We start from the raw sequence: 121,752 nt of genomic DNA, 5'->3' as shown, positions 1-121,752 counted from the left end.
CCAAGAAACGTGACAAAAATCATGGGTTATAGCGGACGTGACGTCATGGGTCGCACCAAACGTTTTGGGCACCTTTTGTTTGCTGCGACCGGGTCGCAGGAATGCCGGCCAAAAAAAAAAAAAAAAAAAAAAAACAGAATCGAAATAGGCTAAACGGTAACGAAGAAATCAGCTCCAGAAACTGAGCAGAAAGGCGAAAAAACAGTTTTGAGAAAACGGCTCTCAAAGTTGCACCTCCTCTTCAGTTCTCTAAAACGCACCAAAGTTGTTCTCTTTGATGTTTTTTGTTATGTGGGGCTTCTTGGACATGTGGCCTCTGGTCTGCTGAGCCTTCGTTCTGCCTTTTTCATGTTTGTATGGCATTCTTTACTGTTGCTCTACAAAGAGCATGGTGCCTGGGTTTCAAACCAAGTGAGGTGCAGAACTATGTGGGCATAAATATACAGTAGTTCTAGCGTTGTATCTGCAGACTGCCTCATTGATAGCAGCCTCTAGTGCAGTCAGTGAGGCATTGTTTTCTTTTGGTAGAATCGACCATGTTACTGAATGAAGGCTCTCAGCAGCCTTCTGAATCATCTTCCATTGACAATGGCTGTGGATGTTAGGAGAGCCACTGATAGAGAGGCAGCAATGCAGCTGCTAGGTGCTTTCCAGTCTGTACTTTTGTATCATGCCTCACTTCTGCAGCCAGGTGTCTGTGCCAGCCCAAGTGGCCTAGTGAACAGAGCTCATGATGAGGTTCTCTTTATGAAGGGGTGGTATGATAGGTATTGTTACGAGATATCGTGGCATTACGATAACAGAGTCGGCGCGCGATGTGCTAAGCCGTGGGTCCGAGGTGCCGATGTGCGAAATGCCTGGTCGCGGGTCCGCGGAATAGACGCTCGACGAGCTTAGTCGCGCAGTCCGAGGTGCCGATGCGCGAAATGCCTGGTCGCGGGTCCCAACGCTCGGTAAGCTCAATCGCGCAGTTCGAGGTGCCGACACGCGAAATGTCTAGCCGCGGGTCCGAGGAATAGACGCTCGAGGTGTCGACACTCCATGAGCGATGTGCCGAGACGCGAAATGCCTAGCCGAGGGCTCGAGGAGTCGACGCTCGAGGTGCCGACGCGCGAAGTGCGTAGCCGCGGGTCCGAGGACTCGACCCTTGTTGAGCGATGTGCCGACGCGCGAAATGCGTAGCCGCGGGCTTGAGGAGTCGACGCTCAATTTGCTTAGTCGCGCAGTCGGAGGCGCCAACGCACGAAATGCTTAGGCAAGTATCCGAGAAGTCCGCGCGCGATGTGCTTCATCGCCGAGTCGGAGACGCCTACGCGCGAAAGGCTTAGCCGCGTGTCCGAGCATTCCGTGCCCGAAGCTCGGTCGCGAAGTTCGCGTCACCAATGCTCGGAATGCTTAGCCGCGAGTCTGAGACGTCCACAAAAAGCGGGATCGGCCACGCTACTGCGATGTCCGCGTAGCGCACGCTTTAACACTCGTCGAGATTACGGAAACTGTCCGGAGCTCGCGAGGAGACCGCAACAAGCGGAGCAGACGACGCCATCACGGAGCGAGCACCGGACCAATGGCGAACCGCGCTGGGGTCACGTGGCGGGCGCGGCCAATCGGTGGCTCCGGCACGACCTTCAATCATTTGCTTTTTGTGTGCTTGTTTCTGTATGGAGGAGATAGCTGAAGCGGCAGATTTGAAGACGGAGAAATGCGCTTTCCAACGAGACCAAGATGGCGGCGCTCGGCTGCGCCGTTCCGGAGATATCGTGGCTTGAAAAACGCCGTTCTTTCGCGATTTCCACGCAATTTTTCGGCACCTTGGCTGATACAACAATTTTTTTAGAGCACTTCTACTTGGTTTTCAGTGATGGTATTTCGGAATCAGATAGAATAAGAGTTACAGAAACTGAAAATGTGATTTTCAAAAAACGATTTTTTAGCCATTTTTCGCGATGCGAAAGCCGCGTCCCCCCTTAAAATATTGGCTATTCCAGTTTGCTTTCTGATCCCCACCGCATCTCTTCCCGTCTCTTAATGTTTGGCCTAACATTTTTTGTTCCATCGCTCTTTGTGCAGTCCTTAACTTGTTCTCGAGCTTCTTTGTTAGCCTCCAAGTTTATGCCCCATATGTTAGCACCGGTAGAATGCAATGATTGTACACTTTTCTTTTCAACGACAGTGGTAAGCTCCCAGTCAGGATTGGGCAATGCCTACCGTATGTACTCCAACCCAATTTTATTCTTCTATAAATTTCCTTCTCATGATCAGGGTTCCCTGTGAGTAATTGACCTAGATAAACATACTCCACAGACTCTAGAAGCTGACTGGCGATCCTGAATTCTTGTTCACTTGCCAGGCAATCTTTGTCTTCTGCATAATAATCTTCAACCCCACTCTTACACTTTCTCGGTTAAGGTCCTCAATCATTAATTCGTCCCCATTGTTGCTGAATAGGACAATGTCATCTGCAAACCGAAGGTTGCCGAGATATTCGCCGTTGATCCTCACTCCTAAGCTTTCTCAGTCTAAGAACTTGAATACTTCTTCTACGCATGCAGTGAATAGCATTGGAGAGATTGTGTCTCCTTGCATGACCCCTTTCTTGATAGGTAACTTTTTACTTTTCTTGTGGAGAACCAAGGTAGCTGTGGAATCCTTGTAGATATTTGCCAAGATATTCACGTATGCCTCCAGTACTACTTCATCACGCAATGCCTCGACTGCTGGTATCTCTACTGAATCAAATGCCTTTTCATAATCTATGAAAGCCATATAGAGAGGTTGATTGTACTCTGCAGATTTATCGATTACCTGATCGATGACATGGATATGATCCATCGTAGAATATCCCTTCCCGAAGCCAGCCTATTCCCTTGGTGGGCTGAAGTGTTGCCCTCATTCTATTCGAAATTATCTTGGTGCATATTTTATATAATACTGAAAGCAAGCTAATGGGTCTATAATTCTTCAATTCTTAACGTCTCCCTTCTTATGGATTAGTACAATGTTGGTGTTCTTCCAGCTCTCTGGTACACTTGTAGTCGTGAGGCATTGCGTATAAAGGGCCGCAAGCTTTTCAAGCATGATATCTCCTCCATCTTTGATTAAATCAACTGTTATTACATCTTCTCCAGCAGCTTTTCCCCTGTTCATGTCTTGCAAGTCCCTTCCAACTTCATCGCTAGTTATAGAAGGAGCCTCTATATCCTGTTCATCACTACTTCGAATGAGAGTAGCTTGGCTGGTCTGGGAACTGTACAGGTCAGTATACAATTCTTCCGCTGCTTCTACTATGTCATCGAAATTTCTGATGATATTACCCTGCTTATCTTTCAGGGCATACATCTTGCCTTGTCTTATACCAAGTTTTCTTATTACCGATTTCATGGTGCGTCCACATTTTACGGCTTCCTCAATTTTTCCCACGTTATAATTTCTAATATCCCTTACTTTCTTCTTGTTGATCAGTTTCGACAGTTCAGTGAATTCTATCTGATCTCTTGAGTTCGACACTTTCATGTTTTGTAGTTTCTTTATTAGGTCCTTTGTGTCTTGGGAGAGCTTACCTACTTGTTGCCTTAGTGCCTTACCTCCCACTTCAATTGCTGCTTCTGAGATCAGCCTAGTTACGGTTTCATTCATTACCTCTATGTTGTCTTCATCTTCCTGTTCTAAAGCTGCATATTTGTTTGCGAGCACCAGCCTGAATTGGTCTGCTTTTACCCTTACTGCGTCTAGGTTGGCCTCTTTCTTCTTGACTAATTTCACTCTTTCTCTCTTCAAATTGAGCGAAATCCTAGACCTCACTAACTTATGGTCACTGCACTTTACCTTACCTAACACTTCTACATCCTGCACTATGCTTGGATCGACAGAGAGTATGAAATCTATTTCATAGATTTCAGGTCCACTTCCTGTTGCTACGCTTCCCTAAGAAGGTATTCATTATTCGGAGCCTATTCCTTTCCGCGAATTCTACCAACATCTCTCCTCTAGCGTTCCTAGAATCGATGCCTTAGTTGCCAATTGCTTACTCACCAGCCTGCTTTTTCCCCATTTTTGCATTGAAGTCGCTCATGACTACAGTATACTGAGTTTGCACTTTCCTCGTGGCTAATTCAACATCTTCATAAAACTGTTCTATTTCTTCAGCATCGTGACTGTAGGTTGGGGCATAGGCTTGTATTACCTTCATTCTATACCTCCTATTCAGCTTTATTACGACGACTGCCACCCTCTCATTAATGCTGTAGAATTCATCAATGTTGCCCGCTATGTTCTTATGGACTAGAAATCCTACCCTGAATTCTCTCTTATCTGAAAGACCTCTGTAGCAGAGGACGTGGACGTTAGTCAACACTGTATAAGCCTCACCAGTTCTTCTAACCTCACTAAGGCCAATAATATCCCAGGCAATGCCTGATAATTCCTCAACTAGCCCTGCTAAGCTAGCCTCACTCGATAGGGTGCGCGTGTTGAACATTGCCAGGTTCAGATTCCCGTCTGGACCCAGAGATTCTTAGCACCCTGTGCCGCGTCGCAGGTCTGACCGCCGCCTTGGTCAAGTGCTCCGCAGCCGCTGGGGACTGAGGGCCATGGGTTAATTGTAGGAGTCATGAGGGAGGTAGTGGCCGGAAACTGCACTAGGGAGGATAGTTCCTGTTCTGGTGAGGGAGTGACGATGATGAAGTGTATTATCAAGCTGTACCTAATTCCTGTTACACCAATAGTGTGTTTATTGTAATTGAGCTGTGTATTGCCACTCCTATTTTGGTCTCAATCGACACCGATAGTATCTGTAAACAAACAATACATTATTCCAGCCTAGGACGTAACTTTTGCATAAACAGCAGCATCGCTGACAAAATGTTCCCCCGCTAGGTTTCTCGAAAGTAAATGTTTTCTAGCAGGGGAACATTTTGTCAATGATGCTGTGGTTCAGGCAAAGATGACATCCTGGTTCAGTCACTGGTGGCAGATAGCATGACACCGGCATACAAACCATGGCCCCAAGAATGAAAAGATCGTTCATATCTGGAAAAACAGTCTATGCAACATTCTATCTGACAATATAAACGTCTTCTTTTTCTTTTCTTTGTTGGATTTGTGCCTCATTTTAAAGAAATTTAGAACTTATGTTTTGGGTGCCAAACCAGAGTTCTTGCCTTTCACAGTGCGAAGAGGTCATGACAGCTGTCGTCCACATGTGAAGGTTCCGCAAGTGCTGCTGGAGCTGACAATACAGGCACTTCAGGAATTTAAAAGGACACCATCACATCATAGTCAACTCGAAGCCCTGCTACAGCAGTTTTCAGATGTACATGGAGAGATCAGAAGAAATAGATAGATAACCTTTAATCCAAAGATAGTTTTGTCTTGCCCCAATGGGGCATCGCTAATGGTCGGGGCCCCTAGTCCAGGGCTCCGCTGGCTCTTGCCATCTTCTCTGCTCTCTGGATTAGCTTGAGCAGAAGAAACTGACATTTTGATACATCGCATTGACACCAGTGATTTGAAATGCAACCAAGTTGCATCTCGGGTTGCAACCTGGCGATGCAACCCAAGGCCCCTCAGCAGCCACAAGTTAGCACTCTAAGACAAGGCCTAAGCTTGGGTGAAATGATACGACACTGTTCAACCATCGAGCAGACCAAGGGCCTCCCCTGCGCTACTGGCACCAAAAAAAGAGGAGTTTGCCCATCTCTACGTCAAATATTGCAAGCTGAATGAAATGGCAGTGACGTAATTCTACCCTATCCCATCAATTCAGGAGGTCACACACACTTTTTCCGACGCCTCGCATTTCATTATGTTAGATTGCTTTCCGAGTAACCATAAGATAAAATTACAGCCAGACGACACACCAAAAACCACATTCTCTAGTCACCAAGGCTCTTTTGGTTTATACAGATGTCATTTGGGTTAACTAATGAATCCAGTCAGTACTAAAGAATGACATAGTTATGGGCAAAGCACAAGTTTGCCCTTTGGTACCTTGATGATGTCATGATGTTCCCACACTATTTTGACAAATACCTCCAGCACTTGCAAATAGTGCTGTAGCACATGTGCTCAACTCCCAGTTCATACGGGGAAGATTCAGCTAGCTGGAAAAAAAAGATAGACTTGCTGGGCTTCGTAGTAGGAAGTGACACCCTTTCGCCCAACCAAGATAAGCTGCACGCTATTCTTGGATATGCCTCACCCAGGCGCGGATCCAGGGGGGATGTCCGGATGTCCTGACCCCCCCCTCAGATTTGTGCATCGCCCCCTCGCTCACAGGGTGATGGCCCTGTCGCAAAAAAATATGGCCACCAGCATTCTTCAAAAGTATTTTTTCGCGAGTACCAGTGGTAGCAGCCATGTAGAAATAAAGCTAGCTCGTTCACGAGCTTAGTTATATTTCGTAGGGGTGTGGTGTCGCGAAGTTGCCATAGTTATTTTTTCTCATGAACACCTTGGACCTCCTGGCGCCGGCCGTGCTTTACTCGCCCCGTCGGTGGCGTCGAATGAACGAGGGGACGTCCCTTTTGCCAAGCACGCCGATGTGCGCGCGAGCGCCTTCGCGCCTGATTAACTTAGTTCCCCCTCGGGGTGTCATCGGTTGCCTCATTGGATGTCATCGGTTCCGCGACCAACCTGCTTAATGAAAGAGATCTCTCGCTGAAGTGTTTATATATAAATAATAACCACTAACACCTAAACTAAGAACTGCGCATAGGCAACTTTCTTTAACTGTGATCACAGTTACACGTTGACAATATCCAGCACGAGCACAGTACCGTTCGTATGCTATTGTAACTTCGCAGTTTTATTGTCGTACATTAAGCATAGGAGGCTCAAACCCGCCGGATCCTTTTATCTGAGTGGGCGTTCTCGCGGAGCGGGGCGAAGCGTTCTCGCGGGAGCGTGACGTCAGCGGCCAACGCCAGCACGCGGGCCTGGGATGGCGTCGTGCGGTTAGAGAAACGGGAGCAGATGCGCGCCTTGTGTAAAAGGATGACGTCGAGTGGGAAACAAAACATGAAGACGCTGGCTCGCGCTTTCGGCTAATACGCCACATCGTTCTTCTTGTAGGTAGCATCGTGAGTCTTCATACGCGGTGATTCGCATATCGTAAACACCCAGCGTAGTGGTTGCCGCGTTGGAGCGGGGCGTTACGCCCGTATTCAAGAACGTTCCTCTAGTCAACACAACACCTCGACTTAAGAGGAAAGATAGCACCGCCATCCCTTCAAAGAAGTGGTCATTGAGCTTCATGATCATTCACGGGAATTCTTTAGAATTGTCGCGTCTTTATCAGTCGAGAGGCGGCGCTGTGCTCAACAATGTGGAGTGGAGAAGAGCTTCGAGTCGAGGGCTGTTTGAGAATAGGGGAGTTAGTCCTCCAAAGCAAACGAAGGTGTCTCAGCCAGACACAAGAATCTTCTTAAGGAAATCAAGGTGTCCCAATAGAACTCCAAAAAAGGACGCGTGCTTACGCATTTATAACGAACCTGCAACAAATCATCCCAAATTTTATTTTAAGAAACAATACAGGCTATAGATATACCGGGTGTTCAAAATTAAGCTTTATGGTTTTCTTAAAATTAGGCACTGGGAGGCACGTGGAGACCATCTGCGCAAATAAGTTATGTGGCCAGGGGGCACAAAGTGAGATGATAATTATTGCTGTTAGCAGCCGAATTAACTAAAATTGAATAATTAACTTTTTATTGACTGCAGTAAGTGTGTATGTTTGTATTCAAAAGTTAGAGGCAGTCATGTCTCTACACAGTTTCACTTGGAAGAATTCTTCTAGCATGTCTGGGCTCCGAGATATCCAACTCCACATTTTAATTGTCGATCGCACGATTACGCATGCAAGAGAGTGAGGATCGGCGCAAAGCTCCTCCCTGATGTGGCGCGGCTGTTGCGTGAGGCGTTTAGTCTGACAACGGGGTGGAGGCATTGGCAAAGATAATAACTGTCCCCATTCCCCAAGCCTGTTATATTTGTGGTGCAGGCGGGGGTAAATATTTTATTTTCTTTTTCTAAACCCCACAATAACAAATGTCCCCCTTCCCCTCACGGCTGGCGAAATGAAAAAAAATTGAAGAACCCCTGACCGCCTTCGTAACACGCGACCGCGCAGCCTGTAAAGATGGCGGCAGCTGCCATGCCGAGATAATGGCGCGAGCGGAGAAGCCGGAGGGCAGTGCGTGCGCGTAATGGTGACTAGACGACCGGGCATGGTCCTTGCCTGGGCTACGCAAATAAAGTGACTGCTGATTTCCAAGTATGGTAAGTTTTATTGAAATCAAGAGCAACAACGGCACCATCAACAGCAGAAACCTTTTTTAGCTATGCTAACGAATATTTCATACTGGTGCTTTAAGTTTGGTGTTGTCATGCACAAATCTCATGACAACACTTCACCCATCAAGATGTGAATGCCCTAAAAATGTTCAAAATGCCTCCCTTCCACAGCAACACAAAGCATAAACCGCTCTCGCGTCGACTCGATAACTCTGCGCAGTACGACAATTGAAATTTGGAGTCGGATATCTCGGAGCACGGACACGCTAGAATAATTCTTCCGACTGATACTGTGTGACACCACTGCCTCGAAGTTTTCAATACAAACATACCCACGTACTGCAGTCGACAAAAAATAATTATTCAATTTTAGTTAATTCGGCTGCTGACAGCGATAATTATCGTCTCACTTTGTTGCCCCCTGGCTACATAACTTATTTGTACCGGTGGTCTTCGCGTGCCTCCCAGTGCCTAATTTTAAGAAACCATAAAGCTTAGTTTTGAACACCCTGTATTATCAGGCACAGCCGCCATGCACATGGCTGTATTGGGTAACGTCCTTTTCCTATAAGCTCGCAGAAACCGATACCTGGCTTCTCTACAGGCCTTCTTCCTCTTTATGGGGTTTCACGTGCCAAAACCAGTTCTGATTACGAGGCACGCCATAGTGGAAGGCTCCGGATTAATTTTGACCACCTGGGTTTCTTTAACGTGCACTACAACGCAAGCACACGGGCGTTTTTGCATTTCGCCTCCATCGAAATGCGGCCGCCGCGGCCGGGATTCGATCCCGCGATCTCGTGCTCAGCAGCGCCACGCCTGAACTGACTGAGCCACCACGGCGGGCTACAGGTGTTGCTCTAGCCGTATAAAACGCGGGTTTGTCGTGAGCGGAAACGGTGAATTTCGGTAAATAAGAAAGGCTACTATCATCATCATCATCAGTGACAGAAGCTGACCCCCCCCCCTCAGAAAAAACCTGGATCCGCCCCTGGCCTCACCCAGAGAAGCGAGGAGCCTGCAGCGTATTTTGGCATGCCTCCCTTTTAATGCCAGTTTGTCACTAACTGTGCTGTCCTTTCCAAACCACTGAATCGCTGCTCAAATTTAAATGGGCATAAAATGGCAATGAAATGGCAAGCAGCAGGCTGCCTTTGAGGCATTGTCCAAAACAATAGCTCACAATGTATGCTTGCAGTTGCCAGATCTGAATAAACCCTTCATCTTTCAGAGTGATACTAGCGATTACAGCTTGGGCATGGTATTATTGCAAGACTGTGATGGGGCCTTGATACCTGTTACTTTCACTAGCCATATCTTCTTGTCAGCCCAATATCCCTATTCAGTAACTGAGAAAAAGTGCCTTGCTACTGCCATTGCTCTGAACAAGGTTGAAAAAGTTTTAGATGCTGCCCATCTTGTGATCCATACCGATCACCAAGTTTTGTCCTAGCTCAAGTTCTGCAGGACCCAGTCAGACATTTCACTAGATGAGCCACTTATGCTGCAGCTACAACTAAACAATTGAGTATAAAAAATGATCAACAAATGTCATAGAAGCCCTACCAAATAAAATGCACCTATGCTAACCAAAACACAGGTGGAATCTGGGAAACCACCACTAGTTGCAGCATTTTAAGCTACAATGGATGTCTTCTTAGGCACCTTAGTGAGCAGTAACAACCTCAGTGAAGCATAGCACAGTGACGGACTCTGCAGCAAGATAAATGACAGGCTCGCGGCAAGAGACACAACTGGTGCTGCAAGCATTGAGGATGTTGGCTGCTATGTGCTGTAGGGATATAGGTGTGCCAATGGCTCTACACCTCGGCACACCGTGCCCAATGTTTGGCGCATGCCTGTTTGAGAGTGAGAGAGAGAAAACATTTATTTGGATCATCTAGGTCGACAACCACGGCACGGTTCAACCTCGAGCACACAATGGACGACAATCGTGTATACTAGGAAAGTAGTTATTACGCTTGCAACTAACACTTTGAGCAAGCCAGCTAGCTATAGTTTACACTTTAAGGGTGGGTTACTTGAAGAGAATAGGCTAGGTAAAGAGGGGCTTTCGATTTACCACCCGAGCTACGGGCGGCCACAGCGTCTGCCACGGCAGAAATGTGCTTGGCTAATCACATGCAGGAAGACGGGAGCAGTGGCGGGAGACTGACACTCGCCGCTTGCTGCAGACTAATGAGACCCAGGCAATGTCGATGAGATCTCAGGTTACTAGCTCAGTGAGGCTGATGGTGCTTGTGCTCCCGTGTGCAGCCCTCAAGAGGAAAGTTTCCTCCCTCTCCTCAAACCTGCTGTCGCACGTAAGCCCGTTTGACATTTGTGCGCGGGTCACCCCCTTGGGACACCAACTCCCACAGTACAATGTAGACCGCTTATAATGTAAGTCGCCGGAGTCGCCAATATCTGCACTATAAGCGGTACCGCACTATAACCAAACCAACGATTTTTAAGCCCTGCACGTGTGCAAAGCATGTAGACACGCTTTGTACTATCACGCGCACATCGCGACTACGTTTTCGCCATTGAGCTGGCGAAAACATCATCGCGATGTAGCCAGTGCTCTTCAAGCTCGACAGCTTTGCACCGAGTCAAAACGAAACAACTGTTTGCCGCAATCGCTGCGGAAAAAACCATGACTGCTATCGACGTGATTATGAACGGCGACAAATTTGCGGTGCTGAAGGCACGTGCCCGACGCACGCACCGAGTCTGAACGAATTAACTACCATTCGCTGCAACAACTGCAGTCGAAACCGCGGTCGCTATCTATGCGATCATCGATGGCTACTACGCAGTCTACGCAGACTACGCAGTCTACGCTGGCGACGCGCGTACCGAGTAAAAACGAAACTACTGTTCGCCACAACCGCTGCGGAGAAAACCGCGGCCGCTATCGACGCGATCGTGGATGACGACTATGCAATTACGAAAGCGCGCGGCGGTAAATGGAAGAATGCAGGCTTTAAATAAAGACACAAATAGGCTCGAAGTGTTCCAGCGTTGCTGCCATTCACGTACGATTTCAACTGATGGCTATGGCGATGCGGACTCCGCCGCTTCGTCTCGGTTGGACGCTAGTGTCGTTCTTGCTCTTTTGCGCCGCACATTTGCTGCGCTCCTCGCTCACCGAGCTCCGAAAGTAGTCCAAATTAACCGATGTGCGGCCAAATAAACCCGAATTAACCGATTTTCTGAATTAACGAGGCTTTACTGTAGCTCCAAACAAAATTTGCAGAACACTGCTTAAATTGACAGCGTCGCTCGCGCGATATCTGCACTTCACGACATGCATCGCGACGGGTGCACAGAAACTGAAGCCGCGTTCAGTGCAAAACGTACCACTGATAAACAGCCGAGCAAAAGGTTTCTCCATTGCCTAGACTAAAGCCCCTCCATACACATTTTCACCGAGCGACGGTGGCGCGTGGATGGAGGGTCTTTAGCCTAGACAACCTATGCGCGCATTTGTTTCCGTTCGTTTGCTCCGCGTCTCATGCTCCTCCTCCGCATCGCCCTCGTTGATCTCCTCTCCCATCGGTGGGCACACTTTGTTGAGAAGCGTGCTCGCTGCCGCCCTTGTCAGCAAGATTTTCCCGCGGAAGCCGCATTATAACCGGTACTTCGTCTCACGCGGCTGCACTGTAAGCGGTATGCATATACACGGAGTTCTATGGGAGGGTAAACGGGAGTCGGAAAAGGCCGCATTTTAGCCAGGTCTGCACTATAAACGGTTACGTTATAAGTGGTCTATACTGTACTTGGAAAAGATGGCCTGCTTCTCTGGTGTGTACACTAAGCAGATGATGGCATGCCACAAATGTCATTACGAGTTGTGGTGCAACGCAACTGTGTAGTCATACCCTACAATCTGCACCCTACAAAAAGTGCCACAGCAAGCCGTCTAAATTAGACATTGCTAGATAAAAATATCACAGTTAGATTCAGTTAGATTTGTGACAACATATGTGTCTGTTCAATTGGCCTGCACTTTTTTCACGAGTTCACCGAGCGGTTCCAAGCTTGTGCAGCATCAGTTCATAAGTGCAGCCGTAGCACAACACTAGGGTTTTCCAGAAATTAAAGCAAAAGTGCCGATGTGTTCCAGGTCTTCTGCTATTCCGTTTGCATCTCACACCTACAGTTACTGGCGTTGTCCAGCATGTGCTGTGATGCCCATTTTTGTCAGACTTGCAGCTGCCATGCCCTAAAGAAAATGATGGACAACCACTCTGACAGCAAAAAGGAGCAGTAGTTGCAATGCTGGTGCGTAAGCTGTTAAAATGGAAAAAAAATAGGATACCTTGAGATTGTGAAAAAACTATTTTGAATTCAAGTTCAAGTGCTTTTTCCGCCTGCCTCAGGACACGTTTGATGGCCACATACAAATATACTGGCTTCTCTCGTGGACATCGGTGTTGTTGGTGATTAACGGTGCAGTTTCTGCCAGTACACCATTTACCAACACGGTCATGTATCCTGAAGCATTGTGTATTTCCATAGCGCCTAAGAAATCGTTTGCTGCTTGGTTGTTGCACAACACTGCCAATTCCAGTGGTAAAAAAAAGTTCAGGAACTGGGCCTGAACTTTACCAGCACTTTGTGAAACGAAGGGCACCGTGCAGAGGGTGCCACGCTTACACCACTAAAACGAAAAGTGAAGTGCAGCACTGCCTGAACTGCCAAAGTGCAGGCAAATTGAACGGACCTGATATTATGGCCTTACTGGACTTCAATGCACCAGCAAAAATTGAGCTGCACAAGAACAGAAGCTTCGACTATTTTTTTTTTTTTTTACACATTACACTGATGCATACTGCTTCAAGAAACTTAGAGATTCAAAACAGCCAATGAAACCTTCCTTATATATCAAATATCAATTTATTCTCACATAAAATTGACTGAAAATGAGACTATGGATTGTACCAGTCAAGAAAAAGAAGTGAAAATGACATCACCAGGAGGAAAAACAAAATTGATATCCTAAAGCCAGCATTATTCTTCATCGCCTGAAAAAGAACAAATTAAACAATGTCAGTTGACATCATAAATGAATGCACAGCCTGTAAGTCATACCTGACGAAGTTGCTCATTGCCATCTTTTACATTTTCAGTAGCACCTCCTAGTGTATAAGCAATGCGCTCCATTTCTTGATCCTAAATGCAAAACAAGGAAGAAATATAGAAACTGAAATGCAAAACAACTTTACTAGTACTACTACTACTACTACCATATTACAATGCATTGTTGAACACAAGATGACAACAAGTTGCATTGTGTTGGTGTCATTACCAGCATGTCCTTGAAGCTATATTTTTCACAAAAGAGAAAGTCTTAAAAAAGAAAGAAAAGTGGAACATATATGTCCCACTGTCAACGTGTTTCACACAGAGTCCACTTTTGCACTTTCATAGATCCCTGCAAAATGGTCCCTAGTAGCATGGGCACAGTGATGCACTATGCGAACCAAAACATGTATTAGTATGAGCACTTCCTTTGAACTTGTTTACCCCATCTGGCACCAGTACTGTCCCCCTGGCTGGCTGGTAGTATAACAAAAGTTGATGGAAAAGCGATGCTGCTGGGAATGAAATGAAGGCTTTGCTTTTCTCACTCAGCACGTGCATGATTAAGCCAATGAGGGCAAAATCCATCATTGATAGGAGTGGAAAAATGATAAACTAGCAACAAGTCCTAATAAAGCTCTGTGTGGCTACATCAGCCTGCTGTACAAAGCTTTTTCTCTTGTTTTTCCTCCTTCTCTGCAAGGAGCATGACATTTTTATTTATGCTTGCTCATCAAGTCGGGTGTACGGGACCAAGCTGCCCCTTTCCTGTTATCATTAAAGGGATCATCAGATTGCAGTTTCCTATAAACTTCAGAGCTTTCAACACATTCATATCCACAGCGACTAAAATTTCATAGCGCACTGAAGAAAGGTTTGAGTGCTCTTGACAAAGTGAGGCATTTCACATATGCAGGGGCATTCAAAAATGTAAAAGAAGATTTTTCAAGTGAATGTCTCACTCACTACACCTGACAGCAAAACAGGAAAACACAGGGCTTCCAGCAAAGCACATCCTACCATAGTTTCAGCTAGTGAATACTACATTGATGCAACAAAAATGTGCCTGGTCCTTTACTGCATCTTTGATCTTCTAGCACATAGGAAAGAAATATTATTCAAAAGGCACTTTGTCTATATACATGCCAGAATTTAAAAAGAAAAAAAGGAAAAAACAGAATAACTAGAAACTGAAGCAGGAGGCCAAAAAGGAAGAAAGTGTAAAAGCTCCATCCCACAGCAGAATGCGGACAGTAAGGAAAATGTGTTTTCAGAGGGTGTAAAAACGAAGCTAATTCAAAAATTCCAAAGGGAGCTTCTACATTCCAGAGACATGGTGCTGTGAATCTGACCTAAAATGCAGGGCTAATCTGCCCTGCTGTTGAACAAAGGGCTTAGCAAATATGTCAACATGACTTTCCAACATACAAATTAAAGGGCCCTGCAATACTTTAAAAGAAGGGGTGGAATATGTCGTGCACTAAAGGGCATTGTGTCAGGAGTCTTTTTCAACAAAACCCTTTTAAATGCTCTTTGCTATCATCAACTGCTTTGCTATATGCCTTGTAAAGGGGGCCTCAATCCCCGTCAAGTGAACAGAGTTTCACTTTTTGTTTGGGCCTCCTCCATTTTTTTGTATATCTCAAGAAAAAAGGAATAAACTTAAATTGAACTGAATTGTCGCAGAGTTAACGGCAATCAAATGTTGTCCCTGCCACGCCTTTACAGCCTTTCCTCCCCCTGTAATTACTTCTATACTGGAGGCACTGCCAATCCCAATCTATGTCGAGTGATGCCTACAATGCTTTACCCAACTGTACACGTGATTGAGTAGAGGTTAGGCAAGTTTGGTACTAGCACAGTGGTATAGCTCACTTCCACAAGGTGGCATCACTACCCTATCAGTAATGAGGTTTCTCTATTTTATTTCACCAGGTTCACTACAGCTTCTGGTATATATTTTGGTTCATTTGGACTTAAACTATTACAGTCCCTAAGTATGGTAGTTGGCGCACCACTTTCTTAATTTTAACCAATGTTACCTATGTTTCACTCAACCACTGGTGAGAACATCAGACAGTAAATTGCATGTAAAACTTCCAACTAATTAAGGAATGAGAAATTCTGGGAACAAAAACAACTCGGCCTATATGGACATGACAACCAAAGCCTGAAAACTCCCAGGATAGACCCACAGGAAAATGTTTCACAACAACAGCTCCGGGTGGGCAGACAACTCAAGCAGATGACTATTGCTCTAGACTAAAAGTGCTATACAAAAGTTATCTATCTTAAAAGAACTAAAGTTTAAGGTAGTTGCTAACTTCATTCTTGCAGATCAGTGCACAGCTATATGAGGACAGTTAAAGAATAAATGTGGACGAAGTCATGCATTCTTGCTTTTTGATTATCTTGCCTGCTGAGATAATGCACATTTGTAATTAAAATTTAGAAAAGTCAGCATGAATGATAACAGCATTGCTGAGGACACTTTTGCTCTTGCCAGATGCAGTGACTATTCACGATGCCTGAAGAACTCTGGTCAATAGCCACTGTTTTTCGCTGACCATGAGAATAAGGCTTAAAAGCAGAGTTAATAGAGAGCCAGTGTTTCAAACAAAATGCGCACAGTAATAATTTCTCACCAGGGCGACAAATAATAACACATCATTACGAACTTGCGATGTTGAACCCAAGCACTCATGCTGCAGGTTATTTAAATCTCAAACATTTGCCAGCATATCCAATGCAGTTTGTCAATTGCATGCGTTAAAAATTGTCGAGTTAGGTTTCGTTTTAGTATTTCAGAACTTTCTGATGAAAGGCCGGCTAAAATGGTAACATTAACAACATTACTAAGCACATTTCGTAGCTTTCACAAAAACATGACCTTAATAATAACACTAATTTGTCAATTGATTAATTAGTAAAAATGATTTCAGGAGCATTAAAGCATATTTAGCAGTGACCTTACAACTGTTTGAAACTGAAGGTCTGATGGCCCCATCTCATCTCGTCAAGGTCAGTTCTATTAAACAAGTACAGCACTGAGCAAGTTAAAATTGTGAATCTTTTTATGCTCACTGCTGCTCAGCAGCAAAAGCTCAAAAAACATTTCCTTTTTTTGCACCTTACACCAGCAATAAAAAATTGAGTGTGGTCTGCTGCAAAAAAGGTTCCTTCAAAAATATTAAGATGAGAGCAGTAGTCACTGACTGTATTTCATGCATGACGTGTATTCATAAGTGGAAATCTCAACCCGTGCAGGCATGTACACCTGTGAGCAAAAGTATACGGACCACAGGGTCGCCGAAAGAACTAAATTTCTTCGTCATTAAGATGCCTAAACTGAAATTGACGTGTACTGGGAATTTCCCAATGCCAGGTTTGAACTGTAGTCTTTAATTTAATGTTACATTCACAGGCAGAGAACAAAATCAGCTTTATCACGCAATCTTTGGTCTGTATACTTTTGCTCACAGGTGTACGTGCCTCACAATGTTGGTAGGCAAACACGATTATGAAATGAATGTGAGGAGCAATGCAATAGCAAAACATAATGGAAGCACATAGAAATGCTAAAATGGCAATAGAACATATTTTTGAACATCCACTTATGCAGAACAATTAAGCGACCATAGAGGAGAAATCTCTCGAGAAGCTTCTAAGTGAAATAACTTAATGAAGATCTAGGCATCAAAAGCACAAAATAGATGTTTCAGCTTCCCAGCAGGTAGGTATGTAGGTACAGTCAACCGATTCTTTAAATATACCACACAAGTGACGAATGGCCGGCTGATGAACACCTTCTAATGGCGTGAAGCGACACGATCAGCAAGAGCAAGATAGATCAGAAAAAGATCAACAAGTCCTTGCTGATCCCGTTGCCTCATGCCGTTAGAGCGTGCTGCCCGGCCGGCTAGTCGATGCTTGTGCGGTACTGTTAAAGAATTGGTCGACTGTATGTGCACATGGAAATATACGAAAAAAAAAAAAAGTATGGTCCACTCTTTGAACGCCAAGCTAGTAATAACCAAACTAGTAATAAAGCCACTATAACTGCAGCAGCTTAAAAAAAAGGAGAGAGGGGCTGACATGACACATCACGCAGATACCAAACTATACATAAAATAACTGTTGACAGCCTTTCATGTCACATCCCTTACTTGTAATGGACGGCAGAGCACTTAGTAGGTGTTTCCTTTAAGAACAGACCATACTGTACATTAAAACACAAGTGAAAACAAGAAAGCACAGATCACACTGTAAACCTCTGCATGTAAACAACTGAAGTTAAACAGTACAAAAAAAAAGTTTACCTTGAAATTTTACACTTCTAACAGAACATGAAGCCCTCCAATGTTATCCTCTATTACCAAGTACACTCCCAGATCATTCTACTTCTAGATCACTCTAGTGTGTGATTGTATGGGGAAAGAATGAATACTGAAAGGCATTGTTCCTGTATCCAACATTCACAGTATTTAATGTTAAAGGGTTATGGCATCCGGTAGTGCAACAAGTTATAAACTGAACATACTAATGTTAAATTTTTATTTACTGCCTTTAATATAAAGAACAACTTTATTCTTTCAAGAATTGTTTTTAAACCACCTTGGACAACAGAGAAACAGATGATTGACCGAAACTATTAAAACATTGCAAATAAATTTGACAGCCTTTTTTGTTTTCAGCAATCTTTTAAGACTGAAAGCAGTAAATGGGTCCAAAATAATCGTGGCATACTTGAGAATTGGATGACAGTGCAAAAGGTTTATAAGATACATGCTTAGCATAGCTGGACACATTACAGAGAAATAGTGCTCTGTAGACGTGGCTCTTTTGTACATTACCCACATGTTTGTCCCAGTTCAAGTAATTAAAAATAAGTAGGCCAAGATGGTTAAATTCACTAGCACATGTTGTTACTCAAAAAGTGGATTTTTTTTTTTTTTGTTAGTAACTGTCACACTAGTATATTTCTTATAATTTACAGCCATCTACCTACCTGAGCATCTCGGCATACACTATAACATCATCAGCATACAGCCTTACCTTAGTATAAGGGAAGAAATTACGATACCCTAGCATTGATCCCCGAGGACAGTTGAGACCACAGGCTACCCACCCAACAAATTTTCATTTATGAGAACATACTGCTGTTGTGAACTAAAGTAAACTTCAATACAGTTACAAAGTTGGGGTTTCTTAATGTATCATGCAACCCGAGTGTTAAGCTTAGAATTAGAAATTTTATTGAAAGCCTTTACAAAGTCTAAAACAAATGCACCTATTTGGGTACAATTACTAACGGTGGCAGCAAAATCACAGATTTTACCAAGTTGCATCGCTGTGAAAAATGTGCTCCTGGCACCGTGCAGGACTGGGGAAAAAAACTGAGTGAATATCGAGGAAAAACTGGGATGTTCTCAAAGGTTGAAAAAGCATCTCAAGTACAAGAGCTGAAACAAGCTTTTAAACAATTTTAGTTTGATTACATGCCATTTTCTTTTAATACAACCTTAAATATTGACTCAATAAAATCCCCTATGCCATTTCAAATGCTTCCTTCATGTTACAAAAAGAAAGAAAAATGTATTCCTTCTGTGTCTCACGAATGGTGTAACATATAAGAGATTAAATCTATGCATTGAGAATTGGACCTTAATTGTACATGACAACACAGCTTCTACGCATTCTCAAGCAAACACAAGAGAGTAATTCAAGAGTGGCTCACCTGTTCCAACACTTTTTCAGTGAACACCTTTTGAAGCTGCGAAATCTCAATAACTCTGCCCTCAATGCTTCTAAAAGTATAAAAGGAAAAGACATGAGATAAATACTTCACAACCATTCAGTTGTATGCTTACTTGACTTCATCTGAGAGTGCATTCAATTCTTCATAGAGCTTCTTGTTCTCTTGTTCAAACTGAAAAAAAAGTAATGGAGAGGTTATTTACTCGCATAAAAATGAAAAACTGCAAATTTCTTAGAGTCAAACTTCAACTTGAAAAAGTCATATTTGCAGCTGAAGATGTCATTAAATATTTCAATCCCTCTATTTTCCACATTTTAGCGGTGTTTATAATTTCATGCAATCCCATAACAGTCGCAATATCTGAAACATTATGAATGAACATCTAAAAACAACATTTCAGTAAAATTGAGACAATAATTGGCAAATTAAATGTTCAGGCTCAATCAATGAATGTGGAGATGCACTTGACTGCAAGCTAGAGAACAAGTGAAGCAGTACCACCACCACGAAAGCTGAAAGCCTTTCTAATCACAAAGGCAATACTGATGAAAATACATTACTGGGTCTCACATAATTTCTCTTGTGCATGAAAGCCCTCTAAGCACACTGGTGTGCGATCTATGCTGGGCTGTTGTACAACACATCCCAATGAGCATGTATACACAGCACCTACCGCATTAGTCATTGTTTAAACGAAGCAGTTTAGGCATCAGACAACTACAGTAGAAGCTAAATGAAATTGTTACAGAGTTTCTCAAAGGCTATTAAAATACTGGTATGATCATCCATAAGAAACTATAATCACAGCACCAAAGTGAATGTAAGCATTGTAACGCATTTTCGTTTATTTATTGTGACCACTTTTAGTTGAACAAGTTGCTGACGGCTTTCCAGACACATCCTTTCCTTGGTGATGTAAGCGATACACTCTGGGAACGAGTAAAACTCCACACTTGTTTTTTTCACCTATGTTGTCAGCAGTTAATTGATACTGCAGTGAGTGCTTCTTAAGTTTGCAGGTTTCCGCCGGCATCATGGAATAAAAAGGTGTACGCCAACTTCCAAACAACTTTGACACAGCAATATACTCCTAACTGAGAGAGAACTCGCGGCGGCTCAGAAATTTGCATCATCTACCATGGCATAGGAATGCATTTGAGTCATCCCAAACAGAATGCATTGTTCTTACTGCAATTTTTTCAGTTTTTTTTTTTTTCAAAATTCCTATTACATCAAAATTCAAATCAACCATGATTGTATAATCAAGATTTGATTATATTTATTTGGTGCCTGCAAAGGTACCAAATATTTATTCTTTGCACCAAATTTGTGAGCGCCCTTCATTTACTTATCAATACACCAAACCTAAAAGGCCACAAAGCACGGCAGTGCAAAGAATGGTACACCTCACATGCGTCAGGTTGCATGGGCTATCCTGAAGGGCACTCCACATGTTTTTTTTTTTCCCTGCTAATGCAGGACACACCAGCCTACAAGAAAAGTTACCTAGGCTGATGCTAGTGTGCATGAATCACTGCCAAAGTGTGCCCCTTTGTTTACTATGCTGCCATTAGTATAGGGCGGCAAATTTACAAATGAGTCAAATCGCACTCGGGCACAAGGATGGCTCTGGGTCTATGCAAGCCCCATGGAAGTTTTCCAATCACATGACATTTTCAGAATAAGTTGTAATAGTTCAGGTGTTAAGCTTCATGACAGGGACATGACAGGCCCACGACAAACCCCATGACAGGGACATAGTGTCCAACAACAAGAGCAGCAAGAGATTTATTGCATAAATGGCTCACACGGTAGAAAAAATCATAATAGCAATCTTTTCTGTTTCCATGCTAGTGAAACAGAAAAAAATTGATTAATGAACAGCTCTTCAGTGCACTAGCAACCTCACCATTTGAAACTCTTCATATGAGATCACCACATTTTCATCCCATCCGTCAAATGAGAAAAGATCCGGAACATCTCCATAAGCCACAGCCGCTGGTTGTACTTCAGCAGGCACTTGATGGGGCTCTTCACCGTTACCCTCTATTTCATGAGGTGTTTTTTTCTTGACTTCAGGCTCCAGTCTACACCTAAAAAGACACCTTTCATTTCAGTGTTCCAGCTTTCCTTTGCAGACCTGCTTTCTCAGAAAGTTGGTCTACTACAGCTAAGAACTGCTTAGAATCTAGACACTTTATGTAAGCTTTTCGTTGCTACAAAATAAAAGGTCAGTAAAGATCACTTGTCTTTCCCTTTAACGCAAAAATAAGGTGACAACGGTAGCATGAATGCCAATCCTATATTTGCTGTGTCAGACTGAAAGATGCAACTATAGAAATAAGGCACTGAATGGCACTAGATGCAAGTTAAGGTTGAAATTGAGATTGTAGACAAATGAAGTACAATTACTATCACTTATAGCAAAATTTACGCAAAATTTAACAAGCTTAAGCACTAAAATTTCTGTGCTGCAATAATATCACACTACTGTAAGTGCCTAATCTTCAATAATTTATACTGTATAAGGGCAAAACAAAGAGAAAAATTTTTTTAATGCAAATGAACAGAATACAAATAGAAGTAGACTAGAAAAACATTTCAATAGATAACTTCGTAGCAAAAATGAGGAGGTGAAAGAAATGCTCATGATTATTTTAGTCAATCAGTCTTTTTTGAGATACATGAAGATTTTTACTTCTTGGGAACTGAGGCTTGTACCAACACACTTTGCAAGTAAAATGCCAGCTCCAAATACTACAAGTAGACTAAGTGCTGCCTATTTCGTTAAGCACAAGCTGATTGTGCACTGCACAGTTAAGCAGCTAGCATTGCCTGACACACAATAGAGGCAGTTTTTGCAATGCAGCATGTCAAGGAAGCTGCAGCTTTTGAAGAACATAATAAACATGTATGATGGTAAGACTGGTAAGAAATCAATAAGGGTCTCATTGTATGAAAGAACATTCTTGCCTGAAAATAAGCATTTGGCACATGTACAGGGTGTCCCAACTATCATGCATCAAGATTTAAAAATATGCAAATGCAACATGGCTTGGCAGAACCAAGGTAATGATGTTTGCGGTCGCTTGGAGATACTGAGATTATTTTTTACATACCGCTTAATTACATAATTAGCCTTCATTAATTAATTAACTTCTCAAATATCATAATTAGATAAGAAGTGTCAATGAGAAAATTGTAGAGCAACATGAAAAACTCCCGATACAGCTTTCTGTTGCTCGAAACGTGCGGCATTTAAGTGCTTTTGCGAGCATGAAAGAAGCCGTAAAATTGCCATGCAAAATACACGCAAAATTGCCACGCTACTGGCAATTTGCTGGCGTGTATTCGTGGGCTTCTTTCACGCTCGAAAAAACACTTTTATGCAGCACGTTTTGAGCAACAGAAAGCTGTATCGGGAGTTTTTCATGTTGCTCTGCAATTTTCTCATTGAGACATTTTCATCTAATTATAATATTTGGGAAGTTGATTAATTCATTAAGACTAATTATGTAATTAGGCAGAATGCAAAAAATAATCTCAGTATCTCCAAGCGACTGCAAACAACATTACCTTGGTTCTGTCCAGCTATGTGGCATTTGCATTTTTTTTTTATCTTAATGCATGAGAGTTGGGACACCCTGTATATGTGCAGCGCAATTTTGCTTTCATTTATTTATACCTGTGAAAGGGTGTATAAAAGTTGGCTGACAGGCTGCACAAAAGTGAGAAAGATTCTTTCTGTGGTGCAAACAGAAATGCAGTTTGAAATCTACACAAATGTAGAAATACAACAATAAAATAAATAGGAAAATACATATATAGCAGCAAACTTACAACTTCTGCCTGTCGTATGCTCGCTTGACACGAATGGCCTTTTGTTCAGAATACAGCTTACAAGCACCTGGAAAAATATGCGGAGACCTGTGGGTTCGTGTTCCACCGGCAGGAAGTTGTTTTTCTGTCCACTTTCATTTACCGTTACTCCATCCTTTTTAGATTTCAAATAAAAGCACAAATAATTTACCCTATGCTTTCCTTGGCGTCCTTATCTGTTGACTTCATATGGTTATGACTAACAATAATCGACCCCTCGTTCCCTGCCTTATTCTTAGAATTTCTTTAAATTATTCTTAGAATTTGGTGATTAATAAGTCGTAAGAGGTGCAGGCACATGTGCATGCAAAAACATACATTTAACTCAAGATTTCGGCCAGGGACAAGCCTGTGCCTGGCAGAAATGTTGAATGAAATGTTTGTTTTTGTATGTATGCCTGCACTTCTTACAACATTATATATATAAAGAAGACAGCTGAATGGCTAATCTCTGAGCTATAAGACAAACCAGAACAGTGCAAGAGCACGGAAAGAATGCTCTCACACACTTTAACTTTTTCATTACCGCACCCATAAAAATCAATCAAATTAAAGTTTTTCTAAGCACTGTTAAACATTTCTGTTGGAATTCATCTACTAGCAATGCCATGCACCATCTGAAATGACTACTGAACGTTTAATATTTGTGAGATTTTACCATCTTTGGCAGATTGAGGAGTCTGGAAAAATAAAACTTTGACTGAAAGTATCGTCGAAACTATCCTGGAGTGCTCCTAGCACTTGCTCAATAAAACGATGCAAAATTTGTGCTTTGGTCGACTCGGCAAAATAATTTTTAAATGACAGCAGCATTGAAGACACAGAAGCTTTTCTGTGTTGAGTAATTTTTTGAATCAACATCTAGGCTGTTAATGATGTCTCAAACAACAGTAGATGCTCATGAGTGCATGTTACTTTAGTAATTGTATTCGACTAATATCAACTGCAACTTTATATTTACCACTGAGTGTTGCTTTTACCCAATAGCGGTTTGACAGCGTATGTACGAGCTTTCCAATGTGCCGGGTTTTCACTCACACAAAAGCACAGAGTCGATTTCAGACTGACCTTCAACCAAAGCTTGACTAGCAGTCTAATCTTTTACATTTTGAACACTACCTGCACAAGTGCCCTTATTCATTACTGTTCAATACTCCACATTACTGTACAGGAACTCAGCAAAGGATGTGAACCAGGTGCTGGCTGCAATGAGTAAAAACAAATACTAACTGTACGATATAAACTTACCTGTCTTCACACATTGCTTTCTCACATAGCATAGGCATCCCTATGGCTAGTATTGATGCTAATACATCTTCATCATAATATTTATTCCTTGATCTCACTTACAAAAGATGGGAACTAGGAGCCACTTGCATATTTTGTATATTGCAGATTTCTTTTACTCTCAGTACTGGCACTAAAGATAGAAAATTGTTACTGTCATTTGTGTTCCTTTAGGTGCTTCTTTAGTTTCGCATAAGAATTCTCAAAATCTATTGGAGCAATTATTACTGTTTTATAACCATTCAAAACGCCAGTGATCACGCTATAATTTTATGTATCGTGGTATACATTACAACAACTGCTTCTTGAAAGAAAACATGAAAACATAAAAGCACCGAAAGTTAGTACATTTCTAGCGGTAATGAAAGAGTTAAGTGATCCTATCAGCTATAAGTGTACCATAAATGTCACACTACTAGCCCCTTCAGCAGAGTTGTTTAATTAATGGGAACAAACTACAACTTACTTTTCTGCTGTGGCAGTGACACAATATAACATGTCTTATAAACATTGCAAATATTACACATAACATCACTTCACTGTTCATTAATCACTTCCAAGTCACTAACAAGCCTGATTAAACAAGTATCAAGAATGCTATACTCACTTCTCAAATGATGCTCTAACAAATAGATGACACCTTCATGATGCTCCAGCTGCTGTGGCGTTAGAGCTTGGTTTCTCACTACATAACATGCAACAAGACAAATTGTTTTAGACTGAGACTATGTTTTAATAAAAACACAACCAACATCATTGAAAAAAAATTGCATCTAATTCGTTAAAACACACAACTGTCAAAATAATTTGTCCGATGCAAAGATGCAGGTCAGATATGCCCGCAGATCATCAGACACACATGGTCTGTTCAATTTGCCTGCACTTTTTTCCCGACTTCACTACGCAGTTCCAAGCTCATGCAGTGCCAGTTCAGAGGTGTAGCCCCACAGCACGACACTACAGCCTTTCAGGTACAAATTCAAAAGTGCCGACATGGTGCAGGTCTTTTGCTTCTGTGTTCACATCTCGCGCCTTTCATTGCTAGCCTTGTCAAGCATGTGCCGTGTTTGTATAGCGAATGCCCATTCTTGTTAGACTTGTGGTTGCCATGCCCTAAGGAAAATTAATGATGAACAGTGGCTTTTTGCCAGCACTCCAACAGTAAGAATGAGTTGTATAATTGTCTAGTGGAATGAAAGTCTGCAAGCTGGTGAGCAGAAACAATTCAGAAACCTAGCACTACTCATGCACGGTATGCAATTCATGCATGCCCAATACGATCAACATGCTGGAAAACATTCTAAACTAAACTGCCACATTTGTTTTGTATGATTATAACTTGCACAGTACTACCTCATCTAAATGAGCATGTTTAGGATAGCACATTCTTGAAAGTGTTGTCTTCGTATTAGGTTAGAAATTATGTATAGTGCATGTTTCTACACAATGGGAATCAAGAGAAAAGTGTATTATACCTCATCGCTCTACATCTGCACATTGTGGCCATGACTAAAAGAATATGCGAAATATCCTACCATACCCGTTTTTAAAAGATTCCCCCCCCCCCCCCCCCCAATACGAAAGTAGCATGGAATTATTTTCCCTGGTAGATTACTTACTGTTAAAGTGATGCGTCATTACAGGGCACATTAAATAATATTGCAGACTAGTTACCATTTGTTTGCTTCTATCTCTTTTATATTTGTATTTCTCATCCCTCTTTTCTTTTACAAAATCAGCTGTTAAAAAAGCTGTCCTGTCGCCTCCTGTCCAGGTTTGCTACTTTAGTACAGCATGTGCATGTTGCAGCATCATATGTTAAGAGCTTATTCACACATGTGGAATAGGAGTCTGCGGGCAATTTTCAAATTATCACCACAGGGAGACAAGAGCAACAAGAAGGTGGAACATTGGTGAAATTGAGTAGACCTTGGGCACATAAGCCTAGGCACTGAAACACTTTTTGAAAACAATAAGAGAATACTCCTGATCTGTAGACAATGGTGCCGAGAACAAGCAAGGTAAATATTATTCTGCTACATGCAGCAGGGATTCCTACAATCTCGCATAACAGATTGCTTGCTCTATCCTGCGACTTTCCAGACACTGCAGCCCACAGACATCAGCCAGTGAGCTGCAGTTTATGATTCAAGATCTCATAACAGGAGTAAGCCTGCCAGAACAAGAACTCGTCGCCTTGCGTATTACATAAAACCGAAGAACACTAACTTAATTGACCGCAGCAATAAATTGTCAACATAGCATCTTCCCCCCATACAACACGAGCCTCGAAATTTTAATGACTAAACCCGCTTTTTTAGAGAAAGCAAAAACACAACAAAGAACAATCATTGAATACTGTCCAGCTACTGATTGGAACACCAATTTACCTTCTTTCCGCAAGTTTTTCAGTACCTCCCGACACTGGAAGACGAATTGCTGAGCTTCCTTGTCGATTCTATCTCGCTCAGTGTCTGTCATCCGCGATGTGTTGTACATCACCTGGCTACAAAAATAAAATGAAGAAAACAGAAAGAAATATAATCGATCAGTGCAGGCACCTCGTGCTCGTATTGTACACAAGACAAGTACTCGGATTAACTTGCAAGCCAAAACCTTACTTGCAGTGACAACAAAAATCCTTACGTTGCGTCTATGTAGTCATTTCTGTGCTCCCTGAGGAAGTTTTTCATCTTCGAGATGTTGGAGTTCTGCCAGAGATAGCGACACATGTCAATGAAAAGAAGCCTCGTTAACTATTCAGTAGCGAGTGGAAAGTCAGAACAGATGGCAAGCTATTTCGGATAGATTGTAAAACAACTTTGACAGAGACAACCTACTCACAATTTCTCTAACCCGGTAGCCAAAATCGGAGGGTGGCTGCCTTGGTTTCAGTATGGAATTCTTGTCGGTATCTTTCAGCATACCGAGTGCTTTATTTCGAGTCCGCAAAGTTTTCACACATGCCTTAAATAACGAGGTCACATCCATTTTATCAAAAACACAATATAAACATGGCACAACAAATATCACTGAGCCATAAGCGGCGTTTTCATGACTGCACTTCGGGCGCTCCCTCAGTTCATAAGGCGTCCCACACACCAGCGGTAAACGGTCGCGGTAGTACCCGTAGTACTCCAGTTACCACAGTTCGCACGCCCGACGTAGCAGCAGCTGACGTAGGGAGCAACGTGACATAAACATTGAGCCAAGCCACCAGAGCGCATTGCTGTTGCGCACAGAACAATGGCAAACAATCTTGTTTATATTTACTTGTACTAAAGCTAAGATAAAGCTTCTTAATTTATTTTTAATCCTGAATTATTGCTCCAACCATCAACCTTGAAAAACATTTTTTGTTTTGTTTCCGTAGACGACTGCCAAAGAAACGAATCCAAGTTAAGCTAAGCCAGCCAAGTGTGGTCACTCATGCTACTGTACTCATGCGAGCGGCGCTATGTAGCAAAATTATGTTTTGTCTTTTATTTTCATTTCTGACAATTTGCACGAGATTTGTACTTTGTGTATATCACGAAAACACGCACTGTACGTTAGACGATTGTGAGTACAAGCCTCACGGACCACTAGTTCTCTGCAAAAACTTGTAAGTTTATTTTGCTGCTAGTTCATTGAAGAAGGCACTACGTCGTCGCAGATTTCTGGTGCTACGTAGCCGTTACATTTTGCAACTTTGACCCTGTGAATAGCTTTATGTTTCATGTAAACACCTTATATTTCTCAGGCCATTAGATTTCCTGCAGTGCTCGGAGATCTTGGACCTCCAAGGAAATGAAACTGCGCGAGAAGAGTTGGGCTATGGCTGCACCAAGGTACGCGACTGGCCTCCAATCTCGCGTGCTTTTTCAATTAATGTTTTCCGTTTGCTCAAAACAGCCGGTTATGACTAATGTCAGGTCTTTTTCTGTCACCTCTCTGTTTTTTTGCGGCGTTTTGATGTCCTTGTTCGTGATCCAGTTCACCTGATTTGTGCGTGCGAGTATCATGGCCGGCGTTATTTCTACTGTGCAATTTACTGACACCTTCTTTGTGCAGTTTGGAGGTTCCAAATACGAAGACGTCCAGTTTACTGCAGTCAACTGTTCTGTTCTGCCCAATATCGAGTGCTACGGCAACCGCACTTTTTTAAAAGACGGCTTTCCGTGCATTAAGTAAGTTAGCCTGCCTTCATATTACAGCCATAATTTGGAGCATTGTTTCATCAATTGAAAAGCTGTATTTGCTATGCCGAACACCCTGTGTCAGCTATGTTTATTTGATACTGTTTCCTTGCTGGAAAGAATTAAGCGGCTTGTCAGTAGCCAGTAAGCCCTGCGAATGTTCGTTAAATGGGTTAGATTATGTAATATTGACGTTTTGATGCTTCTTTAGCAATTTGACTGCAGGATAAAGCAATGCACCTGTTCTTTGAACATTCTTAACTATGCATATTCGTGTGTTACATATGTACACCTGTTCTTCCTACGCACATGAAACAGCGCTCATGTTGATCTGAGTGCTCTACTCTGATAAATTGTGTAGTTCCTGCATCGTTACTCGAAGCTGCTTTTGTAACATTATATGAAAGGATTTTTGAAAAGCAGTTCAGACTATGCAAGCTGCATGTGACAAGCAACCATGAGCAGAACACAAGCACCCAATGCAGGGCCTTTTAAATGGCATTTCACAATGTTTTAATATAGGCAATGTCAGGTTTAGTTCTGCACAAAAAGCAAGCCACAGTTATAAGGTTGTTGTAAGCCATATGCAAACCTTCCAAAATTTTTCAGTAGAGTTTACGAAGTTGGCCACATTCTACCATTTTATGAATGTTACGTCATGTTTTACAAAAAACAAATTCTGTTCGCAAAAAAGATTTAAGTGTTCAAAGATGGGCCGGTGCAAGATTGCAAAAAAAAGGAATTGTGATGGTATATGTGCCGCCTTGTGGCAGGTCAAGACGCCATATACCAAAAGGCTACTCAGTTAGTTCGACCAAGTTTATTCAGAGAAGTACCTGAAGCAGGCAAAATTGGCATTAGCAAAAATGCTGAAAAAGTCACTGGGATCTAAAAACATAATGTTTCTTGTCATTCTCTGCTGTGCCAACAATTGTGTCTGTGGTGCATGTAAAGCTAAATCATCGTTAATAAAGTGCTTATGTATTCCACAGAAGGTGTGTACTGAGGGTAACATTCGTAAAAATGTGTGCTAGCTCCCCCTAGTCCAAGAGATTTTTATAAATTTTAAAGATTGCAGATTGGCAGATATGCACACACGAGAGTAATGCTACCTGACTCAATAGTGTGTCAAAGTAGGCTGTAACATTCTGACATCTCTGTGAAGTTTGAGTGCATAACCCAGAAGCTCAGGTGAGGTAATTATATGAATGGTGTACAATGATTTCCTGCACCGAATAGTTAATGTACTTTCAGTCATAGAAGAACAACGTTATAGCAACTCCACATTTAGTAAAACTTTGCACATATTAAATATGAAGATCAGTCTTGATTGAAGTTAATTGTTGTATGTGGCAAATTAAGAAACAGCTGAACTCAACAAAATTGTTAAGCACCGGCATTTTTCCATCAGAAAAATTTACTGCCATATTGATATGCATAGGATGGATAACCGGTGGACCATTAGAGTTACAAAATGGATACCAAGAGAAGGGAAGCGAAGTCAAGGACAGCAGAAAACTAGGTGGAGTGATGAAGTTAGTAAATTTGCAGGCACAAGTTGGAATCAGCTAGCGCAAGACGGGGGTAATTGGAGATCACAGCGAGAGGCCTTCTGTCCTGCAGTGGACATAAATATAGGCTGATGATGATGATATCAAAGCTCTTGGCGTTAGCGTCAGGTGCACTACAACACACTACAACAAGAGGCTCATTTACATGGAGGCCTCTTGTTTGGCTGCCTTAATTACTTGGCATTTAGTTCACATGTTTCGTTTGCCCTCGAATTTACTTGCATGAACCAGCGGAACTGACAGCAGTTAATCTCCTGGTGCTTCTATGCTCATGCCATGTGTTGATAACTAAGTGATGCAAAGCTTTGGATTGACACTGCTTCCAGTTGGTTTATGTAATAGGGTTCTACTCTATAATAGAGCTATGTTTATGAATGAAGTTTTCTCTTATGATTGAATCATAATTGTTTCAAACATTGAAGACAATTAAAAATTGATACTTGTCTGTCTTCAGACAGGAAATATGTTGAAAATGTGCTTTAGCCTTCCCTTGCCACATACTTATGCAGTTTCATGCTGAGGTTGGTGTTTTGCTTGCTTTCTTCGTTTCTAGGTACACTGGGCACTACTTCACAACAGCGCTTCTCTATTCAATACTCTTAGGCTTTTTGGGAATGGATCGCTTTTGTTTAGGCCACACAGGCACAGCAGTTGGAAAGCTGCTAACACTTGGTGGCGTTGGCATCTGGTGGATCGTTGACATTGTTTTATTAATATCTGGTAATTTGATGCCACAAGATGGCAGCAATTGGATGCCATCCGTGTGAAAAATGTTGGTTGTTACTGGGCTCTTCATTCAAGCGTTATTCGTTCTCCAATGGAGAACCATAGTTACCACTGTCACTTTAGTTGATTGCTTACGAGCATACCTGCCGCTTTATTCATACATCATACAAAAATGACATTACAGTACAGAAGGCACATATGTCTTTAAGAGTGCTGTTTCTTGGGCGAGTTGTCTGTCTATTGTCTTGGCGAGATGTCTGTCTATTATAAATTGGTTTCAGCCTCTACGCACACTGATGTGACATTGTAATTTTACATTATTTGTGTTTTAACAAACAATACAAATAATGTAGCAGTTTGTCTATTGCTTTACTGAAATGCATGATCAGGCATTGAAACTGCCTGTGGTGGCTGCATAAGTATGCTTTCAGCCATTTGCATTTTAGTGAATGTTTTTTTGGAATGTTTTTTTTTTTTTTTTTTTTGAACAGAAAGTGTCTGCTTGCTCTTAAGTGCATGCTTTCAGAATGCGCCCCAAAGCACATAGTGCTGTACAGTCAGCATCTATTGATTTGAATTTGGGTAATTTTTAATTTGACCTGCCTTTTAATCCAGCGAAATTCAGTACCTATTTATCGTCAATTATTATTTTAATTTGAGCATTGGATAATTCAAACCATGCATTTTCATGTTAAACAGAAGTTAAACATTATACAGAAGTTGTATTATGTATAAACAGTAATTAAATCTTCATATGTTGCATATTATGTTGTGATAGGATACTTAACACTGTTTCAAATTGTCTATTTTTCACTGAAATGACCGTTTTCTGCAAACTTGTAGTGAAAACTGCAGGTTTGCAGAACCTGGTGCTTCTACAGTGCAGTGCACCTAAAGTGGAATTATATCCTTCAGACTCTGCGTCTACACATGCCAACTTAATGCCTCACAATTGCAAGAACTTACGAAAAGAAGGAAGGTTATAACATGCTGCATATATCATAAGATGCTGAAGGATCTGTTAATGTGTACAAAACATCAGGGAAAAAAAATTCTTGAAGCCACATGTTTGGCTTTTTACTAGCAATGCCAGTATGTGTTCACATAGCAAATTTTTTTATTATTTCTAAAAAGGTCAGGTGTCTTTGAAGTACACTGAATGCAATTCCATATTTTAATGTACTCATAATTGAAGCACGTAGTTCACTTTTATGGGAACATTTGAACTCTCTGAAAACTTACACTTTAAATTTGTTCTACTGCTATGTGAATATTTATGGATGTTAAGGGTGCAAGGAATGGCATAAAGAAAATTTTCAGCTGACAGAATTGATTTTGTCTGTATGTGTTATTCTTTTTTTTTTTTATCTCTATACTTCTTTTATTAATGGGATGCCTCGTATGCAGAGATAAATAAAAGAGGCTTGCTGTTTTTTCGTTATCATGATGTGAACTTTGTACACATGAAATGGCAGTTGAGTCAGCAATGGCAATTAGGCACAATCCAAGGTTGGTAACTAAGATGACTGTTGCGACAAGGTCGCGCCCGACAATAGGCACCAATACATCTTGTCTGTATGTGTTATTAGGTAGAATTGCTATCTTCTACATACACAGTTGCAATACTTTGCTTCAAAGTTATTTGGATGTCACATCTGTTCTCAAGAAAGTAAAGGCCAGCCAGTCAGCCATTTGCAGCAGTACCTGGGTGGCCTTCACTTCTTTATAATAGGGCATGCATGTATGTGTGCCTAGCTGAGCAAGGCACATTTGTGCATTTGTGTGCAGTAATCTACCTGTTTAACATGAAAACTTCATGAAAGCTTCCAGAACTTGTCGCTGGCTTGTTAGAGTTCAGGTCTCGCAAAGCGATTTAATTATATGATCTGTATAATAGCGCAATTGGCATCAGATCATCTGTAACCCACAGCTCCATGACCGATCTGTAGAGCGAGCCCCTCTTTTGCTGATATTTCTGTTACTTGCTATTAAAAAAAAATGAGACGAGTAATGCAGAAACAGTGGCAGGGAGCTTCACAGACATGTTAAAACAACAGGGCACTCAACAAGCCAAATTTAAATTTGGACTTCTGGAGTTGTATATGATAGTCGTATTGATGTTAAATATGCTGTCACACGTACTTGACTGCAACGCACAATAGCCACTGGCAAACTGGAAATAATTCTAAAGCTGTCAGAATGCAGACCACTCCACACTAATCTGCATTTTCCAATGAAAATAATGCAGTGCTTAGCTATGACTTAAAGAACTAGAACAATTCCATTTTTCTTATACACTTTCTCAAGATATAATGAATTGTCAAGTGGCACTCTCCGTTTCTTTTTATTTATTTATTTTTTTTTTTTTTTCATGTACCATGTCTCAGAGTTTGACATCACTCTTCATGCTGGAGCATTGCAATGCCTGTGTATAAATTGTATGTACAGAATGATTTTGGAACTTGTTCTTGTATAGATGCCTTATTTGTACATACATGGTCTTATCTGTGTTTTTTCTTTTTTTTTTTCTTGTTTTGTGTGTGTGTGTGTGTGTGTGTGTGTGTGCGTGCGTGTGTGCTTTAGATGAATAAAGTGGCGTTGAATGACAAGTTTGCTAAAGGTTGTCTGTGTTTTCTTCAAGTTTTGAACATAATACAAATACTGGTGACATGAAAGTGGAAACAGAAGAAACTTGGCGCAATTGCACAAACCGTTTGCATTAATGTTACATTACCCATTAAACTATATACACGATCTGTATTAATTCTGTAGTGTTTACAAAGGTGGTAAACATTAACGAAAGTGCGCGGGAATTGGCTGTCGTCTGTATTGTTCTGTGCAATCGCATTGCCTTACAACGCATGAATTGAAAGTTGTCAATGCTCGCAGCAGAAATTGTGAAGGGGGGTGGGGGTTGAAGGGGGAGGGGGTAACGTAGCCTTGAACTTTCGCTCACCGCAGTCGCCCTGTGGTTCGTGTTCTCGCGAGAGCCGTTCTTTTGCAACCACCTGTCGGACGCGCGTAAAACTATAATCGTGACGTCATGCTGCAATATGGCAGACGACTAGGTGAATCATCTGATAGTTGAGTTTGTCGCCGTCTATGTAATAATTGAGCTTGTCGAGTGTCGGCCCAGCACAGGGCTCGAAACTGTTTGAGCGGCCGGCGAATATCAGCGCAGCGAGTCAGCCGCAATGTGATCGGTGCCTACGATCTGGACGGACTTGGGTACATGAGGCCCAGCACGGCGATCCTACTTCCCGTTGCAATTTTTAGGCCTAGTAGCAGCCAGCCTGCGGTGAAGTGCGTGGCAGGGACGTCAGATTTTGGCAGCTGCCCCTGACATACCACCCCTCATGTCATGTGCTCGAGTGAAAAAGTTGTCCTGACGCTTCTGCTTTGAGGCCAAGGTGCTCTAGAAGCATGTCGTCGTTTATTTCCAACTTCAAGAAGATATTCAACTTGGGCGGTGTAGGAGGAGGAGATGCCAAGCGTCGCAAAGTTTGTAGTAATATTCGCTTCGACGAAAATCCAGAAGACTTCTGGGAAATCATCGGAGAGTTGGGCGACGGTGCCTTCGGTAAAGTGTACAAGGTGAGGTGATCGATACGTGTTGCTTCGACGTGAGCGCTGAAATTACCCATAGCTCGAGCGCGGCATCATATCGCGCTGTATGACAAATTCGAGGTTAATTCTGACTGTCATTGTCACCGTCTTCATTCGCATGGCGTACGACTGAAGTGTCACCTTGAAATGTCATCAAAGCACCACTATTGTCTGTAAACGTAGTAATATACATTTCTAAGCGTAGTGATTTAGCCCATCAGCTCTCCCGTTGACCGCATGAAACTGAGCAGCTATCGTAAGTACGTATACGGTTTCCTGTTTTATCAGCAACCGCGTGTTTTCATCTGTCTTAATTTCATCATGCATGAAATACGTTGTCTAAAATATATCGCTGGGCTAACGACTATGTGGGTTTCTCCGTGATGCCAGATGTCCGTTCCCCTTTGCGTATGTTTTGGGGCCGCACATTACGCTGGCATTCCGGAAATTCCTTCACTAGTAGGACTGCCGTTTCTTGCATCGCTTTTTGCCTCTGGGGACTACACACTTGTTTGGGCGACTGCCCGGTCACTTCTGTTGCGACGGTGCGCATATTAGTGTATTGAAGTTTCTCTTGGGCCCTGTTGGTTGCATTGATTTTGTGCAGAGACCAACCATCTCGTGAGCAAGTATTCTCGAAAATTTCGCAGATGTTATAAAATAGTCGCAATTTGTTTATCTCTTAAGTTTGTTATTACAAATACTTCATGGATGGTGCGGTGTCTTGTCAACAACGGCAAAAATATTTGACCGTTGTTCAAGTTGTAACAATTTCTTTACGTGCATTCACTCAAAAAACGAAATCATACAAGGAGAAAACATTGTCGTTGACAGGCTCGTCACAGAGTAACCGGCATATTAGCTGCTGCGAAGATATGCGAACTCAAGGGAGAAGATGATCTGGAAGACTTCACAGTTGAGATTGATATTCTAATTGAATGCAAACATCAGAACATTGTGGACCTCAAAGAAGCCTTTTTTTATGAAGGGAAATTATGGGTATGTCTGCATTTTTTACTTCTTTTAAAAAAGTGGTCATTGCCCTTAAGTTTGTGCATGTGCTTCAGAAGTAGAACTTGAATGATTTCGGAGGCATTGTGATTTGTGAACTGTTTGCACCGTTATGTCTAATCGCTAATGTTCACATGTGGAATAAGACCACTTGAATTTCATTATTGGTTAGTGGTGTTTGAGCCCTGTTTTTATCAGGGGGTTCAGATTGTACTACTTGAGCGAAAAACGGGTGCTAGTTATTGGTGTGGTGGCCTCAAATTCCCAAGCCAAATTTGTTTCACTAACTAATGTACACGTAGTGTACAAGTGTCCACGCAAGTTTTTGAAATGCAGAGACCACCAGAAACCTGAATTATTTCGCTGCAAAAGCATGGATGCTCACAATTAAAAGCTGAACTATGTACCTATTTGTGTGACCTATGCAACAGCACTTCCGAGTTGTGTTGCCAGGTTACAGATACATTGACTTTTTGCAAGTTGCTGCTTATTCCAGAAAGTTTTGTGGGCATACATGTCGTTGCAGGTCTTTTTGCACTAGAAGGTGTTAGCTTAAAACCTGTAACCAAGCCTTCACAGGAAGTGAAAAGAAAGTTTTGTGAAATTCGCATTCTTTCTTGTTGTGTCAGTCTAGTCAAGATGTTGTAAACAAGAGTATGTGTGGGCAAGGATTTCGCCATTTGTGAGGCTTCATCTTCAGGTTGTGTCAGCCACTGTATGGGTTCCAGGAGGACGTAAAAATGCCTCTTTGTATGGCTCATACATTGCCTATTTTATTGAGGCACAGCTATGGCCTTATTGAGCTGAAGCAATGGCCTTGGCTTGGCATCACTTAGTAGAGGGACTTGGCTGGTTTCCAGTACAATGCCTGCTTGTGAGCTGAGTAATCTGTCGCCTGATAAGATATGAGGCTTTCCTGCTTTGCTATTGTTTTCATAGGCATGTGAACAATGCGCCTGCACTGCTTGAATTTTATTGTCTGTAAACGTGTAGCTATTTTATTGGTTTTGGTCATGTTAGACTAAAAAAGAGCAAGCATGCCGTGCCTCAGTGAAAGTTATTTGCTTGTGTATTCATCTTGGCTAAAAGTAGCAGGTTAGTTTGGTGGCCCTGATCGTTAGTGACATCAGTGGTATTTCCGTAATCTCTACAGTGAACAAAGTTCATATAATGTATGTTGTAACTTATCTATTAAATTTTAGTCAGCATCACATTGGGTGCATGATGAGCAGATTACTTCATTGTTGCTAGCAGTGAAGGAGACAATAATGTAATGTTTTCCATGCACTTGCAGTTCAGGTTTTAGTCTTCTTACACATTTCTTACTGCTAGATTGCTTTTGAAAGCTTTTTTACACATTATATGTTGGGAGGCATAATTGAGTGTAAAACAACTTTTGAGCATGCTGACACTTGCTTATTGTAATATTTTTACACAGTATTGGAGCATCATTTTCAAACTATGGAAACACACTGCCACCATATTGGTGGTTAGCGAAAGTCTTGGCAAATTGAGGTTTTCTTTGAAGAAGAGAAAACTTAAGTAGGACGTTCATGTAGTCAAGAAATAAAGCTGAACTGTAAAATTTGACGTTGCAACAGATTCAGGCAATTTATTTTGGGCTAGTAAGGCAAAATTAGCTCCTTGTCAACTTCCTGCAGTCAAGGATACGTGAGACACCATCAGGTTCAGTGTTGTCATTTTTAGAGTACTTGGGTCTTAACCTAAAATGTGATGTGTCAGTGTGTTGCTCATCTTGTTTGGTTTGTTGTCTGATGTTTTAATTGTACTCTTGTCATGTCATTATTTTTCATGTCAAGGCAGAAAACATATTTAAAGAGCACAGTGTAAGAGTGGACTGATAATAATTATTCTGTACGTAAAATTGCAAGAGTCTGTATTTTAAGTGCATAAACTGTTGCCACTTCCAAGCTTGTATCATCCACAAAACCAGTTGGGAACTTCATGGCATAATGTCATGCTGTGCAACAAATTGGCCAATGTCTGCAAATGTGTTGTCAATTGCCTTCTCACCGAAGCAAAAACAGTTATTAGGATATACGATAAGAATGCGTACCCTAACTACGGTTGTTGCTTCAGTGTGATGGGAACGCAAGTTCGTGTTGTCTTCAATTTTCTATGTCTTTTGTACTGTTTTCAATATGGAGCCTAACCAACTAGTTCAAGTCAAAACCCTAATGTGTACTATGTTTCACAATAATGTGGCACCAAGTAGAAGCTACAAGGCGTGCTCCAGCTAGAGTCTGGGCAGATGATCTGATGCTGAGGAACATATAGCACAGTGATATGTCCATTCACGTTATTGTGCTTTTGCATGGCTGCCACTAGCGGCAGTTTCTATTCCAGTGTCACATTGTAAAAATTGTGTAAAGATGCCCCACTACGGCAGTCAACATCAGAACAAAAGTGTTGGTGTTTGTTCAGAGGTCTAGTGAACCTGTTAGTGTTGGCAACTCATACTGATTGCAAAATCGTATAAGTAGTACCATTTATTTGTCCGTTGAATTCTAATGTAGAACTAGGTGCCTGAGGCAGGGAAAGCTCGAGGATAAACTTTTGAGCTTGTTTCTTTTTGAAATTGAGCACAAACCTTTATAATGAGATCTGTAAAAATATATATATATATATATATATATTCTCCCGAAAAGTGATTACCATATCAAAATGTGCAGCTTAGCTGTATTTGGAGCAACATTATTATAAATGTGGAAAAGTGGAAAGAGTTATAAAAACTTGCTTGTTGTCAATCTTGAATAACATTTGACAAGCGGATTATATTTGCAACAGATGTTGATAGAGTTCTGCGAAGCGGGGGCAGTGGATGGGATTATGATCGACTTGGAAAAACCATTGACAGAGCCACAAATTCGTTACTTGTGCCATGAAATCTGTGAAGGCCTTCGCTTCCTGCACTCAAAAAAAGTTATCCATCGAGATCTGAAAGCTGGCAATGTGCTCCTCACATTGGATGGAGATGTGAAAATAGGTGAGTGGATCAAAATGCTCATGTATATTAAAGGATGGGGAAATTCAATATAATAATACTGCAGTTTTATGTGTGTGCATGTTTTATGCCGTTTTAAAAGTTGTCTTTCTAAGGATACTTGATGGAGTGTGCTCGTCACTGTTTGAAATTGCATTTATCTTCCTCCTGTAGCTGTCAGAGTAACTGTTCTACACATTGCAAGGCTGTGAAAAGGTCACAGGGTAGCCTCTATGCTTCATGTATATTTACCTAGGCTTAAGACCGAGTTTCTCAACTTCTATACTCCCGTTTCCGACATCAGGTGGAAGCTACGCAAGAAGTGCGGTTACGAAAATGTGTCACTCTGCGCGTTTCGTCCATGCATCGCTGCGCCCCAACGGCATTTGCTCGCTTGAGCAAATGCCGTTGCGTGAGGCCACTGCGACGGGCTGCCAATAAAAACCCGAAAAACGCAATGAAAAACAAATTGATCTAAAACAACACATTAGTAGCCATATACCACAGTTTGTTTCTGAGGATTAAAACTTTTTTTTGTTCAATGCTGAGCCTATATAAAGAACAGTTTTGCACAATTGCGATCAAGAATATCAAACTATTTCTAAGTGCGGACGCAGCCACCGAAAGAAGTATGTCTAGCCTCCGCAGTGTTGCACTTGATGTCTGAAACGGAGTATAAGCCTTGCTCTTTAAGGGATGCATCAGTTTGATCAGCATTTCTTTGCCATTTTACTGAACTAGAATTATGATTTTCTGCCAAAATTCGTTATTATTTTCTTGAAGTGAAGTATTTCTTTGTCTTCTGGGCCTAAATAAGCTTCTAAAAAAGAATCTACTTCAGTAGTTTCCTGCATGTGTGTAGATTTAGTGTTATATTCTAGAGGTGTTTGAATAGTGAAAGTTTCAAATCGAATCAAGTGCAAATAGTATTGATGAAAAATGACCTTCAAATGTAGAATATTTTGTCATTTATAAACAAAGCTAAATATAAAAATTCCATGAAGTTAACTTGGTAAAAAATAGTGATAAATTTCTTTGCCTAGCGCAACAGATTGGTATGTAGGCTGCCTGAAATTAAGGCTTCCTTATTCAATGACTGAAAATTATTGAGCAGAAGTTGGTCTGCTCCATGCGTTCGCCCAGGAACTGGTAGCTCTAAGCAACATCTCTGGCTCCTCTCCTGCAGCAGAATCACTCGGAACAGCCCTTATTTCTTTCAGTTTCTCTCCCTCGAGGTTCCAAGTGCTGTTGTCCCTCATATTTGAGCAGAAACAAATATTTGACTATTTCAAAAAAATGGATTCTCCAATTGAATATGAATTGAATAGCAAAGACTGTTCTATTCGTTCTCGAAATTTTGAATATTCAAACACCTCTAATATTTTCCCATCTTTAGAGTAAGAGTGAAATATAACAGAAAGCATCTTAAGATAATCAGGTTTAAAGTGCAAGAGCGTTTCTACTTGATGTTGCGTTGCTCCATATTTCAAAACTGAACAAATTTGGGCGTTTACATGTCATAAAATGTGAATTGGGGAATATTATTGGGAGATAAATGGCTAAAAGAAACAAAATTGGAATTATTAGATATTTTCAGTCTACCCTGTGACCTTAGGGCTGTTCGTTGAACCACATGCACATACTGAACTGTCTGTCACCCAAGCGAGTACCATGCGCCTGTACAGTTGCGTGCAATATGAGCTGAAACACAGTGTCATAGGTCGAAGGTGCCACAAGACTACCCGATGGTGCTGATTTCGAAAAACTGGTTTCATAAATGCCAGTAATTCGAATGGCGTTGAATTCTCCAATTTTTCGTTTATCGGCACTGGCATGAAGTCTTAAGGACTTTCAACCACGGGCACCGTGTCGCTGCTCGTATTGCACGCTACTGTACGTATTGAAAACTTAGGTGTGCAGCTACATTGCTTCGTATTTTATTAAATGCATAATAAGTAAAATAATAAGTAAAATAAGTAAAAGCACAGTAAAAAGGTTGTGCTAGTCCTATGTGGTGCGTGATATTAAAGCCACGGTTGGAGAAACATGTGGATAGCATATTAACATATTTCACGGTAATTCACGGCAGTGTTTGCGCAAATAAAAGTACAAAAGTGAAAGCTTCAAATGCCAGAACATGAATATTTACTATTTAGAATTTATGTATTGTATATCTGAAGTCTCTTAAGACAAGTGCACTGCTGAACAATACACTCTTTCACTACATTCATACTGACCTTGCACAGTTTTGCACAATATTTGTGCACGCATTCATGCCTAATGCATTCTGCATTTAAGCATGCACACATGCAGGGTATATTAAGTGCACTTGTGAATAGGGCAATAACTACACAGGGCTTATCAGTCGGAAAAGAACTGAATTTAGACCCATTGACATACATTAATTTAAAATAGTTTGAGGCATATAAAGCCATTGCTTGTAGTCAATGGCTGCCACCACTTGGATTGTGTTCTCTGCTGCTTTGTAGAACAGTGTCTGCATGTTACTGTCACAAAAGTGGTAGGTTATAACTTGTTACACAATAGAGCAGCCAAAGCTACAGCTTTCAGATAATGACCGATACACAGCACAGAGCTCCTTTTGCAGTGTCCCCAGTGTAAAGGCTACATGCACTGCATCTAGTTTTTGTCAATCTTTGCTTGTGGAAGCTTATGCCTATCGCTATGGGATGTGCATCAGTCATCACTACAAACCCATTTAGCTTCTCCATTAGCTACTTGATAAGTGCAAGAACAGTCACAGAACACAAGAGGAGACTTTTCTTACACTTTTGTCCCTTGCTGTTGCCCATACTTTGGATGGCCATAATTGCCTAAGTTTTGGCAGTGTTATGTTTATTTTGGAAAGGAGATTCTGTTTATGAAGCACAAGTGTCTTTCATACAAGAACTTGGAGAGCAAATCATGCCTGTAAATAAGCAAGCTTGTATGTTCAGCTGAACTTTTAAAACATAAATTACGATTCTAAACATTCACATTGACCAACTGTTAGAATTGTGTGTGTCGTTCCTGTCCAATTAATTCTGGATAGGCAAGGTTTTATTTTCTGTTTGGTTAATTCACTGTTTTTGTGATCTTCAGCTGATTTTGGTGTTTCTGCGAAGAACAAGCATACACTCCAGAAACGAGATTCATTCATTGGCACTCCATACTGGTAAGAAATCTCACGCTGTGGTGTTTTTAGTGAACAAGGACAGTGGCCTAGTTTAGCCGATGTTTTCAACTTTTGTCCTTGATATGCCCTCAGTTGCATGCCATATAGGAAAGTATGCTTGGTGAGAAGTTATATAAATTTGTGTTGCTCGTGGTACTTCTGAACTAATAATTTTATCAGAAACGAAGGGGCAGTCATGCTTATTTTTAGGCTGCTGGATAAGGCTAGTGTGGATATGGCTAGAGCAATATACCACTGGGTTATGAACTTGGGTTTCAGTGCCTGGCGCTTGTCCAGTATTTTAACAAAAATCATGTCATGAACAGCCACCTGCTGAAATGGTGTTCATCCATTTGGAGAACCTTGCATAGCCACTGAGTTGCTTTGGGATATGTAATAGCACATTTTTTTAATTGCCCTCTTTTCTATTTCTTCATTACTCCTTTATGCTTGTCACTCTTTTTTCCTTCTTAATACATTTGAGTTAAATGTAAAGTTTCATGCATTAACACTCTTTGATTATTCAGGATGGCACCAGAAGTGGTCCTTTGCGAGACGTACCGGGACAATCCGTACGACTACAAGGCTGACATTTGGAGTCTTGGCATTACCCTGATTGAGTTTGCACAGATGGAGCCCCCAAACAATGAAATGAATCCTATGCGAGTCTTGCTCAAGATCCAGAAGTCTGACCCACCAACCCTCGCCCAGCCTTCTAAGTGGTAGGTCCATCACTAATGTTACTTCAATGGTCAGACGGAAAACAAGAAATAAGTTTATTCACAAAGTTAAAATCGGAAGCTACTGCCTTTTCTTACTTCCTGTCTATACATGCAGAACTCACAGGTGTACCGTTTTCGATGTGATAGTTTCTTGCTGTCGCCTGTAAAATATCTTTATAAAGATGCACCAAAGGCAAGCATCAAGTTGAAGTGACAGATTATTGTTCCAAAATGTTCAGAGAATCGTTTTCGCTAGGAACCGAGTTTTTGTGAGTAAGAAATTGGCATGAACATGGGGCAGGATTGGCACCACCACTGTATAAATACAGAACCAGCTCTAAGGATCTTATATTTAAGCGATTAGAACATAGCAGTTGACTACTGATAATAAAAAGGTTACGGTGGTTTGAACATGAATAAAAATGTAGTTTCACTAATTCCTGATTTTTCTACTGCCAAACTTGCTTATGCTGCCATAAACATCTGTGTTAGTGCTATATCAGGGAGCATCAGGTGCTGTCTAGCGCCCTAGGGCCTCTGGGCAGCTATCTGGCATGCCAAGGGCAATAGCACACATTAGACCATGACATCAGAGTTAGGTGGTGTGTGTAACACAGTACTGTGCTGCATTGATGTGTGGTTGACTTATCTATGCCCGTGTTCTTGGATGACCTGCCATATTCAGAAGACATGCTGTTTTCAATAGTGATTTTTTTTTTTCACTAAGTTGGTTCTTGGTGCAAAATAAATGCTGAGAGGTATTGAGGACCATAGTCTATCACTCTAGCTAGTTTTGACATTTGCCTTTAGTGTTCCTATAATATACATTGCCTGATTTTACTGTTTAAAAAATGCATCTCACAGCTGCGTGGTACAAAAGTTGTCTTATAATGATAATGGTTCTACTTTTCACAAATGCAAAGGAGACAGCATATCTCCCAGTTTTCTGTGGACCACTAGCCTTTAGTTGAAGTTCGTAAGAAGCACAGCCTTCTTTCTTTACATACAGATGAACAAAAAGGCAAGTGTACAACAACGCAGAAGGAAAAATCTTAACATATGGTTCATGTAGCATTGTAAACTATCTTTAAATTTTTGTGGTACCCTATTGTGAATTCAAAGTTCGTACACTTCCTTGAAATCCTTGAAAACCCTTGAATTTGAAAAAAGAGATTCAAGGGCCCTTAAAACTCCTTGAAAACTTAGATTGGGGGTGACTTTTGAACATTTAAAGTAACAAACTCCACATAGGGGCTTTGTCATGAGCACTGTCTATCTGGAAACAATCGTAGATATATTTTCTTTTAAGAGCGTCGCTAAACAATTGCAATGTGGCGTGTCCACAGCCACCAATGGCAGGCTTATTTAAGTCACCATTGCCATCATGGAGCTAGACAAAGCCAAATCAAGAAACCAAGCCAATCCACCTTGTTTAGCTAGTTAGTTCACACTGCAGCCATCATGACTCAATTTTCTAGCCCTGGCTCTAGGAATGCCTGGCGTAAAGTGAGTTTCAGCTATTTGGCATTACCACAACGAGTATCTTTGGCTGCAGTCGGACACTACTAGCCATCATGCTAGAAGGCAATTGACATCATTACAACGGGAAACTTAACTTGAAAAAATGACCTGAAGAGTTTGAGTGTGTGTCCAACTCGGCAGCTGCTTAAGGGGGGACCTGGGTCTTGGACTAAAAATTTTGTAGAATCTTTATTCTTTGACGTATAGTGCTGAAAACTTGTACATATATGTAATGTTATGTGCTTATTTCCAATATAAGGTCCGTTTTCGTATATGTCCTTTGGTTTGAAATATTATGCAAGCTTTCTTTAATTATCTTCCGGAAAGATTTGCCAATTATGTGTTCCTTAGATATCACTAAACAGGGTATTAATGGTTTCTGTACGATTCAAGGAGTGCAACAAAATGAATCTTATTGCTCTGCCTTACCTAGAACAAGAGTTGCGAGAGTTCAAAGCTTGAAACTCGAAAAAGTTTTTCTGGTGACTAATTCAATACCTCGTAACTCGTGTTCTAGGGGCGGCAGACCAATAAGGTTGGTTTTGTTGCACTCCTTGAATCATACAGAAGCCACTGATGCCCTATTTAGTGATATCTAGAAAACACATAATTGGCAAATCTTTCCGGAAGATAATTAAAGGAAACTTGCGTGAAATTTGAACCAAAAGAGATAAATGAAAATTGGCCTTATATTCGTAATAAGCACATAACATTACATATATATAAATGTTTTCAGCACTATACGTCAAAGAATAAAGATTCTACAAAATTTTAGTCCAAGACCCATGTCCCCCCTTAACTGCAAGAAATTGCAGCTAAGAAGTAGGAGGTTTCACTATTTTTTAATGTATGTGTATGAATGAGGTTTGTTTCCCCCTCCTTGAATTTTGGCCTTCAGCATCCTTGAAATCCGTGAAATGTTCTGTAAGAACCCTGGTTGTGATTCATTTTGACGCTTCAAAAAACCATAGACACCATTCTTCTTAAATCCCTTAACTGTCAATGACGAGATAACTCGCCATCACAACGAGCATCCTCCGGTGCCAGTGACAAGTAAACTCAACGTTTATCTTGGCTAGCATTTAGCAGCTACTTTGCATGCATGAAGGAGAGCCACACCAACCTTTTATTTTTTATCTTTATCTATCGCCTGTTTGTTTATCTTTAGAGCTTTGTCTAGTTTGCTTTAAACTTCCTTCTAGGCTGCATGTCTGTAGCACTCCCAAAATTGAAAAATTGTGTGCATTTTATGCAGCATTGATTTTTCTTGAAGTTTACTGGAACAGCATGACAGTAGCTTGTGTTGCTTTGTCTGGTGCCATATGCATGTAGAGAGAAGCATTAAAAAAGACACACAGAGGATTGAGGTAAGATTTGCTAGGTTGTGCAGCACCTTTCTTGCAGACTAATTCACAAATAAATTAATATGGCCCTTCCCTGTGAAATGACGCCTGTGTGACGGAAAATTCTGTGACCACGGGGAATGAATATTTTCATGCAGGTCGAAAGACTTCAGAGATTTTTTATCCCTTTGCCTGACCAAAGACCCAAATCAAAGGCCAACCTCAGAGGAGCTGCTGAAGGTACGTTCTGCATTACCCACAGGTTTTTAAAGTTTGCCTGAATGCTGTGACTAATTTTCAACATTCTTTGTCTAATGCAGCATCCCTTCGTAACAAAATGTGTAGATAGGAAGCCTTTGAAGGATCTTATCAGTGAATACAAGGCTGAAGTGGTTGAAGAGGTGACTGAAGAGCATGAGGATGACATTCCTGATGTATGTATCCAGTTTTTTATGCATATTAATTTGCCTTGTACATGTGAAATATAGGCCAGTGTTTCTGTGCTGTACGTTGGTGGCTCAGTGCGCTTCAAGAATCTCCATACAAGATTATCTGAAGCATTCACTAGCATAGTGCCCTGTGGTTAAGTTTTGGTGACATGGATAAAACCTGTAATGGAACAGTATGTGTTAGTATGTGGCCTTTGTTTTATATAGTGAAAGTGTAACCTGAACTTCTATTTTTAATGGAATAAATGCTCATCGTGAAGTAAATAAGTAAACACATAAATGTTCAACTTATGGCTCTCAGTTGTGCACTTGCAGTGAGCTCAAATTGTCACAGCTTGCCAAGTAACTGCACAAAAACGGGAGGTGTGGAGGAATGTTGATGCTAACTTCTGCTTTCATGAATCAAAATATACACGAGCCAAAAAGACTGCCTAATTAGCATGGACTCGCCTGTTTTGGTACCTCCGAAAGAACCATTCACCCGCGAAAGAACCACCCTCACTCAAAGAACGAGCACCTCACATAAAGGCATTATACAAATTCAAAGAGATTCAAGCCAAGCTGGTGGCAGTGGCGGTATGGTGGCTGCCACCAGCTCGGCATAAATCTCTTGGCATGACTCGGCATGACTTGTGTTCCTTGAAATGCAGAAAGCAGATTGCTGCCTGTGCTTTAAACAACTCTTCTAATGGGTGCTGCCTATTTTGTTTTAATGCCCTAGCGGTGTTCCACCGTACGTGTAATACATTTTTTATGTTATGTGCGCTCATTTTGATGCTTGATGTGTACATATGCTCCCAAACTTATGTTACTGATAGTACAAACTTTATGAACGCCCCTCATATATCAACTTTGAAATCATAACCATGTGTTCTTGCTTGTTGTAACTTGTGTGCTGCTGTCATTAATGCTTTGTTTTCAGTACGTCATTTCTTAAAGCCCTTGCCTCTTATCTTCTTTAGTACCGGCAGTCATTGAGCATAGAAAATGACACGACAGGGGAGACTATTTCCAATCTTAGTGAGCCCATCGAAGAGTCTAGTGGAGAAGCCAAGCCAGCTGAACCAAAAGGCAAGTTTATTCTATACTTCTTTGATTTTGTGCAGGTGCACTGCTTCATTCTTTCCATGCTAAAAAAAGAAATAAATAAACTAGAAATTCTTTTATTTGTCTTTTTGTGCATCTAATCATTAGTACACTATAAAAATGAACAAGATTCAGGTGTTTACAGCGAATTTTACTACATGTACTTCATCAGTCAGGTAGAATCCATACAATTTTTCACAGTGATACTTGAATGCAGACATATTCCAAAGCAGGGAGCTGTATCCTTAATGAAAAATTATAAGGGTACCATTTTGAAAATGTCAAGTGCGTGTTCTTGATAATATGATTTCTTCTTCAGTACCTTAACTCTTTCCCTAACAAGGGGAAAATAGGTGTTTTTTTGTATGTTACGGCATATGTTTTTTTTTTTTTTCTGAGGGAACTACTGCACTCAATATTTAATGTAATACATAAACAGAAAGCAAAATGAATGCACTTTTCACACATAAAGGTTTTATTATCGAGATGTATGTCGTAAAAAAGATATACATTGTTAAAATCAAGATTGTGCGATAAAATTGAACAAATTTTGTAAAGACACGCTTGTATCTACTAAGAAAAAAATGTTACGAAAATTATGAGGTATACAACATGTATTGCCGTCTATTAGGTACTATCTCCGAAAAAATCAAAATTTTTCATTGAACAGGTATTCCACTACAAAAATTTAACTGCAAGCACTACAGTTGGGCGTGCCGGGCTGCGGCTGCCGATGTTCTGGGCTGGTTTGCGTCGTCGCCGCTTTCAGACTCAAAAGTCCGTCGAAAAGTCAGCGTCATCTGACTCGCCGCTATTCTATGTAGCAATAAGATCAGCCACAGAGGCAGCGGAATCGCGATATCTGCGATCTCCCGAAACGCGCATGTCGTTTTCGGAGCCAGGCATTTTTGCGTCCTCCTTTGACGATCGCGAAACTTCGGAGCGCGTTTAAAAATCAACCGCCCCGCGGGAAAAAAGCGACCTGCTTAGAACACTAAAGTATGGTTCTCCTCCTTCACATCCAATACCGCTGATGTCCGTGAGCGGCACGGAAGGTCTCGAAAGCGGCGTTTCAAACCATTGATAGAGGGCTAACGGTGCCCAATGGGCGCGGTACGGAAAGAGTTAAGCAAGTTTATGCTAAGCTTGATGTAATGTTCAATCGCCAGACACAATCTGGACATCCCATATCGGGCCTTGAGATGGCTTGCTATAAGCCACATGTAAAGGAGTTCAGTGAGCATTAATGGATGTCGATAAAAATGTTTAAAAAATTGCATTTTTGTTGGTGCTTTAAAAGCATGTGCCACGATGGAGCGATAAAGCCAAATGTTTGACAGTTCACATCTGAATCATTTTTTAATAGCTGCAGAGGTTAAACCTGAAGAAGTCGCCAAAGATGAAGGGGTGCCTCCAAAGCCTGCAAGCAAGGAAGGCAGAACTGCGCCCAGCCCTCCACCCCAAGCACCTGCTGACAAGGAGCCAGTATTGGATAAAGTTGAGACGAAAACGGTGCCAGAGGCACCACCTAAAACACCTCCGAAGCTTCCAGAAGAACCTGTTCAAGTTCAGGTGGAACCGCCGGTGCCTTCAGATGAGTGAGTCGCTCATTTAGCTGAGCCTAGTTGTGACTGATGTAGTGCGAAAAGATCCATGAAGTAAGCCGAATAGTTGGCTGTAAGCACTGAAAGGTGGTTCAAACTTTATTCTAATGCTTCTAAAATTTCTTCAAATCAGAATTCACTTGTATTATCATACCTTCTAGTTGGAATGGCTATGAGATGCACTAAATGCCCAGCAAAGCAGTAGCAGCTCTGCAGTGTACTTTTCTTCTCTTGAACTAGGTCAAAGGCCATAGAAGTGATGCCACCTAAAACTTTGGACCGGCCGACCTCCCCAGAGTTGCCGGAGCCTGAGGAGATCCTTCCAGTTCCACAAGCGTCAACACCTATTCGGGGTGGTGAAGTGGTGGTTGTATCTAGTGAGTGTCAGGGCTTTGCTTCTGTATTGTTTCTTGCCTTAGCTTACCTCTCACAGTGTTGGTCCAGCTGTGCCATTTGTACCATTTTGCTATTATTCTACTTGTCTGCGCCTTGCTGTGCCTTCCTTAGTGCCAACTGCACCAGAGTCCTAAATTTCACCTCTTTTACAAGGGAATGGAGCATGTTTGGCTTCTTGGTCTGGCAACTAGTGCCAGATGCAGACGAAGGCAATTCGATTGGTCAGCTTGCTAGTATTGTATTGCTAGCCTTGTTTAGCTTTTGCGTGCGTGGTAGCGCTTTGATTCTGCATTGTTGCCACTCCACATAAAAAACTGCGTGCTTCCTCCTTCCAATCATATAGTTGGAATATAAGCAAACGTTGGTAGTCTCTGGCACTAGTTGCCAGACCAAGAAGCCGAACATGTTCCATTGCCATGCATGCCCAAGTAATTTGTAAACCTTGGAGCCACGCGCTTCCCATTTTAGTGTTGTGGATTGAGGACTGGGGCGTTGGATAGCGTTTCCATAGGGACGTGTTTTTTTCACTGGTAATGTACTAACTTATTACAGGGGTCCATTCACACTTGCAACAAACGCAAGCTATATATACAAACACAAGTGGGCCTCGATCTGATCACACACCGTAACATAGAGCAGGTTAAAAATGGGCAACAGTTTCTCGCAGAAAGGAATGTGAGCCCTGCTGCTTGCAGATCCAGGGGGTAGGCCCTGCCCCTGAATCCCAATTACGCATGTAAGTGCTCTGGAGCATTATAAGTTTTACAAGTGGCACAGAATTTAGCTCGTGTTCGTGGCAGAACTACAAATGCTACCAAGATAAAATTCATCGAAAATGGGGGGAACGCTGTCGCAAATCTGCGTGTGAAGTTAAATGTGTGTGGATCAAATACAGTTTTTGTAAAAAAAAAAAATTTCTATAAAGCACTTGAAAGTGTTAAATGGCCAATTTATGCTGTTTCCCGTGTGTCCTAAAAAAACTCTACACTGAGCTTATATTTGGTGGCAATGGTTAATGTGTGGTGGAACCATAACATTTGTAGCTTAATTAGGAACGTAAATAATTATTGAACCCTCTTTTTTTCTTCCCCTATTTTTTATGCGTTATATGAGGTTCATAGTAGCTTTCCCCAGTGTCCTCTGTGAAATGTGACACCTTGTTTATATTGGTTCAGGGCAGGATATGGGTAACGTGTAGGCATAGTTCAAAGCATGTGGTTTAAATACTGCCTTAGCAGTAAATTATGTATACGAGTCATTTTGTTATGAACCGTGCGGAATTTAGCTTAGTGCCCTGGTAAAACTATGAGTGCCATCAGCATCAAGTTTAGTTATAAAGTGGGGGAACATTATAGTTGATGTGCTCACTAAGTATTAAATGTTTGAGTGTGACTGTATGCAGCCTTTGTAAAAAATTTCTTAAAGGAAGTGCTCGAAAGCTTTACGTGCGGGCAAGGTTTCAAACAGGCAAGTCATATGCAGGCAATGTTTTAAACTATGCGGTTTAATTTCAGGGAACTGAAATTCTTAATGTAACTACTTGAAAGAACCAGCTTCACTAGCAGTTAGGCTGTGATTCTGCAGGGTTGTACAAGTCTACTGTCTTTTTTTGCCTGTCTTACACCTGGCTGCATAGTTTTGACCTCGATAGTATATAAAAGTTACCATGGCATTATTTAGTAGGAAGACAAACTCAATTGGCTGCTGCTCTCCGACTGTGGGCCTAGTATATTTCTTTACTGTTAAGCAGAATTTACTGATTGCACAATAATATTAAGCTGAGCCAAATGGCTACACACTGTTGTATTGCTCCAAGTGATCCAAAATGCCAATTTTTCTGCTGCAAAGCTCCTCCAAAGCGTTTTTTTTTTTTCTTTCTCCAAAACTTGCCTGAATCCTAAACTGACTGGACCACTACTGCCCTTAATTTTTCTTGTACTTACCCATTACTTGTATCATTCATTTGTTTATGTACTTTACCCAGGCTTATCAATGATAGATGACTCCAGCTCTCACCTAAAGGACACTTGTGAAATTGGAACTTCTGAAGTAGATAAAGCAGAACTGTAAGTATTGCAGTACCTTTCATTGTGAACTCGATTACTTTCATTGTGTGCATGTTAATGCCTTTGTCAAACAGTTGCCAAACAAAAAGAAAAGTAGTCGATGCTTTAATTCGCAGGCTGCTGCGTGGACAAACTAAAAAAATAACTTATGTTTAGATGGCAGACACCATCCTATATGCTTGCCACTATTTATTAACCCATGAAATGCACACTTCGAACACCTGAAAGCAGCATATTTATTTTCAGCTGTGCTTGTATCTCTGGAGGTAAGCTCATTGGGCTTTCCAGTGGGTGGCACTCAGAAGTTCTCCAAAAGCAGTATACTTTTGCAAGTACACGCACTGGCATCAGCTGTGCTGTCAATGCTGGTGCGAGCCCCTGCCAGAACACGCAGTTTTGAGTGTTCCTGTTTCTCCTGGGCTGAGTCAGCTGACATCTGGGGATTGCATACTTTCACTAAAAACAGCATATTCTTACGAGTACAGACACAAAATATGTTTTTCTGATTCTTTAGTGGGCAGCTCTCAGGCCAGTAGTTATAGTATAAAATGTCAGTTCCTCAAGTGCTTAGCAAATGATTAATTACATCACTTTAGTCCGTTCTAAAGGCTTGCCAGTGCAACCTGGCTTTGGATGGCAAGAGTTTAACCAAGGAAACTGGAGGTGGCGGCTACGTAGTACCACACACACCACTGGCACATGTGTCCATACCATAACCATGCTGCCGGTCTTTTCGAAAGAGGGTGTGGTGCGCTGAACAGCTACCATCATTGCAAATATAAAGGTGTCATGCAAATTTTTCACCCCCCCCCCCCCCCCTGTAGTTTTGATTTATCTTTTCTGGTTGTCAGTTTCAAGCAGCTAGTGTGCATATTGTGGAACCTCCAGCAAGCATTTTACAATTACTGCCTTAAGCATGCCACAGAAAAAGAGGAAAGGTTGCAGGCAAACTTGCTGTGTACCGGGCAAAATGTTCGATAGGCAACAACAACAATATGAAAAGACGCGTCGTGTCATGAGGCTTGTGTAGCTTCACTGCATAACCGTTGTGTAATATGGTGAAGCGTCCATGCTGCATTGTTGTGAAAAATTGCGAATCGCAAACAGCCAATCATGCACGCGAACACCCCCACCATACTCTGGCAGCCCCAGTCCACGGACTGCACCTGAGATCTTGCACCATCCGCTTGATCACAATCTCAGGTCCACTTTCCAGTATTATTTTTATTTTCGCATTATTACATTTTTGTATTGGGGTGAAGTATCAGTCGTTATGGAATGCATACAATCGTAAAAAAACGATATTGCTCTTACCGCAGCCCTGTTCTCACTTGAATTTTGCAGAAAGATCACATTTTATAACCTGGATCATTCATTTTAACACTTTGTGTTGTTACTTGCCTCTAGATTGTAAAAAAAAAAAACTGAATTTGTCTTCGTCTGCACCTCTCGGATGCATCCCCAAGCAATAAATAAAAACGAATCACGAAGGCCGTGCCTTGTTGTATTGCAGACAACTGAAGTGACGTAGTCAGCATGTTTTAGGCGTCATTTAGACATAAGACCTACTATAATTACTTGCTTGGGTTTGTCAAGAGAAATACTGTGAATTTGCTTTCGTCTGTGCTCTTCACAGTTAGTAATGTCTGAAACATAAATGTCACTTTCACCAACTTGTAATGTGACAGAAAATGGCCTTCAAGGTTGGCCTCCTATAATTGCTTGGGGTGCATCTGAGAGGTGAAGACTAAAACAAATTCACAGTTCTTTAAAAAGGAGAAAGAACTAGAGAACTAGGTGCGTCCTAGAGAAGCAACAGCAAAGAATTAGGTTTGACCTGCTTTGAATGCAAAGAAGTGCAGAATGAGGGATGATGGAGTGGATTTGGCAATTTGCAGCCAACTTTTGGCAACACAATCTTTGTTTAGCCTTAAACTACCACACAGAGCTGACTGGCGCATGAGCAAGAAGTTTGTGATACCATGTGACCACCACTTCCAGTCTCTGTGATGTGTCCACTCTCTTCACATCCAAAGCCACATTGCACTTGGCACATGTCCTGGACTTGTTGCATTAATGAAGGGTGGTGTAATTATTTGTTGTGGTCTTGAGGAATTGAGGCTTCATACCATAATTATGGAGTTAACAGCTACGCTAAGAAAATAAAATGAAAATGCAAGAGACAAGATTTTTGTGTTTGTACTCCTTTAAGGGGCGAACTTATGTTACATAGGCTGACTGTCTTGTTTTTCTTTTGTATTGCTGTTATTTTGTTTTTACATGATAGTGTGACCTGCTCATTTTCAGTTCCCCAAAAGCCCCTGTGGAGCACGAAGTGACTTTTTCTTCAAAGCACACCATATTGGAGGTCGGCGAGGCAGGGCACTGGAAGCAGCAGGCTGGCGAAGTGGACCGCAGCCATGTGTCTGTGATCAGCGTGGGTGACCATGAGGTGGTGAAGGACTCGTCTCTGGTCGTGAGCCCCCGTGAGGGCCCAGCGTCGCCTCGTCTAGTGCTGCGACAGTCAACAGCAGGGCCTCGCGAGGGCTCTCCTGAGAAGCGAAACTCGTTCCCCCGCATGCATGAAGGGGCACAGCCACGGCCACCACTTGTTAACGGAGGCTCACACGAGGCATTGTCTCCAGAGCGACCCAAGGTGCGGGTGAATGTCAAGCTACAACAGGGCTCGGCATCACCACCCCGTGTGGAAAAGACACCTCGGCGGCCCCCTACCTCAGCCACAGATGCGCCAGTTGAGCGCCGCCGCAAGGAGGTCTCAGACACAGAGAGTGTGTCAACATTAGACAGTGTAGGCAGTCGCACAAGTGGCAGTGACAAGGAGAACCGCAAGGAGGACTGGGAGGCCACCAAGGAAAAGGTGGGTGCTGCACAGTGTTAAAGGGGACATGGGTTTTAAATCTATCTTTCTTTATTTTTTAAACTAATTTGGTAAAAGTTGGCATGCTTGTTTAGTTTCTTGTCATTCTAAAAAAGAAATAACTTTTTTTGTAGGTTCATTATTTCATGAAATAATTTTTAAAGATGTCCTTTTGTTTTTAGAACAATGGACAAATAACCGCTGCACAAGACTATAAAGATGGCACATGGATCAATACTAAAAAGCATAAGACACGATGGAGGCACTTTTACGACTGGGTCATTATTTCTTGTTTTATTGTTTTATAGCACACTGAACTCCACTGTTTTGAACATGGCTGTGTCGTGGTCACACAAAAGGCAAATTTTAAAAACTTTTTTTTAAAATTCTGCTCCCTGTGTTGTGTGCTCCAACATCTAGCTTCATGCTGCAAAAATAATTATTCTTCTATCTGTGATAGGTACTTATGTACCTCAGGGAAAGATTTGCTGGGTGTTGTGGTGTCTCACACATGCTCTTGGGACAAAGAAACGATAACACAGTAGTGCAAACAATCAAAAGGGCATTGCACCTTTCATACACTAATGCCTTCTAACCGAATCACTATGCGAATGGGCGTGCAACAAATCTGAGGAATGCTAGACACGAGCACCTAATTGTTTACGTGTATGGTCACGCAAATGGTGGTGCGTTCGAACGATCCGTGTTCGTCCATTCCGGGGTCGTGCTCCTAAGCCTTCTCAGGATGGTCCCGTAAAGCGGGTGGACGCACGCGCGGTGAGGTCGCGCTGCTCGCCGACCCAAAGCCAAAAAGGAAGCGCCTTCTCCCTTTTGCGCCCGCGTAACCCTGCCGAATCACAGAGATGGCGTCAGCAGTGCAACACTGGCACCATCTCTCATAATACACCGTAACCACACCGACTGCCGCTGCCATAAAGCCACGTGGCCCACTCATGTTATCATTTTGTTCGTGAAGCTTTTGTCCGAACCAGCCTCTACGCTTATCCTTGTAAGTGAAGAAAAAAATTTGACCAGTGCACTGCTGGGCATTTAGTTTTTGCTAGTGTTGCCTTTCTCTTCTTTTTCTTCTTTTTAATGAGTAGAATATACTACTACATAAGGTGGTGCATCTTTGGTCTGCATGGCATGGACAAAGCCAAGCAAAGCTTGATCATTGAAATAAATTAACTGTATAAAGATGTTAACATCAGCAGAAAAAGCATTCCATGCATAATCTATCAGCTTGTCTTGTCTACACTTCTGTTCATTACTTGGTTGTACGCACGGGCTTCAAAGCAAGTTATGTGTGCATATTAGGAATAGAGTATGATTAGTCTTGTTTTTTTTTTCTTTTGCAGGAACGTAGTGCTAATAATGTACCTGCCATTCGCAAGAAGGCCCTTATGACTCAGAACAATGCAGTACGACCAAAAACACTCAAGCGGACACGCAAGTTCGTGATTGATGGAGTTGTCATGACAACCACTACCAGCAAAGTCATCTATGGTGACCTTGATGAAGATAAACAAGCCAAAGATTACCATTTTCTCAGGCAAGTTTGGGTATGGCATCTGAGCACCTGCCATGTATAGTTGTGCCATGCTTCACTCTTTCCTGCATTTCAGTCTTTTATTATCTTCCTTCACCGCTCTTAAATCGGGAGCTGTGTCAGGGCATTATTGAATATGTGCCACCCTTGGAATGTTTGAGCCGTTGTGTAGAACAGGTTCAGTGTCTGATTTTCAAAAAATGACTAAAAAATTGGAGGACGCTTAAGCTTCGCCTTCAAGAGTAGAACGCGCGTTGATAGCGATATCGCAACCTGTTCGCATTGCATTGTTCGCATACGGCAAGTAGGCTTCATTCACTGCAACACTGAATGTGGGAAAGTAGCTTACAAAGACCAAGCTTACACCGATCCCCTTAAAGTCGGCTTCAATTTTAAACTGAAATGCATTGCTGGAAAGACGTTTTTCCACGGGCAATATAAGTGGTCTTATATTAAAATGTGAAGGCCCTAGCACCTTTTTTTATTATTTTATTTATTGTTTGCTATTGCCCCGACGCGCGCAGGTCTGGTAGAAATGCTGGAAAAGTGGTTTGGGGGTGTTTGAGTTTCCTTAGTTTCCTCGTAGCAGAATTAGGTTTTCTCGTACATTCAAATTACAATCCGACGCCGATTGGTAGACAATCCGACGGCGAATCTGACGCCGAATGGTAATGTCGTACTTTACCATTTTTCCAACGGATTTCACTGTGAGAAATTCAATTTTTGTTCACCAAAATCTTGCACCACGTGGAGGGCCTGCACGGTCAATGTGGTTGGATGATTTTCTCCGCCACCCACGATTACACGCTGGTTGCCGACGCTGGATTTTCTGCGACACGGGGCTCTAAACGCTACCGCATTAATTAAAACATGCAAGATGGTTGCAAATGACTGACCAAGTTTTGCATGTGTCAGATTAACTGAACTAAGCCCTATTGTGAAAGTAATGACGAGGTGAAGGGGTAGCAGGAGGAAAGCAACGAAGAAAAGCTTATACTTGGACGAGAAGTGTTGCAGACACTCTTTAAGAGAAAGGTTTAGCTCAGGAGCACCTATCTAAATACGTGGGAACATAATACAGTCGAATCTCGATAATTCGAACTCGAAGGGGCCCGAAAGTTTGTTGGAATTAAAAGAAGTTTGAATTAAAAGAAGGACTTGTTCTTAAACTATTCGTGCACCATAGAGCACGATGCATGAGTGGTGCGAGTTGTGAAATTTCGTGGCGTGGGAGCACACAACGAGCTTGGACCACGAAACTGCCCACACAGGCCAACGCTCGCTTCCCGATAAGGGAAGAAAACGAAACTTCAGGGAGCGGGCTAAGCTGGCGCCGGGCCGCAGGGCCACTGCCGCCAGCGGCCCCGCACCACTGCGGAGGCGCACGCGCGTTGTGACCGTCGAAGGTGAGGAAGTTGAGAGGGAGGGCAAGGGGAGCAAAGTTGTGAGGAGGGGCGGGTCGTCGATGACGAAGTCATTGCCACTGATCATAATCATGAGTTTGACTAATAGTTCAGCGGAAACCCGCTAGGTGGAGAGAAGTAATTAAATGGAAAATGCTCAAGAGCTGATCCAATTGCCACCCTATCGTAGCAATTTCTACAAAGGAAACGCATACGGGTTTCTCGAAATAAAAGCCTCACTTTCCGGACCAGGACGAATTTTTCTTCAACTGCGAGGCTTTTCTTTCGAGAAACCCGTATGGGTTTCTTTTGTAGCAGTTGCTACGATCAGGTGGATGTCTCATTTTCCATTCGATCATAATCATGTTGGTGTGCTCCATTCTGTTGCAGCGTCGCCTTCGCATCCTTGTATTCAGGGTTCGTCTTGTATTCAGGGTTCGTCTTGTTGTACAGAATCTGATATGGCGCACTGTCGGGACGTCTTGATTTAGACTCGTGATTGTTGAAAAACAATCGCAAACCATGACAGTCAAAACAATCACTACTGAAATTAGACGCGAGCAGACAATAGTGCGAAACAAATGGTCCGGCTGAACCAGACGATAGTACGAATGGAGCGGTTGGGCGGGTCCGCATGACACAGTTTCTCGCGCGTATATCACTGAATGGGCCACTCTCATTTGACTCCTTTGCTCGCGGCTCGCATGCCGGCGGCCTTGCCATTTGAGGAAGGGTAAAATTTCCACTACAGTTTTTCTTTTTAGGGGCGAAGCTCCTTAGGGTGTGGGTCTGTCCCTCCTCTGTAGTAGTAGTAGTAGTCGTCGTCGTAGTAGGTAGCCACGTCTACTTTTATGAAAAAAGAAATTCCGAAAGTTGTGTCCGTAGCGCGGAATCGAACCAGGGACCCCTCGCTTCCGAACGCGCGGCGCTAGCCACTACGCCACGAAGCGCACATGGACACACGCACCACGATGACAATAAATACCCAACATTAACGAAAGACTCCGCGTTTCTAACGCGTTTGTGCTAGCGCGTTACGGCCCGTGTAAGAAGCTGGTGTAAGACGCTGTGGCCTCTCCGTCTTACCCCCGTATTCATAAACGCCCCTCGACTTGAACTTGACTTGCCACCGCCTTGGGCAGCGCGTTCGAAACGCGTTGAAGGCAGTGGCAAGTCAAGTTTAAGTCGAGCGTTTATGAATACGGGGGTTATACTCTCTCAGCAGTCATGTGATGGCGTTGGCAAACGCGGTGCACGTTCCGGCATGTGTAAACGGCTGCGTAAGACGCTGTGGCCTCTCCCCCTTACTAGAGAGTACTGCACGTTTCTAACGCGTTTGTGCTAGCGTCCCCTTAAGCGGGAGATGGTGCAATTATAATGAAGGGCGCTGTTATAAAATAGGAATAACGTCACATATGGCGCGTGTCATTGGTGGAAGTCAATCGTTCAATTTAGTGCGGCGAGACTGGGCGAATTACACGGAAGATTCACGGTTTACCGATGATTCCCTCCGGAGCTTCGCCCACTCATCATCATTCACCCCGTGGATATGTGGGTTTTTTTTTTTTTCGCGTACGGTGTTCAGGAAGTGTCAGAGCAATGCTGGTCAGCGGCGCACCACGTGATTTGGCGTGCTGCTGAGAGCATTGGCGGAGCGCAGTATGTTCGAATTAACCGTCGCAAATGCTTGCATATTCGAATTACTGGGTGTTTTTGCCCATTGAAATACACAGAACTTTGACGGGACCACAGCGTCGGTTCGAATGAACCAGAAGTTTGAATTAAGCATGTTCGAATTAACGAGATACGACTGTAATTGTTTTCTGGGCAACCACTGCACTGATTTGGATAAGGTTCATTGTTTTTAAAAGAAAGGGGTAACATCTAGTATCTAAACAAAGTAGATTTCTGATTTATAGCATAAATTGTATCCCCCCCCCCCCCCCCCTTTTTGAAAATGATTAACTTAAGCTTAAGTGCCAAGTTTACAATTGTACAACTAAGCAATAAAAGAGGATATCAAAATTCTGTGATTTGCACCTAATAATACACCTAAAGCAGACAAAATTTATCTACTATGGCACTGCTCTGAAATTTACCTACTATGGCACTGCCCTGAAATACAGTCAAAGCCGAATTTTTCGGATTCCCTTGGTCCCAATAAAACGTCCGAAAAGGCAGGCAGTCCGAAAAAATGAAAACATGCCTTTTATTGCCCCCAAGGGCTCAAATATCCACAGGCACATTTGAAGTAGCTCTGAAGGCTTGCCAGGTACACTTATTAAGTGTGTTGGTGCTTGTACTGTGGCAGGAGACAGCGGCTGCACACATGTATAATTAAACAATGCATGCTGTGTCCCTTGACAGTGGCCCCTTTCCATTCTTCACTGCAATACATTACATATGCTTGACCGCTTGGCTGTACCTGGCTGTACTTTCCGCGCTTCGAAACCATCTGCGAGTATGACAGTGGTAAGGTCGGTGCCATTGCTGACAGCAGCAAATTCTTTCAGTGAAAAACACTGCACCAAACAGTAGGAAGTTTGGCAGGGAGCGTCCAAGCAGCTAGGCCTAGCATTGTGGTGGCTACGGTTGCCAGTGGATCGGTGTGCGTGAGCACTGGTTTGACGCTGCGAGATAATTAAAGTGTCAGCTGTGGTGGCTTCAGTTTACACCGTTTCGGACCTCCTGTCACAGCAAAAATCTGAAATCGGACAGCGTCCAAAATTGCGAACATCCTTATACATTAGATCTAAGGAGTTTGTGTCAGTGCTGCAAAAGCATCCAAGTTATCGGGCACGTTCTAAAAATCGATTGTTGACTGTAGTATTATAATAGAACATTAGCATCATGGGACTGCCACAATAAAAGTGCTCACTTGTATAATTGTGCTTCGTCACTGTTACTTTTTTTTTTTAATTAGAAATGTTTTTGGTTTTCTATGATGCATATTAATAAGTTGAATGAGTGACAAATGGGCAGTATTTGGTGCCAGTACATTCAATCTACTAAATTTTGATATTTGCCTATCTCTGCCTTTAGTACTGATGGCTTCGTTTTGCTATTTTCAGAAAGCAGGAGCTAAGAGAGCTAAAAATGCTCCAGAAGATGGAAAACAAGCAATTCCAAGACTTGGACATGAAGGAGGAGTTTGCCAGGGAACAGCAGCAAAAGAAGTTTGATCAGGAACTGACGGTACTATGCCACATTTTCTGTTATACATTAAGCTAGTTCGTTCAAGACATAAAATTTCGCAGCTGTCCATGGTAGACAGCTTGATCATGTCGCTATATCTTAATTTTATTTAAGCACAAAAAAAAAAAAAAAACTAAGGAGCGTGAAACCCAGTCTTTACACTTCTGTTATACACCATGTGGTCTGGTAATGTGGCTCAATAGCTATGGCATTTTCCTGCTGAGCACAAGGTAGCTGATTCATTTCCCTGCCAATGTGGCAGCAGATACAGAAGCACTTGTGTGCCAAAATTTATCAAGGCAAAACTTACCAAAACTTAGGCACAAATTGAAGTATGTTCAACCCCGATAATGAAGTAAACCATAAATGTTTCTTACTGATATCGTCATATAACATATGTGTACAACAAATATCGTATTTAACAAAGACATTTCTATGGCAGGTGCAACTTTGTTTTAACTACGTTCGACTCTACTCCTGGGTGATCAAAATGAATCTGGAGCCCCCACTGTATGGCATTCTGGAATGTTGCCGCACTTTTCGCATGAAAAGTGAATGGAGTGTTACAATTAATTGTGCCCACATACATTTGAGTTGGTGGAATAGCAACGAAGGCTCCCTCCATGAATGTGCTTATACAGCACTGAAAATATAAAGGTTCAGTGTGCACTAAGGGACTTGATGCAGCGCACAGCAGCAGATGCTGTCTGCAAAAAATGGCGTGGTCTGTCATGCTGCACAATGGACAAATGCGTGCACAAAGGTGGAATACATGATGGAACAAGCTGAGGGACACCGGTATGTGAATATTGTGACCATGCTAAGTCGGCAAGCTTACTTCTACTAACTGTTAGAGCAATACACAGGCCAAAGAGGAGACTAATGCAGTTTTATGCACTGCACCCATACAGTGCACAGATAGCACAGCATGTGCCATGCAGCCACAGCTGGCGAGGGGTGCAATTAGAAAAAGGAGTGTGGTCCATGCTGACATGATTTGTGCAAAATATTTGTTTTACAAATTCAATGCAAATTTAGGGGTGTGGCCATTACACAAGAATACGAGGTGTGTTCAAAAAGAAACCGAACTTTTGCTATAACATCTTTATTGCTTCTAGTACAACAATTTAAGTGCTGTCCCCTTCAACATAGTCCCCTCTACTGGCATTACACTGTTCCCATCATTTCTCCAATTCTTTAAAAGCCTCCTGGAAAGCACTTTCCGAATTGGCGCGCAGGTCTCTTGTCGCATTGTCCTGAATCTCCTCTATGGTTTGGAAAGGACGTCCTTTCAACGTCGTTTTAAGCTTGGGAAACAGGAAAAACATCAGCTGGAGGTCTGGAGAATACGGTGGATGGGGCACAACGGGAGTGTGATGTTTTGCTAGATTACGTATTTACTCGATTCTAAGCACCCCCTTTTTTTCGTGATCGCGATGCCCAAAGTGAGGGGGGGTGCTTACATTCGAAAAATCTTCGTGACGCTCGGCTCCCACGCTCTCGTGACGCTCAGTTACGCACAGCGCGTGGGCGTCACGAGTCCGCGTGCCTCTGCAGTTCGGTTGTGCGGACGCCGTGCCACCTCGGGACTCCAACGGCTTCGGCTCGAAGAGAGTGAGCAAGCACACTTGGCGGCCTTGGCTATGTGCTCTTCTTAACAAATAGGGGAGTGCTTAGATTCGCATGCATTTTCCCAATTTTTTCACGAAAATAGAGGGGGGATGCTTAGAATCGCGAAAATACGGTAGCTTACGGAAATACGGTAGTAGCAAGATGTGAGCCAGCGCATTGTCATGATTGAACATTCAAGTCTGGTTTTCCCACTATTCAGGCCTCTTACTGCGCACAGCATCCCTCAAACGCATTAGAATTCGCTGGTAGACTTTCTTGTTTGCCATCTGACCACGTGATACAAATTCCTGATGGGAAATGCCTCTGCAGTAAAAAAACACAACCTTGATCTTTGACCGACTCATGCCTGCTGGGTTTTTTTTTTTTTTTTTTGACTGAGGAAACACTTTGCCAACCTACTGTGACGACTGCACCTTCATTTCAATATTGTAGCCATAAACCCACGTCTCATCGCCTGTAATGATGTTCTTTAGGAAGTTTTCATTTGCATTGATAGTGGCAAGCCGTTCCTCGCTGATTTCAACACGGGTCTGCGCTGACACGACACATCTCAAGTTTGTCACTCGAAATTTGATGGCATAATCCTACGCTGATGCCCCCTTCGTCAGCACCTTCTCGAATAGTTAAACGACGATTTCCACGAATCGCAGGACGAACTCTCTGAACATGATCATCATCTGTAAATGTGGAAGGTTGTTCAGGCTTGGGATCATCACCGAATGTTGAGCAATGTTACAGTCCTCCCCGTATGCTTGGCTAAGCAATTGAAATGTCTCTGTGAAAGTTTTGCCATGTCTGTAGCAAAATTTCACACACACACGTTGTTCTTCAAGCTCTTTCATTGTCACTTTCGCACTAATCCGACGAACAGCTTATGCACGTGCTCACTTCAGCAGCTGTAGCTCGCCAACTAACGGTCAGAGCGAAACGCGGCAAATGGCAGCTTGTTGTATAAACCTGCCCCTACGTGCGCTCAGTAGCCGCAGCGTGCTCCCTCTGCCAGTAGGCGCGCTATTTAGAAAGTTCGGTTTCTTTTTGAACACACCTCGTATACTCTATGCGCGTTACACAAATGTAATTTGCAGTTGTAACATAGTAATGGGAATTAGTTTGGCAGTTATGTATTGAATTTTTTTCACCTTTGGACTGCACCCTCATATTTTAGGCAAAATACATATATTTTTTATTATATAATGTAAGATATTATTCATGTATGGGCCACTCCCATCTTGTCTGCTGCTGCTACGATTGCATGATGTGGCACACTGCACCATATCCAACATCTTGTGTCACATGTCTCACTCCTCATTGCACCAATTCCTCCTGCACTTCATGTGAATGCTTGTGTAGTGAGCTAGATGCTTCCGTTCACATTTCCTTAGAAAACTCCCATAGTTTTTTCATCACTTAAATGGCACTCTTTCTCCTGTCAGTGTAGGCTCGTACTTCACGCAGTGTGCGAAGTATAGGCCTGCGACTGAGGACTATTGAGAGCGCACGCTTATGGCAAACTGTGTTTTATCTGCCCCTGCTTTCAAGTTGCGTACCAGTGGCTAGTATTCAGTTAAGGGTTATACGTGCTGTCGCATGTACTTTGCTTTACTTTTTGTTGGTGACCATTTTTCACTGGATTATCGCTGTTATCAAGTTATGGCTCAGCACAAGATGTGCCTACTGTATCCAAAGGTTATTTTACACAATTTTTTAAAGGGGTCAGAACACCAACCAAGAAAGAAAACTAGGACACTAGCCATTCTGTTGTTTTGCTAGTTGGTTCACACCGCAGCCATCATGGCTCATTTCTAAAGAAAAACCTGGCAGAAAGTAAGTCTCGGCTGTTTGGCTATAACATGGCGAGAAGGTAATTGACATCATTACAATGGGAAAATCAACTTAGTAAAGTGACCCGAAAAGCTTGAAGCATGTGTCCAACTCAGCAGCTGCTTACCTGCAGCCAAGTAGATTTCGCTACTTTTCAGCGTATGTGTACAAATAAGGTTTGTTTCCCCCTTCTTGAATTTTGGCCTTCAGCATTCTCGAAATTCTTGAATTGTCCTTGAATTTTTAGCACAGTGTTCTGTACGAACCCTGCTTATAACTGTGCCTATCCTAGAACAATAGTTGCGAGATTTTGTTCTTCTGGTGCTTAAACTCAGTCTCGCAACTCTTGTTCTAGGGTAGGCAGAGCAATAAGGTTGGTCTTACTACATTCCTTGAATCATACAGAAGCCATTGATACCATCTGAGGAACTGATACTTTGCAAATCTTTGCAGAACATTAATGGAAGCTTGCATAAAATTGGAACGAAAAAAGATAAACAAAAGTGGACCTCACATTCGAAATAAGCACTTAACATTACAAATACGTGCAAATGTTCAGCACCATACCTTGAAGGATAAAGATTTTTAAAAACAATTTTTGGTCTAGGACCCATGTCACCTGACGAAGTTTGACCATTTTAAAACAGACAAGCACAGTGTATACACTGCCACTGAAAGTGCACTGCGCAGCAAAATTGCAAGAGGGGCAAAAAAATAAACGAAAAAATCCGAGGCCACCTAAGTACTTCTTATGAGTTGTGGATGCGAAAGCATTAATGTTCGTTTGAATGCCGCTGTGCGGTCTTTCCTCACAAGTGAGCGCGTTGAGATGCTTGGCGAATGCATCCTAGATAGCCAAAGCTGGTGCACTTCGATCCGTGATGTCATGGTCCCGAGTAATTCGCAGTGATTTTGGCGTCACCGCTTTCGTCACGCCGGGCTTGGCAATAGAAATTTCAGTCCAAGTAGCATGGCGTCGTAAAGCAGAGTGCACAGGCCTGCTATCTAGGAAGCGTTGGCTTAGCGTGTTTTAATTTGGCCTTACCGAGGCGCAGTGAGAATGCAGGCAAGAGCGAGGGTGACGTGTCGCGGCAATACCCTCTCCCCTCACGCAACACCTGGCGTACTATCATAGCAAAAGGTGTCCCCTTTCACCAGCTCTGCTCCGTCAAGCCACATTCGTGACGTGGTGTTGCAGCCAATGGGAATTTAGGTGCCGTTTTTCGGTTGTCGAGACGACAGACGCCGGCTTTTTCATTCAATGGGCCATTTGATGCTTTTGCATGAAAAAAAGGCAGGGCCTGTGGACGTATTTATACGTGATCCGATCCTCTGGCTCCGATGTGGGAGAATGTAAGAAAGGAATTTCACTTGTAGAGGCTAGATTGGGCTAACTGAGGGAGTGTCTATGTTGCAGTGAAGCTCGCCTCTAGAAATCATGGGTTTGCGACACTTAAAATTTTTTAATCTCTGCTATCAATGAACCAATCTGAAAAATTATTGTGGTAGAACGCTCCCTGGAGGGCACATAACTTCCAGTGTATCATCAAAACTTGCTATAGGGCCTGGTGAGGTGCCCTATAAAAAGGATACTTGTGCCCCATATTGTCTAAGGAGAGTCTACTGTATGCAACTTTTTGTGTAGTATTGTCTTTCACCAAGAGATAAATCCTTCAATTGATACTGCCTTTTTCTGCCTTCTACAATGCCTTGAAATTTTCATTGTAAAATAACTTAAAATTAAGAAACTGCATCAACAGTTCATTTCTAATTAATTCTAGCCCACAAAATGACTTAAAGTTATTAATAAGCAGAAGTAGAAAATAGAGTAGACAATATTCTTCGGAACTTCTAAACTTACGGGCAGCTTTGCCATAACGAAAGGAATGTGCATTGATTTGGCGTCATTGCATCATGTTGTTGGTCCCACAAATACACTTCACTATTCTAAAAAATTAAAAAAAAAAATGGCAGCACATAGCATTCACTAGCCATGATGATGACGGCAATACACGTGTATGCATGGCACTGACTGGCAGAAGCTGCTAGCACAAGGTGCGATCTGAACCATTCGTTTGCTCTTGGCACAATCAATACCATACACACCAGTGCTCTGGTGTTATTTGCTAATAAATCTTTTCTGTGAAGCAGTTTTTACTGTGAAAACATTAAAACTGCAAACCTACAAAATTATATACTGTAGCAAATTTTGCAGTAGCAATTTAGGTAAATGTTTCACTGCCAAGCACAGCTTCTTTGTATCAAGTGTCGACTGTGTAACATCTAAACTTGCTGCTTGTTTTCAGTTGTACCTGTTCACGGCACAGCTGAACTACAGTCGAACATGGATATATCAAACTCGAAAGGGATTGCGAAATGGTTCGATATATCGGTAATTCGATATATAAAATAATAAATAATGATAATTTCAAGGGGATTTTGCAGTTCGATATACACAATAATTAGTTATATGGAGGTTCGATATTTCCGGGTTCGACTGCAGTCCTCTCTTTTTATTTTCCTTAATCCTAAAAAGAGCCCTGTTTCTTGTCCCTGCCTTTTTTTTTTTTTTTTTTTTTTTTTTCCAGACACTTTTGCGAGATTATGACAATGACTTGGAGGCACTGAACCGCACTCAGAAACAGCAAGTTGAAAAGGCTGAGCAACAGCAGGACCTGGACTTGAAATATGCCTCCAGGCGTATTCGGGCAGAACAGGTACAACTTTTGTGATTTTCAGCACCATATTTTTCTCCTTTGGCGCCGTCTCAGGTTTTCCGAACCCATGCGCCACGGCGTCCCGCTAGCCTACTGTTCCGGCTGCTGCGACAGAAATCTAATCCCCAGATTTTGGAGTATTCATTCGTAGTAATGAGGTGTTAACGTGACACAGAAACTGAATAACGATCATTATTCTGAAAAGTTCAGTGTTGTGAAGTTTGTAGTTCTGAAATACTTTTACATTAAAATTATAAGCAGTCAGCCAGGGATTCCTGAAAAGTATGTTAATGTGGTGTTCGTAATATCAAGGTTTCACTGTACAATTCTCTGTCCATAGCTGTTTGCACTGACTTTTGTGAGAAATGTCAGTACCTCCTTTTTCCACTGGGACTGTTCATACGATTTGTACTTGCTTCCCCTAAGAACAAGCTGAGCTCCTAAATACGTTAGAAGTGCAAGCAGCAGTTGAAATTTACAGGTTGTTTTGGCAAATGAGATGCAAAAATTTTTAATGTTGCTCAACCCTTTCTTTCAACTTCTATGAATTCTTGTAGTCCTGTTAGCATAGAAATAATAGAACTCCATTGCAATCTCCTTCAGTTGCCCTTTTCATCTTTGTCAAAACTTTTTTTTTTTTTTTTTTTTTTTTTTTTTTGTATGTCGACCATGGCTTGTATATCCTCCCGAGACCCGAACACAACTATCGGACATACCGTATTTATTCAAACATAAGGTAGGGTGTTTTTTTCCCAGAATATTTAGCCTCGAAGTCAGCCGCCGCCTTATACGCAAATTGTGCCTTTTCCTTAGGAAGAGAGAAGTTGACACCCTGCACATTTGCACAGTCAAGCAACTTTTCCCCCTTCCACAGTGCAAGGTAGCCTACCAGGCTCAGCCTGGTGAATTCCCTGCCTTTCCCTTATGACTTTTCTCTCTTGCCTTTAGGTGTGGCTTCACGGCACTGTGAATTTCGCCTTACAGTGTCGCTTTAAGGGGGGACGCGGGGATAAAATCGCGAGAAAAATCGATTTTCAGAAACCACGTGTTTCGGTATCTGCAATGCCTAATCTACACTGTATCAAAATGGTTTGGCTAAAAACGCACTAAAAGGGCCCCCAAAAAATTCATTTGTCAGTGCGCAGGGCGAGAAAACAGCTTTAAATCGCGCAAAATCACTGCAGTTCACGGAGCCATATCTCACATTTCCCGCCACTGAGCGTCGCCATCGTGGTATCATTATAAAGCTCAGTTTCGCCATTCCACTTCTTAATTCGTCGGTCGTCGCCATCTTGTAACAAACGCACAAACACAAAAGAAGCGCGGGTCTGCTGGAGGTAGTCACACGGGCCCTCCGATGAAAGCGGGCCTCCGATTGGCTGCCGTGCTGAAAGGCGTCTCCCCATTGGTTACTGCTGCGCAGCGAGCAAGATGGCAACCGCAGTTGTCTGCTTCGCAAACCACGCCGACATCTTCACTTGACACACAGAATTCGGATTTCTGAGAGCTCCCAGGTTAGTGATGGATCGTCGCTCAATCGAGAAGAAATTTTGGACAAAGCACGCCTTCAGAATACGGAAGCGTGAGCCTCCTATGACAAGAAAAATACGGCGATTAGCGGGAGAAGCGGAAGAGCACCCGACTGAACGTGCCGCGCTACCTTGCACCGTGGATTACGTGCCACTCCTATCTTGCACCTTGTGACACCAGCAGCGAAACCCCTGTGCCATCGGCACCGATAACACAGTCGACGGAAGGCGCGCCAACGGAGGCTCCCGCGCTTTGGCGTACGGCCACGCCAATCCGCCGAGATCGCATCGATGCGGGTCGAAGGGTACTATCGCCGGCCAAGATGGTGTACTCAGTTTCTGGTGCATCGTGCGACACGGACACGCCACCTCCGAGCGAGCCCCAACCGTCGACGAGCTACAGTGCAATAACCGAAGATTCACCAGACAAATAGTCGCCCGAACGGCGCATCATTCAGACGCGCCTCGAGCCGCGTTTCGTGTCAGCGGTGACGGCAGAAGCGCAAGCATGCAGCGTTCGCGACTCCCTTCGCGCGGTGTCCACAACTGAACGGAAGTTCAATTTGATGGTCTAGCCAGGCTATGAAATTTTCAAAGCCCACTAAACGAAGAAGCAAAGGACAGCAATGATGCCAAAAATTACCGCCGTGATGCGTTCTAATAAACCTGCACTGCTTGCAAAACTTTACAGCCCGTTCTCTCAATTGTGGCTTCTTTTTCCTGTTTTTTTTTTTTTTTTTTTTTTTTTTTTTTTTTTTTTTTTTTTTTTTTGGTCGGTCACCTCGCTCGTAAAAAGCATAGCACAACAATGGCTGGACCGATTTTGATGCGGTTTGTTTTGCTGTGATCCATAAACTGTGCTGCACATCAAGGCAGTCTCAAAATGTTCATACATATATCTTTCCATTATTTAATTATTTCAGAATAACTACATGGCTCTATGCAGTGAAACACAAGTCACATGCATGTCATGCTGAGTAAAAAATTGTGAAGGCACTAAAAAAAATTTAACACTGTCTTGATATAGATTAGACATTTGGGCAAACATACAAAGTATTCCCAGTTCCGTACCATGTTTCGTTACTGTGCCAGGCTTTCCACGAGCAAGTAACTTGTAAACTTTTGTAAATTCTTATAAAACAAAAACTAATGAAGATAGCTTAATAAAATTTTAAATGTGCCTCTCTATGGCAATGTACAGTGTGTGTGCCAAATTTCAGCCCTTTCTGCCAAGAAACAAAAACATTATTTTTCATCCCCTCCTCCCCCCCTTAAGGCAGCACGTGCTGTAGTGCCGTGAAGCCACACTGTAAGAAATTCACGCTGCCGTGAAGCCACACCTTAAGACAAAATTCGCATATAACCTGCACTCCACGTGTTAAAGCTCCCTTCTCCCCTATTTCAAGGTCACCATTTTGCATTTTGGCTGTGTTAGCAATTCAGTATTTCAGGCGATCCCCGCCAAATCTCAATAATCGGACAGCTACTTCGTATCGCCTTATACCGGTGTGCATACTCACGTTTTTTTTTTTTCTTTGGTCCCCCCCAGTTGCACCCTCGCCTTATAACCGAATAAATACGGTAATCGCTCTTCATGGTGGTTTTTATTGTCTACTGTTATGTTATGGAGTTAGAAAACAATATAGTACCTAGTGTCCTTGCCAGTGGGAAATCTTTGGGCCTCTGCTTTTTAATTTAGCAGGGTTTAGAAGCCTTTCTCATTCACCGCAGATCTTTTATGTAGCCCTACAGAGTACAAGGGCTAGGCTGAATCTCTAATCTAAGGCACTTTAGACGCTTGTGAAATTTTTGCGGATGTGAAACGTGTTGCCAGGCAGCCTGAATATTGTGAGATTTGTTTAATGATGCTTTGTGATCATACCTGACAAACCGCGTACGTCAAACTGTTCAGTTTCGAATATGAAAATCCGCACCTCCACTGCAGAGATGACTTTGCGCTATAGCTTGTTGGCAGTCCTGGGCCAGTGTGTGATACATTACAAACTAGGGGTGTGGGAATATTTGAAATTTCGAAAATGAATTGAGTAGTTCTCCGTATTATTCGATTCGTATTCGATTTGAGAGTTCACTTTTCAGTGTTGTCGAATTATTCATTTTATTCGAATACTAATGGACAGAAAGGGAACATAACTGATGCAAGTGGCGATTCTTCAGTATGATTCTGCTGCAAGAGAACCACGGTTGTTGCATAGACGTCGATGCAAGTACGCAATCGAACACATGGAAAAAATCATTGATGCACAATAGCTTTCAGTTGTTAAACATATGTCCCGCCTTAGGTAGCCTACGAATTTTCTCTCCAGATTTAGGCAAACCTACTTATTATTTGGGCAATGTCACCATGCTGTACTCTATGGTAATTAATCTCACTCCTTCAATTAGCACTTCAGTTTTACTTGCATCTGATGTGCTTTTTGTTTGTTGAATTACTGTCATTGTCATTGTGCACCAGTTACGGTCACATTTCCTTTGTTCTCATTTACAAGCTATTCAAAGGAGATAAAATTCAAATGATAACAGCATTAAATGTATCAAATAACGTAAAAAAAAGGCTTCTTGTAGACAAACTACACAGGAAATTTTATAATTTACTTTGTTTAGAAGTGATAAACTTATATTTCCGAAGCCCCCTCCCCTTCTCTTTTTTGCTAAATACAGTAGAACCTCGCTCATACGTTTTGGAAAAGAAACGTATGGTCAGAGTCACTCAGCTGTAGTTGACAACTACGTAATGCAAAGCGTTACCTGCTATGGTTGCTTAGTGGCTGTGGTGTTGGGCTGCTAAGCACGAGGTTGCGGGATCGAATCTCCCGGCCTTAACGGCCGCATTTCGATGGGGGCGATATGTGAAAACACCCGTGTACTTAAATTTAGGTGCAAGCTAAAGAATCTCAGGTGGTCCAAATTATTCTGGACGCCGCCCCCACTACAGCATGCCTCATGAGCAGATCAAGGCTTTGGCACGTAAAACCCCCAAATTTTTAATGCGAAGCGTTGCACAACGCTCTGTAAGCTCGATCAGCTCAAGACGGGCGTTGTCATTCTTGCGGCTTCAGCAAGCGTACATTTGCGCTTCTCGAATTCGGCCTTGGTCAGCAGCTTCTTGGGGTGTGTCATTTTGGTGGGAAGTTTGTGCCAGTTCAGCGTAAATCGTTGCTGCACAAGACGCCAATGCGCATCGAGATAGTGGGGCCTCAGCGACCAGGCTCACACATCATTTTCCTATTACATAGTATTTTAACACAGCGATGATGGGAGATAAAAACGAAATTGAACTGGTGAGCAACACCGGAAGTACGAGGGCTACGATGCTGCCAGAGCGAAACATGTTCACTTTGGGAACGTCAACCTTGAGTTATCGCCTATTAAAAGCACGCAGTACACTTCCAACAGCACGATTCCCCACGCGCTGCGAAGCAGACTTGGTAAAGAAGCTGATCACAATAGGGTGAGTGGTGATAGCTGTGAGTGCTACACATGAGGACCTGGGATGAGATTTGCGTGTTCTAGAATAGGAAAGTAAGTGTGCGCTGGCGTTTTCACGTCGGACGGGCCGGCTAGTATTGGGGGGAAGCTGCTGCGTGAGTGGCTACTGTTCACGATTGCGCATGCCTTACGCCTTTTCTTGTTTATATGAGACCTAGCGACCAGAAAATGTATCATACCATCGCACTTTAGCAATGTATTGAACATTGGTGCCAAAGGATTGTGTTTTCTGGGTACGTGTTAACAGTAAAAGAAGCGTAATTTATTGGGTATTTTTTTGTGTTCTCAGTTGTGTGAACATTGGTTCCGGGAAATCGTATGCTACAGTATCATATCAACAAGGTTCTACTGTAGTACTATTCATATTAAATTTGAAAATTTTACTATTTGCACACCCCTAATTGAAAAGAATGGTTGCTGCTTGTTCATGACTGTGTTTTGTTTTCAAACTGTCGGGCTTCGTGGTACTTCATTCTTGAGAATGCTTTGTCTGGGCTTGAAAGTCCTTGTACAGTCGAGTCCCGCTACAACGAAATTCATGGGACACGCGAAAAATTTTGTTGTGGCGCAACTTCATCAACTCAAAATTAGTATGTATATACGTACGCCAAATGGCAAAGCTGTGAACGAAATCGAAACCATCGTCGGGGAAATCTTTGTGAAGGCGTGGGGGCAGAGGTTGAGATGTACCAAAGGGGGTCAATAAAGTGTCAACTTCACGAGAGAATGCATTTCGCGCCGCTATTGTAGCATTTTTCGTACATTGCGGCCGACGCCTAACTCAACACGCATGCCCAGTCGATTGCGAAACGCTCATTTTGCGGCACATGCACCGTCGCAGTGAAGCAGTTTGAATTACCACAATTTCATTGCATATTTATGACAGTCTGCAAGCTTGCGCTTGCCGGAAGTTTTATTTCCTGAAGTCGGTCAGCCTGGATTTCTTACGCTTCACGGCAAGCAAAGGCGTTATGCAAGTCTCACAGTCTGTTCAGAGAGCCATCGCAATGTCATTGTCGTGGGCTCTGATAATTTAAGATGAGGTCAAAAGGATCCATTACTTTCAAAGCAGTCGCCTAAGTTAGTGTGTCTAGTGGATTGTCATTTTCCCCAGACGACGAGATGTTGGCATCACGTTGACAACAGCGGCTGCGGTGCGGTCGCCACATCTTGAAAGCAATCTGCGACGTGCACAAAGTGTGCGCCCGCGTGGGCCTCATCTTCAAAGCGATCTGCGATGTGGGCAAAGTGCAGCTAGTGCCGGTAGAGTCGTGTGCACTGTGCTTTCGACGTTTAGTTTGCGGTGAAGCGAGAGACGGCACGGAGGTTAATTTGCTCGCTGCTATAGCCGTGCCTTCTCACTCCAGCGTGTTGACACCGAGTTTCCGCGGTCATTGAGCAAGATGTGTTCATGCTTACCTGTGTGCGCATGACACCGTGCTTAGTAATTTAGTTAGTAAGGGAATGTTTACAGGTTTATACGGCTGATAAAACTACTATCCTTAGTTCATATAGCTGTCTACTAATCTGGTATCCCAATCGATGCTTCGCCTTTCGGGCGAAACTGCGAAATTTTTTCCTTCCGCTTTCTGCCTTGGCGATCATATGTGCCTTCTCGAGAGAGAGAGAGAAATATACGCTTCGTTGGCGTAGCCATTTCGACCGGACACATACCACTGAAAACAGCAGCGATTGTGGTGATCCTGTGCAGTCTCGCACAGGCGCGTGATGACCACGCATGGCTATGGATTGCAGTGGCGTATATTGGTACATTGAATTTGATTTTGTTCGCGAAAACCTCGTTCAAGCGGACACACGATAGTCACAGATTTGGAAGGGCCTTCTAATTTGACTACTTGGCAGTTCTAATTTCAATTCAGTCCCTGTTTCGTTCTCGAAAAGTTTGTTAAAGCAGAAATACCGAATAAAGTGCTTCGTTATGAAGAGGCTTTTTTTGTATTACTTTCTATGGCCAGCGGACGGGGAATCAGAAAATCTCCGTTGTGGCTGAAATTTCATTGTAGCGATTCATTGTAGGGGGATTCGACTGTACATTGTTTAATTTATTCTGCAAAACTGGTAAAAGCCCCGGTTTAGGTTCAAAGTTTTCTTTCTCAGACTTCTAGGCAGTCCTCAAAATAGGTCGGTGACTCAATTGATAGGTTAATTAGTGCCGAAGAACGAGTTACAAGCACACTTGCACATAGCACTTCAGATGACCACACCACTGTAGGGCAAACTTCAAATGCATTGTTTTTTGTTATGGAGCTGTCTGTTATAGCATTAAACTTATGTTAAGTAAAGTGTTGGTTTAGGGAATTTGTACGTAATGTATTGCATTTTAGTGGGAATGGGCAAAGATCTGTCTCCTTAATTATGTCCTGCCACATTGAATGGATTTGTGCTCTTTGGAGTTTGAAACATGCCTTTTTGCAGGAACGAGAGCTGAAAGCATTCAGAGAAAGCTTGAAAAATGAAGCAAAGCTCTTGAAACAAGAAGTTGAGCTCATGCCAAAGGAAAAGCGAAAGGACATGTTTAGGGTTCGGAAGGAAAAAATGGATTTGGATCAAGCCGAAAAGGTAACTATTGGTTTATTGTGCTTGGTACTTACTGTATGTGGCCAGTATCCTAACCCTTGGCCTCCCCATGTGTAGGAGAGGCTTTTTGTGGAGAAACTGAATGAGCAGCATGAATTGTCTATGAAGCGGCTGAGTGACAGCCATCGAGAGAAGATTGCTCTTCTTGAGAAACAGTTCCTACAGCAAAAGCAGCAACTACTAAGAGGTTAGTGAAGCTCTTTTACCTTTTACTGGTTGATATCAAATCACACACTAAGTGCATCATTGCCTACTGTCTCTCGAATTCAGCACCAGATTCGATCAGTCGCTATGATTTGGCATTGGTATTTAGACTTCACTGGTTTTCTTTCATAGTGGTCCTCCTTGACTTTACATTCTCTAAATGTTTAGCTGTACAAACCATATGTAAATTGGCAATTTGCAGCATTCAATGGGTGGCACTGTAAATCACTGTGTTGTATTGATAGTTACCTGTGCCTGGAACTTATGCACACGACCACGGTGTAAGAATAATAAAGAGAGGTGCTGACACTCTCCCCACAACGAACGCGAAACCGCCGCCTGCTCGCGTCCAGATTATGCTCGGCTTGGTTACAGCTCGGTCGGCGCTGTCGTAGAGGGCGCTGCGGAATGTGGTCCCAGCCTTGGCGGCAAGGCGCGTGCTGCCGCTGCTGCGTCTTCCTGCTTGTAGGTGCGGCCACGCTGTTTTGAAGGCACACTTTTTGTTCGCGTGCATTTCATGAGCTTGTGCTTGGATATTGTCGCCACGGGCCTTCGACAAAGGTGGCAGTGGCCTTCTGAGGGGCGCTTGAAATGGGTAGAAGGTGCTTCATTGCGAACTGCAATTCTTGATACCGGACTTCTACGGAGCGTGTGCCTCTATTCAAAGCGCCGTCCGACAGCGGTCATCTAGAGCAGTGGCGCCATGCAAATCTGAGGGCCGACCCAACTCTAATGCCTACCGACAATGTCTGCGCCAAGCATTTTTCAAAGGATATGATATCGACGGCATATTATGCGGAGCTCGATAAAAGGTGCTGCTTGACGTGCCAAAGAGCCCTGTTCTGTCTGCAAATGCAGTTCCCACCTTATTTCTGAACTGTTCAAAGAACCTCACACTGTCAAATAAACCTTGAAAGCCGCTGTGGAAGAGAGAACCTCCTGTGTGCCACAGCAGTTTGTGCAAATTTTGCTGCATGTATTCGTGGGCTTCTTTCACGCTCGGAAAAACACTTCTACGTAGCGCGTATTCAGCAATAGAAAGCTGTTTCGGGAGTCTTTCATGTTGCTCTACAATTTTTTCATGGGCACTTTTAATCTAATTATAATATTTGAGAAGTTGACTAATTAATTAAGACTAATTATGTAATTAGGCAGAATGTACACCATGACTGATCTTCAAATTTGTTCCATCCTAGCTACAGAATGTTTTTTTGTTTGTTGTTTTTTTTTTTACAATGCGCGTACGATGTATATTACACGCTTGCATGTTTTATTCAACATTTTTGCATTGTGGGAGTGTATGAGAGCGTAAGCTGCTGGGATGGATATCCCCTATTACAATTATTGAGCTGCTTCATGCACAATTTTTTTCGTATTGTGTTGTTGCAAAATAAAAAATAAGTCTATGACATTATTCTGTGGTGGGTGTAAGTGTATTTGTGGACAGGCTGTAGCATGCATTGTCGAATACGCTTACATTGGCACATTCTCATATGCAATTTAAGAAAAAAGAAAGTCACCTCTTTTTTTAGACCTTGCAAGAGACTCAGTCCTCAATGGACGAAAGCCAAATGAATAATATACACGGTCTATGTTAAGTGGAATTGGAATAAAAAGGCATTTGCTCGGTTTTCATCAGTAAACTGTATTGTTGCTCTAATCCAAGATAGACACCTGCCTTCGTCCCGCCTAATAAATTCCCATTTGAAAGAGTTTTTACATAGCTGATGTCCATTCTTATCTTAAGTTCCAGCCATGAACAGCCACTTTGCTCTAGTGCGTTGCATATCGGAAGCTTGTGCCGTTTCATTTCCTAATTTATACCGCGGCCACACTGAATTCGCTCAACGATGCTTGAGTGGTTTTCAGAATGTGAATCAAAGCCGCAATAAGCATGAAAAACAACAGTTTCTGGTGCAGTCACTATTTACATCTGGTCGAGGTGCAGGCCAATGCTTTTTTTTCTTTTTTTTTTTTTTTCTTTTTTTTTAAATAATGCTTGTATGAACGGCTAGACCGGACGAAAATAAATTGTGCGCGCGAGCGGAACTTGAGTGGGCTTTGAGTGCTGCCCGATCGATCCGTGTTCACGCCATTCACGCCCTGCGTAAGATACCTTCATGTTAGCGAATCATTAAGCCTGGTACACTTATCACTGTAATCTGAAATAACTAATTTCCTGCGCGCTTTGAGTTTTACTCACTCCACTATGAACGAAAATTTAGGGGAGGCAGAGCACTTTTTAGTGGAGGTCAGTGAGGCAGAGCAATGTCAAGCCGCCGGCGCCGCTAAGCTGGGACCGCTGACAGCGGCACCATCTGCTCGCAGCAGAACTATTCGGTGCGCCCGTGCGCTGCCAAACATAATCTGGACGCTCACGCTCGCGCAGTGTCAACACTTAAATGTTCTTACACCGTGCTCGCAGCTCCCTCCACTTTGACTGTCTTCGTGCGTGCCCGCCGCCGGTATAGCCGGCCGGCGCAGATTAGCCCGCTCCCTGAAGTTTCATTTTCTGCCGTTATCAGGAAGCGAGCGTTTGCCGGCGTAGGGGTGCCGGCGCCAGCTTAACCCGCTCCCTGAAATTTCGTTGTCTGTCGTTATCGGGAAGCGAGCGTTAGCCGGCGTGGGGCATTTTCGTTGGCCGGACTGGGCCTCCGCCGCTGCATTAAGGGGTCTCTCATAAGCATTTGCTCTATGGCTGTGTCGGAGCAATGCCGGAGGCGCCGTCACATTATTTTGCACGCTGCTGAGAGCATTGTCGGTCCATGGTATGTTCGAATTAACGAATTAACCGTCACAAATGCTTTTGCGTTCGAATTACCGAGCATTTTCGCTTATTGAAATACACATAACTTTGACAGGACCACAGCGTCAGTTCGAATTAAGCATGTTCGAATTAACGAGATTCGACTGTACATTCAAATTACAATCCGACACTGAATAGTAAAGTCGTACTGTACCATTTTTCTGACGGATTTCACTGTGAGAAATTCAATTGTTGTTCATCAAAACCTTGCACCACATGGAGGGCCTGCGCGGTCGGGGTGGTTGGGGATGATTTTCTCCGCCACAGATGCCAACATCGCACGCCGGACGTGGACGCCAGATTTTCTGCAACATGGGGCCCTTAACGCTATCGCGTTAAAATTGTTAAATTGGTACCAGAAAACGTTACAGACCATGATACTGAATGCTACGAGACTGGTAATTACTGATGTGCAAGCAGAAAGTGAACCACTGACACTTGATTCGCCACCCTATATGGGCTTGTTAGATACAGTCAAACCTTGTTAATACGTAGTCGGCCGGGAACGACGTTTAGGTACAAACTAAACAATGTATGGATTAATCGCCAATGCCAGTTTAGCGGCTACTTACCGGTCGGAAAATAACTACGACACGATGCTCTCAAACACGCACACTCGGACAGGCTTTATTTGCAGGTAGGCAGCAAGAAATCGGTTATCTTCACTTGCCGCGACGACATCTTCAAACAGAACACTACAACACCACGACCGCAAGCACACTGGCAGAATGAAGGGGGGAAAAAAAGAATGTCGCAGTTTCACCCAATAGGCGAAGCATCGATTGCGATAGCAAATTAGTAGACAACTACATGAACTAAAGATAGTAGTTGAATTGGTCGTATAAACTTGTAAACATTCGCTTACTAACTAAATTAACAAGTACGGTGTGAAGCGTGCACAGGTAAACATGAACACATTTTGCTCGATGACTGCGAAAACTCGATGTCACAACGCTGGAGTGAAGACGCACAGCAAGAGCAGCGAGAGAATTGTCCTTCATGCCGTCTTTTGCTTCAACGCGAATTGAATGTCGAAGCGCAGCGCACACAAAGCTACCGGCACTAGTTGCACTTTGTTCACATCGCAGATCGCTTTGAAGACAAGGCCCACGTGGATTCGAACTTTTTCCACGTTGTAGATCGCTTTCAAGATAGCGGCCACCGCCGAAGTTAAATGCGCTCCGCTTTTTCGCCACCCCCGCGTGCCTAGCGCGCATGAGATTGAGCCGCAATCGTCTGCTGATTCTCGCGAGCTTTCACTCGCACATACAGCGTATGGTGCGCGGTGCCGATGTTACAGTTTTTATACGGAACGTCAAAGCGACAAACACAGCAACGGCAGAAATGCGCTTGGAGTGTCCATAAGATTTCTATCACAATAAAATGTGCATCTGTGCTGTTACTACTTGAATTGGATTGGATTCGACGGCGACAGCAAATTCGCACCCCCCTACCAGCAGCCAAATATTTGAGCCAAAACAAATATCAAATAGCATAATATTTGCACAAGCCTAATAAATTAATAGGTGACTTCTTTAGAGCAGTTTACAATTTTGAAAGGTACCTTGTGTAATGCCTGTCCTCCTATGTACTTGCAAGGCTTGCTTGTAATTTAAATGTGGCCTATGAGTGCGTACATCAGTTGGCATGTTCTACTGAAACGTCTTGTCTGTGATAACTATCTGTGCTGCAGCACGGGAGGCGGCCCTTTGGGAGCTTGAAGAAAGGCACTTGCACGAGAAGCACCAGCTGGCTAAGAAGCAACTCAAGGATGGCTTCTTCCTCCAGCGGCATCAAATGCTCATCCGGCATGAAAAGGAGCTAGAGCAGGTCAAGCGGCTCAACTTGCGACGTGAGGATGAGCTGCTGAAGCGCCAAGCCCTTGAGCGCCGTCAGCTGCCCAAGCGCATTCGCTCCGAGATGAAGACACGTGAGCTCATGTTCAAAGAAAGCCTTCGCATCAGCCTGCATGGTGGCCCTGACTCTCCGGATGAGGACAAAGACCGACTGCGCAAGGTACTTAATTTAGTGTACAGTGTCCATGGCTTCCTGGTACAGCAAGGCTTGGTGAAAGCAGGGTAGATTTTCCTCCTGAATACATAGAAGCAAACTTTTTCTTATGCCACTGCATTTCAACCTTGCCCTTAAAAAAGGAGGCTCCCTGATACAAATTTGGTGCTAATGGACCAATTTCACGACGAGTTTCACTGTGCCGCTACTGCTGCAAAGCATGCCATAAGCAGTAGTCCTTAGCAAGCTGAGGGGGCACCTGTGGAAAGAAGCATTTTCTGTTAGTACCATGATAAATACACACTCAAGATCAAAAGGCAGGGAGGTGAGAATAAAAATATTGTAAGTCGAACTCACTTATAACAATCTATTGGCTATAACGACCACATTTCAGTGCATTTACGATTTTCCCACTCTCCCTATGGAAACTGCTTCCAGATGTAACAAACTTTTTTAAATCGCCATACTGATACAACAACGCTTCGAACCCGGTCACGGTAAAAAGAGGGCACATGCAGAGTGCCAAAGCACGGAAGCGCGACCAAGCTGGGTGCACGGACGGCTGCGCGCGCTGTCCGTGCACCGGTGATTAGATGGACGTTTCTAATAACGGAAGTTTGCAGCTATGTGCGGGAACGCACCGGGAACAAAAATAACACTGAAAATCTGGTTTTCGAACCAAACTGCTGCCAAATTGTAACTGCTGACGCCAGCTTCAGTCTTGTTAATGTTTTAGCATTTTTAAGGGCAACTCCATATATAACAATCTACTGGTATAACGACCACTTTTCGCGTAACTATCGAGTCCGTTATAAATGGGTTCAACTGTACTACAGTAGTATTGGGGCTCCGGAGGCGCACCCAACTTCCCCCTAAAATTTGCTGGTAAAATCAACAACAGCATTCTCCTTTGCATTCGCCTTTAAGTTGCCTTGACCCCAAGTATAGCAAGATAGCCGCAAGGACTACTGTCATTATGGCACCAGCAGGGTTGTTGCGCCATGCACTTTTAAAGGACACTTAAGGGAAAAAATATTTCTTCTGTATCAGTAGATTACCCTTCCACAATACCGAAAACACCACTCTTACCGCGAGAAGCCGCTTGGTAAGCCAGAAAGAAACGAGTGGCGACGCCACCTTGAAGTTCCCACACCAGCTCACCATGACGTCATGGATTTTGACAGCGTCTTCTAGGTCTCAGTTAATTCTTTAGCAGTAAAGATTGACTACATTGTGTTCTAAATTAGCCCAAGACTGAATATGGCAAGTTATGGAAACTTTTACTGAGCCAACGTGGCCCAAATACGAAAATTACTTTAGAAGCCGTGACGTCAAGCTAAAGTGCTGATGGTGTTTCCGCGAAAAATTCAAAACAGTCAACTTCGAGCTTCATTTTCTCTTCGAATAATTGACCTATGGCAGTGTAATTAACGACAGCAGAGTTTTAGAAGAATACTTTATCAGTCTAAGTTGATTTATTGTTTTGCTTTAGTGTCCCTTTAATGTGGTGAAATCAGTTTACTTTTATCAATTATATAGGTAGGGGTATGAGGTGCTGTCAAGGTTTATCATGATTTAATCTTTTAACGCTTTCCCTACTATGGGGGAAATAGGTGTTTTTTGTAGGTTACGCCAGATCTTTTTTTTTTTTTTTCTCAAGGAAGTACTGCACTGAATATTTTTTGTAATATATAAACAAAAATCAGAGTGAATGCACTTTTCACACAAAAGATTTATTAACGAAATATATGTCATAAAAAAAGATATAAATTGCCAAAATCAATATTCTGAGATAAATCTGAACAAAGTTTGTAAAGACAGGCGTGTATCTACAGTTGAATCTCAATAATTCGAACTCGAAGGGGCCCGAAAATTTGTTCGAATTAAAAGAAGTTCAAATTAACGGAAGGACGTACTTTTGAAGTATTCGAGCACCATAGCAAGATGAACGAACTGTGCGAGTCGTGAAATTTCGCGGCGCGCAAGCGCATAGCGAGTTGCGCCCACGCCGCCCAACGCTCGGTTCGCAATAACGGCAGAAAACGAAACTTCAGGGAGCGGACGGCGCCAACATTGAGACGGGCGCGCGCGCGCGCGCCCGCGCGGAGACCGTCGAAGGTGAGGGAGGAGGGCGGCAGGAACGCAGATTTGGCCTCGGCAACTCCGCCGTTTCGGTGGCAGTGGCTTCGGTGGCTCCCCTCGCCCTCTTTCTCAACTCCCTCGCAGCTCCCTCACCTTCGACTAAAGCCCCTCCTTCGACTGTCTCCGTGCACGCCCACTGGCACCACCAGGAGTCATGCCGCGAGCGGCAAGTTACCGCGCGTTAACGCCTTGCCGCGAGGCCACCGTGGCACGCGCGTCTCGCTGCGCGGCAGCGCGATAAGATCTCCCGCGCTCTCCAAACGCGCAACACGGCGAGCGCTCGTTGTTTCATGCGAGAGACGACAATCGTCAATTGAAAACCCGGCGCGGACTGGCGGCGGTCCGGTTGTGATGGCTCCGTGACGTTACCCTCGTCGCTCTTGATTGGTTCTTCATCTCGCGGCACGCGGCATTTTCCGCAGAAATGGAACCCATTTCGCGCGGCACGTCGCAAAACCCCCGATTCCTGCTGCTTTTGCCGCCCGTGGCATGACGCGTTGCCGCGCGTTTTTGTCGCTAGCGTGGCCGTACCCTTAAGCCGCTACCTGAAGTTTCGTTTTCTGCTGTTATCGGGAAGCGAGCGTTTGCCGGTGTGGGGGGCAGTTCGTTGGCCGGACTGGGCCTCCGCCGCTGCATGAAGGGGTCTCTCCTAAGCTTTTGCTCTATGGCGGTGTCGGAGCAATGCCGGTCGGAGGCGCCGCTGCGTTATTCGGCACGCTGCCGAGAGCATTGTCGGTCCGCGGTATGTTCGAATTAACCGTCGCAAATGCTTTCGCGTTCGAATTACCGGGTGTTTTCGTCCATTGAAATACACATAACTTTGACGGGACCAGAGCGTCAGTTCGAATAAACCGGCAGTTCAAATTAAGCGTGTTCGAATTAACGAGATTCGACTGTACTAAGAAAAGAAAATCTAACAAAAATTATAACATATACAAAATGTATTGCCATCTAATGGGCACTGTCTCCTAATAAAAGGAAAATTTTTCATTGAGCAGGTATTGCTAGAAAAGTTTAACTGCAAGCACTATAGTTGGGTGTGCCGGGCTGCGGCCGCCGATGTTCCGGGCTGGTCTGCATTGTCGTCACTCTCAAAGTCTGCTGAAAAAGCAGCATCTTCAGACTCGCTGCTGCTCGGTCCATTGATAAAATCAGCCGTAGACGCAGCGTAATCATGAGATCTGTGATATTTCAAAGCGTGCGTGCCATTCTCAGAGGCGGCCATTTTTGCTTTATACTTCGACGATCACAAAACTTCGAAGCGCATAAAAATATTACCGCCTGGCGGGGAAAAAAAGTGGACTCTGCTTAGAAAACAAAAATATGGTTCTCCTCCGTCACGTCCTATGGCGCAGTGTATCCTTGAGCGGCGCAGGTCTCGAAAGCGGCGTTTCTAACCATCGATAGCGGGCAGCCATTTTAGCTTTCTTCTTCTTTCTGGGTTTTTACATGATTTTTGCTTTCTACTGTGACGATTTCAAAACTTTAGAGCGTGTTCAAAATTCACCGCTTCGCGGGAAGAAAATGCAACTGCTTAGGAAACTAAAATATAGTTCTCCTCCTTCATGTCTGATAGCACACTGTGTCCGTGAGCGCGGAAGGTCTCAAAAGCGATGTTTCAAACCATTGATAGCGGGCTAATGATGCCCAGTGGGCACGGTACAGAAAGAGTTAAGCAGGGTAAGCGTTCAGGACCCCAGGGCTGTCTGTGCTACCATGAAGCAACAGGAGTTTTCAGCATCACTGTAAAAGAACTGCACACATAGATTGCTTTGTTTGTTTTGCGAGAGGACACTAACAGGAAGAGGAGGGAAAAGCCAATCAGTGATGGCAAGAAGGGTCCTTCACACTCTTTATGAACAATGACAGCAGCTGAAAGGCACAACATAATATCATAGTGCGCTATTGTTTTGAGCTCCATGTTTTTTTGAGGGATGATCTAGCCGTAGAAAAAAAGGGGGGGGGGGGGGGCAGGAAACTCTAGTTTATATAACCAAGAGCTGCTGACATTTGTACACGTAAATACAACACTGCCTTGTTTGTACTAGGTTGGTTTCATTAGATAGTACTTAGTATGAAAATATGGAATGTTCCTCATTTGTTTTTCTTGTTTCATTCCTATTTTTCTTTGAGCAAATATTTGCCATATTCATGAAGAGGGAATGTTTGTAACACTGACAGTACTTTTGTAATATTCTGTATTGACAGAGGTCATTCGATATAATTCTCTTGAACATTTTAATTAACTGGTTGGTGGTTGCCAAGACAGGTGTGTTGTCTGTCAGTGTCAATGACTTCTGCGTTCTCAATAATTCTGCCAAATTGCACGTTAAAGATCCCCTAATGGTCAAAATTAATCCGGAGTCCCCCACTACGGCATGCCTCATAATCAAATTGTTGTTTTGGCATGTCAAACCCCAGAATTCATTCAATTCTGTCAAATTGGTTTCTGTAGCTGTTGTGCAAACCAAAAAACAGTTAAGGAAGAACTAAATAACTTCACCTACTTCAGGATTAAGTGCCAGATGCAGTTTAAAATTCCAGTTACATGGCAAGCTTCATTAGAATATTATTAACACAGCCATCCTATTGCAAAGAATCGGAGAAATTAATTCCAAGTACTTTCGCTGACTTCAATATCTGTTCATTTTAACATCTAAATTAAATATCACTGTGAAAAGACTCTTGTTTAACCTTGGAGTGAAAAACTGGCTTTCATTTTAGTGACATGTCATTAATATTTAAATAAACAAAAAAAGGGCGAAGAATGCTTCCTTGCAGTAAACCTGGCATCATTTTCTTATCTGATACTAAATTGTTTATAAAAACTAACTAGCATCTATGTCAGAGCTTTCAAGTAACTTGAGTACAGTCTAATCCCCCTATAATGAATTTTCCGCCACTACGAAGATTTTCCGATTCCCCGTCAGCTGCCCATAGAAAGTAATACAAAAAAAGTCCCTTCATAGCGAAGGCGTTTTATTCGGTATTTTCACTTCAACGACCTTTTCGAGAACGAAACTAGAACAGAATTGACATTGGAACTGCCGAATAGTCAAATTAGAAGGCCCTTCCAAAGCTGTGATGATCGTATGTCCGCTTGAACAAGGCTTTCTCAAACGAAATCAAATTCAAAGTACCGATTTAAGCCACTGCAATCCATAGCAACGCGTGGTCATCACGCGCTTGCGTGAGACTGCAGGGGGTCACCGCAATTGCTGCCGTTTTCTGTGGTCTGTGTCCGGTTGAAATGGCTACACCAACAAAGAAGCGTAAATTTCTCTCTCTCGAGGAGAAGGCCCATATGATCGCCGAGGCAGAAAGCGGAAGGAAAAATCTAGCAGTTCAGGCGAAGCATCGATTGCGATAGCAGATTAACTAAACATAGCAGTTTTATTGGCCGTATAAACTTGTAAACATTCGCTAACTAAATTACTGAACACGGTGTCACGCGTGCACAGGTAAACATGAACACATCTCACTCGATGACCACGCAAGCTCTGTGTATGTCAACATGCTGGAGTGAGAAGGTGCGGCAATAACAGCGAGCGAATTGACCTCCCTGCCGTCTCTCGCCCCAACTCGCACACGACTCTACCGGCAATACTTGCACTTTGCCCACATCGCAGATCGCTTTGAAGACGAGGCCTGCGTGGGCGCTCACTTTGTGCACGTCACAGATTGCTTTCAAGTGCCGAGCGACCACGCCGCAACCGCTGTTGTCAAGATGCTAACGTCTCGACGTCTGGAGAAAATGACAATCCGCTATACACACCGACGCCGGCGACTGCTTTGAACGTAATGGATCCTTTTCACCTCATCAGAAAATTTATGAGAACCCATGACAATTGCGATGGCTCTTTTAACGAACTGTGAGACTCGCGTAACGCCTTTGCTTGCCTTGAAGCGTAAGAAGTCTAGGCTGACCGACTTCTGGAGATAAAACTTCCGGTAAGCGCAAGCTTGCCAAGCTTGCCGACTTTGTCATAAATATGCAGTGAAATTGTGATAATTCAAACTGGCTTCATTGCGACGGGGCATGTGCCACAAAATGAGTGTTTCGCGATCGGCCGGGCACATGCGTTGGGTTAGGCGTCGGCCGCAATGTACGTAAAATGCTGTAACAGTGGTGTGAAATGCATTCTCTCGTGAAGTTCACACTTTGATAACCTTTGCCTCCACACCATCGCAATGTTTTCCCGGACGATGGTTTCGGTTTCGTTTGCGGCTTTGCCGTTTGGCGTTGGTATAAGCATACCAATTTTGCGTCAACGAAGTTCCGCCACAATGAAATGTTTTGCATGTCCCATGAATTTCATTGTAGCGGGACTCGACTGTTTAAGTCCACAGTTACTGTAATTTGGCATGGTGGATATAAGCAAAAGCTTGAGTGAAATCAACCAATATTCCTACTGCATTATATTTTTCTTCAAACTGTTATACTCTTTTTAAATTAAGGAGGGCAAGTGCTGTGGACCTATTCTTTTGGAAACCATATCGCGATTGTGTTATTATGACATATTTGCTACAAAAACAGAACAAAAGAAAAAAAATTTTCCAGAACCTTTATATATAAAATACAGTAGAACCTCGTTGATGCAATCCCATTTCGAATGATTTCCCAGCGCCAACGCTCGGGATCAAGAATGTAAAAAATGGCCGAATGTAGTTACACTTCTTTATTGCTGGTTAATACACCCCCCGAAAAACACACTTTTTTAGCAACAACGTTTAGTACATCACCAAACTGTGATCATATGTTACGTTTTCCGGCTACTAGATCCCGTGTAAACAAAAGATGCAAAGTGCGCACAGTGAAGAACAGTAACACGACACTCTGTTCACACGCTTCCCATTACGTAGTTGTCAACTACAGTTGAGTCTGCCAAATGTTTAAAGTGAAGCTTTCTTTGCTTCTTCCTTCGACTTTTCCACTGCTGCTGCTGCCTTGCACGCCACCGCATCGGGGTGGTTGAGAGCTCACGGCAGGGGTGCGGGAGACGAGATAGGCGATGTCAACGACGTTTCGGTAGAGCAGGGCCACAATGGCCTCAGACGCGCCCGGCGCAACAATGCCCTGTGGATGCTGTAATGAGGCGAGACCCCTCCCGCAAAAGCATTGCAGGAGCTGCCGCGCTTGCCTCCGTGCTCACGCACAACAGCAACAACAGTCCAGGGAGGAGGGAGGGAAAATATTAAGAGAGGGAGTAGAGAGAGGAGGCAGGGAATGGGTGCATCCGGATCCCATACCGACGCAGTCAGGAAACGGGGGATTAACCTTACCCCTCTGCACTTGTGGCGGTTCACCTAACATGACACGGGAGAAAGAAAATGCGTCGTCGAAAAGCATTGCTCATTTGGGCTCCCTTCAATAAAGGAATTAGTGAATGAATGCCACGTCTCTCTGTGTTCTGTGTACTACGTGGACAAACACAAGTGGTGCAGGCAAGGTAACATCTTATCACGACTGTCGTATGCTGTCAACATCACCGCCAAATACTGTCAATTAACGCAAACAGCACAGAAAGCTGTGCTTACATCAATTCCCAGAGCGCGTGGGATCTGCATATTTTTTTTAACGTATGATTTCGTGTTGTGCCTTTTCCCAGTTAGTACGTTTCCTCTCTCATTTTTTATTTTTAGTGTGTGAACGAGGTTCTACTTTCTACTGGTCGATAGTCTGCACTGTCATGTTTGTCTCTTGTTGAGAGAGCTATTACTATCATTTGTATTTTAGAAAGGAAAATATTTGTCACAATACAGATATTGAATATATAGACTTATCAATAACATATTTGGCTTGTTTTATTTGCACGACATCGGCTTTACAGCTGCAACTGTTACAAAAGCCCATGATGCTTCTACTTTAGATAAATCTACTTTAGCCAAACGTTCGGAAAATGCTCTTCATGAGCCCACAAGGACATTTGAAAACAAAAAAAATGAGTTAACTTATGAGTAGTGATATATAGAGCTATAAGAATATTCTTCCTAGTAGACATCTGTGGAAATATGGAAGGTCAACTTTATCAATATACCCATAAAGGCACCCATCTCTTTATTCATTGTGCTTAGTTGAGCCTTTAACTTTGGAAACAAATTGTTTTTTATCCACAAGAATTTGTACTTCAATATAAACGCTACATCAAAAATCATCAGTTGTGCGAACATCATTGAAAAATTCGAAGATGCTGAGGCTAAGTCATGGATTTCCTTATTCCCCAGGGCCCGCTCCTTTCAATACTGTCAAAGCACTTCATGTTTCTGATAAATACTGCATTCTGTATTTAGTGTTTTGCAGCTCTAATAGTGCATACATACTTTTTGTGTGTGTGCTGCTGTTGCTGCTTAAATATAGTTGCTTCCTTGCAATGGTTTAGCAAGCTCTTTCGGGCAGTTCATTCGGCCTTTAGCCCAGCTGAACCTTGTAGGACCTTCTAGTAAGTGCTCTCTGAAAAAGCAGCGATGTAAAAAAAAAAAAAAAGTACAAAAGCATTTATTTCCTGTGCTGTGATGAGTTTTGAGAGCCAGAGCTAAAGCTTCTTATACTTTTTAGCTTGCAGTGCTGCCTGAAAACAAAGTACATAGAAAAGCCTCCTGCCTTTGTGGTCTGTGTAGACTAATGCAGAATGTTCTCGTGCCATCAGTTTCAGGAGGCAGAAAAGAAGCGATACAAGGCTGAGCACCAACGCCAGGAACTCAAGCATAGACGCCAGCTTGAAGAGCTGAAAGCTGCTGCTGATGCGACCATCAAGGAACTAGAACAGCTGCAGGTAGGCATTTGAAATGCATTTTTTGCTGCTGCTGCTAGCTTGTGCAGTGAGTCTCTTCTGATGACACAGTTGCTGGGAAACTATATTGCTTTGTCCAGACCATGGGTTCTCAAAGTGGGTTCCACGGAACCCAGGGGGTTCCGCAGGCCCATCATCGGGGTTCCGCGAGCAACTGATAAATTTTCCGTTCCACACTCACCAAGTGTTTAAGACGGCGACCGCAAGGTGCTCTCGATCCAAAGAACCTCCATTACCCGTTCCCGAGTGTCAAAAAGCACATCATAGTAGTGCGTTACAGAAACGCGCGAACTGTGCAATAAATCTGACAGCAGCCTGTAGCCACCCAGCCTCCGAAAACAGGCAGCACGCCAAAGCTTTTGCACTTAAACCTCGGAGGCCGTAACTTAGCACCATGCGCATTTCTCCCATTTGTAGATCAAGGCCGATAGCGTGCGCGCTGATGTATACGTCGGAGGATTACAAAAATAAAAGCGCAGAGCACCACAAATGTGCGACTCAAAATAGCAAAAACGGCGCTAGCGTCCAACCGAAACAAAGCGGCGGAGTCCACATGGCCATTTGCCTTCAGTGGAAATCGTATGTGAAACGTGTCTGACAGCAACGCCAAAACGCATTGTGCCTAATTGTGCTCTTTGCCATGCGCCTTTATTTGCCATGCGCCTTTGCCATGCGCCTTTATTCTTGCGTTTATCGCTGCGCATAACACCGCGTTGGCTGCTGGCCGCGTGCCTTCATAAGTGCGTAGTCGCCATCCATGATCATGTCGAGAGCCACCACGGTTTTGTCCGCAGCGGTTGTGGCAAACAGTAGTTTCGTTTTGACTCGGTGCATGCGTCGGCCGCAAGCCTTTAGAGCCGCAAGGTCGCCGTCTATGATCGCGTAAATAGCGGCCGCGGTTTCGTCCGCGGGTGTTGCGACAAACCCTAGTTTCGCTTTGATTCAGTGCAAAGCTGTCGAAGATGAAGCGCACTGGCTACATCCTGATGGACAGACGATTTGTTGGCGACCAGCTCACGGGCAACAAAATAATCGGGATGTGCGCATGGTATAGTGAAAAGCGTGTCTCAGATGAAGACGTGCGCCGCGGCCTCGCTGCGAGCGCTATATAATCAGTCATGAGATAACGAGAATTGCAGCTTCTGCACTGTGCTTGTGCAAAATAGAAACATGATTTGCTGATTCATTTAGTAAGTAAAAGCGTGTTGACGTTGTTAGCATTTGTTTATTGTTTTCTTGATACCCTCGATAATTCGACATTTGGTTAAAATTTGGCCTTTTTTTTTTTTCCGGTCCTGTGAATTATGAATTAACGAGATTTTACTGTACTCAAAGGGGAGTTGGCACTAATTATAAGACCTCTTCTGATGAAATGTTATAATTAAGTATCCCCTGGTATAAGCACTGATAACTATCATTCTTTCTTGGCATACCGTATACACTCGTGTAAGGGCCGCACTTTTTTTCCGCGATTTTGATGGGGTGCGGCCATTCCACGGAAGTGTGAAATTTTTGTTCAATTTTTGATCCACGTATGGAAAAACCTATTTAATCGTGCCATATATACCTAACGATGGGATATCTGGCGTCTAGATGCAGACATCCTCGCTAGATGTGTACATCGGTATCGCTGCTCGGACTCGGCTCAGCGCCGCTGCTCGGGTCATCCGCGCGTTCATGTATCCAGTCGTCCTCAGTGCCGTCCATGGCATTGTAAATCCAGGCCACGTGTTTAAAATCCAAGAGCCGACCAGCTGAAGTGACGCCCTCCTTAGTCGTCCGGTCGGCGTTTTCTCGTGGTGGCCCACTGCCATCCTTTCAAAGTACTGGCGTCTGAATTCTGCCTTAAACGGCCTATTAATAGACACATCCAGTGGTTGCAGCATGCTTGTTAAACCCCCGGGGATGACTGCCAGGTGCGTACGAGATTCTGCAAGACGAGCCTTTGCGACGCGCTCTGTGAGGTGGCCACAAAAGCTGTCCAATACGAGCAGGGCCTTCCGTCGCAGCAGGCCTCCCGGCCGGTTAGCCCACACTGTTTTCACCCAGTCCACCACTAGTTCATCAGACGTCTCTGACGATGCGGACTCTGCCGCTTCGTTGCGATTTCATGCTAGTGCCGCATTTGCTCTTTTGCATTGCACATTTGCGCTGCTTTGAGTTCGCTCTGCTCCAAGAGTTGTCCAAATTAGCCAATGTGCGGCCAAATATGTCTGAATTAGCGAGAGTTTGATGCCATTAAACAATGTATGCGCCTGCTGGAACCAGAGGATGAGTCTAAATTATCTCATTTTCAGAATTAACGAGGTTTTACTATAAGCAAGTATATTTAAGAATGACATGGTTGTGCATGTTTACTGTCAACATGTTAAATAAGATGAGTCATTGCGACATGACTACTTTGGCTTTGAGTTTATCTGTATTACTGGCGCTTTGACAAACAGAGGCAAGGTACCAGGTATAGACTTTTTTTTCTCCCTTTTTTCTAGAACGAGAAGCGTAAGATGCTCATGGAGCATGAGACCCAGAAGCTAAAGCAGCTGGACGAGGAGCATGGCAACGAGTTGCGCGAATGGAAGGCCAACCTGAAACCGCGAAAGCAGGTAAGGCATTAAATGTCCTTGCCGGCATTAAATATCGTTGCCAGCATAACCATTAGGGAAATGCTGCAAGGCTTTTGCTGCAATTATTGATTGTATTCTGTTCAGGGAACCAGGCAGGCAGCAGTACTGAATTTATTGGTGAAGGCAATGTCGGTGACAATAATGGTGTAATTTATGGTGGCATTCATTACAACGTGGTGTAACGTATTATGTAACAAAAAAAATTCCATACAAAAGAAAGACTGTTTACATAGAAATTGTGAACTGTTGGAACACATTCTAAGCCATCATAAAATGATTTATGCACATCAGCAGCATTAAACATTATTAAGTATCGTAATCAATCAGCGCCAAAAATTGCCATGGGCCATTCTGGTAGTACACTGACTCTGGGATTGGTCTATGCGCCTTGGAACAGACAGCTGCAGCCGTGGGTGGCGTTATTGTGATGTTGTGTTCGGGGTGGCGTTAGATGTCTGTGCTCTGCTCTGATTTTGCAGCAGAGTAAAATAAAAACAAGGTGCTTGTGGGGTTGCTCCCCCACTTACACACCTCATTCATGAATTGTCAGTGCATGTTGTTCTTTACATGGTCGTAGATGTATGTCATGACTAGAGGCCGGATCCTTAGGCATTAAAAAAGCGCGTTTTAGGCACCATAATAGGCAGGCAAAACAACGTTATAGGTCGCCAACGTCGTAAATATAGGCACAATACATTTTTACATAAATGCAAATAATTTCAAACGAAGACGGCCTATACCTAGGATAGAAAAACAAGAAACGTTATTGTCTATGATGGCATGGCGCACAGGAGCCAACAGTTGAACATAGCCGTGCAATTGTCCCATAAAACTGCTGGACTAATGACGATCAATTGGCTTAATTCAATAAGCACACTGCTCATATTCATGTTCAGTGGCCACTGTACTCGAGCGTCGCATATAGTGAAACAGGCATGAAAAAGAATACTTGAAAGCTGGGAATACTGATTAAAAAAAGCGATACTTAATGCCTGCCTGACGCAGTTTAATTAAGACACAACAAAAACAGACAAATAACAAATGCAAGAGAGACTACGATTTATTACATGAGGACTTCCATGGACTGTTGGGTACAACTCCTGGCAATCTTCTCATATGCAATGACATTATCCGAATTGTACGTACAAGGCAAGATGTCCCAACACTGCCAAACACACTTCCGCCCATTTGAAGTGAACATGTTTGAATAAATCTGTTTGGAGAGCACGCGCAACGTAGTCTAAGAATCACTGGGAAGACTGTGGAAACAATAGCAAACTACCACCATCTCCAGATTTCTGGATTCAAAATTGTGCCTCTTGTCACTGAGAATGATCTTGTACGCTGGGAAGGAACGCCCGACGGCGTGAACACCTTAAACAGTAAATTACAAACAAAACAAAAGCCGCGTGCACATCACATTTTTCTTTCTTCTTTTGCTCTTCACTCTCCTTTCCCCTGACGGCTCTCCGCGGTTTCGCATTCGCCAACCGCTCGCGCAATGTCAGCGCGGCGGCGTATGCTGGCCGGCGCGTCCCATTTCAATGCTGCTAGCAGTTGTTTTCCGGGAGTTGTTTGAACTAAAGGACTAGGTTGAACCCCATAGAGTTCTGAACAGTCAATGTTGCCCGGTAACATGAATAACGGTCTCTAACTACACTCGAAAGCGAATCTTGAGGCTAAATAGTGTTCATATAGGCGCCGATATTGAAAATAGGCATTTATGGGCATCTAGGCAGAAACACCAAAATAGGCATTTGTAGGCACTATAAAAACACTATAAAAGCCCTTCTTAAGCTCTAATTCATGCTCATATATCAAAATGGGGCGATAGGAGCGCAAGGAACAAAAAAGGCATTTGCCTAAAATCCGGTCTCTAGTCATGACATATGCCAGGTGTGTGTGTGTGTACGTGTTTTTCTCATTCTACGATTTTATGAATGTTAAGTGAGGTTGTATAAAAAAAAAAAAAGAAACCTGATTCTGTTCGCGAAAACCTTTCACTCATTGGTCTCTGAACCTCCTGTTGGAAGCCTTGTGACAGTGAAAGGACGGCAGCTGATTTTAAAAAGCTTTACTCATGCAAGTTCCTCTGTTGCTTATCACTCCTTGCGGTTACGTGTTTGCTGCGGCTTGTGTGCTGGTCTAAAGGTAAATCAGTAATAAAGTACAGTCTGTTTCACACTTAGGGGAAATCTCGGAGCGCATTGCATCGCGATGCGGCGAGCGCTGGAGTCGGGTGCCGGAAGCAGCTCGCGCAGGCGCAGACGCTCGAGGAGCGTTATCTTGAACCGCGGCGACACCTCCGACGCAAAATAACGCACCTCAAGCGTCTGCGCCTGCGCGAGCTGCTTCCGGCAACCGACTCCAGCGCTCGCCACATCGCGATGCAATGCGCTCCGAGATTTCCCCTAAGTGTGAAACAGACTGTACATGCGTGTCCCACAAAAACCGAATGGTCAGGACAAGCTTTAAAAACCTTTCCCATTCAGTGTTATGGCCGCGTGATTTTGGCGAATTTTAATGTTACGGGTTGGGAGGCATGCCAATGTATTTTGTCCACGCTTAAGGAAATTTCGCTAAACTATTGTCATCCTAAAAGTTTGTTCCAAGTAGATGCGCCTTGTAAACTCACTAGCTACAATTCATCAATTGCAATATATGCCATGAAGTAATTAGTTTAAAACTTAAAGAAACTAGCTAATCAGTCCATTATGCATTTCGATTTATTGTGCATGTAGCGTCTGCCTCTTCGAGCATGTCCGTTCAATGTCTGGGCTTGTGCTATCTGCCACACGCAGTTTTTTTTTAATTCTGTATGGTCTAGAAAAACACCCGGTATATTTCTTAACATTGTACTACAGTAGAACCTCATTCATACGTTATTGAAAAAAATGCGAGAGAAAACAACTAATCGAGAAAATGTACGATTGGAAGTCACTAAAAAAAATTGACACTCAACTGTAGTTGATATCAATGTAAGGCAAAGCGTTGCAGCGCAAGATGCCGACACGAACCAAGCTGGTGGAGCTCGAGCAGCCCGAGGTGCGCATTGTCGTTCTTACTGCTTCAGCAAGCTTATGTTTGCGCTCCTCGAATTCAGCCCGTGTCAGCAGTCTCTTTGTGGCGGACATTTTGGTGTGAAGTATTGATGTGCCCAATCAGTGCGAATCCTTGGGACATGAGACAGGGAGGCATGTCAAGCTGGTAGAATCCAAGCGACCTGAGACACACATTGTTTTTTTCATAGTGTTTTAATATTGCTCCATGAAATATATACATCAAACTGGCGGGCAACATCGAAATACGATGCTGCCAGAGCGATACATGATGCTTCCTTTGCGCCGGCTGCAGCAGGTAACGTGGTGCGTTTGGGTTATCGCCTATTAAATGCGTGCAGTACGCTTCCAACGTTACTACGGCCTATGCACTGTGAAACAGATAAGTGAAGGTGCTTATCACAATAGGGTTGGTGGTGATAGCTGTGAATGCAGTCGCCAGCCGCCAGCCGACTGCCGCCATCTTGGGCTTGTTTTGTAGCTGCTTTTTTTTTGTGTGTGTGTGAGCATTTTGCGCCAGCTCAAAATGGCGCCGCTCAAGCTGAACGACTACTCTCGCCGCTTTTCCGAAGAGTAGTTCCGGGCCTCTGATTGGGCTGAGCGCACGCGCGTATGGCGAGCCCCCCGTCTCGCGGCTGCCATTGTTCTGGCGCAGCCACCGAGGCGGCCATTTTGCTTTTTATTTTTGTTTTGCGTGCGCCTTATCAGTCCTCCGTCGCTCTCGATTTCTCGTGGTCGTCTGCTACGCTTGCGTTCACGCGGCTCACGCACCGCCTTTTCGTGTTGCGCTCGTCTAAAGATGATGCGCCAATCTTACGGAAAAAAAACGAAAGCGTCCATGGAAAGCACGGCCGAAGATCGCGTACAAAGGCGCGCTACCCGAACGGCCGGAACCACCGCGTCCGAAGCGGCACATCTAACGTCGCCATTGATTATACTGGGCATAGCTACAGCCCATCTGATGTCATCGGATCGTTAGCCAGCGCGTCCAGCGGCACCCAATACGGTGTTGATATGGCACACAACAGTCGCCGACCGTTTATTCGGACTCGACGGGAACCGCGAAAAAATCCGAATAATCAAGAGTCCGAAAAAAAGGATTCGCCAGAAAAAAGTACCTTTATGGTCCCAGTGGACGGAAAGAAATTGTCAATGCGCGACTGTACGGATGCACGCTTACGCGCGATCAGGTCAGCCTTATTTCCGACAGTGTCTGGCTATCGCTATAGACAGAGTCTTGTAATTGCCGCGTCTCGTCGGCACAGATGGCACGGGAAGCGTCGAAGCCATTTCGCACTACGCGATGACTGGACTCAGAACCATAGTGGGCGGATGTGGAACATCCTTTTTAGCCCGATGGCGTCACGATACACGTGATCTTGGGAGAGCAGGCACGTGGCTAATAAACCCTCGCATGCTACCTAATGACGTCAAGGCTGTCAGATTCGAGACCCTCGTAATTGCCTTTGCTTATGGCCTTTCTTCCGCCCTCTCCTTGCGCGACCGCCGGTGACGCGGGGGCGAGGCAGCTGGCGCCATCTTGTGCACGCTGCACCAACTTGCGATGCTCTCCATGGCTTTAGCAATTGGCGCGCGGGCGGGATGCGCTGCGTGGTAATGGCGGCAGATACGAACTCGCGTAGGCAAACTTTTCGCCCCGTCCCAATTAAGGGCAACGTAGGAACGCAATTTTCACGATTATTCTGCATTAAAAACACCGCCCAGAAGCAAAATTTCTATCGTTATATCCGATATGCAGTGAATAACAGATCGTTATATGTGGTATCGTTATATGTGGACTGCACTGTATATAGTCTTTTTAGAGCATTTTGGTTTGATTTGTTCCTTCTAACCGTGAGTACGAGCACACTGTGAACGAGAGGGCATGTTCGCGCTGTTTCCGCTTCCGTTGCTCAAAGGCCATCGAGATTTCGATAGAGTTGTAGGGTGCTGCGTTGACTTGATAGACTATTGACTCGGCAGCCTTCGAAACCGCTCGTGTAGCAGCTCGAACTTGACCTTTGAGTCAACTAACTATCGGTTGGAAGGCCTTCCAAACGCCCGTGTGACATGAGTATAAGTGCATGCTTTTTTGACTTGAACATTGTGTAAGTTTATTTGTCTATGGAAAGGCTACCTTATTATACAATTTTTGTATTCATTTAGCTTGCAGGCCACTGGAACGGGCACATGAAGTGGTAAATGTAGTTTCTCATGCTGGTTTAGGGGCAGTACATGGCTTTATAACAAGCTTTTCCCAGTTTTCTACCAGGGTACAGTCATACATTTAGTATAGTCATTCTCGTGAAGAATAGAGCTACAAAATGATGTCATTAATATTGCTGTAGCTGGATTCTAGAAAAAGTTGCAGCTGTCTAAACTTCAAGTGCGTTTTTCTCAGTTCAATGTTTTTACACACCGCATTCAGTCTTACGGGGCTTTTGTCTATGATGTTGTGGAGGTGACAATAACAAGTTTGGTATCAGTGTATTCATAATGAAATGATCTAGTGGGTGATGCTATTTCTGTTACTCTAGCATCTTTTTATAAATTACAATCAAAAGTAACAATGAGTGAAAATAAGAAAAATATATTCACATTCACTGTTGGTCTGCTTTTTTCTCACCTTTAGAATGCTTTCAAACAAATAAAAATAGCAATACCCCCTAGAACAAGTCTTTGGCATGAAAGTCATGCTCTTACTTTTTGTCTTTGACAAGGTACTGTAATGTGGGCAGTGGGGCGGATTGCATACAGCTGCAGGAAGATCTCCATCGTATCAAAATGTGGTGTAGTTTAAACAGAATGAATTTAAACATTAATAAATGCGTGCATGTCAGCTTCACAAAAAAAGTTAATAAACTGCAGTATCGCTACTATTTAGATTAAGTTGTTCGCCAGGAATCTCCGTATAAGTATCTCGGAGTGACTTTATCTGAGGATGGATCATGGGCCGAGCACATTGACTGCATTGTGCGCAAGGCTGGAGCTTCACTTGGTTTCCTTCGAAGGAATCTCAAGCACGTGGGAAGTCACGTCAAAGAGGCTGCATACAAAGCCTACATAAGGCCATTACTTGAGTACGCCTGCCCTGTGTGGGATCCGTCCCATTCTGTACAAATTAAAGCGTCGGAACACATACAGTCTAGTGCTGCAAGGTATGTCCTGGGGCGGTACAATCAGCTTGATAGTGCAACGGAATTTAAAAAGAAATCTAGGATGGACTCCTCTAAGCAAACGCCGCAGAAATCTTTGCCTCAAGCTTTTTTACGCTATATATAATAATCAAACTGGAATCAAGGCCTCGTCATATCTGCGTCCTCCATATTACTTATCCACCCGAAGAGACCATGTGTTCAAGGTTCGGGAGTATGCCCCCAGGACTAACCTTTTTAAGTTTTCTTTCTTTCCGAGGACCACATCGGAGTGGAATTTGTTACCGGTTGAGGTTGTGAGCCAAAACTCTGTTGATTTGTTTTATTCTGTATTATGCCCCTCGCAATAATGCCAATGGCACTGCGAGTTTTGTTTGAATAAAAAATAAAAACCAGGGAATATTTATCAGTGGCTCGCGGAACCCCGAGGAGGGGCCTGCGGAACCCCTGGGTTCCGCGGAACCCACTTTGAGAACCTATGCTCTTGACAGCTGTAATTAGCCGTGACCCCCCACAAAAGTATTGCAGAAACTGCAGCGCTTACCTTTCTACTAATGTGCAACAGTCCAGAGGGGAGGTAGATAAAATGATTGAAAGGAGGCAGAGAATGGGTAGGACTGACGCAGCCACGAAACGAGTAAATGACAGCCTTGCCACTTAAAGCACTGTAGCGTCTAGGCAACACTACGGAAGCGGTCGCACGTCAAATGAAAACTTCTGTGCCCGCCGTGGGAGCTTTGCGGCTATGGCATTGCCCGAGGTCGAGGGTTCTATCCTGAACGCGGCAGCCACATTTCTACAGGGGCAAAATACAAAAACACTCATGTACTTAGATTTAAGTGCTCGTTAAAGAACCCCAGGGGGTCAAAATTAATTTGGAGTCTGCCACTACGGTATGCGTCATAATCAGATTGTGGTTTTGGCACCTACAGCCCCATGTAATTTCAATTAAAGTTAAACACTTCTGCCACCATGTGGTGTGCCGTGTGAGGCATTGACAATGCTAACCTTCAGAGGTTATGAACAATGGTGCACAGCGCCTCAAGCAAACGCGTCTTGCTGTGTGGTCTGTGTGCTATGCTATAGCCTCCTGTATACTTCATGCCTGCGCATCGGCACCGAGAACGCAGGGAACCGGTCGTCGCGCCTAGTTCCGTCGCTCACCACCAGCTGGCGGTGCTACCCCAGAATAGACATACGGAACGCGCTACCGCGGCGTGCGCTGTAGCGTACCCATATATCACGTTCTTTCTCTCTCTCTCTCGCTTTTTTTTTTTTTTTTTTTTTTTTTTTTTGTCGATTTTATCGTTTTACGACATCTGCGGGCGTTTAACGCCGACACAGACGCGTACAGGCCGCTGCGAATTGCCTCTGCCGCAGGAAGAAAAAAAATATAAGGTAAACCACAGCTCTCATCTGTACTACTATGAAGCTTCATTTTCCTTCTGCTTAACATTACATATGTATTCTATGTCATTGTGGAAAAACAATATTGGCTCTAATAACTACACAAAAAGCACTTTTATTGACGTCAATTGGATTTAAAGTTTGTGGAGCTTTCGTGACAGGGGCTTCTGTGAAAAAACTTTTGTGATGTCGTCCTTGTCCGTTATCTTCAGGGCAAAATTAGTGAATAGAGGACGGAAGAACTTTGTCAGCATGTTCTCCAACAGCTTCTTGTGATGCTCAGGCACTGAACACTTGAATAGTTCACGCTCTCGCAGCACTTGAGCAGCATTCACGACAGTCTCCCGCAGCGGCTGCCTAAAATTTCTTCGCTTAGCGAGCACTACTTCAATATACTTTTGCAAAGAGTTCAGCACAACTACGGGTTCATCTGACGGATACAACACACCGCCTCTGTCTTGAAGCCTAACAGAGAATCTGACTGCGCCGAGGGCTTGGGCTTTGTCAACAAACTGAGGCATTCTTTGCAAGATACGCGCTCATTAACAGCTCTCGACAGGTATCCGCCAACCATCGCTAGTGCTGCACATTCTGGCGAACGAAGCGTTTCTTTGCGGCGGGTAATGTAGTTGACCAGCGCTGCTATTGCCTGTTTGGGAAATTCATCGGATGGTTCTGGCGTAGTGCTTACTCTCGGTTGCTAGCGTAGCAACGAGCATGTGCTGTCTTCCGTGTCCATCATGTTGCTCCTTTTCTATGTTGACGCAATGCCTGTCTTCAGAGATTTTTCTAGTAGCAGGAGGTGAAATCCGGAGTCCAGTTGTTCCTATATATAACTTTGAGCCACTTCTCTCGAAGTTCTTCATCGCTTGGAATTTCATGAAATGAGATGCCCAGGACCTTTCTCTTATTGTACGAGGTACATCGAGGTACACAACAAAACGCCGTACCACTGGGTATCAACTGCAAAGCGTCCCATCAAATCACTTAAAGTAGCATAAGTCACTCATGACCACCGCAATGTCTTCTTTTCGGCCAGAAGGCTCTCATTTGCATTGCTCCTAGACGGCCCCAATGCCGCACCGACAGTGTCGCCACAGCCACAGTCCTTCAATACCCTGCCGCAGCTCACCGCATTAATCTAAGACAGAAGACAAGTTTTTTCCCAGTCGTGGGCTGCTGCAGAAAGGTGGCGATCTCTCGGCAAACCAGTGAACTGCCGGCAAGCGAGGCAAATGAGTATTGTCCCGATTTGACGTTAATGGAAATGCGCACACGCAATTTTTCATGCCTTAAGCTATGCACGGCAGCTAGCGCACTATTCTCGGGTAGCAGCACCCCTAGCAGGCGACCTGCCCGAGCACAGAAAGTATATAGGAAGCCATGGCTATGCAGACACTAGTTGTGCTTGCAAGGTAACGTTTAGCATCGGCTCACCACTTATATTGAACTAAACGCTGAAGAAATTAAACATTCGCCATCAACATTGGCACTAATTATTGATACAAAACCGTCAAATAGCCCATTGAGTGAAAAAGCCAGCGGCATCTGTAGCAGGCGAAACTTCCAATTGACTGCGACACTGACTTACGCTTGCTGGCTCGAGTCTGGATGGAGCAGAGCAGGCAAAAGAGAACACCTGCTGCCGTGGTGTTGCGCGATAGAAGATGGCATCGCCGCAACACCACTTCACCCTCGCTCTCGGAAGCTAGTGCTATCCGTGCGTTTCTTGTCTGCGCAAGCTCTTGCCTGCATTCTAACTGCTCCTCAGTAAGGCAGAATCAAAACGTGCTTGCTTGCCCGCAAGGTGTTCATAACTCAAAGGACTGCGCAGCTGAATTCAATTGGACATTAATGCTTTCGCAATCACAACTCATAAGTGCTAAAGTGTCCTCGGATTTTTATGAGTCTAAGCAAACAGCACAGAAAGCTTCGCTTACGTCGATTCCCACAGTGCGTGGGATATGCATAATTTTTCCACGTTGTCCAAGGACTCCTAGCAGCTGAGGCTGCAGCCTTCCACGTTAGTGCAGAAGCGCCAGAACAGGGCGATCTCATGCATCAAGTTGGAGCAGGTGGGCTCAGTATTCGAGTTGTTCTCACTGTTCCTTTCACTCGTGTCGTGATTCATGACATCGGCGATGAAGCCCTCATTCTCAAGCTCTCCTTTGGTCACGGCACCTTTGTCCGCAGGCATTAATCTGTCAGCCGTTGACCCATCTAAGGTTTCTGGAAATGCTGACGAATTGCTCCAAACTTTCTCAATACTGGAGATGGTTTCATTGCACCTGTTGGAAGACTTATCACTGTCATTACAGGGAACACAGAAAGCAACATGACGGAAGCAGTTTTCAATCATGCGGCAACGTCGGATTTCTTTTTGCTCCGCACTGAACTCGATAATGGGACATAATAAAACAACACAGTGAAAGAGTAGCGCGAACTCCGCGAACCTCCACAAGCCGCAAGCTCTGATTGACCGTTTGAGCGAGCACTGTGGGACAGACCAGGATCATATATTATTAAGGGGGGTGGGCCTAGCCATAGCACGGTAGAGCCGCACAGATGCAGCCAGGCTAAACCGTTTTTTCTGAGGGGGTGATGGCAGCTCACCCAGCCATAGCCTGATAATGCCACCTTCTGGGGCAGTTTTGTGCTGTTTGAAGTTCGATATATCAGCAGTCGCTGCTATTTTTGTTCGATGTAACCGTACTTTTTTGCTATAAATTCTCATTGGAACTTTTTAGTATTCAGAAATTGTTCGATATAAGGGATAATTCTATGTAAATAAATTCGATATACAGTCAATGTTTGATTTTTCGGACTTCCTTAGAGGTCGTGAAAACATCCGAATAATTGGACAGTCCGAAAAAATGAATGCATGCATCTTACTGCCCCCAAGGGGTCAAATCGCCACAGGCACATCCAAAATAGCTCTGAAGGCCTGCCAGTGCACTTATTAGGCATATCAGTGCTCGTGCTGTGACGAAAGACGGCTGGTGCACGCGTGTATAATTAAGGAGCACATACTATGTACCGTGACAGGTAGTTTTCTAGACCTGTGCCGTGCTTGCTGTTCTTCAAAGGATGACAAGGCAGAGTCGGCGCCATTGCTGAGAGTGGTGAATTCTTTCAATAATAAACAAAGCATCGAACAGGAGGAAGCTTGCGGTGGCAGCATTAGCAGGGGCTAATGCTGCCACCGGATCGGCCACAAGAGCGCTGGTTCGAGGCTGCAAGATAATCAAAATGGCAGTGGTTTCAGACGAGCGGAAACCATAAGAAGTCCAGAAAATTAATTGTGAATGGTTTCAGCATCCGACATTTTAGATGTCCTTATACATTGGCTTAATGAGGCAGAAAGAAGGTGTCCGAAATATCGGTCGTTGACTGTACTTTACACAATTGCTGTAATGTTTTCTTACTTGTGATTCTGGCATTGTAACTACAGAAACTGGAGGAAGACTTCGCACGGCAGTGTGAAGAACAGGAGCGCTTCTATGGCACAAGTACGTTCCTCAATGACTATGCCAACATGGATCGGGAACAAGTGACGCTACAAGGACCCCCACGGACTTTAGACACTTCATATCATCCGAGCTACTGAGTTTAGGATCTTCATATAGGCTTCAAATAGCTAACACTTGGTAGTAGTGTTTTTCTCGTTGCTTCAAGGCATAATTCTTGAAGCACCTCTCAGTAATATAAGATGTTTGCTTTTATGGCGCATTGCCTGAGGGCATTTGTTCTCTGGGAACCTTTCAAGGACTCATAATAGTTACTTGTTTCATACAGGAGAAATGCTCTACACCGCCATAGTCAAGAACAGGTGGCAAAATGCCAGAAGGACTCTTTAACATGTCAGGCACATTGCAATGTGAGCTACTGTGTTGTCAGCCGGTTATATGTGGTAGTAAAGTGTACGCATTACTAAGATGTTAATTAAATGTCATCTCTATAATTTTCCTTTTTTTTTTTTTTTTGAAGGTGCATAGCTCAACACAACTAGAAACACTTGAAGCCGATTCTGTGACATAGTTGCATGCGGCTTCATACTGTACATTTTGCCAGTGTCTTGTTTTTCACTAGCACAGGGGCCTAAAGACTTCAGTGCAGATGGTTTCTCACTTGGTTTTATTGCACAGAGATGCTGTATGACAGTGCTTTGTGGTGCAATGGCTCGAAAGTGCCTGACTCTTTGAAACTTACTACCAGTGTCTTTTTTCCTCTACATCTTTATGTACTTTAATTTGATGTTCTCTGGAAGACACTGCCTTCGTTGTGTGTCATGGCCTGTGAGAAGTCCATCTCCACAAGATTTTACTCGTTCACACTGCTCTATGATGTGACTTAATTGGACAAGTGGCAGTTCTGCTTGATTTGTGGAGAATATATCTGCAATGTTTTATTGACAGTGGACACATGTGCATTACAACGTGTCAAAATGTCTAATTGTGCCTATTTGGGTAACTGTAATGTTGCCATTTGCAGTCATTGTTCCTGTCGCAAAATATTGGGTGACATAGGTACTGTCACATTGTCTACATTTTCCAGTGTTCAAAGTATAGCCTCTTGTTTTAATGTCGCTGTGTACAGAATGCAGACACCATCTGTTGTGTGTCAGTGAAGCATGAAAAATGTGTAACTGTTCCTGGTGAACTGGCAGAACCAGTGCTGTCTGTGCAGGCAACCATGCTTTGCTAGCGTAGAGCTTCTGTGAATTGTCTCAAAAACCAAACACAACTGTGAGCAGTGATAAAAGACCAAAATGGCCAAGCCTTCCAGTAGTGCAGTTCCAAGGTGTTGGCAGAATATGCTTTGTTTTATAGCTTGGCATGGTTGTGTGTGATAGGACTCAAAATAAGAATGAATGTAGCCCATTTTCTAATATGTGTAGGGTTTGCTGTTAACCAGAATAAGCACTTAGCATGCCATACCAGATTTGCCATCTAACATGCTTGAGGATGGCTTTTACAGTACTTGTGTGCATATGAAACAGACGGGCTGCCTGCAGAGATCTTCCTTTGTTTGTGCCAGTTGTCAAGGTCACATTTCCAAAAGTGCTTTGTTGAAACTGGCATAATTAACAGTTCCAACATGCTGTACATAGTTTGGTACACTTATGCGTAGAGACTACTAATTTTCATACCATATCAAAAAAAGAGTGGTATACTTTTAGTACACAATATTTTCAGAAGCTTGCTAAGCATAATAAAGCTTTGACATGTTTTGAATGCTTCTCTTTGTGTTTGCTTTACAAAGGATCATATACACTAGCACTGCATCACTTCATAATGCAGTTGAACCTCAATATAACGAAGTTGGTAAAATCGGCACTTTACTTCGTTATGTCACAATTTCATTATAATAATTAAAAGATGACCTTTTATGCAAATAAATGCAGTCGCCGACTGATTTTCCTTACCTGAAAAGGGCCGTAAAAATTTCCAGGTTATTGGGTTATCAGAAAAAAACTTTAAACTTTAATGACAAAAAAGTATCAGGTTTTGCCCGATAGGCGAAGCATTGATTGCGATGGCAAATTACTAGGAAGGTATGCGAAGTATAGTAGTTTTATCGACTCTCACCACGACACTCGCTGTTGAAACACTGGTGTGAAGAGCGGCAGCAGCAGTGAGCGATTTGAGCTTCGTGCTGCCTCTCGCTTCTACGCGGCGAGAGCACAGCGCACACGAAGCTCTCGGCACTCGGCGCACTCTGTCCCCATCGCAGCTCGCTGAAAGACACGCAACCCAGGCGGCGCTAAACAGCGCGCCCTACGGCGAGTTCGTTGGTTTCGAGTAGGAAAAAGGTGGCCATAGGCTGCTGAAAGCTCAGGAGCGCAATGGAGCTGCCGCTTTCGCTTTTACTGTGGTTTGGATTTCGGCGAATTTCAGGCGTACTAGAATTATTCAGGCCAAGCACTCTTTGAAAAGGCAGGAAGCTGTTCAACGCCCAGTACGTTTACGACGTGCAGGAGATTGCAGGGACTATTTCGGCGCGCTGCCTATAGCAAGTCGTAGGACATTCGTTCTACGAGGCATGTTTGCGCGATTAGCGACAATGAATGGACGAAGACATTGCTCTTAAAGAAACCCAAAATGATCTGCAATAAACGACGAAATGGAATCCTGAAAGGTCAACCATGGCCGCAGCCGTCGGCGACCCGAATTCGGGCCGCAGTGGGTCTATGCCGTTTCTGCAGCACAGTCAATCACGCAAGCACTTTTGGAGCATGCACGGCAGTTACGCGTAATTTTCAACATTTGTGTCCACAAAATTCTTCACATTGTGTATGTGCGCGGTGGCAGTTCGCTAATTCGCATGCTGGCAGGCATGGTTTTGTAATCTGCCCCGTGTTGGCTGGCCTTGACGGAGCCCTTTGTAAACCTTGTCTCGTTTAACCTCATTAAGTCATTCGGGGCCCTTGGCAGGTGAACGAGCCGCGTTGCTTATATTACATGTATAGGTTGTAAATACCCTACATGTATATGTTGCAGACAGCATTTCTGTTGCGTACTTCACGCGTCGAACAGCACGTATTCAGCGCTCCCGTTGCTCCACTTCATACGGCTTTCTGGATAACCGCTAGTACCACACATCAGGACAATTTACCAAGCAACAATAACAGCGGCTAGCGCGCTCCGGGACCGCGCGCTGCTCGGCGTAATCGTCAGGTCCCTCTGCTTTCAATGTGGTTTGTCGAAACAGAGTGCTCGCTTTCCATGTCTGAGTCCCGACAATGCAGGCGGTAGTGCAAAAGGTCGTACATACGTTTAAAGCACTTTTCGAGTCTGAAAACTACTTGCAGAATTCAATACAACGCATGAAGCATGCAAGGCCTTCGTAACCTACCCAGCCAACTTCGTTGCACACCACCAGGCTGCGCCACAGTACTTTGAAAACTCCAGTGCGTCAGCCTTATGCAGCCACCGCCGGAGTAGATCGCCTCCCCCCAGTGTCTTGCACGCGATGGAAGACTGCGCACTTCCTCCTCTGCGCGCGCGAGATGGAGCCACCATCCTCGGCTCACCCTAGCACCCGCAGCACAGCATACAAGGCGCGGTCTCGGTGTTATCACACTTGGACTTTATACGGAACATCACGGCGACAGCGACGAGAGAAATGCTCTTGGAAGTGTCCATATAATTCCTATCGCAATAAAAGAAATCGATTTTGTTGAATTTGAGAGTTGGCGACCAAAGATATGCTTCATGCCGTGTCAACGATATTTTCACATCGGCGGTACGAAGCAAAGCCTGCGAAACTTTTGCGTCCACTCCGCCGCCGCTGCAGTTTTCGACAACGACGCGATTACGTCGCTGCTGAAAATTTGCACCAGCAGCGAAGTAGAATACACTTGGTTACTGCAATATTAGCTGTTTTTGTCTGTTTGATCTCTGCGCCACCAGGTGGAAACACCATACAGGCCGCTTACGTTTACGCCTCCGCCCCAACGCCCGGTCCACCTGCATTTACCCAATTACTGGACAAGCTAAACCTCTCTAGTGTCGCCCGCAGTACGACAACGCTAACGGCAGACTGATCTCCCACAGTCCAACCAATGCAGCATCAAAATCTGTCAAGCGCCGTAAAGGAAGCTTCGCTTTAAAATCTCATGAAGTAGTGGCGACGGACAACCCGCATTTAGGACTTCCATGTTTGTTGTAATTAGGTTTGTGATAGAGTGTACTAGACAATGGTCGAGTGGGCCGAACAGCGCTCTCCCGCTGAGGCTAGAGCGGGAAAGCACTCTTCTAGAGTGACCTAGAATATTGGAGAGTGTCCAAAGCGCCGCGCGAATGCATGGGAGGAGCGAGGAACTTTTCTTGTGAAACTCTCGCGCCGCGGCGCTGCTGGACCGGACCCATACAAAAAAAAGCTAGGGCTTTTTTGGGGGACCCAGAGCCCCGAGGCCCCAAGATTCAAGAAACTGTAGGAGAAGAAACAGACGTAAGCACCAGTGGCAAGGTTATTCGGACATAGGGTATATTAACATGCAAGGTGGCAGGAATAGGCTGAAGTGGGAGGAGATAGACGAGCAACTAAGGCAGGAAAAGCTGATGGTATATGGGTTTCTGGAGACACATCTTAGGGACATAGAGCAACCACTACTATGCATGCATGGGAATATTGCAATAGAACAGAGGGCAGCAGAAAAGGGGGTGGAATTGGGGCATTTATTCATAAAAGTATGAATTGGCAAAGGGTCAAACAGGAATGCAAGGAGCATTTATGGCTAAAAGGGAAAGTGGCAGGAGAGCACACACTCCTTGGCTTTGTATACCTGTGGACAGGAGCAAATGCCAAAGAGGAAAACAAAAAAATGCTGGAATGCATATCAAGTGACATTAATGAGCTAGGAGGAGGGTGCGAGATTATTATACTAGGAGACATGAACGCACACATAAAAAACATGGATGGGTACACGGACTCAACAGGCAACATGATGCTGGATATGTGTAAGGCATGACTTAGTTGTATGCAACAGTACTAAGAAGTGTGAAGGGCACATAACATAGGAGGTAGGGAGCCTGCAGTCGACGATAGATTATGCACTAATGTCACATAGGATGCATGATAGGCTAAAGGTAATGAACATAGATGAATAGGGCTCCAGAAGTCTAGGTAGTGATCACAAACATATTAAGGTGAGTTTTAGAAGAGAAATGAAAGTAAGTAGGAGGCAAGATGAACAACCAGGTGGGATATCTTACTCCAAAAAGCAGCTGGAAATAGCAACCCAACAAATTGAAGTAATTTCAGAGGGTACTAAAACAGAATGGACATGTGTAAATTTAACAGGGCTATTTGAGCTAGAGCTTGCTAGGGTTCGAGTCAGGCCCAAAGGGAACAGAAGACGTAAACCCAAGAGCTGGTGGGATGAGGAGGTTAAGAAGGCCATAGAGAAACGTCAGGAAGCATCCAGGGAACACAGATATTCAAAGCAGAGGGGTGAACCAGTAGCTGATGTAGACAGAAAATGGAGTAACTTCTTAAACTGTAGAAAGGAAGCATCCCATTTGATCAATGAGAAGATTAGAAGAAAGAGGACCCAATGGTTGTCAGAAGTAAACAAAAAGGACAGAAAAGCAGCCAAGAAATTTTCGAAACATCTCAACTCCTTGAGTAATAAGACTAGCCTAGAGCAGAGGTTTATAGTTACAGCTCAAGGTGTTCGGCTAGAAGGAGATGAGGCAATGGAACATATAAGAACAATGATGACAGAAAAATTTTAGGAACGAAACGTAGCATGTGCTCAATCAGGTGAGGATAGATTGGGTAGTGCAGTGGCTCCTACTTGAACAAAGCGAGTGGGAAAGGGCAGAGAAGAGGGTTCCTAGTAGCACGTTGACAGGTCCTGATGGCATATCCCAATTATGGTAATAAAGACATGGGCCCAAAATCTAAGAAAGCATTCAGAGAGGCAGTCAGCAAAATGATAATGGACGGTAAATCCCCCGACGGGTGGAGACTGAGCAGGATGAGCATGATATATAAGGGAAATGGGGACAAAGCCAACATAAACAACTACCGTCCCATACAGTGACGTCAGTGGTTTACAGGGTGGTGATGCAGATTATAAAGGACAGACTGCAGGTATGGATGGAGGACGAGGAGGTGCTGGGGGAACTACAAAATGGGTTCCGGAAACAAAGGTTAGAAGATAATTTGTTCTCATTGACGCAGTGTATTGAAATAGCAGAAAAGGAACACAGGCCCCTATGGCTCGCATTTCTGGATATCAAGGGAGTCTATGACAGTGTAATCCAGTGGATTTGTGGGAGATATTGGGCACTCCAGATGTGGAAGATGGACTAAGTAATCTTTTAAAATATATCTATAAAAGTAACAAGGTGCTTATAAAATGGGAAAACAAGGTGTCTGAGCCTATAGAGATACAGCAGGGGCTTAGGCAGGGGTCCCCTCTGTCACCTTTGTTGTTCATGCTGTATTTACAAGGATTAGAGAAAAAAATAGAGAGGAGCGAACTTGGCTTCAACCTTTCCTTTTTCAAGCAAGGAGAATGGATTAAACAGTCATTACCAGGACTGATGTATGCAGATGACATTGTACTTATGGCTGAGAGCAAGGAAGACTTGCGGGGATTAATGGACATCTGTGGTAAAGAGGGAGATAGCTTAGGTTTGAAGTTTAGTAAAGAAAAATTGGCAGTCATGATTTTTAATGATAATCAGGGCAGCGAGCATAGGATACAGGAGATTACGCTGGAGGTAGTGGATAAGTACAAATATCTTGGAGTGTGGATAAACAATGGGGCTGAGTACCTAACGGAACATGAAATATATGTAACGGCTAAAGGTAGCAGAAATGCAGCTGTGATGAAAAATAGGGCACTGTGGAATTACAATAGGTATGAAGTGGTGAGAAGGATTTGGAAAGGGGTGATGGTCCCTAGTTCGACTTTCGGCAATGCGGTTCCTGTGCATGAGATCAGAGGTTCGAGCAAGGTTGGAAGTTAAGCAGCGAGGGGTAGATGGTCTTGCTTTGGGAGCACGCGTAAATAACCAAATCAGGGGGTACAGGGTGACATGGGATGGACGTCATTTGAAGGCAGGGAAGCTGAGAGCACAGGTAAAGGGTAATAATAGTGATGATAAATTCCGTGGTTTTACATCCAGAAATCACAATATGGCTGAGTCGCCGTATTGGAGGGCTCCGGTAATTTCGACCGCCTGGGGTTCTTTAATGTGCACCTATATCTATGTACACGGGTGTTTTATGCATTTCGCCTCCAGCGAAATGTAAGCCTCCGTGGCCGGGAATCGAACCCGCGTCCTCGAGCTTAGCAGTCCAACCTACCAAAGCCACTAACGTACCACGGCGTGTAGGTAAAGGGTACGCGAGAAATATACGCGGCAAAAAATAAGACAAACCAAAATAAATGAAACGCTAACAGTGCAACATTGTGTACGTACGCCTCATTTCATAATTACGAGCGAGCGTCAGAAAACGAACGTGATGCTTTACGGATGTGCAACTCGTCTTTCGCCTTCCTGTGTTGCAAAAGCACAAACACTAAGCGAATTTTAACATGAAAGTAACTTTAGGAATATTTATTGCGTACGCTCGCTGGTTCGTACACAGCAAATATACTTACTGATAAATAATTACGTACTTGTAGTTACATAATGAAAGAAGCAACTAATCACCAGAACATAAACTTTTCATGTTTTACTGATTGAAGGTAACTATTTTAGGCATATTTATCAATAGCAATATTTGTAGTGCGTCAAAGACAGTAATTTTCAAGACGATTTTCCGCTCAATATAATGCAATCACAAACATCGTCACACGCCATGAATGCTTGTTTTATGTTAGTTTACGTAAAAAATCACACGTTAAGCAATAACTGTGATACCACGAGAAGTTACATGTTGGTAATTTCAGAGAGGATTCACGGATTATTAAAACAAGGCTATTGCAGCAATAACTTTTGCATAATTAACAAATTAGTAAATGGCTAGGCCAGTAGTAGCTAATTCCAGACTACAAAAAACTACAGAAAAAACGCTGTATCGCAACAATGGCAATATCCCGCCTGCATACCCAGAGTGACGTCGTTTCGAGCAATTAGTGTTGTGAACAAGGCTTCCGTGCGTCGAATTCTTATTACCACTTTTTGATCGGCGTCCTCTGTTTGTTTGTTTTTTTTTCTTTTCTTTCTTTTTTCTTATAACATGAACTCCAGAACCAAGAGAAAGCACAAGCCAGATGCAGCATTGAATTTCAATTTATTATACTAGCTGTTGCAAAGTATGGAAGTCAATGTGAGCAAAAAAACTGAAGACGGCAAAATTCTACGTATTAATCATTCTTGTGGTTTAAATTAGGGCAGACAGATTTGTCAAGAACCAAGTGAAGCAGCATGAAAAAAATTCGGTCCAAACTAGCAGTTCATGAGGACACAAAAATACATATGCCGCACATACAGGCCACACTTAGAATTTATTTATTTAAAGACGCAAACAATAGGACATTACATCCGTGTGTTTTTCTGAAGGCGAACATCTTGTTCTGTCATTGCTGAGGCCGCAATGACGTATTCACCTTCTTCTGTCATCCTCGCCTCAGTGGTAAGCTCAACTTACTCAGCGGTTGGTTCAGCTTACCGGTAACAGCATACTCAATTAAAATGACAATTACATGAGAAGCGCCATGTGCTAGTCATATCACTACTTCAAACCGTTACGGTATTAAGCACCTGGAATAGCATGTCAGGCGAATAGCTAGGCTAACATCTCCAGCATCTCATTAAAGAATGTTTCTTTCTCTCTCTCTCTCTCTCTATGTGACGCAGAAAGCAGCTTAATAACGTAATTGTTTGAAGCACGTGATATGACTGGACCATTGCGCTTGCCTAAGTGCTATCTGCCACATGCAATGTTTGTTTTTTTTTTTTTTTTAATTTGGTTCAGTTTAAAAAAATAAACCTTGTAGAATGAGAACATATGGTATGTTCTCATTCTACGTGGTCCTTTTTATTTTAGCTGAACTAAATTTTAAGAACATGTGGCAGGACAGCACAATTGTGCTGTCCAAATTGTTCTAAATTACTCGATGAGGTGGCCTATTACTTCTACGAAAAATCAAAATGTTTAATTGAACAATTGACAGTTACACTAGTTAACATTTTATTAATTACCTCACTGCACATATTTTAATTGTAGCTAGTGATTATGCGAGGCATATCGACTTGGAACAAATTCTGAGGATGGCAACGGTTTCGAGATATGCGGTATCAAACTTGCAGTAAAAATGCAGTTTTTAACTTAATTAAAAAAAAAAAAAACACTGTTTCATACATTGAAGCATACACTAACTGGAACGCCAATGCACTTCGGTGGACACATTCAAATTATTATATCGCAACTAGCGTAGTCCTCAAATCTCGGTCTAAGTCGATATGCATTGCATACCTACTAGCTACAATTCGTAGATTAAAATATGTGCTGCAAAGTAGTTAGTGTGTATTAGCGCAAATAAGTAAATTATTCGAAAAGCATATTGGTTTCTCGTAACGTAATGGCCGCCTTATCGAGTAATGTTGATCAGGGTTTATAATTGTGCTATCTGCCACAGGCAATTTTTAAAAAATTGGTGCAGCTAAAAAAAGACCACGTATATGGACACGTAATCCGCTCTGGAACAATAATGCGGCCTGACTTGTAGACTATATTTCCGCATGTCTATGACACAATTAAGAGGAATAAGAAATGACCAAGCGTTGCAAATAATTAGTCTTGCGATAACAAAGACCCATCGTTATGTTGATCTCAGGAAACCACTCTCTCAAGCATCGTTCTGTTTACCAGCGCTTCAGCTTGCTGATAGAACGCTGCAAGTGTCTGGTTTTGCTCAACGCTTGACGCTACGCGCGAGTAGGTACACATACCTCAATTTATTTAATTATCCGGGTACCTCACGGATTCCCACTGGAACATGAAATGAACAAGCATTTACCATATGCCGCTCTACCATTGCCGCTACTGTATCCACGAGCTACCAGTTGGTTTGCTTGCATTGCCTAAAAATTTTGCAGTTTAGCGAGCATGCGCCAACCGAACTTGTGCCTGAGACCGTCACGGCAACGGTATAAAGCGATATGTAGCGCTATGCTAAACGTTCGTAACAACCCTAAAATTTCAATTTCCCTTCCCTTCCAGAGAAGTGCGTTGGGGGAAATCGCTACCAGCGATCCCATAAAGCTTTGATAAAATAACGGGTAAACAAGAAACAAAGCAACAATTCACAACAGCGTGACCTGCCGCGGTGGCTCAGTCGGCTAAGGCGTTTTGCGCTGCCGAGCGAGCACGAGATCATTTCGATGGAGGCGAAATGCAAAAACGCCCGTGTGCTTGCGTTGTATTGCACGTTAAAGAACCCCAGGTGGTCAAAATTAATCCGGAGCCCTCCACTACAGCGTGCCTCATAATCAGAAGTGGTTTTGGCTTGTAAAACACCCGAAAGAAGAACAAAACAGCGTGGAAACGCGTAGATGGCCCGCCTGGCGATATTTCTTTAACCAGAGAAACAAACAAGGAAACAAGATATGGGGCGTGCTGTAGGTGCGCAAATCCTGTCTGCGGCGGCCGCATTAGAATCGGGGCGAAGTGCAAAAATGTCCGTGTGCTGTGCATTGGGTGCACGCTAGAAAGCAGGGGCGTAGCCAGGGGCTGATGGGGCTTCAGCCCCTCCCGAAATTTTTTCGTGCTGGCATGCACCGCCGACCAAAAGAACCACCGGCACCGGGAATCATTCTGCATTTTGTCTACAATGTCTTTTTCACGCTCGAAAAGACACTTCGGCACGAACATTGCAAACTATAGGGCTGGATTTCGTGGCAACTCCCTTGCACCTGGAGTAACATAACGCAAGGAGCCCCATCCGAGCACTAACTTTCAAGAGCTTTTCGATAGCGAGCGGGCGCATTGCGGCATCTCGCAGCGGCCGCCGAATCTACGGAGCGCATGGATTTCAATTACGAAACTTTATGGGTATAAAGTTCTCATAATCTTTTGACGCGAAAGGTGCACCGACATTTGCAAAGGCGTGCTTTAGATTTTCAATTCTGGAACTTTATGGGTTTAATGTTCTTATAAACTTGGGCCAACATGCGCGCAATGGAGCCCTCGTGTTCAAGCCATCCAGAAATGGAAGCACGCGCTCGCAATCTTCCACAGAGACGAAAATACTAAATATCACCGTGACTGTCAGCTGGCAGCTGATAATTTTCTCCAAACATTTTCAGGAAGCGCGCCCAATGTGATCGATCAGCTGGACCAGGGTAGGGAAAGTAAAATAAGAGAAAACAGAAGAAAGTTAACGGCCTATTATTGAGGCAGTTCTTTTTTGCGGGCGACAAGGTCTGGCTCTCCGTGGCCATAGGGACAGTGGTCCTATGGATTTAAGCAAAGCCCCTGCTGAAAATACTGGTATTTTCAGAGCGCTTCTTCGCATGCGAGCTGATTGTGGAGATATATATCTGAAGAACCATGTGGAAAGTTGCCCCAGTAATGCCTCGTATTTAAGCCTGCAGATGTATACAAAACCAAATTATAGAAATTTGTAATGAAGTTATCAAAGAAAGCCTAGATGCAAAAGTAAACGCTGCAGGCTGCTTCACCATACTTGCTGACGAAACGACAGATATTGCTGGAATCGAACAGCTTACTGTTTATGCAAGGTACCTAAACAAGGATTCCAACGTCATTGAAGGAGTGTTTTTAAGTTTTAGCACCGTAATAGATTCCCTCTCTCATTCCGACTGCAGGTTCTATGTAATTGTGTACAAACTGCTCAAGATTTTAGTCACCCTTCCAATGACCACTGCCAGCGCAGAGAGAATATTTTTTAACATGAGATTACTAAAAAACTACTTGCGCTCTATAATGTCTGAGGAACGCATGGTTAGGCTGGCGCTTCTTATACGCCCAGAGACGTCGGCATCAACGTGTCCAAAGTCATTGACCGCTTCGCTAAACTTCCCCGCCGAGTGAAGTTTGTCCTTTAGATAGCGAAGCCGCAAATATCAATGCAAGCAAAAGGCTCTGTTCCTTCAGGTCGATAAACTCGTAATTATGAAAACGTATGACTGTTCATTAGCTTTTAAAACCGCGGACATTTTCGACGTTTATTTTAACAGTTATCATCATGATCAAAATTATCATGTGAATACGAAAATTACGAGGACATCAATAACCAACTTTGACCGACTTTGCTCATTTGAAAGCCCGGCTAGGGTGGCTAGAACTAGCCCGGCCCACGCGGCGTTTCCCAACAAACACACTCGGATATTGGGTAGTTCAACTTGCCGCATCATCTGTGGCTTTCGTTTGGCCTTTTCTTTCCTTTTTAGCTACCTGCTTTTACTTCTTTTTTGAACCGAAGCAATACCTTTCTTTAATTTTGGGTGCAGAAGGTTTGTTGCTGCTCTGCAGGCAGCAGTTAAATTACACATTTTCGTACTGATTTCTGCATAATTCCTCTATTATTCTACCCATATGGTGCTGTCGAGACCGGCGCATGGCCCAAGTACATACCACGATTTCTGCGATCATAGTTTTGTTCTTGCCTGGATTGTCTGTCTTTCTATGCGTAAAGTTTACTATCTGTGACTGCGCAATATGTTTGTCTTGTTTGACGCATTATCTTTATATACAGTGACGTCTGCTTAAATACGTAGATTTATTGGTGACTTATACGTATATTTAAATATCTTATTGCGAGGTGTTGTGTATACAAGCAGTGAACTTTGTTTCCAGCGACACTTTTTTATCCTCTATCAAGTTGTATGTTCGCATCTGTATATTCCATTCTATCTTCGCATTTCTAATATCTATTTTGCAGAACACCTGCTTTTTATATGTACTCACTGTTGCGACTATAATCTCCGTGCAATTACAATACACCACCGGTAACAGCTGCTCCAGCGCAATCTATTCCAACGAAGGGCAGCGTCATTGAGGTTTTTCCCTAGCCGTTGCATATGTACAAAAATGTAAACAAGGTTCTTGAATGACAAAGATTCATCAAAATATTTGTCCTCACTTGTTCATTTCATGGCCTTTACGTTTTTCATATCAGCTGCATGCACTGCTTTGTTGGTTTCGAACTGATATAGTTCTAAAGTCCGTGTGATAATTTCTTTCCTTATTAAATAGACAAAAAAAACGCGGAAGCATTGATACCAGTTATTTCTGCCACAATTTTATTGGTTATTTACGAATATATTCTTTTACGAAAAAATAAAAATTTTACTTGACAGTAATTCGTTTGCAGCATCTAATATACAATGGCAATGGCAATGCAGTTATTATTCACGTATTTGATCTCTCGACAAATTCTATAAGGAGGAGGCCTTGCTGGAACGTGAGCCCCCCCCCCGAACAAAATTTCCGGATACGCCACTGCTACAGAGCCACAGGTGGCAAAAAAACATGTGGTTGATCCCTCTTATATAGGAATCGGTATAGAACACGAAAGTGAAACGTGTCTTCACAGAAGTAGTGTAATGTTTATTGCACATTGATATATAATGTCTATTGGTGTTTTGTGGCTAAAGCGCCCTTAGGCGTTGATGCACCCACGCTGACGCCTGGTGGCACGTCTCCTCCATCACGACTACCAACGTCGATGACCATGAGCAACCGTCGTGCATATGGAAGCTGCACTACGCTGCACACGCTAGCACAACGCGAAAGGCGAAGCACGTAACTGACACACTAATACAACGCGCAAGACAAAGCACGTAACTGAATCGTCACCGAGTCAAATCAGCGCGTACAGCGCGTCGTAATTGCAGCCTCCGCGATCAACTTCAGAAACATTTTCAGAGCTAATTGCGGAGGCCACGCTCCGCTGTGCTGAGTACGGTGAACGCCACCTAGGTGGCGTTGGTAGTGCTTCTTGATGCCAGCGTCCCTTCGAATGCTGGCATCGAGGCGTCGTAGTGCTGAGACCACCGAAGCGTTCACTGTCGGTGCGCGTTAGTGTCATAATGCAGTACTTCTCTTTTCTGCTCGTAGGCGGCGGCACCGCCCCGAGCAAGAGCGCGGGTACACGGAGGAGTGTTAGATATATAAGGCGCGTCTGTGTAGCTCTCTGCAAATGCGTTTGTGGCGCAATGGGTTAAACGCTCGGCGATCTATCGTCGCGGACCGAGAGGTCGTGGGTTCGATTTCCAAATTTTGCATGTTTGTGGAACTTTTTCTTCTGGTTTTTTTCTTTGTATTAGGTCTTGGTGGACCCCGGCATAAAACACTTTCGTGTTAAAACTCATCCGAAGTCCCCTACTAAGGCGTACTTCATAATCATATCGCGCTTCCGGCGCGTAAAGCCCCAGATTTTCATGTATTTTAATTGCGAGTTCACCTAACGTTTCGTTTTCAGCCCGCGAAATTTAGCATATTCAGATTATGACTTGCGGTAGGAACGCTGATGCGAATTAATTTAAGCCATGCACAATTTATGGGTTAAATTGATAGCGCGAAAGAAAATTATGCGTAAAGCGGCGTGTTCCCGAGTCTGCATCCTTGAGCAGGCACCCACAAAGATCGCAGTATTTTAGACGTGCCAACCAGCAATCAATAGATTCGAAGCGTGGGCGACTGTAGCTCGACCGAATGCGCAGTACACAGTTACATCACCGTCACTAAACGCAAATGAAAAGAATAAAACAGGTGGGTCACACGCAACCAGTGCAATACGAGTTGAAACGTAACACGTTGCAAGCAAGCGCAGTAACACGCAACAGCAAGCGCGCGATTTTACGCGAGAACAATGGGGATCAAGATTCGAGGCGGGAATATTTTTCAACGGCGCTACCGCGCCAGCCAGGAATTGAATAACAATAAACATCCCAAACAAATTATGTCGGCTACGCAAGTTTGCCTGATCGCGTTCGTGATCGCCAACAATGCGGGAATGGTGGGCCACTGGAAGAGCAAGCAACGTAGTTCTATATCGCCAAACGAGCGACACTAGTTGAAAGAGAGGAAGGCGGCCGGAAGCGCACGGTGGTCTTCGTTCACGCGCGAGGCACGGGGAGGAGGAGGAGGCGGGGAGGGAGCGTTCGCGGCTGCTGTTCACGGAGCTATCTTGAAAGCGATCTGCGACGCGGCCGAAGTGCGCCCGCCTCATCTTCAAAGCGATCTGCTATGGGCCAAAGTGCATTCGCCGAGTGCCGGTAACTTCGTATGCGCTGCGCTTTCGACGTGTAGTTCGCGTTGAAGCGAGAGCCAGCGCGAAGGTCAATTTGCTCACTGCCGCTGGCGCGCTTTCTCACTCCAGCGTTTTGACGAGCTCCCGCGGTAATCGAGCGATATGTGTTCATGTTTACCTGTGCTTGTTTATTTAGTTTGTAAGCGAATATTTACAACTTTATACGGCCGATAAAACTACTATCCTTACTTCGTATAGCTGTCTACTAATTTGCCATCGCAATCGATGCTTCGCCTTTCGGGCGAAACTGCGACTTTTTTCATAAAATGTACAATTTGCGGATCACTTTATCTAGCGGAAATTATTTTGCTTGGAACAGAAGCTGCAGCCGATGTTTTCGTCACCGGTGGCGGAGGCGCGCAGCTTCGCATTCGTCGATTGGCCCGTCGATCGTGGTGCGGGCGGTACGCCGGCCGAACTGCCGTCTACTTTGGATACAGTGGCTAGAATGGGGAAGTGTGTTGAACGCGCCGGCTCGCGCGTTGCGCTTTGGGAGGAAACCGCTAGGTCGCGCTGCCACACGCTTACACGTTTACACGGGACGGTCGTGGCCGAGTGGATCTCAGCGTAGCAGGAGCAGCATACCAAAGAATAAGTTCAATTTTTGTTTATTTTTATTTGGTTGATATGCGCAGCAGCGGAAATATTACAGCACAGGCCAGATTACTGGGGCCGTATTCTGAAACGTTCGCCTAGGCGAAATTTCTTTTCTCGCTTTCAGGCGTGCGCTGATTGGCTGTTTTAGTAAAATTGGATTAGCTGATTGGGTGGTTGAGCCCGACGTCATTCAATTTTGCTCAACTAGCCAATCAGTGCGCACGCCTGAAAGCGAAAAAAGAAATTTCGCCTAGGCGAACGTTTCAGAATACGGCCCCTGATGTTCCCATACTGCAGCATACTGCAGCTGATTAGACCTTGAGAAGGTGAGGCTGACACATACGGTGCAATCTGTAAACGAAAAAACAAATTTCGGGGTAGCTTGCACTAGTGGCGCAAGGCTAAAGACACAGCGGAGCTGATCGGTTCCTAGCTTGTCGTGGCTATACGAAGTGATGCTAAGTTATACGAAGTAATGCCAAGTGATGCTAAGTTATACGAAGTGTATAAGCATTTCCTCGTGGTCCGTGGCATCGGGGAAAGCCTCGCGAAGCACTTGCAGTCCTAGCACACATAAGGGAAGTGGGGCGAAGGGCGGCGCGCAGTAGACGACACGCCGGGATGACGTCACGGCGCATGCGCAGTAGCGCGCAGCTGGCGGGAGCTCGGCAGAGCCGTGTCTGTGTCGGGCGAAGCGAGCGCGCACCTGCGCCGGCGGTTACTAGGCGAGGCGAGGTGACGTCATCGCTACTGCTTCGACGCATGCGCGGCTAGGCGAGATTGGGCCAGGTTACGGTGGCTAAAAGTAGCCAGGTGGTGCGCAGCTGTGGCTTAGTTGTTGCTAGGCAACGGCGCGGAGTTTTCTGCGGAATTCGGACGTTTCTCCTCCAGCCTTAACAGCTTAGCTGTTAAAAAAAAATATTACTTACCTAAGCCGGGCCTGTCATGCACACGCGGGCCCGGGCTCAGTAACACAGGCCCGGGCCTGGGCTTGGTATGACGGGCCCGGGCTGGGTTCAGGCTTCGTAAAGAGGGCCTGGGCCGAAAAATCAGGCCCGTGAAGTACTTCAAGCTGACTACATCATTCTGGGAGAGCACTCCACACACTCAGGGTCTCTTAAAAACCCTCCGTTTTACCTAGATCGCTCGGTATGGAAACGGGTAATGTTCCAATCAACCAGTCCGGTGGTTCGTATCGGCACAGCACACCGCCTCCGAAGAGAAGGTTGACACAAAGCCCATGCGCCGCACCTAAACTGCTCATTTAACAAAACACGTTGCTGGGCTAGTTGGTCATGCATTCTTTTTTCTTTCTTATGAAAGTAATCCAGCGCTTCTTTTTAAGACGAGGACACAGAAAAACATGACAGCACCCGTCCTGTCATGTCTTTCTGTGTCCGCGTCTTAAAATGTAGCGCTGGATTACTTTCGTAAGAAAGAAAAAATAAAGCTGATAATGGAAAGGGGAAAGCAAGCATACCAGAACCAGTGTTTCACTGACGACCGACGACCGGGGAGAGGTCATGGCTCAAGCTCGCCAGACGGTAAAGCTTCTTCAGGTCCTGGCGTCTTTCGCTGAAGTTCTGGGAAAACCTCCATCGTAACGTTCTCATGCCGACCACTAATGCGCCGTCACTGTCAGCATCTCAGTGAACACGTTGACTCGGTGGAGTGTTTACTGGCGTCGGTACCACAATGACCCCAGCCTCCTCTCCTCGGCGAATACGCCAAACGTTACAGTGTATATAGTATTATTGTTTTTTTTTCTGTTGATTTAATAGCTGTTCGCAAACAAAACGAAAACGAAATAAAATAGTGGTACGCCTGGTGCAAACTTTGCATGATTCAAAATTTTTTGAAGGATCTGTGTAAAATCATGGCGCACTTTTGAAATCTCCATGCTGCTGTTGAAAATATTTTGTTTCGTAAGGCCCATTAGTAGGACTCGTAGAAGAAAAAATTGTGCAGGAACCATCGACCATGATTGTCGATGTAAGCGAATAGACGAACATTTGCGTTCGGGGCCACGTTTGCGTTGGGCTATATATACGACCTCCGTTCTGGTGAGCGAGCGGTGAGGAGCTGGGAATCTCCTCCTGCCAAGACGAAGCTCGCGAATGATATCTCTATGTAGGTCGTGCGCAACGAAGGGGGTGAAATGTATCGGCTGATCCCCGGGTCCAGGGGAAAGCCAGCGGGGGCGAACGCCCGGGATAACGCAAGCTAATGCGTGCGCGGTGACGTTTCCCCCGGTCTGCCTTGATGATCCGGAAACCATAATATCCGCACCCCTTGGGGCGGATGATTCGCGATTATGCGAATGGCCTGGAGACATACCCTGCCCCTGATAAAATTTCGGCAAGCCTCTGGGAATCTGTCATACTGCCCGAGTATGGGCAAATATGGCCAGGGCGATGGCCACCTCTTCCGCGCGAGTCGCATGAGGGGTCTTGACGGATGCTATTGGTCTACCGCTGAACGAGCAGGCTACTGCTGTGGTTACGCCCTTTTGGTGGCCGGTAGCGTCCACGTAGAATGTGGTGGGGTGGGGTCCCACGTTCTCGATAGGTATTGGGCTCGAATAGTGTTCTACGAGCTTGGTCATATTCCGGATGCATGTGCCTGGGGAGCCGATCTTGCACCGCGGTCGGGAGAGTGATGTCCTGCAGTCTTCTTAGGCCGGCCCGGCCTGTTTACGTCCTCGTGAGGCGCAACTATTGAGCGACTCTCTGTGCTTCTACGAGCTCTCTCGTGGTACTGTGGATTTCCAGGGTCATGAGGCGCCCGTTGGACGTGGACACCGGGAAACCTAAGGATATATCTTGAAGCATTTACAGAGAACTCGATTTAGTATGTCCTCCTCCTGGGGTTGAGGTTCAAAAATTGAACAAAGTATACGTGTACCTCGGAGTATAATTCTCCAACACGGCACGCAACACCATTGCGGTGAATTGCCTTCTAGCGGCGGCCAACCATGTAGCCCGGATGATCAGGCAAGTGACCTTCAAGAATCACGAAATGAAGGAGACCGAAACCACTAGACTGGCAATTTTCGTCGATCGTTTTAAGTCCTAAATCAAAATTCTTCTTCCCAGAGTTTAACTTTTTCTGTCAAATGCAACAAAATTAAGATAGGTTCAGCGGTAGTCAAGTATTTCGGCGATTTACATGTACATTTTAATACGGACATTGGACTTGGCCCCGAGCTAAAGCTTCCGCTTAACGACAAAATTTTATTACAGCGGAGCTGGTTTCCTCTAGCCCCCGTATGCATGCGTTCCCAGGGGGGGTACGCCACACGCCCTATGCCACACGCACACCTTACCAAGGAAGAGCAAGAGCAATTTGTGGCTTGCGCGTTGTTTGTTTCAAACGTTTCTTATTGCCCCAGAAAGCATGATACACGCTGGAAGGTTCATATATTCTCGGTAAATAATTTAATATCGCATTATTTATGTGCATCATTTTCGGTTTCTCGGCGCCGAGTTGGACAGTGACGTCATTGGCTAGGAAGCTTGGTCACGTGGGCCCACAATGCTGTGACGCACGCAATGCTGCATCGTCTGCTCTCGCACACACGTTTTGTACCAGCGCAGGCAAACAAACCCACGCCGACAGTTGCCATCGCTAGCTGCGGTAGCTCCGATTCCGACTCTGCGTCTGCGTCCGATGCAGCTTATACTGCACTCTAGACTCGAGGCTCTCGAGGCTTGCCCCGTGCTGTGGGTCACCGGTCATTGTACGTCACTCTAATATGGTATGACGTCACTAAAACGCGTTACGCTTCCAACACAGTGACGTCGATGTTAATCGCGCTAGCGATGGGTCTCGATCGCAAGAACGAGCATTTGGCACTCTTTGGAAGCGAATTAAATATTTTAAACGTTTGCTGTGTCCAACACTTCATGTTGAGTGTCCTTTCATACAGAGGAAGCCTACAGCAGGCCTTTTATACCCTCAAAATTTGGTGTCTCAACCCCTTTAACCCCAGTACGCATGGCCCTCTACCAAGGAAAACCACCACCACGATGCTTCACATGCCAGGGAATGCTAAACCAGCATCACCTCTTCGGCGAGTGTCATCATCACGACAGTCTCAACACAGAAAGACCAGACAAGGCTCATCGCCTACATCAAGCAACATCTAGCACCACATCACAAAGAAGACCGAAATTAAGCTTAGAAGCTTGAGCGAGTTTGTTTGACTTCATGATGTAGCTGTACAGCACGAAAAAAAAAAAAAAAATGTGAGCATAGGTTATGAAAAGACAGGACGAGTGCTGCCTGTCTTTTCTGTCCTGTCTTTTCTTTACCTGCATGTGTCCCATGTTTTTTTTTTTCTTTCTTTTTTTTTCTTTTTTTCGCGCTGTGCAGCTATTCATCAGGAAGACCGACAAGCCCCCAACCCAGACCCAACACAAGCCACAGAAGACCAAGACGCGCAAGCCACAGCAGGCAACCTATAGGGGCCCCCTGACCAGAGGGAACCCACATCAGCATTAAGCAAGAAAATAAAGCTTTCATTAATTTATTCCAGGACCCGCTGTGGTTGCTTGGTGGCTATGGCGTTGCGATGCCAAGCACGAGGTCGCGGGTTCAATTCCCGGCCGAAATTTCGATGCGG

General features: G+C 43.7%; 3 protein-coding genes across 4 annotated transcripts; 2 read left to right on the top strand and 1 right to left on the bottom strand.

Moving 5' to 3' along the window:
• Positions 1–13,172: 13,172 nt before the first annotated feature.
• LOC119459190 (syntaxin-18-like) lies at positions 13,173–27,484 on the bottom strand. Its single transcript, XM_037721018.2, has 10 exons — positions 27,146–27,484; positions 26,948–27,012; positions 26,692–26,807; positions 24,909–24,986; positions 22,976–23,042; positions 21,045–21,228; positions 19,248–19,306; positions 19,115–19,184; positions 13,387–13,467; positions 13,173–13,319 (listed from the first exon to the last, which is right to left on the bottom strand). The coding sequence occupies exons 1-10, from the start codon at positions 27,290–27,292 to the stop codon at positions 13,224–13,226; spliced, it is 963 nt and encodes a 320-aa protein (XP_037576946.1). The 5' UTR covers positions 27,293–27,484; the 3' UTR covers positions 13,173–13,223.
• A 255-nt stretch (positions 27,485–27,739) lies between these two features.
• On the top strand, positions 27,740–33,395 carry LOC119459202 (TM2 domain-containing protein CG11103-like). Its single transcript, XM_037721027.2, has 4 exons — positions 27,740–27,905; positions 28,044–28,131; positions 28,355–28,470; positions 30,604–33,395. The coding sequence occupies exons 1-4, from the start codon at positions 27,745–27,747 to the stop codon at positions 30,815–30,817; spliced, it is 579 nt and encodes a 192-aa protein (XP_037576955.1). The 5' UTR covers positions 27,740–27,744; the 3' UTR covers positions 30,818–33,395.
• A 405-nt stretch (positions 33,396–33,800) lies between these two features.
• On the top strand, positions 33,801–103,020 carry LOC119459181 (serine/threonine-protein kinase 10-like). Of its 2 annotated transcripts, none has more exons than XM_037721008.2 (21): positions 33,801–34,370; positions 35,217–35,381; positions 38,202–38,400; positions 41,500–41,572; positions 42,100–42,294; positions 45,317–45,398; positions 45,479–45,592; positions 46,570–46,678; positions 48,060–48,291; positions 48,538–48,674; positions 50,678–50,759; positions 53,067–53,637; positions 54,996–55,189; positions 59,661–59,784; positions 65,826–65,954; positions 73,427–73,570; positions 73,646–73,775; positions 78,292–78,614; positions 87,398–87,523; positions 90,031–90,144; positions 101,238–103,020. In XM_037721008.2, exons 1-21 carry the CDS (start codon positions 34,200–34,202, stop codon positions 101,391–101,393), a joined length of 3,570 nt encoding a protein of 1,189 aa, XP_037576936.1. In that variant the 5' UTR covers positions 33,801–34,199; the 3' UTR covers positions 101,394–103,020. The 2 variants fall into 2 exon arrangements, with proteins under 2 accessions (XP_037576936.1, XP_049522097.1); XM_049666140.1 differs by having other exon boundaries at positions 54,996–55,193; positions 59,665–59,784.
• The last annotated feature ends 18,732 nt before the right edge of the window (positions 103,021–121,752 follow it).

Source organism: Dermacentor silvarum, chromosome 1, assembly GCF_013339745.2.
Source record: "Dermacentor silvarum isolate Dsil-2018 chromosome 1, BIME_Dsil_1.4, whole genome shotgun sequence".
Classification (NCBI taxonomy): domain Eukaryota; kingdom Metazoa; phylum Arthropoda; class Arachnida; order Ixodida; family Ixodidae; genus Dermacentor; species Dermacentor silvarum.
The sequence above is the reverse complement of the archived record's forward strand: the minus strand, read 5'-3'. Positions and strand labels throughout refer to the sequence as shown.

Coding starts and splice junctions, on each gene's coding strand:
- LOC119459181 (XM_037721008.2), top strand. CDS start 34,200: ATGTCGTCGTTTATTTCCAACTTCAAGAAGATATTCAACTTGGGCGGT. Junction 50,760..53,066: donor GAAGTAGATAAAGCAGAACT/GTAAGTATTGCA, acceptor GCTCATTTTCAG/TTCCCCAAAAGCCCCTGTGG. Junction 55,190..59,660: donor AAAGATTACCATTTTCTCAG/GCAAGTTTGGGT, acceptor TGCTATTTTCAG/AAAGCAGGAGCTAAGAGAGC.
- LOC119459190 (XM_037721018.2), bottom strand. CDS start 27,292: ATGGATGTGACCTCGTTATTTAAGGCATGTGTGAAAACTTTGCGGACT. Junction 27,013..27,145: donor GCTACCGGGTTAGAGAAATT/GTGAGTAGGTTG, acceptor TATCTCTGGCAG/AACTCCAACATCTCGAAGAT. Junction 24,987..26,691: donor GAAAAACTTGCGGAAAGAAG/GTAAATTGGTGT, acceptor CATGTTATGTAG/TGAGAAACCAAGCTCTAACG.
- LOC119459202 (XM_037721027.2), top strand. CDS start 27,745: ATGCGAGCGGCGCTATGTAGCAAAATTATGTTTTGTCTTTTATTTTCA. Junction 27,906..28,043: donor CTAGTTCTCTGCAAAAACTT/GTAAGTTTATTT, acceptor TATATTTCTCAG/GCCATTAGATTTCCTGCAGT. Junction 28,132..28,354: donor TGGGCTATGGCTGCACCAAG/GTACGCGACTGG, acceptor TTCTTTGTGCAG/TTTGGAGGTTCCAAATACGA.